Consider the following 144179-nt stretch of genomic DNA (forward strand, 5'->3'; position numbering starts at 1 on the left):
TGTGGGGTGGTTATGAGTTTCTCTGCACGCCGCCAGAGTAAAGCAGCATGTTTTGTATGGTGCTTACTCATGGGTTCCTCCCCTGATTCAGCTAAGGTCATAACAAAGTAAAAAAAAGTTTCCTCTTCTCCTCTATCCTAGAAATCTTTCATCTACAGGCTTATTTCAACAAAAAGGCCCACCTTGTATTCAATAGAGCTATGTTTGTGGGTGTAAGAACACAGTAACACTTGTGCAAAAAGTCTGTCACCTGAAAAACTGAACTACCATTTCTCAGGTACTGAGTTTCCTAGCACTACCATAACTAAGTACCACAGGTCTCTTACAGTTCTGAAGAACAGAGGTCCAAAGTCAATGGAGAAAGCAGGATGAGGCTTCTTCTAGAGCCTCCATATGAGGGTTCTCTTTGTCTCCGTTCCTGGCAGCCCTATATCTCCTTGGCTCACAGCACGTGTGAATCCAGCCTCTGCTAACTTCGTCACAAGATGCTCTTCTATGTCTGTGTCCAGATTTCCTTCTTCTTATAAAAGACACGGTTCATATGAGGTGGTATCACACAGAACACCATTGACATTGAGAGCCCATTTACTCCATGAAATTCCCCTTAAGTAGATCTGTAATAACTCTATTCACAAATAAGATCATAACCAAGGTACCTATGGTTGACTTTGACATGTATCTTTTTGGTGGTGGGATGTACAATTCAATCATGGTATAAAGCCATATGAAAACAAAGTCTTAACTCGGAAATTTGAGGGGATGGGAGAAGTGGTAGAAAATTACAAAAAGGATGACATTGATCAAGGTGCATTGTACTCAAGCGGACATGTTGAAATGAAAAAACCTTTTCTCCTAAGTCCCTGCTGAATTCGGTCCATCTGTTAAGAGGACATGTTTCCTCTAAATTAAACCAGAAGCATGAGCTGTTTTAATGAAATAAAAACTTAACCGCAAATTGAGCCCTATTCTCAACTGATCAGTGTTCAAACACTTGTTCACCCATACCTTTTAGTTAGCAACCAATCTGCACAACCTAAGTAGCAAGTTCATGAGCAATTCTGGAAATTAGCTTCTTGATCCATGCCACCCATTGGAGGCTGTACCATCTGCCACGCCCAGCAGTTCTGGGGAAGAGGGAAAAGCATTGAACATGATGACAGCCCTAGCCCAGTCCCCCACAGCTCACCTGCCAGTGGGGAAGAAACCAACAAAACATGGTATAGATAGGAAAACAATATAGGGGCCTAAGGAGTGTGACGGGCATTTGTGACTTTGTGCAGGGTGGTCAGGGAAGGCTCAGGTTGAGTCTCAGAGGCACTGGACACTGCTATGGTAAGACCTTTGCTTCTTCCAGGGCCTACTGCCATTACATATGTCCACCTTGCCCTAGAGGCTGCGTTGAAATAAACTTTCAGAGTAGACAAAGCAAAAAGACTGGCAAGACACAGGCATGGAAGGACTCCTAGCCATCACCAGTAAGAGGTGAGATAAAACCCACTGGATCTGGATCCACACCGAGGCTAGCACCAAAGTGTTTGCTGCTGGGCATACTGGGGCTGGAGTCAGGTCTGAAATCTTGGGCAGTGGAAACTCCATCAGCTACAGGGAAGAACCAAGAGCTCCATTTTAGCCATGCTAAGTTTGCACCACATAAATTCTGCAATCTTCAAAAAAGCTTTATAATTAAGTGGAAATGGCTTCAAATAAGTGTGATGCCAAAAGAATACATTCCGAGGTATTCTTGGTACAATCTAGTCAAAACTGCCTGGAGAGAATAGTCACTAGATGGTGAGCAGAACTGAAGATAATTTTTTAAAGATGTTGACTGGCAAGACTAGGGAAGGCAGCTTTTAATTCTTGGATTTTAGTTGTTCTAGTTGAAAGTAGTTACCCGGGAGAGGGGGAAAGGGGGTGGCATCATACTATTCACTTAGAATTTCTATGCTTTTTAAATTATTACTGAATCCATGTACTTATGTCACATAAAATGTTGACAATCGTTTTAATGTGGTTTAAAAGTTATAAGTCTGAATCCAGGCACTGGTGGCTCATACCTGTAGTCCTAGCTACTCAGGAGTCTGAGTAGTTTTAAGTCAGTTTGTGCAGAAAAATATGTGATACTCTTATTTCCAATTAAGAAAAAAAAAAAGCCAGAAGTGAAGGTGTGGCTCACCTGATAGAACACCAGTCTTAAGCAAAAGAACTAAACAAGAACATGAGATCATGAGTTCAAGCTCCGGTCCTCCCATAAACAGAAAACCAAATGAGGTATATTTTTGTTCTTACATATAAATTTACAGATAATAAAGGGCTCAAGCTACTGAGTGATATGTACAACATAATCCTTTAATTGTGTGTGTACATGTGTCTGTGTATTTGTACAAAGAAAATAGTCTGGAAGGCTAAGAACCTAACAGTGACCTTACAATGAGAAGCACTATTCAAGGTATTCGTTTTTTTTCAACTGTTATAATATGGAAAAAAACTAAGTTATACAGGGTCTAAAAGAAGATAGAATGTAAACATGATAAATGTTTCATCAGTGATGAAAGAACCACCAGGATAGCTAAGACAACATCTGAAGAGGGGTATTTATGGACAATGAAGAAGGAATTAGGAACGAACAGAGCAGCCAGGTCACATGCAAAACTGTTGGTGTTGTTTAGGACAATAAAACCTTTGGGTTTTCTTTTCTGCCAAACAGAATTCATTTGCAGCATGCCCTCCAGGCAAAACCCACAAGTCTGGACCCCAAGCAAGAGTAGAATTAATGGTGCTTGGGTTAGACTCTGCTCACTATGATTTTGAAGGATCATGCTATCTTGGTTGGATGCTTCACTTAAGATACAAATTTACATATTGGCAGCCATGGCTTTCAAGTTTCCAAGTAAGAGTTTGTCCTTACTATTAATCTTCTTTTCACCATCTTTCCTATCTGTTTTCAATCAGGAAGGAAGAAATGAACAACAAGCATTTCTAGAATTGAAATCATGTTCCATTATAAAAAATGAAATAAATTCTAACATTGTTTTCATACTCACCTTGATAGGTACTAAAATATTTATGAGCAACTTGTGCGAGCCACTAACATTTTTGTAATCAGGATGGAAAAAACTGGTCTACAGATCTGCTTTGAGCTAATGCCAGGCCAGCAGCAGCAACAAAAAATCAATTGATGCTAAGTGCAGTTTCAAATACATGGATTTTGGACCTAATTTTGGGCATGTTACTGAATTTCTCAGCCTCAACTTCTGTGAAAAAAAAAATGTTAAAGTCCATCTTTATATCATTGCTGTATGCATGATTATGTGCTGGCAAACAAGCCTGGGGAAATACAACTGTACTCTGATTTTACTGTTATACCAATACTTCCAGGCCATAATTTCTAATTAGTTTTTTTTTTAACCTCCTTTTAGGATTTTTTTAACTTATTTGTTTTTTGCTTCCTAGGTTTGTGTTTTTACCTTGTTACAATTCTTAAAAGCATGAACTGATTCTTTACTAGCTACTTTGCTCTTCCAAAAGACAAAAAAAATTAAATTGTATTTACAATCCTTTTCTTTCTGTCAAGTCTTGGAATTATAGCAAAACACTCCCCCTCCCCATCTACCTCTGTCTCTCTAGCCAAATGCCATCTTTAACTGGAATCCCATTCCCCTAATTTACTATCAGAAATACAGAAAGTGCTAAAATCTTAATTTGTATAGACAAAATTACACACTTAGCTCGCAATAGTAACTGTTCGGTCTGCTTCTTACCAGGCTAGAGAAGTCACGTCATGTGTCAAGGTTTCTGCAGCACGTTCTGTTCGCCCATACACCCCCAACAAATCCACACCATACTTACACACAGACACATCCTCACCTTTCCTCAGCACATGGTTCTAGCCAGAGACTATCATAACAAGACTGCAGAGTTGGACAAAGCCAGAAGAGGTGGCATCTTCAATGTTTCTTTGCATGTGCGAGTAACATGCTTGTAGTCTTTAAGATGACCCAAGGTGCTTTTCTGGGTTTGATTTTTTTAAACTACTCTTTGCATGCAAGATGACTATAAGGCTCCAAAGCATGCTAAATGAATTTTGTAAAATTGTGTTAAAGCATTTAACTATATACTTCAAATGAATGAATCATATCTCAATAAATCTGTTCTTTTAATCCACTCATACTGTACCCATTCATACTGTAACAGCTGACTGCTTCCTTCACTTATTTATTTTGTTGCTGTTGCCAGTAATGGGGCTTGAACTCAGGGCCTCGCACGTCTGCTTGGCTTTTTTGCTCAAGGACCACTTGAACCACACCTCCATTTCCCAGACTTGCTTTCAAATGGTCATTAGAGACACTTGTTTTCATGGCTAAATTGACTTTTCTCTGAGAGTATCTATCTGTGGGGATTGTGAGATGAAATGGAATTCTTGACATTATCTGATTAAAATTATCAGAAAGATTTTTTTCCATTATTGGTTATTCACTTAGAAGCATTTTTCAGAGACAAACTGAAGTCATTAAATAAAAGGCAGATTTGTTTAAAATCTTGACTTAAAGGCAGATTTGTTTAAAATCTTAATTGTTAAGGAGATTAGACTGAGCAAAGATGGAGACACTGAGAACAGTCGCTGTAAATGGTAAATGACATCTACTAAGTGGCAGGGTAAGATACATGATGCCATGGAGAAAGATCCATGACCTGTAAAATGGCAGAAGGCTAACGCTGCTTCGAGTACAGGTGCCAGAGACAGCCAGAAAACCAGGAAATATACAGAGAGGAGCTATTAGATAATGACTGTAACTTGTAAATTGAGTTTGCTTTTCTACCAACTGTACTGTAGTTTGCTACCACAAGCTCAGTCTGTGGGCCTCATTCAGTTGTAGGGTTTCAAAACAAGACAAACAGCCCTACGCTTCTGAGTTTAGAATAACTTTCTAAACTCAAAAAGTAACTTCAGTCCATTCATTCAATTTTACTGTACTTGGTACGAGACAACTCTTGTTACAAATTAAAACTCTTTTCTGTTTTGTTTTTACAGAGGAAAATAAAATGCGAAGACAATACCGTTTGGGTAGTTTCGTAGTAAAAAAGAAAACAACAAAAACTGAAATGCAGGCAATATGAACAATATGAACAATATGAACAATAATGAACATAAAAGAATATCTTGAAGGCAAATATCAAGGGTATTGTTTAGCCAAGAAACTTCGAATCTGAATGTGTAATGCTTGAAGAAGATAAATGGAGCAAATGCACTATTCCTTAGCTATCTCTAGTAACAAGAGCAAAATTAATGCCTGGGCAACCCCCTCATCAACATATGTTGGCAATTTTTTTTCCTGAGGAATGAAAACATTTTGAATAACAAAACCAGTAAGTCAAATAAAAAATTTCAACAAGTTTTATTTTCATATTATATCTGATGCCAGCCACAGTTAAAAGATGATGAGTCAAAAGAAAATAAAGTTGTTTAAATATTATTTAAGTAGTTAATTCTCTGAACAGAATGAGTTTTAAGTTCCCCAAAGATCTAAAGACATTGCTTTAACAAAAAAAAAAAAGCTTTATTAAAAGGGATTTTTGTGGGTTGGGAAGGTACTCAGTGGTAGAGTGCTTGCCTTGCATGCATGAGACCCTGGGTTCGATTCCTCAGTACCATATAAGCAGAAAAAACTGCAAGTGGCGCTGTGGCTCAAGTGTTAAAACACTAGCCTTGAGCTGAAGAGCTGAGGGACAGTGCCCAGGCCGAGTTTAGGCCCTACAACCGACCAAAAAAAAAAAAGGGAGGGAATTTTTGATTCCATACAACTTTATAAATCCTTTTTCAAAGATATATCCAACAAACAGATAAATCATATTGAAAAATGTAGATTATTCTAGAAACATAAGGGACTTTGGGTTTCTAACCACTGAACTTAGTTTCCTCTTTATACTTCTTTACCTACAACAAGCTCACATTCTGGCTGGTTTTTCAGGTGTGATATGTGAACTACAAGCGGGTCACAGGCTTTATTTACTTCCAGAGACCACTTTTACTCAAAGGACCAGCTGAGCATAATGGTGACTGCAGCTGAGGCCTGGGTACCTCCTCTGGAGATACCAGGCAAGCACGGTTTTTCCTCTCCCCCAAAGGGTGTACTTTCTACCCCACAATAGCCTTCCCAAGGCAGTCATAAACTAGCTTGGAAGAGCTCAAGATGAGGGTCTGTAACTTTGAAAGCCAAACCACAACTATAAAAATTTTAAACCGTAGATGGGACATGCTGGCTTTGGCCTGCTTTCTCTCCATGTTCTTCCCAGTTCTTAAAACTCTCAAACTCCATCATTTGCTGGCAGCAACCAAATAATACAAAGTTTAAGTTTCCCATTTATATGTTTTTGTCCATTCCGCCCCCATTATAAAGCATCTAAACAGTGCTGGGCTTACAGTAAATAGCTAGGAATCGCTGACTGTGGCAATAATTACTATCAATACCCAGAGATAGAAAACTATGATCAATATTTAAATCTTAACTTATTGTATCAATTCTTTCTAAAGAAAATCAACTGTGGGTTAAATTCTTTCTTTCAAACTCTTCTCCTATAGGACATGTGTTTATTCTTTTTTTTTTTTTTTCTTTTTGTTGTGTCTGGTCGTGGGGCCTGAACTCTCGGCCTGGGTACTGTCCCTCAGCTCTTCAGCTCAAGGCTAGCACTTGAGCCACAGCACCACTTCCGGCTTTTTTTCTTTTTGCTTATATGGTGCTGGGGAATCGAACCCAGGGCCTCATGAATGCAAGGTAAGCACTCTACCACTGAGCCACCTTCCCAGCCCCAACGTGTTTATTCTTAAGTCTGAGTACTGTGTCTTTAACCCAACTACATGAAACTCTCAAAGGAAGTACTGTGAGTAAATGTCACAACAACATAACTCAACAAAACCTGGCTTTCTATACAAACTCAGAAAGTAAAACCTACACATTCTGGAAATAATTGGAAAATTTGAATATGGACTGGATATGGAAAATATTATAGAGTTGCTAATTTTATTTAAAGTTTTAATGGTATTGTGGCTACAAAGGAAGGTGTCTAAGGAGGGCGTAACAATGCCCGACAAGAAATGTACTCATAGGCAACAATGCTCAATAGGAAATGTACTCATTACCTTGCTCATGTAACTGTAACCCCTCTGTGCAGCATAAAACATACAAAAGAAAAAACATACAAAGAAAAAGAAGTCACAAGAACAAGAAAAAAAAAAGTGTACTCATTACCTTGCTCATGTAACTGTAACCTATCTGTATAGCATCTTTACAAGAAAATGTTTTTTTTAAAAGAAAGGTATCTATTTTTGAAAGATGTGAGCTGAAATACTTAGGGGGGAAGTATTGTAATATCTGTATTTTATTCTCAAATGATTCAACAATGTTTCAGGTTTAAATACAAATAAAAAGCGAATGTGTCATAATGCTAACTGATGAAGAATTTATAGGTATTGATTGTATTACTTTAAACTTTAGATGAAAAAAAATTTAAGCTGGAAATAAAAAGAAAAATGAAAAGTTTTAATGAAGAAAATATCACACATTGCTTAAAGTATTTTACTGTAATAACATATATTTATACTTTTTTATTGTGAAAATACTGTACAGAGGGGTTACAATTACATGGGCAAGATAATGAGTACATTTCTTATCAAGCATTGTAGCCTCCTCCTTTGTTTCCCCTTCCCATCCTCCCCCCGCAAATATTTATACATTAATGATTTATTTATACTTTATAAAAAGCAGACCTATCTGACATAATTTCTCAACCTGAAATTAGCAACCTTAAATATATTATTTAACCTTAATTCTAGTTTGTGGATTCTTTTATCTTAAATATAAATCAAAATAGCTCAATACTTACTTTAAATTTGAGCCAATCATCTGTATATATTGGACCATGAGTTAACATCTCAATTAAGTTAAAATTTTTAATAATTATGTTCCATATTTCTTCTTTGTTTGTCTTCTTTATCTAAGATAGTCTGTTTTAAGCTCAAAGCAGCATCTTGAAATCCAGGATTTAAGTCTAATACCTTCTTAAAATCTTCCAAAGCATCATCGAAATATCCTGTGCCAGAACCAGGGAAAAAAAAAAAGAAGAAAAAAAAAAACCCTGAGTATCCTATTTATTACTCACAACAATGTTTAAATACTCATACTTTTAGATTTTCAACCACTTCTATCAAAGGAAGCTTTCTCCTTTCAATGATGATACAGAGATGTGCACATCGAGGTAATTTCCTCTGTGCTTCAGAACAACTATATCTAAGTTTAGTGGAAGACCAGGATGTGGCAAAGCAACTGTACAGCATAGGTAGGACTCTGGGTTTCATCCCCAGCACAGCCAAAAAAAATTAAGAAAATAAAATTAGCTATGGATTTCTTTATACAATTTAATAGAGTAGCATCATAAAATTTTAACAAAAATGTATCACTTGTTTTACACAGTTTTAGTACAATTGAGAAATAGCTGGATTTTATTTTCATTTTAATAAGGAATAGCATCCACAGTCTCTTTTAATCCAGTGATACAAAACTTCACTCGCTATTGTCTCCTGTGTCTCCAAAGACGTTTGCTCGGAAAAGTGTCACAGGTTCCTGTCAGCATTATCCTCATTCTGCAGTTGGAAACACACAGACACAAGTAATAGGGTCACCCCCACTCCTGTGCCCAGGTCCAATTCCCACCCCAGCGCTCTGCTGTGATCTATAATGCCTGACAAAAGCCCTAAAATACGCTCAGGTATGCTTCCTTTGTTCTAAGCTCTAAACCTAAATTTCACATAACTTTAAATGCTGGTGATTACCACATTTGTTTTTACAGCTGTTGATAGTTTTGAAGAAAAAAAAAAAAACAGAATAGTTGGTAGGAAGGGGGGCAAAACATTAAATCCAGAAAAAAACTTCTTACCCAGCCGATAGAGTATCAACCCTCTGTTGTAATACGGAACTTCAAAATTGGGTTGGACTCCTATGGCAGCTGTGTAGTCATCCATGGCTTCATAAAAATCAACCCTGAAGTACTTGATTTGCCCCCTGTTGTTATACGCAGTAGCCAAATCCTCAGGGCTGCATTTGCTTTAAACATAAAAGTTCACATTAAAAACACTGCATTACCAAATTCCTCTCATTTCCACTTTCATTCTCTTCTGGGCACTGTCAAACTTCATAGCTTATAATATGCTGTGAAAAACCAAGCTGGAAAAAAAATGAGCAGATAAATAGGGAACTGAAATGAATTTGTGTTTAACCTTGTTATCTTCTTTTGTGGAGTTACAGTACAGTGTTAGTATGAAAAGCATGAGTTTCCGTGTTCAAAGCCCCTGTTCACTACCAGCATGGTTTGCTGAAGACAATACTAACGTAGTCTAAGCACACAGCAGCAGGGCAGAGAAGATAGATCAGATGCTTCTGAGAAGGAAGGAAAGGCAACCAAGAGTTCAAGTGTGCTAAGCAGGTGTCAAAAGGTGAAGTATCAATTTGACTCTCAAATTGTGAAGTGACCTTAAAACAATGAGAATTGATGTCATTTTCTGATAAATCAATGCAACTTAACCACAGGTGAAAATTCAGCCAACACATTGGTGATTAAGGCATGATCTCTGGCCCAGAGGTGCCCTCCTTCCAGCCCTGGCTGGAACTCTCCTTTATCCCCAGCCAAGACCAGGTTGGCTTCCTGCGAGGAGACTGGGCTCCAGCCCACTTCTGAGGTCCCAACAGTACCAGTTCTGGAGGCTGCCAAGTTCTGAAAGTGAGCAGTCACAGCCCTCTTCCCCTTTACTGCCCCAAGGCATCCTGGTATGAGGCAACTCTCCTACAGGGAGAACTCGACTCTGAGTCGGGGAACATGCTGTTCCTTTCTTCAATTGCAGTGAGATTCTCACACCTAAACCAGAGAAGTTGCATCGTTTATCTCTTTTCTTTGTTGGACTCCATAGTAAAAGTAGATTTCTTGGAAAATAGGTGACTACTTCCCTTAACATCCGGATTCTTGAGAGCTTAGACAAGGACTGTGACTACTGCTGCCTGCAGAAGTAATCATCTAAATTTGCTCAGAGGAACTGCTCCAATTTAGGAATGAATGTTCTGTCCTGTCAGCTTCCAGGATACTTCTGGATGCCACCAGAAGAGGGCGCACGCCTGTCATCTCTCTACTAGGACATCACTGAACTGTGCCCAGTATAGTCTGAAGAAAAATGTAGCTTGGGGACTTCAATAAAATTTTAGTCACTATATTTGAGCCTTGGAGGCTTTGCTATAAATTTTTATATTCTCAGAGGATGATAGAACGTTATATTCAAAATTAGGTCTCATTCCAACAAACTCTTAAAAGCCTACATTTCATGCAGTAATTTTGTTTCTCCACAATTTTTTTTTTTTTTGGAAATAAGCTGACAGTTAAGGCTAGTTATTTTTGGAATATTAAGATTTCTGTAAACACAGTATTTCTTGTACTGGAGTTTAACCAGGTTACCTAACCCAAATGTGAATTTTTAGTATTTATTAGCTTTGGCCAAGACAAAATATGTGAAAATTAGATTACAGCTAAAATCGCACCTTTGGATATTAAAAAGAAAATATGATAAACTGTCCAGAGTAAGAGCCATTCAATGATTGCAAGTATTGCCTTGTTTTGAAATTATTCAGGAGAATCGTTCAAAAAATGATTTAGGGGGAAAAATAAATTGATAGGATTCAGTTCAATCCATGAGTTCCAAGAACTGAAGGAAACTGATGACTCATTCTACAGATGAGAAACCAAGGCTGAGAAAAGTCCCCTGCACTGTGGCAGAGAAAGCAAGGGTGCAGCCTCAGTGAGCTCCACTAAGCCATGGCAGACTTTCTCTCCTATAAAGGGCAGAAATTGCTATGGAATGTTGAGCTCTTAGGCTGCTTTTGAGTAAATTTTTAAACTCACAAGGTAAGTCTATTCTTAGAACTTGAAATAGGATAGAAAACCAAGTTTCCTCTAGTTATTAATTTTCTTTGGAGGGAGGCAAGGAGAAAGGGATGATGGCACCATCCTAGCTCCTGTCCAGACCTTTGATTAACTATCATTCTGATGTATCATTGAATTAAGAAAGCAATTTAATGTTTCAAATTCCACATGAGTCTAACAGGGTAAGAATCCAGACTTCAGTAGTTAGTTAAACCTCATACAAAAATAAGCTTATATTATCAATAAAAATCTTGGGGACAGGGCCCAGGCCCTGAGTTCAAGCCCACAACTGACCACCAAAAATAAATAAATAAATAAATAAATAAAAATATTTTAGCTGGAAGAGTATCTCAAGGTGGTGCAGTGCCAGCTCTGAGCAAGAGCGTGAGGTCCTAAGTCCCAGTCCCCACACAAAATAAAAACCTTCCTGTCAAAAATCAGGGAACCAACTTCTCTAGGCCCTTTCTTTTCTCACTGTGCTCCACTCCACACCATCAGCGTGAAAATGAGAAGTAACAAGAAATGCTACACATCTATGCATAAAATACAAAGATGCTTTGGACAAGCAGTATTATCAGGAGAGGCTACAAATACTGTAAAAAAGGAAACAACTGATATGACATACTGGGTGGCCACCTGTAGTCTTGCCATAATGTTGACTCTAAATTGGATCAAAATTTAATTTACGAGCAATACAGTAGGCAGATGACACTCAAAAGACACATTTGTTAAATCCTAAATATGGCAACTCTAAGACATGGGAATCTGTTAACTATAAGTTACAAGGGACATGGGGGGGGCGGGGATTTGACTCTAAATAGGGACCAGATGTGCATCCTGAGTTGAATCAACTGCTAAAAAAATCAACTGAGCAGATAAGTGGAACTGTGGCTCAAAGTGATAGAAAACCAACTTTTAGTAAAAATAGTTCAGGTACAATACCCAGGCCCTGAGTTCAAGCCTCATGATCAACCAAAAAACCCAGAAACCGAAGAGAATGTAATCCAAAAAATCAACTGAACAGATAACAAAGCACTTTTATTGGTCAATCAACTGACCGAATGACAACAAAGCACTTTTATTGGCCCATCAGAAAAGTTCTAACAGGGTCTGGATATTTGATGTTAAACAACTCTGTGACACTAATGATACTGTGGTCAGGCCTTTTAAAGAATTCTTGACTTCTAAGAAAGCATTCTGAAGCATCCCTACAGGAATCTGAGGTCTGGGTAGGTGAACCATAATTAAGCCAAGTGATGAATACCTAAAGTCTTATACTATTTTCGGCATACTTAAAATGCTCTTTGCAACAATTTTTTAATTTAAAAAAAAAAAACACAAACGAGATGAAGGCCAGGCCCTGGAGGCTCACATTTATAATCCTACTCCAGGGGCTGTGATCCAAGGGTGGTGGTTCGAAGCCAGCCAGGGCAGAAAAGTTCATAATACTCTTATCTCCAATTAACCAGCAAAATGCCAGAAGTGGGGCTGTGACTCAAGTGGTAAAGCACCAGCCTTAAGCAAAAAAAAAAGGGAGGGGGCAAGTGGCCAAAGCCCTTGCTGTGGTTGAAGTAGCACCGCCTCAGGCCTGTCACTGGCCCGTCTTCCCAGACCTCTCCAAAACAAAAAGAGCCAAAGATGCATACAGATCAATGGCTGTCCCTGGAAACCGCCTTCACCGGTCCCCTTTTCTTTCCTCCCACGGGTCTTGTTCCACGTCCTCCATTCGCGGGACAAACGCGGAGTGTCGCTCTGGAGGTCTCGTCTGGAGGTGGCCTAACATCACCATTCTAATCGCCATTCAAGTCACTTCCAGAAGACATTTCTGTGGTTTTCACAAACAAAAGGGAATTGAGAAGCATGACTTTCTATCTCGGCTTTATCCTACGTTGGCAACTCTTCTGGAATGCCCAGCTGGACTAACGGCGTCTTTTAAAAGGTTGGGGAAGTTGGGAGCAGCTTTTTCGGACGATACGCACAGGCCTACAAGCAGATCCTCGGGGCTTCCGGTGGGCACCAGCGCTCGCCATTCTACGGTTTCTCCGCCGGCCGGCACACCTGCCAGGACCATTAGGGCCTTCGAGTGTCCTTGTCGCGGGGTGAGGTCTCCCCCAGTGGGGAGGGAGGTCACCTCAGGCCCCGATGGGCGGGCTCCGAGGCCTAGAATGCTGGCAAGCTGTCCCCCAGCCCGTGAAAGCCTCCGCCATTATTCTTGCGGGGCTGCGCCAGTGCCCACCACCCCTAAAGGCACTGCGTTCTTGGGAGCCGGGCGAGGTGGAGCCAGGCTCTGAGAGGTGTCATGGCGGTGGCGCGCGGTCCCGAGTGCCCCCATGTCCTGAACTGAATTACAATCTATGCGACTTTGCGGGATGGTTCTTGGGCGGTGGGTTGCCACTCCTTTTACTGCTTTGACTCATCAGTTCCTCACTCTCCAAACGAATGAAGATTTTGCTTTTCATGTTTTCTATCCTGCTCCATTCCTTTCTATTAAAAATGCTGGTCCCCATCGAGTAAGGTGATTTTATAACTCAGTGGTTGTAATTTGGAAAGCACTGTCCTGGAGTGTGGGAGACACAGGCTCGCGTGACCCCGCCTGAGGATCCGTGTGCTGTGTGAGGTTTATGTTCGCTGGACAACGAGAACGCTCCTCCATAACCCTGGCCAAGGCCGGGCCACGCAGCTGCAGCCTCCAGCCTGGAAGGAGGAAGCCCTTCCCTATCGGGACCAAGGGCTGGATGCCCGGCCACGACCTCGGTGGAGGACATGGGGAAAGTGCCCTCCGTGCTCCTCCAAACAGTTCCGTAGAACGGCGCCTCGAGAGTCCTTAATGGAGCCCAGCTGCACCTTGCTTTCTCTTTATTATCTTTGCTCACAGGGAACTGCTCCACCTTTGTTGACAACAAAGGTTGATTAAAGGTTAGCTTTTACTGTCTGCAGTCCCCGAAAACTTTCTGTCCTGTGATTGTCCTGTGACTGTCCGTGACCACGGACTTATCGCTAGGCCCCCTTGCTGTACAAGGCGTATGATGTTTCAATAAACTGTCTATACCCACATGGTATGGTCCCTTTCTGCCTGCCGGACGCGCGTTCCCAGGGCACCGCTACACTAGAGCATTCCTTTTCTTTTTTCCTCTTTTATCCCAGGCCCTTGGGCTCCACATATGGTCCCTAAGCCTGAGAAAGCCAGCACCGCAGACCTCCGGTAGCTCGGCTCGGCTCGGCTCGGCCCGGCCCGGCCCGGCCGGGCCCCGCCCCGCCCCGCCCCGCCCCGCCCCGCCCGCTCGGCCCCGCCCCGCCCCGGCCGGCTCGGCCCCGCCCCGCCAGGCTCGGCCCCGCCCCGCCCGGCCCGGCCCCGCCCCGCCCGGCCCGGCCCGGCCCGGCTCGGCCCGGGCCCCGCCCCGCCCCGCCCCGCCCCGCCCGCTCGGCCCGGGCCCCGCCCCGCCCCGCCCCGCCCGCTCGGCCCCGCCCCGCCCGCTCGGCCCCGCCCCGCCCCGCCCCGGCCGGCTCGACCCCGCCCCGCCCCGCCCGCTCGTCCCCGCCCCGCCCGCTCGGCCCCGCCCCGCCCGGCCCGGCCCCGCCCCGCCCGGCCCGGCCCGGCCCGGCTCGGCCCGGCTCGGCTCGGCCCGGCTCGGCCCGGCCCGGCCCCGCCCCGCCCCGCCCCGCCCCGCCCGCTCGGCCCCGCCCCGCCCCGCCCGCTCGGCCCCGCCCCGCCCGCTCGGCCCCGCCCCGCCCCGCCCCGCCCGCTCGGCCCCGCCCCGCCAGGCTCGGCCCCGCCCCGCCCGCTCGGCCCCGCCCCGCCCCGCCCCGCCCGCTCGGCCCCGCCCCGCCCGCTCGGCCCCGCCCCGCCAGGCCCGGCCCCGCCCCGCCAGGCCCGGCCCCGCCCCGCCAGGCCCGGCCCCGCCCCGCCAGGCCCGGCCCCGCCCCGCCAGGCCCGGCCCCGCCCCGCCAGGCCCGGCCCCGCCCCGCCAGGCCCGGCCCCGCCCCGCCCGCTCGGCCCCGCCCCGCCAGGCCCGGCCCGGCCCGCGGAACCACTGTCTCGCGATAGTTACCTCCCGCCACACTCGCCGGCCGCCGGGGCCGCGCGCGCGCACTGGAGGATGTAGGCCGAGTACAGCGCTTCGGCCTCGGCGAACTCGCCCTTGTCGAAGTGGGCCTGGGCTAGGGCGAGGGCAGTTTGGGCTTCATGCTGCGGCCGGCCAGCCATCGCGGTCGAGCGCCGGACTCGCAGTATGGGAGGGGAATTGGCTTTGGGGCGAGTGAGGGAGGCGCCACAGGCCCACTTCCGCACTCCGGGATTAGGAGCCCTCTGCACTCACGGAAGGCACCCGTGTTCTCGCGAGACACGAAGCGGTCCGTGCTTCCCTCCTTCCCTCCTCCTTCCGCGTGGCTTCCCGGAAGAGCCGGAGCGGCCGGGGGTCGAAGGTTCGAAGTGGCTTCCGTACCCGCGGTGCGAGGAGCTGGCTCGGTCACGGCGCAGTCCTTCCGGTACCCCAACCTGCTTCCGCGTCACCAGAGGACCACGACCCCAGGGCCGCGCCCGGGCCTCAGGTTTCAAGACTACTGCGCCGAGTACCCGCTTCCGGCCTCGTGGACGACCGGAAGCCACCCAGTGACCTACGGAGTGTGTTGTAACTAGGTCACCACGGCTCTGTAGCCGTTCTTCTCGCGGCCCCCAGTTCTGTTGACTCCCCAACGGTGTCAGCGCATTGCCCTCAGCAAAAAAGACAAAAGAAAACTGACTCAGAATATTTCCATGAGGACCTTTCCATAAGGCTTGAGTTACGTGTTGTTCCTTCTCATTTCACAAAGGAAAGCTTACTGCCACCGAAGTGTAATGCATTCATACATACACACACATATACACACCAATAGAAATTAGATCACTTAAAGGCTATAAAAAAATTTTTAAGCATCAGTAGCTCTCCCCTGTAATCCTAGCTACTCAGGAGGCTGAGATCTGAGGATCAAGGTTCAAAGCCAGCCCAGGCAGCAAAATCCGTGAGACTCTATCTCCAATAAAGCACTCAGAAAACCGGAACTGTCGTAGTAGTTCAAGTGGTAGAGCGCTGGCCTTGAGCTGAAGAGCGCAGGGACAGCGCCCAGGCCCAGAGTTCAAGCCCAATGACCGACAAAAAAAAATGCACACACATCCTTGCTTGATTTGTAGGCCTTTCTGCCGCAGACAGCTTGCTTGGCAATGTATTTGGAACCATTGTAGCCCTGTCATTTCCCACCAGACATGTGCACAGACTTCAGAGACCAGTTTTCTTTCATTCAAGCACATAAACTCCTAAATGCCCCTAGGCTCTAAGCCTCTTCTAGCTCATTATTCTCACTCTGCAACAGGCATTATATAAAATTATATATATATAAAATATATAAAAAATTATTAAATATGACACAGAGGGAAGTGAATTAACCTAAGTATTATAAATTACAATAGCAGTGTACCATACTTTTATCGCCTCATTGAGTATCAGCCAAATTTAAGCATACCTTTAAAGTCTTAAGTCTTTTGCCACAAATGGGAGCATGTGAGTTCACAGAAAACATTAGCTATATAAAGAGGTAAGAAACTATCCATTATTGAATGTATTTTTCCTCTTCTAAATTAGTAATAAATCAAAATAGGTATCCATCAAGAAAGAATCACACACACAGAGCAAGACACTTTATTAATGAAGGATGCATTCTGTTACAATGTTTCAAGCAGCACTGTAATAAAATGGTTCTTTCTATAGAAACTTATTTCATAAGCAGAGCCCAAGCTTTCTCACTTCTGAAAATAACACATAGGAAAACCAATTCTTAAAGTATAGATAAAATGGAGCTCACTTCACATGCTGGTTGCTTCATTCTCTCTAAATTCAAAGTCCCACTCCCATGCCTCCTCCACCCTCACTTACTTCCTTGACATCGTAATAAAAATTTTTATTTGTAATATTTCCATGGTAGCCAATGTACATAAATAATTAACTGATAGATCAAATAAAGTTCACATCCATTGCACAGTTGTATTTTTGTGCAAAAGTTGTTCTTATCTTTATATTCTGTATAAAAATACACAAAATGTATTTTGTGTAAAATGATGGCACTGATTTTCATATAAAACTCATGGAAATCAACATTATTAGAGACACAGGTAAAGCAACATATATTTTGTAATTACATATAGTTCATCTTTAATCCACTGGACTATGGCATAAGGGACAGAAGCTGTAGTTAGTTATTTCCTGAGCAAGAACGTAGTGTTTGCAGACTTTACACATCCAGAACTGATATTCAATGATTGGGCTTCCTGTGGCAATGCATGTTGGGAGTTTACCTTCGCCACTATGAAATCAAAGGGAAAAGTAATTAATTATATTCTAATATTTCCAATTTATCTTACCCTTATTTAATATACTTATAACCAAGAAAAAATTCAAAGTAAACCTCAAGTAAAACATTTTTATTCCAAAAAGTTTTTTACCAAAAATTATTCTTGTAATAAAAAATCAATTCATTTGAAAGATTAAATAAAACACTATAATATTAAGAAAATTAGTGCAAATGTTAGTGCTTTAGTTATAGTACATATTTACATAAAGAAATCTAAGCTTCTACTGAAGTAAATTCAGCTATTAATGATAATTAGCTTACCCTTCAAGAATGCTGTTCAATTCAGATTTTCTGTTATCTTTTGGAATATGTTTGGTAAAGATTTCTAGAGCAAGGTCTTCATACTGCTGTTTCTGTTCTGCAGTGAGACTGTCTAAAGATTCAAGTTTAATAAAAGCTTTCGAACAGGTGCCAAAAGCTCTACAGGCACAGGCACAGAGCGCTAACAGTGAGTAAATCTCCACCGCAGGGATAATATCCTCATAGTCTCTCAGGTGAAGAGCTAGGGAAAAGGGAGGCAATTGACATTGGAGATCAGTGGACATGCTCTGAAAAGGAACTCTGTTCAGGTATTCTAGTTGAAACTAAGGAACTTAAGGAAATAAAACAGTGAGAGATGAAGAGGAGGAGCACGCATGGGAAGAAGTGGACACATGATCTCCAGGTCCTGTGAAAATAGCAATCACCAAATAATGCACATAACTATGCTGAATTAGAAACAGAAAACGTTTGACATATTCTTTTGCTCCATTTCATTTAGATATTTCTGTGATAATGACTTACAAATGCTAGGGAGAATCAACATATATGAGAGAGGGTTGCTATACATAATCTCTGAAGAGCTCTTATACAATAAGAAAAAATAAAAATTTACCCTTACAGAAATACATAAGTATTCAAATAGCATAATTTCTCTGTGTATGGATTGTTTAAAAACATCCATTATCATATAGACTAGTAACCTATCTGGATAGAAGGTACTGTGCTCTTAGTGATGACCTGAGACACCATGGATGAAGGCATAGTGGCCATCCAATGTGATGGACGGAAGGTGGGGTGGGCTATAAAGGGGCTTGCATGGCTGTCATGGCCATGCTCAAAGAACAGTAATGTATTCATTGTTCACATAGCTCACAATTATGCTCTTTATAGGTGATTATCTAAACTATCATATTGTCAATCCGGAAGAAATCTAGATATAAGTATCATATGCAAATAATCTATAAATTATAACACATAAACACCAAGGAATATTATATAGCTTTAAAATTCATGCAGATTTATGTTTGCCAAGGAAGAAAGACAATACATCCTGTAAAAATATTTTATACAAATTATTAGATTATTTTATTTTTTCTTCATATTTTTCTGTTTTGGCCAAAATTTATAAGGCAAGATCCTTTATTAAAAAATTTAACACATTATTTTTTTGGGGGGGGGTCCGGTTATGGGGCCTGAACTCTGGGCCTGGGCGCTGTCCCTCAGCTCTTCAGCACAAGGCTAGTGCTCTACCACTTGAGCCACAGCACCACTTCCCCCTTTTTTCTTTTTGCTTATGTGGTGCTGAGGAATCGAACCCAGGGCCTCAGGCATGCAAGGCAAGCCCTCTACCACTGAGCCACCTTCCCAGCCCAATGAGTACATTTCTTTTTTTTTTTTTTTTGTTGGTCGTGGGGCCTGAACTCTGGGCCTGGGCGCTGTCCCTCAGCTCTTCACCTCAAGGCTAGCGCTCTACCACTTGAGCCACAGCGCCACTTCCAGCTTTTTTTCTTTTTCTTATGTGGTGCTGAGGAATTGAACCCAGGGCCTCATGCATGTAAGGCAAGCTCTCTACCACTAAGCCACCTTCCCAGCTCCCACCATTATTCTTTTTTAAAGTACATAAAACCTGCCTCAAGCAAGAATAAGACCTTATGTCCTTGTTGAAATTATATCCTCAGTGGTAAAATATTGAAAGCATTATCCTAAAAGAATCAAACAAGAAAATAAAAATCATCATCACATGTTTCATTGATCTTTGCCTTAAAATTTCTAGCCAGAGGAAGGAGAATTTTCTTTTTTTCTTTTTTTTTTTTTTGTTGGTTGTAGGGCTTGAACTCTGGCCTGGGCGCTGTCCCTCAGCTCTTCAGCTCAAGGTGAGCGCTCTACCACTTGAGCCACAGCACCACTTCCGGTTTTCTGGTAGTTAACTGGAGATAAGGGTCTCATGGACTTTCCTGCCCAGGCTGGCTTTGAACTGTGATCCTAGATCTCAGCCTCCTGAGTAGCTAGGTGCCTGGCAAATAATGAAATTTGAAAATCCATCCTGAATAAAATTGATTTTTACAAAAATCAACTTTTGTGTGGTATAATTTATACAGAGGTTGCATTATATACAGATGTATCCAATAAAATATAACAACCTTAAGTGTGCAGCTGACAAATTTGCTCACCTTTTCATATGACATAGCAAGATCCAGAACATTTTTTGTCATGCCCAAAATATACTCCTGTATATAGTATTATGCTATCACTCTGCATTAGACTGTCTTCTTTAGATTTTCATAATAAATTGAAACAATTTTAAAAATAATAATAATAAAAGTACATAAGAGAGGAGAAAATTCTCTACTTAACACCAGAACAAGAGAAGGATAAATCTCATTTCACAGACAAAGAGACAGGACCAGAACATGAGCTGATTGAGAACATGCCCCTCTTGGAATGGTTGTCTAACAACTATTAAAAAAATTGTAGCTACATTAGAAATTGTCACAGATAAATCACAAAAAGGATCCCAGTTTGTGAAAGGATTTGGTGGAATTGGAGGTATTTTGCGGTACTGAGTAGATTTCCAGGGAATGGAATACCAAGGAGGAGACAATGAATGATGACTACTAGGGTAGTGGACATGGGTCTGGCAAAAGGTGCGTCACCCTCCAGCATCCAACCCAAGGAGCATACCCATGATGGAATCCAAACAGATGCCTACCTTACAATTGGAACCTTTCCAGAACTTAATCCATGAGCATTGGATACTGAAAAGAAAACTGAAACAAAACCAGACCCAATCCTACAGTTTGGTTTGTCATGGTGTCAGCAAAGCAACCTACAACTAGGTTTCACTTTGTACTAATTAAAAAAAAAAATCCCAGTTTTACTTTTACTCAATGGTGAAATTGGTTGCTCTTGTATTTATGAAAAAAATGATTTTCAACCTTCATACATAGAAACAAAAATACTTTAACTTCTGTAAACCTTCAAAAGTTAATAGCAGTGAGATCATACTGGTTTGCTATTTTGATTGGAGAAAAATTAAATTCCTGCATTTCACAGTGACCCATTTACATGGCATTCTCAGCTTAGACTGAATAAGAAGAAATACATGTAATGACATGTTGGAACCATTCTCTCTTGGTCCCTTGGTTTAATGTTGAAAGGGTGAGCTAATAGGAAGCAGTTTCAACTTAACTCCCTCAGAATGACTCCCACTCCAGACTGTTGGTTTCAAGAATGCAGACTGCAATGCAAAGTCAAACTGATGAAGCATTGGGGCCAGTGCGCTGTTTACTTCCATCTGCTCAACAGGCACATTTGTACCTGAAATTTGGGAGCCCTTTATATCACTTGCTTTGACAAAGGTCCCCATAATCTTAGCCTAGTAGAAACCAATTGGGGAGGGCTATGATCAGGCTTCTGTGCTATTGCTGGGATTGGAGAAATAAAACCTGCAATTTAAGTGGAAGCAAAAAAAAAAATTTACGTAACAGTAGACTCTGTTATACTTCCCAATATTATAAAGTTTATAAAACTATTATATAGATAGAGACATAGTCATGAGCCTGAACATGGACAATTCAGATCTCCAAAACAGCAGAAACTGGACTATTAAATATTTAACCTAAGGGGAGAGAGTACAAATGCTACCCTTTTTCATTTCTCAAATATTTAATATCTGTGAATTTGTACTGCTTTGTATGAGAAAAGAAAACTTTCAAAAAGGGATTACATAAGTATACTATTTATAGTTTTAATTATATAACAAGTAATTATATATAGTTTACATATAGTTTGTAATTATACTATATAGTTTGCTTAGCTATCTTGTTTTCATAAGCAAAGCATATATTTATAACTTCAAATAGTTGAAAATAAGTCCATAGGGGAAAATGTTACTGAAATTAATTGAGACAAATGGAGGAAGCAGGCCCTCCATACAACACACATTAGGTGACAAGCCCACCTGTCTTCAAGGCGGTATCAACATATCCCTCATAGAGCTGCCTCTGAGCAAGGATAAAGAAGTGGTAAGCCTCCGCCCCTCGCCATGCATTATCTGTGAAACGACTGGTTGTGGACTGGGCTTCCTCTTCCATCAAGCCTGCCAAAGCAGAAGTGGCCTAGGAGAAAAGCCAACTTGTTGTCAGTATGTGTGTATGTGTGCACACGCATGCACGCGCGCGCACACACACACACACACACACACACACACACACACACACACAGTCAGCCCCACACAGCAAGGACTTACAATGATAGCAAGATCTGAATTAGTGCTACATCAACATGCCTAGATTTGAGTGCATTTTATCATAATGTTCTTATTACAGACTTGGTTTTTCTATTAAAATTCATATTTTCTTAAGCCAGTATGATCAAATTTTAAAACAATTGATCCAACTTATAATTAAATGGAGTTCATTTAATTTAGTGAGATTCATTCATAATATATGTATAAAGATACACATATTCACTAGGTAGGAAGGTCGTTGAGACTCATATCTTCAGTTAATCACAGAAAAAACTGGAAACTGTACAACAGCTCAAGTGGTAGAGTGCTAGCCTTGAACAAAAGAAGCCCAGGGACAGCACCAAGGCCCAGAGTTTAAGTCCCAGGACTGGCAAAAAAACAAAAACAAAAACACATAATCTAAGGTTTTTTGTTTTTTTGCTTTTTTTTGTTTTGTTTTTTGTTTTGTCAGTCATGGGGCCTGAACTCTGGGCCTGGGCACTGTCCCTCAGCACTTCAGCTAAAGACTAGTGCTCTACCACTTGAACCACAGCGCCACTTCTGGCTTTTTCTGCTTATGTGGTGCTGAGGAATTGAACCCAGAGCTTCAATGCATGCAAGGCAAACACTCTACCACTGAGCCACCTTCCCAGACCCTCTAAGAAGATTTTTAATTCTCTGATCAGAAAGGGGGATTTACTAAGCAAGTAAAAATTTTATCAAAAATAACATAAAACTAACACTAGCCTTACAGAAAAACCATTCTATATTTCTACAGAAATGTCTTAACTACACCATGCCTTTTCCGTGTGTGGTAAAGAAATAAACATAGACATGTCCATAAGGAGGTGTACTCCATCTCCCTGTCTTAATCACCTCATGCTCTGCCTGACTCACCTGTGAATTCTTTCCTTGAACTTTCCCCCGTTGGGCATTTTTCATTTGTTCATGGTACTGCTCTATGAGTAAGGCTGATAGTACATAGAGCTTCTTAACACGCAGCGGTTTAGTCCTTTTCTTTGCCTCATCATCTGCAACCTTGAAACAGTTCAAGATTGGGAAAGACAGTTGTAAAACTACCATCTTTTCCAAAATCAGCTGAAATTTGATTCTCTAATAAAGGAGGAAGCTCAGTTAGGATGGTGTATAAACACTACTATTGGGTCTAATGTTTTTAAAGCCATTTTCTTTTCCTTACTACTTGCAGAAGGTTAGTTCTTTCCTTGGTTTTTAGGCCTGGAGTTAAAACTGTTGGCAATCTTAAAAATAAAATAGCATCTGATATTAGTAACTGAGTCAAGGTGAAGAAAGGGATGATGGAATAAGTGATATTTTCCATAACACACAGATTTAGAAATAAAGTTCCAAATACACAAAGATAGTGTGGCATTAACATAACTCATCCTTCAGAAGTTTAAACTTACTTAGATGGTTTTGAGGGAAAGTTTACTACTTTTTATTAAACCAAACGAAATGCAAAATCTACATGGATTACCAGTTAATATTCATTCCAAATAAGACATTTTGCAACATATAAAGTTTAAAATTTTGTACATTTATAAGGACTTAAAACTATCATTGGGGAAAATGAAAGAAGGGGTAACATTGACCAAGAAGCATTTATACTCATAACCTGACTTATGGAATTGTAACGCCTTTGTACAGCTACTTAATAATAAATAAATAAGCAAATAACTCTATCATCAATAGGATTTAATTTCTTGTTAAGATAATGGGTTCTTGACAGTCCCAGTGAATTCTTCACTTCATTGTTAACTTCAGTACCAAATACAAAATGTTTAGGTATTGGGAAGTTGCTGGTGTCAGCAAATAGCCTTGGTAGTAGTAGGTGATAAATAATACACATAATTAAAGTGGTAATAAAAAATAAATGAGTCTCAGGCCGGTGGCTCATGCCTGTAATCCTAGCTACTCAGGAGACTGAGATCTGAGGATCACGGTTCAAAGCCCGCCCAGACAGGGAAGTCCGTGAGACTCTTGTCTCCAATAAACCACTAGAAAAACTGGAAGTGGTACTGTGGCTCAAGCGGTACAGTACTCACCTTGAGCTGAAGAGTGGAGAGACAGCGCCCAAGCCCAGAGTTCAAGCCCCACAACCGACCAAAAAAAAAAAAAAAAAAAGATGGGTTTGCTGTAACAAGTATTTTGTCTCCAAGATAAGGAAAATGTATTCAGTACCATGTTTAAATTTTTGAGGGGACTAGAGGTATAGCTCAGTGACAGAGAGCTTATCTAGCATGCTCAATCCTCAGGACTGCAATAAACATTCTAAACCAAAAAAAAAAAAATCTAACTAGAATAAGCCAAATACCAAGATTGTTACATTACCTTAAACATTAGTTTAGCAGCATCGAAAAAGTAACTGGCTTTCCGATAGAGTTCTATGGCATCAAGAGTTTTATTCTTTTCCAGTAAATGAGAGGCATACCTAGCCAATAAGGACCCAATTTCTTTCATATTATGACTTTTAGCCAATTCAACAGCTTTGTTCCACTAGGAAAAAAAATATACCATTTAGTCACTCAACTACTTACATAACATTTATCATAAACTTCACCCAGAAAGACTTTAGTCGTGTTTTAGGTTTGGAAACACCAAAACAACAGCCATATGGTGAGTTTCAGTCCCTTACTTGGTTGAGATGCACACAGCTATCCACTGCTGACTTTGGTTGATTACATTTCAGAAATGCATTCACTGCTTGTTCACACATTCCAACTCTCTCAAACATTTCTGCTATTTCCTGTAAGCACAAAAAGTATCTGATTTTACAGTCCAAGAAGACCATTTATATTTTAATTCAGCAAAACTCCATGGAGATATAAAAAATAGTAAACTGATAGAGTGATCTTTTTTTCTTTTAAACAGAGAAGAGGAGCAGAGGCTACAAAATTGAACAGATGCTAAAGCTTCTCCTTCTATAGAACCATTACATCACTGGCTCAAGCCTGGAGGCATTGCCATTCTACCTTCTCCCAGCTGGTGAACAGAAATGTCAAGCTCCAAAACAATCCTATACTAGAGGGGCAAGAGGGGGTTAAGTGAACTGTTTGTGTGCTCAGTGGAATCGTAGACGTTCTAAAGAACCTCTATAAAGAAATTCACAGTGAGAGTAAGTGGAGACTGCCGAGGAAACAGTGGAAAGGGAAGGAGACAAATAAAAAGAAGAATACTAGAGGGTGAAGAGGATCAAAGAATGAGATATGACATCATAACGAAACTCACCAAACATTAAAGGGTTGAGGTAAAATGGGGGATTAAGGAAATAGAAAGTGGATTTTTTCAAAGTATATTGCATGTATATATGGCATTATTGTAATGAAGCTCCCTTGTACTTTTAATATTTGCTAATAAAATTAGTTTTTAAAAGTTGATAATTTACTACATGGCAATTAACTGTAATTCTGTATTATCTTACAATGTCAGCACTTTACAATATATATGATTATAGGGAAAAGGAATGGGGCAACCACTGGAAATAGATACAAACAGGAGCAGAGAGAGAATAAAAGAAAGAGAGAAGGAGTGAAGAGAGAAGAGGAAGGAGGGAAAGGAAGAAGGAAGGAAGGAAGGAAGGGAGGAAGGAAGGAAGGAAGGAAGGAAGGAAGGAAGGAAGGAACCAAGGAACCAAGGAACCAAGGAACCAAGGAAGGAAGGAAGGAAAAGAAAACACATGCAGATGGGCATTGGTGGACTGGTGGCTCACAGTATAATTCTAGCTAATCAGAAAATTGTAACTAATCAGAGGCTGAGATCTGAGGATCAAGTTTCAAAGCCAGCCTGGGAAGACAAAAACATCAAGATTCTAATCTCTAATTAACCAGCAAAAAGCTGAAATTGGAGATACAGCTCAAGTGGTAGAGCACCAGCTAGACAAAAAGCCATGAAGTCCTGAGTTCAACCCGAGTACTGCTCACACAAAGAAGAAATCACCATCACAGGGTTGTGGGTTTTGTTTTGTTTGTTGCCAGTCCTGGAGCTTGAACTCAGGGCCTGGGCACTGTCCCTGAGCCACTTTTGCTCAAGGCTAACACTCTACCACTTGAGTCATAGCAACACTTCTGGCTTTTTCTGTTTATGTGGTACTGAAGAATCAAACCCAGGGCTTTGTGCATGCCAGGCAAGCACTCTACCACTAAGCCACATTCCCAGCCCCAGAGATAGCTGTTTTAATTCACAATAAGAAAATCAAATTACAGAATTCTATATTTGTCTATTAACTGTTACCCAGCAAAAACACAGCTCCTGTGAGTCCAGATCCTATAACAGAGAGTTGCTTACTCCATATGTATTGTATAGTTCAGTGATTCAAATATTAGGTGAACAAATACACTACTAACTCATTAACAATATGCGATAACTAAAGGTAGCTGAAAAGAGCATTCAAAAGAAAAAGAACTTTGCTCTTAATTTTTTAAATGAAATAATTATTAAGATAAAACAAATATTAGATGCTGAAATTTTCTAGTCATTTCAAAATATTTTGAAGCAAATGCCTGCTAACATATCATTTGTCTGCAAACATTCCAGGTTGGTTTTTTTTTTTTTTTGAAGATGAACTACTGGAATCTTTATTATACAGTTAGCCAGCTGCAGGCCGCCCATTGTTACAAAGGCCTGCAGCCTCCAAATATACATAACATGGTTAGGAAACAGACAAGAGAGGGAAGAAAGAACAAAAAAACTATCAACAAATCAATTCAGCTCCCATGGAGAGCTGAATTGGGACACCATGATGACCGGAGACAAGAGACAGGACATGATCACGGAGACACATGTGGCATGGCACCAAGTAGCCCATGTTTTAAAAGTGATTTTAAAAGCTAAGTTTTAAAAGCAATTTTATGAAACTGAAAAAATTGATAATCTGATGACTATTTTCCCCTCCATTTTCAAGTTTCTGTAATACTCATATATTGTTTTAAAATGAAAATAAAAACATCATTCTATACCTAAGAAACTATAAACAGAAAGATTTTTCAATTATTCTTGTTGCAAGTAATATTTCCTGACTACACATGAAAATTTTATAAGATAACCTAAAAACTTCAAGAGCTAACAATTATAACACCTCTGGATAGTTCCGGGAAGATGGCGGAGGAGAAGCTGGAATCTGAACAAGCTCTTGCATAGAAAACAGTTTCAGAGTTCCAGTGAACAGTCCCAAGCCAGAGAATCACACCAAGTGTGCCATCACAGGACAGAGAGTTAGTCAAGAGAGGGGAAGCCAAGCAGACACATCTGAGCAGCTGCCGCTGCGGCGGCAGGGTTGCGGCAGCGACCACCGCCGCGGGGGCACACCTGAGACACAGTCCGGGACGAAGGAGCCAGACGCAGCGGACGAGCGGATTCTACTCAACACCAGCAAGAACCGACAAGGAGCGGACAACTTCATCCTGCACTTTGCAGACCAGAGACGACCCAGGATCCAAGACTCGGCGTGAGTAGAAGCCCGACTTCCTCACTCCTTCTCCGGGAGCAGAGGAGGGAAGGCCACCCCTCCCCCCCCAGCACCGGTGATCTCCATCTTGGATACCGACAAAGCTCGGAGGAGCAGCTAGCTCCAGCTCAGGCCTTGGAATAAAACAAGTCATTTAGCAGGTCACAAGAACTTAACGGTGAAGTGACCTCACAGACTCAGTTCCATCCAGGGAAAAGTCACCCAGCTCAGGCGCCAGCCATTGGAGTGGCTCTCCTCACTGGGTAACCAGAGCCAGAGGCTGCCCCTCCCTCTAGCAGCCTCCACAATCAATTGAAAAACAGAAACCCTGAGAATGGCTCCAGGCTGGGTGCTGTGAGTTTTTTTCACAAAATAGCCCCAGGGAAAAGCTACTGTTTGTAGAAAGGCCTCAACTCTACCCAGAACCTAGCCTCATCATTGCATCCCCCTCTTTTGTGATTCTCAAAGCAGATCACCCTCCCAGTAAACTAACCTGGGAGGGGGATCTCAAAATCTTGGGTAAAGCAGAGCATTTTTCTGCCTGTTCCAACAAACTGACTTAAGAAACCAATCAAGCCACAGGACCTCAAGCTGACCAGAGACTCCAACCACACTCTGGTTACAGACAAAAGGGAGATACAGGACTCTTCCCACCCCTCCCCCCCCCCAAAAAAAAAAAATCAAAGACCTTTTTTTTTTTTTCTTCTTCTTCTTCTTTTCTTTTTTTCTTTTTTTTTGTTTTGTTTTTTTTTTCTTCGTTTTTTGTTACCTTATATATATAAAAAAATTTTTTTTGCTTTTCTAAAACTTTTATTAATCTTTAATTTTTGCCTCTTCTGAAAAAATAATTGTTTTCCAGTAACTTTTTTTTTTCTTTTCTCCTCTTATAATTTTTATTTTAGGAATACGTGATGTGTGTTTTCCTTTCTTTTCTTGTCTTCTTTCTCTTTTTCTTTCATTCTTAATTATCTTTTTGTTTTTTGTCTAGCTCTACTGAACTTCTGATCTTTTCTTCTCACTTTCCTATCCTTTCCATCTTTTCCTCTTTGTTCTTCTTTATGTGACTTAACTCTTGTCCTGCACATCCTCAGATAAACCCATAGTTAACCAGTAGACCCTACCCCCCATTGTGTACACACTTAACCCACAAACTTATTACTCAATTCAAAACCTCTGACACTTAAATTCATTAATAGCAGTACTACCTCTTTATACCTATATAATATTTTAAGCATTTTTTTAAAGTTTTCCACATCTCCTCTATGTCCCTCCCTTTCTCTCAACATATTCATATTCCTCTATAAATAGATGGTCTTTTAATCTCTAAAATAACATTAATTTTTACGTTTCTATTTTTTTTTCTGGTCTCTTTTCATTCCCCTTTCCCTTTCTTCTTTCTCTCTCTCTCTCTACTTGCATCCTACCCAACCTATTTCCTGCACTGTGATTAGGACATAGTTAACTCTCCCTGTGCCTCCCCACACCAATCTATTCCTATTTTTTACCCACATCTCTCCCTAACCCTAATAATTTCTGGTTTTCCAAATTCTTCTCTGCGGTTCGAAGTCCTTTAACATGTAGTTGTTTGATGTCGAATAGATGTATCTGTTGAACTAGATTGTATCTGTAGACTATTGACTGTACAAATGCAAACTTTGGTTGATGGTTGCCTTAAGATAGTGTTCTAGCACAAAACTGGTGCTATCTTCATCTCAAATGGGCAGAGTAAGCCAGAAAAACACAAGAAAAATGGCAAATTCGGGTATCTCAATTCCCAATCTTGATAATCAGGGGTTAGAACAGATAATGAATAATCCAGAGGAGAGTTCCCAAACAGCTCTACAAACACTGCTGGCAAACATGATAAATGAAAAGTTTGACAATGTACAAAGGACTCTGTATGAGCGTGACAGGGAGAGAGAGGAGGCATCCCAGAAGTTTATACAGGAATATCATAAGCGTGAGGAAGCTACTCAAAAACTGATACAGGATTTGCGTGAACAACTTGAGAATACTCAAAGAGAAAGGGAGGAATGGCATGAGCAGGCTGAGAATACTCAAAGAGATCTGCAGGAATCCCACGAACGGGAGGAAGCTAATCAAAGAGTAATACAGGAATTGAGAGACCAGGTAGAGAACACACAAAGATCACTAAAGGCATTCATGGAATCCATTAACAAAGAGCTGAAGGAAGTCAGGGAGACCACAAAGGGAATGCTGAATGGAACCCAACAAAAGGAATGGGAGCCCAAAGAAACCATAACCAATCAACTAAGCGATTTGAGGACAAACACTGAACACCAAATTAAGGAAGTAAAGAAATTCATACAAGACCTAAAACAGAGCTTCAACAAAGAACTTGAAGCCATCAAAGCTGACCAACTAGAAGGAAAAGAGATAAAAAACAAAGTAGAGAGTCTTGACAGCAGGTTAGACCATGCAGAAGATCGAATCTCAGGGATTGAAGACAGCCTAGATATTATAGAGAAAGAACATACAACCATCCAAGACAAGTCCAAGAAATATGATAGATCTATCCAACACCTGGAAGACACCATCAGAAGGCCTAATCTAAGGATAATGGGTGTAGAGGAGCACCTAGAAACAGAAGTTAATGGTCTAGGAAATTTGTTTAACAGGATCCTAGCAGAGAACTTCCCAAACATGCAAAAAGATAGGCCTGTCCAGATACAAGAAGCCTTTAGAACCCCAAATAGACCAGACCAGAATAGGACATCCCACCGCCACATTATAATCCACACAGGATCAACTCAGAACAAGGAAAAGATCCTTAAAGCTGTCAGAGAGAAAAGGGTAATCACTTATAAAGGGAAACCAATTAGAATCACCTCAGATTTCTCAGCAGAGACAATCAAAGCAAGAAGAGCCTGGAATGATGCATGCCATGCCCTAAAAACAAACAACTATCAACCAAGAATACTGTACCCAGCTAAACTCTCCTTCATAACTGAAGGCCAAATAAAAACCTTCCATAGCAAAGAAAAATTGAAACAATACATCTCCACCAAACCAGCCCTACAAAAGATTCTTAAAGATGTCCTACACATAGAAAACCAACAAGACCACAATAAAGGCCAAGAAACTGCACCCAAACTGAGAATCCAAGAACCATAGGAAGAACCCAGTTTTCGCAGCCCCCAAGAAGGTAGATAACATGGCAGGAACTCCCAAATACCTCTCAGTCCTATCTCTTAATGTTAACGGACTGAACTCTCCAATTAAGCGACATAGACTGTCTAGTTGGATTAAAAAACAAGACCCTTCTATCTGCTGCCTGCAGGAGTCACATCTTGCCCGTAAAAACAAACACATTTTCAATGTTAAAGGCTGGAACAAAATCTACCAAGCAAACGGACCGCATAAACAGGCGGGAGTTGCAATCCTAATGACAGATAAAATAGACTTCAAATTAAAATTCGTGAAAAGAGATAAAGAAGGTCGCTACATACTAATTAAAGGATCTCTCCTTCAGGAGGATATTACAATTCTAAATATCTATTCGCCAAACAATGGAGCACCCAAATTTATCAAAGAAACACTACTTTCCCTCAAATCCCATATAGATCCAAAGACATTAATTGTTGGGGATTTTAACACACCACTCTCCCCACTAGATAGATCAACTCGGCAAAAACTCAACAGAGAAACCGCAGATCTAAACAGCTGCATAGATCAACTAGACTTAACAGACATTTACCGAACATTTCACCCAGCAGCATCAGAATACACGTTTTTCTCAGCAGCACATGGAACGTTTTCTAAAATAGACCACATTTTAGGCCACAAAGCAAACTTGTCTAACTAAATTCAGAAACATTGAAGTTATACCTTGCATTCTCTCTGACCACAAGGGAATAAAATTAGAACTCAACACCAAAAGCCACCAAAGAAAGTCCGGTATCACATGGAGGCTAAACAACACACTGCTGAATCATGAGTGGGTCATGGAAGAGATTAGAAAGGAAATTCAAATGTTCATGCTATTCAACAAAAATGAACACACAAAATACCAGCTCCTCTGGGACACAGCAAAGGCAGTACTCAGAGGCAAGTTTATAGCTCTGAGCTCCTACATCAACAAATTGGAGAGATCTGAAACTAACAATTTAATGACACATCTAAACCTCCTTGAAAAAGAGCAGCAAGATAAACCCCAATCCAGTAGACGGAAAGAAATAATCAAAATTAAATCAGAATTAAATGAATTAGAATCCAAAAAAACTATAGAAAGAATCAACAAAACAAAGAGTTGGTTCTTCGAAAAACTTAACAAAATTGACAGACCCTTAGCAAATCTTATCAGAAAAAGAAGAGAACACACCCAAATTAATAAACTCAGAGATGAGAATGGAAACATCACCACGGAAACAAGCAAGATTCAGAACATTATAAGGGAATACTTCTCAAAACTTTATGCTAATAAGTTTGAGAACTTGACAGAAATGGACCTCTTCCTAGCAAATATTGACATGCCAAAACTAAACCAAGATGAGGCAAACTATCTTAACAGGCCCATATCAAGCATTGAAATAGAAACAGCAATAAGAGACCTCCCAGCTAAGAAAAGTCCAGGACCAGATGGTTTCACAGCGGAATTTTACAAGGCCTTCAAAGCAGAGCTCACACCAATTCTCCTCCAACTCTTCAATGAAATTGGAAGAGAAAGCTCACTACCGAACACATTCTATGAAGCCATCATAACCCTCATCCCAAAACCAGGCAGGGACTCATCAAAGAAAGAGAACTATAGACCCATTTCTTTGATGAACATTGATGCAAAACTTCTCAACAAAATTTTGGCCAATCGACTTCAACAATTCATCCAAAAAATCATACACCACGATCAAACAGGATTCATTTCAGGGATGCAAAGCTGGTTCAATATACGCAAATCAATTAATATTATTCATCACATCAACAGGAGCAAGAATAAGAACCACATGGTTATCTCAATAGATGCAGAAAAAGCATTCGACAAGATCCAACATCCCCTTATGATGAAGGTTTTGGAAAAATTAGGAATCCATGGAACATTCCTCAATACAATAAAGGCTGTATATGACAAACCTAGAGCCAGCATTATACTCAATGGTGAAAAACTAAAGCCATTTCCTCTTAACTCAGGAACAAGACAAGGATGCTCACTCTCTCCACTTCTCTTCAATCTAGTATTAGAATGCCTAGCTACAGCAATAAGACAAGATGCAGACATAAAGGGGCTCCAAATAGGGAAAGAAGAAATAAAACTCTCCCTCTTTGCAGATGACATGATCTTGTATTTAAAGAATCCCATAGACTCCACTCCCAAATTACTCAAGCTGATTCAAAACTTTGGCAAAGTAGCAGGTTATAAAATTAACCCCCAAAAATCAATGGCTTTTCTGTATGCCAACAATGAGAAAAGTGTGGCTGAAATTAGGAAAGCAACTCCATTTGTAATAGCCCCACAAAAAATAAAATACCTAGGAATTAACTTAACTAAAGAAGTGAAGGACCTCTATGATGAAAACTTTAAAATCTTGAAAAAGGAAATCAACACAGAACTTAAAAAATGGCAAAACCTCCCATGCTCCTGGATTGGAAAGATTAACATCGTGAAAATGGCAATACTTCCCAAGGCTATCTACAAATTCAACGCAATACCTATCAAAATTCCACCCTCATTCTTCAAGGAAATAGAAGAGGCAATCCAAAAATTCATATGGAACAATAAAAGACCCCGAATAGCAAAAACGCTCCTCAACGGAAAGAACACGGCTGGAGGAATATCAATACCAAATTTCAAACTCTACTATAAAGCCATAGTAATCAAAACAGCTTGGTATTGGCATAAGAACAGACCTCAGGACCAATGGAATAGAATTGAAAACCCAGAAATGAACCTACAGACCTATAGCCATCTAATCTTCGATAAGGGAGCTAAAACAATAGAATGGAAGACAGACAGCCTCTTCAGTAAATGGTGCTGGCAAAACTGGTTAACTACATGTAGAAAACTAAAGCTAGATCCTTATATATCACCCTGAACCAGAATCAACTCCAAATGGATCAAAGACCTTGAACTCAAAGCAGACACTCTGAAAACATTACAGGATGGAATAGGAGAAACCCTAGGTCTCCTTGGCTCAGGCCGAAATTTTCTGAATAGAGACCCGGAAACACAACAAATCAAAGAAAGATTGGACAAATGGGATTGTATAAGGTTGCAGAGCTTCTGCAGGGCAAATGACATAGCTAGCAAGATCAATAGAAAGCCCACGGATGGGAGAAGATCTTTACTAGCCATACAACGGACAAGGGTCTCATATCTAAAATATACTTGGAACCCCAAAAATTAATCCACCCAACAACAAATCCTCAAAGAAACAACTGCCCAATAAGTAAGTGGGCGAAAGACTTAAAGAGAAGCTTCTCTGAAGAAGAAAGAAGGATGGCCAATAGACACATGAAGAAATGTTCAACATCCCTAGCCATAAAAGAAATGCAAATCAAAACAACATTGAGATATCACCTCACTCCAGTTAGAACAGCAAAAATCAAGAACTCTAACAACAACAGATGCTGGAGGGGATGTGGACAGAAAGGAACCTTACTTCATTGTTGGTGGGAATGTAAACTTGTTCAACCACTTTGGAAAGCAGTATGGAGGTTCCTCAAAAGACTTCACATAGAACTCCCCTATGACCCAGCAATCCCACTTTTGGGCATTTACCCTAATGTTTACAAAAAAGACCACACTAAAGCTACCAGCACAACTATGTTTATTGCAGCATTATTTACCATAGCTAAGATATGGAACCAACCCAGATGCCCCTCAATAGATGAATGGATCAAGAAAATGTGGTATATATACACAATGGAATTCTATGCCTCCATCAGAAAGAATGACATTGCCCCATTTGTTAGGAAATGGAAAGGCTTGGAAAAAATTATATTAAGTGAAGTAAGCCAGGCCCAAAGAAACATAGGTCCCATGGTTTCCCTTATTTGCAATATCTAGTATAGGTATGAGTCAAGCGGAAAAAGTCAGAGAATGTGATGTTAGGAAAACAAACCCTCAAATATGTATTTTAATGTTTTTGTTTCTTTCATGCATGTGTTTCTAACGCATTTATAAGATTATTTCTTGGTTGCTTTGTATGTCCCTCCCCCACAGTGTAACCCCTGCTTTCACTATATTTGATGTCAGTATAACATGTGGAGGAGATGGGGACAAACAAGTCGTTTAAGGATTCAGGTGGACCTGTTGCAACAATGAGAAGTACAAAATGTCATGTCAAAACCAGCTTTACAATGTCGGAGGGGGGGGGAGGGGGGGTATGATTGGGTGGGGGGGAGGGGGGAGGCTGGGAAGGGAGGTGAAGGGTAAACAAAGGAGGAGGCTGCAATGCTTGGTAAGAAATGTATGCATTATCCTGACCATGTAATTGTAACCCCTCTGTACAGTATGTTCTCAAATAAAATAAAATAAAATTTAAAAAAAAAAAAACAATTATAACACCTACTGGAAGCAACTTGTGGTTTTCTGGAAGTGAGTTGGCAAGATTCTCTAATCCTTCCAAATCTTCTAACATATAGTAACATTCCGCTAGGCGTTCCTGGTTCCGACCTTGCACATAATACTGGACAGCATTCAACCTGTGGGAAGAAAACAAGGAAAACTTCTAGGACTAACACAAACTTCCTACCAAAATGTTCACTAGAACTGTTGGTACAGGTGTTACTCCCTTGGTCATTCATCTCAGTTACACAGTACCTACAAAACATTTAAGCTGCAAAATACTTAAAGACCATGTAGCATTCTAAAATTCTTTATAGTGGTAACATCGTTACTTATCATCAGGAGATATTATACTCCAAAACACTGCCACATATAGATAAGCATACCGATCAAAATGGAAACTTAACAAATGCAATGATTCCTGAAAGCAAATATGAACTGGTTTTCACTTCGTTCATAAATAAGCCATATCATAACATCTTAGTATTAAATACTATGATCTCAGACAACAGAAAGCTACCTGGAGTTAAATGCTATCTGTAAATTCCAAAAATTAACAATGCTCATCTTGCAACTTCTTGTTCTCCACTTGAATTTAGAGCTAATTGAATTTTAGAACAGCTAACTGAATCTTTATTTCCCCAGCACTACTGCCAAGGCAAGTACTCAAGTAGCTACAATTCTAAGCATGCATGAATTCAGGAAGTGCTCTGGCGACTTTTACATACCACTTTTGTCGGTCAGCAAAGTAGTCTCCAATGGCGTTGTGGGCTTGTTCCAGGAGACTGTCATCTGCATCACCAGATCCAGTTTTCAGGAGTTGCAGTACTCTAAACCAATCCCCCAACTTCAGCCGGAGGCCAATAGCAAGATCTCTACAAACAACGAGATCTTCATTCATTCATTCATTCATCCAGCCTACAAGTGTTTATCAGTGTCTACAACAAACTCAGTATAGCTCTAGCTACAGAGAAGACAGACAAGGCAGCTCTCCAAATAGCCTGGCCAATGTACTGATCAAGTGACTAAGCTTATCCGTGAGTGATTAATGTCTTTATAAGGGGTATCAGAGAAAACTCATGCCTGCCCACAAAGTGAGGATACAAAATTCAAGGCCCATTCTGCAAGCAGAGTCAGGACTGTCATCAGACACTAAACCTGTGGCCCCTTGATCTTAGACAGCCAGCCTTCAGAACTGTGAGAAATAAGTCTGTTCAGGAACTTGGTTATAGTAATACAAGTAGACAATGACACCAGAGGGAAAAAAAAATCTGTTTCCAGTCTTATTTTCCTGGACTTCCAACTTATTTAACAGCTTAATTAATAATTTCTTTCATCAGATTCTTAGATAGAATCAGGTTTATTTTGAAACAGAACATATAGGATAAATATATTTGGTTTTTATATTTCTTTTCAGTGCTTAAGTATTATTAGAGATCTCCTGAAGAATAAAAAACAATAATAAAAATTAGAAATAATATTCACAGCTGAAATGAAGTACATAACTATATATGTATATACATGTTATATATATAATTAAATATAAGCAATAATATTCTATTTTAATGGCATTTGATTTTATACTGAGAGCAGAAAATTAAGTAACAGCCTAAATGAGAGAATTAAATCATGAATTGTATAATAAATAACAAAAGCTCCTATTCTCCATAGCTCTAACAATTTTTCCCAGAAAACAATCTCCACTGTCAGATATAAAACAAAGAAAAAGGCTACCTCCAATGATAAAACAATTTGGTGAGAGACATATAGAATATCTTTGATTGTAATCCAAACTGAAAATTATTTTCTAAAAAAGATGCTATGACTGAGTGTCAGTGGCTCACACCTGTAATCCTACCAACTCAGGAGCCTGAGATCTGAGGACTGTGGTTCAAAGGGAACCTGGGAAGGAAAGACCATGAGACTCTTAACTCCATTTTAACTACTAGAAATGGCACTATGGTTCAAAGTGGTAGAGCACTAGCCTTGGTCACTAGCTCAAGGATTGTACCTCAGCTCTGAGTTCAAGCTCCAGAACTGGTACACATTCACATTCACACATATTCACATTCACACATATTCACATTCACACACACACACACACACACACACACACACACACACACACACACATACACGATGCTATGATATACTTAGTCAGTTTTATATTGCAAAATACTATGAACTCTAGAGTACTTGTACATGCTTGCCCCTTCACAATTTACCTTCTGTCCATTTCAAGGTACATTCTCTCAGCCTCTTCAAACCTGCCAAAGTAGGTAACAACCTCAGCCTTCTTCATTGACTCGCTCTGCAGATTGCCCAAGCGCTTCACAAACTTAATGCCTTGGTAATCTCTGCAGCGCACAAATGCTTGCTCTGCGGTGTCCAAGTCCAGCTTCTGAAGAGCTGCTTCAGCCAACAGGCGCCTTTATTTTAAAAAGATAAGTAAAAAAGAGGGGAGGGGAGTCTTACTAGTAATTACTAGTAACCATACCTATTATTTTCAGGGAAGTGATTATCCTAGCACATGCAACTATCTTTCATTTAATATTGTACTGATATTGAAGACTTCCAATTCTAAAGTGAATTTCTATATTTTAAAAAGAACAGCTAGAAGCTGTGTGTTGTGGTACACACTCATAATCCCAGCTACTTGGGAGGCACAAGTAGGCTGGCCCCAGGCAAGAACATGATAATTTACCAAATAATAATTAAAGCAAAGGTGGCTGGGAGCATGGCTCAAATAGTAGAGCACCTGTCTAGCAAGCCTGAAGCCCTGAGCTCAAACCCCGGCATGATTAAAAAAGAAGAAGAAGAGCAAGACAGAAAGACCAAGACTGAAAACTAGTGTAGAGAGAGGATGACAGCAAGAACTCTACACATGACAGGTAGGGATTCAATACCAAAGTCGGGGGTGTGGATTGTTCTCTATGAACTGAGACGCATCTTCAATTCCAACCTTCTCAATTAATGCTCGACTGTCTCGCAGAGATCGAACCTCGAAGTTCATTATGTAATCCTTGTTTGGATGTTCTGGATTCTAAAAGCAAAGATAGAAAACAAATAATTCAAAAGGCTGCCTAGAGAGTATGTTTCTTCCTTGCAATTAAAAATAGAACAAGAAAGCAACAAAATCAGATGCTCTATACTGTGAGCAAAACTATGAAGGAAAGACATTCCTAACAGCCAAAACACATGAATAAGTAAGTCCCCACTGAGCCACCAGCCACCTTGAGGGAGACGTGGACAATGACAAGAGTGCTTCCTGGTTCTCTCAGCTCAGTTTCTTCCCTGGGAACATATTTCCTACCCAGTGTGCTACCTTCTGCCAAAGCAGAAACCCACAGACAGTCACCTCCACTCCCCCATCCCTTCATCTAAGGACAAATGCCAGATGAACAGACTTTTGTAAATGTCCACTCCCTTTCCTTTCTTTTTGTATTTCTTTAGTCCTCCAAAAATAGTATTGTGTTATTCTTAAAAGTACATGCATGAAGTGAGGTTGGAATACTTTGTAAACATTTGTGGAAACATAGTGAAATCCCACTCTTCTCACATAACTAATGTAAGTCCCAGCCCCAAAGAAAAACTATATGCTTAGAGGAATACACAGTCCCATGAGACATTTCCTGGCCAACAAGGTCAGAAAAGAAGCATGACTACATTCTTTGCTTGAGTCGGTTGTGTATATAGTAGGTAGATAACAAAATGGTGACAACAAGTTTGGGGTCTGTTTTAGCTTGTCTACCCTATCTGCACCCCCTCTCAACAAACTGAACACACTTGCTGTAGATAGGCTTTCTCCTAATCCTAGAATCATATAAAATGCATTTAAGCTATCAAGAATCTCAGGCAAGCCAGGCATTGGTGATCATGCCTGTAATCTTGGCTGCTCAGGAAGCTGAGATCTGAGGATTGTGGTTCAAAGCCAACCAGGGCAGGAAAGTTTCCATGAGACTCTTATCTCCAACTAACCACCAGAAAACTGGAAGTGTAGCTGTGTGTCAAAGTGGGAGAGGGCTAGTCCTGAGCGAAAGAGCTCAGGGGTAGCACCCAGACTCTGAATCCAAGCCCCATAACCAACCAAAAAGAAAAAAAAAATCTCACAGTTCATCTAATCAATTTAAATATATATTTTCTAAAATCCTTTAAAGTGCAATTATCATTACTGTAAGTACTATTATAGTTACTGTAACTTCTAACAGGATTTTAAAGGACACAGAAAAACCACAATCTAAAGAGAGTTCACAACAGCTTCTCTGAAAATACTGTATACAACTTAAACAGCCACTGAAACACACTCATTCCTTTTACAGGTTATAGAACTTACACATGGCCAGGTCCTTCTCTTCACCATTTGCAAAACGTTCTATCCACCAAAGAGGGAAACATTTAACCATGGTAACTGTATATTTGTAGGTGTGGGAGACTCAGACTTTGTTTTGGCTTTAAGCATCCTATCCCCCTCCCTGTTTCCACCTAATGTGGTCCTGCTGATAGGAGAACCCAGGTGCTCCCTCTTTGGGACCAGCCAGAGTTTCAATGACATCCACCCTACCCTTAAGAACTAAAGCACAGCTAAGAGAGCAGGGCTGGTCACAAGATCTGCTGACCTCTGGCTCCATTCCCCTAACCAGAACGCCACAGGCCTGGTCCAAACAAAAATCCTAATCAAGCCAGCAAGAGAAGAGAATTGTTTGCTTGTTTTTTAATTTACCTTCAATATCTCATCCAAAAGAACAGATTTGATTTCCAAATCCTCAAAGTTACAAATATATCCAGAAGTCTGAATGGGTTCCTTTAAAGACAAAGACAAGTGTTAGGTTTCATTATACAAAATGTCCCCTTCTTTAGAGTGTTCTTTTTTTCCAAATATTTTACTTACCTTTATTTTTATTTATTTTATTTATTTATTATGGTTATAGCAAAGGTGATGTGCAGAGGGATTACAGTTGCATATGTCAGATAAGTACATTTCTTTTTGAACAATGTCACCCCTTCCCTCCCTCACTCACAGTTTTTCCCTTCCATCCCCACCCAAAAGCTGTAGAGTAGTTCATTTTCAAAATAGTGTCTAGTGAGTACCACTGCTGCATTTGTTCACCCCTTGTCCCACCATTTCTATGCTTACCCTTACCTTCCCAAAGACAGATAAACAAAGACAAAAGGAAAAGAAAATAAAAATAGCAACAAAAAAATCTGTTTCCATTTCCTAATAATAATAAATATTAGTTTATATGATTAGATGCACGTAGCTATTGAGCCTTTGTGATTCTCTCCTAAGAATATCATCCTTTGGTCTCACTCTGTATGAATGCCTGAAGACCTGTATAATTTATCATGTCCTACTATTTTTTTTTCTTTTACTATCCAGTGGGTTACTTAGATTGATCAGCACAGTCTAGTTACCAAATGAGGGAATAGACATATGAATAAAAATTCAACATCCCTGGTCAAAAAAATGCAAATCAAAACAACATTGAGATTCCACCTTGCCCCAATTAAAATGGCCATTATCAAGAAAACTAACAATAAAAAATGCTGGTGAGGATGTGGCTACTGTTGGTTGGAAAGTAAACTTGTCCAACCACTGAACAGCAGTATAAAGGTTCCTCATAAGACTAAACATAATCCAGAAATTCCACTCCTGGGCATTTATCCAATAGACCACAAACAAGGCCACACTAAAGCTACCAGCACAGCCATGTTCATTGCAGCATTGTTTAGCATAGCCAAGATATGACATCAACCCAAATACTCCTCAGTGGATGAATAGATCAAGAAAATATAGTATAGTGTATATACAATAGAATTCTACTCTTCCATCAGAAAGAATGAAATTGTACCATTGGTAAAGAATGGAAAGACCTGAAAAAATTATATTAAGTGACGTAAGCCAGACCCAAACATATATTGATGTTTTCCCTCACTTGTAGTAATTAGAATGTGCCTTTAGAGTAGTCTTGACATATCTCCTACATAACATTTCATTTGCCAATATACAAGCACATGAGTCCATTATATTTCTTTACCTTATCTCAGCATTATATAAGCTTATAGAAAAAAGCATAGGATATGCATATTATAATGTAGAGTAGCTGCTCTAAATTCTTAATAATAAAAGAAGTGTAAATATTCTATGAGCTAAAATAAATAAAACTGCTAATAAACTTCACCTCTGGGGCTGGGAAGGTGGCTCAGTGGTAGGGTGCTTGCCTTGCATGCATGAGGCCCTGGGTTCAATTCCTCAGCACCATATAAGCAAAAAGAAAAAATCCGGAAGTGGCACTGTGGCTCAAGTGGTAGAGCACTAGCCTTGAGCTGAAGAGCTGAAGGACAGCGCCCAGGCCCAGAGTTCAGGCCCCATGACCGGACCCCCCCCCCCCGAAAAAAAAAAAGAAGTTGTAAAAGGTGATCTGTGGGTTAAAATGAAATACCAAAAACAAAGACAAAGGGAGAAAGGGAAAGGAAGAAAGATTAAAAACCATAGATTTTCAATGATCTATGTTTATTGGCCTATAAGTAAACATGAATAGATATTTATGTCATTCTTTTTTTAAACTCAACTTCTGCTTAAATTATATCAACTAATTTCCTTTATTTTCCAAAGTTCATTACTTATTTATCCATATCTCAATTGAATATGTAGTTTAAGACCCAAGGCCTACAAATCAAGGTACAATTTGCCTAAGTAGTATGCAAGTATTTCCTTTATCAAAAAAGTATCTATATTTTATTCCTCTACAACACAGTGAGAAACTGGTCCCCTCCCTCAGCACAGTCAGAAGGCAGAGCAAGTTTAACACAACAGACATCCTAAAATGCTCTAACTTGTCTATTCAGTATAGCACATTGTGACATGCTGTTTGTATACACCTAGACTAAGCATATACCTAGATTAGCTACCCTGCATAAATTGGACAAGTAGCTTTAAACGTTTATTTAAAATCTGAGGGGGTTGTTTTTTTTCACCATGTATTCCAGTATCATCTTTCCATACTTGGTGACTATGTATATAGATGGCATAAGGAATCCCACTGAGCACTTATACAATCGAGCCTAAGAGGGACAGGGCAAAAGAGCAACAGAAGGGAGTCAATCTGACCAATGTAAGGTACTATGGTACAATACCCTTGTACAATTAATATACACTAAAATGATGAAAACAATAAATAATGGGAGGGTAAAAGGTTCTGATGGGAATAAATATAGAAGAGATATTTTATATGAATGTGTGTAAATAGAAGAATGAAATCTGTTGAAACTTTTTTTTTAGGACTTTCTTCTTTAATTTTTTTTTTGTCAGTCATGGGGCTTGAACTCTGGGCCTAGTCGCTATCCCTGCATTCTTCAGCTCAAGGTGAGCACTCCATCATTTGAGCCACACTACCACTTCCAGTTTTTTAGTGGTTAATTGGAGAAAAGAGTCATACAGACTTTCCTGCTTGGGCTGGCTTTGAATCCAAAGCCTCAGATCTCAGCCTCCTGAGTAGCCAGAATTACAAGCATGAGTTACTGATGCCAGGCTCTTTTTAAATTTTTTATTACTATATTTTGCATATATGGTACTGAGGAATTGAACCCAGAGCCTCATGCATGCTAGGCAAGCACTCTACCACTAAGCCACATTCCCAGCCCTGAAATTGTTTTAAGAAAGGGGAAGGGAGAATGACAGAGGGGGGTACATGTGGTTGGTGTAATTATATGCATGCATAGAAATATCACAATGAAAGCCTTCTTGTGCAGCTGCTAATAGCTGCTAATTTTAAAAAACCTTTTTAAAAATTGGCTGATCTGAGCCACAGAAAGTTAAATTTAACCTGAAAAATGAATGAGTAAGGGACGTTCTGATACCCAGAAGAAAAAAAGACTATTCACAACCATATTTGTAAGAACACTTGGGGAGAGAAAGAATGTGGATTAGTGGTTGGTATGGTAACCCAAAGAAAACACAAAATAGACACACTGGCAGAAAAGAAGGAAAGAACAATTAGATATTTTTTTGTACAAAAACTTAGTAAATAAAACAATTTTGTTTATTTTTCTTTGTACTTTGATGAGGGGAAAAAAAACACTTAAAAAAAAAAAAACAAACAAACAAATAAATGAAGCTAGGCATAAGTGCCTCACACCTGTAATCACAGCTAAAATCTGAGGCTCATAGTCCAAACTCAGCCCGGACAGGAATTGTCCATAGATACTATCTTTAATTAACCACCAAAATGCCAGAAGTAGAGCTGTGGTTCAAGTGGTAGAGTACTAGGCTAGTCTTCAGCAAAAGAGCTCAGAAACACAGCCCATACCCTGAGTTCTAGCCTCAGAAACAGCATACACATGCACACACACGCACACACACACCATTTTTAAAAAACAGATGTCTAGGAAGTACCTTTCAGAGAAAATGGAAACTATTTAAAAATGGAGTATTATTTCCATCTCAAATACTTTGAAACTCTACAGAAATGTTTTATTTACATTCACAAACATGCATCTAACACACCTCTTAAAAGAGGTTTTGGGGCTGTGAAGTTGGCTCAATGGTAGAGTGCTTGCCTAGCATGCATGAGGCCCTGGATTCAATTCCTCAGCACCACATAAGCACAAAAAAGCTGGAAGTGGCACTGTGGCTCAAGTGGTAGGGCACTAGCCATGAGCTGAAGAGCTGAGGGACAGCACCCAGGCCCAGAGTTCAGCCCCCCCAAGCCCTCCCCCCAAAAAAGAGGTTTTGCTACTTGGCTCATTATTTCTAGACCATTAACATTCATTTCTTGATTTACCTCAGGATCCAAGTTTCTGAAAACATACATCCTTGTCTTCTCCATCATTGCAAACAAATCAGGATTATCCTTGGCCCACTTCATATCCCAGACGTCTTTCCGCTCCAATTTCAACAGCTCTCCAGTTACTTGCTGTCCTGTACTGTCAGTCACCCGAACATCCAGGTCGAAGAAAGTGAGAACTCCAGAGATGTCTATGATAGCAAGACGACTAGAAACAGTGTATTTGGAGGAAGAGAAAGATGTGCAAAATTATTCTCAGCAATCATGAGTGGAACCACCTACTAAAGCAATTTATCAGAAAACTGGAATATGGTAGAAATGGCTCTTGAACTTTTTAAATACATTTGATAGAAGGTATACATTATTCTCCATTTTGCTTCCCTATAAAGAAAACATAGAGAATTCATATGAAAATATGATCTGTTCTATATTCACTTACTCACCTAAGTAGTATATGCAAAATAAAATGTGTACCTAGATTGCCATATTCCAACAGAGAAAATCATTGAAACCAAATACAGTGTAGTAAAACCACACCCAACTTTAAGATACGTTCATAACAAACATACCTGTCTTCACTTTTACTATATAAATCCAACTCTTCCCCCTGAGGACAGTTCTCAGGCTTACCTAGAGTTGCAATTCAGGGACAATTGGTAGGCTCGACAATGTAGGCAATACTTTTGAATCAGAGCGACATTAGGAAGACTGTATCTCTGAACAGTTCCAGATTCACGACCCTAAGGAATTTATCTTTGATTACTAAGGTGTATTTACCATAACAAAATTAAACTACCACCTCAGGTCTCTCTATAGATCCATACTTTTTTTTTAATCAAAGTAATGTAGTCTTAATAAGTTCCCATTTCCAATACTGAATCAGTTTACTAAATATATGTTTATCTCCTAATTTAATTTCAACCTTTTTTTTCAAGTGGCTGAAAATGTTTTTCTCATAATATTCAAGAAAGACGCTTAAAGCCTAACTCCTTAGTAATATACAAGTTCTTATATAACAAGGAAGAAATATCTAAGGTTTTTTGAAATTGTATAGGTTATTATATGGAGTATGTTAGGAGCTAAGATATAGAGAACACTTATTGAAATTAAATTTCACATATATGAAAAATCACCAGAGGATCAAGCTATGAAACATCTGTTACTGAAAGTCTCAGTTTTATCTTATATAGCCCATTTTGTACTAGGCTTTAGCAATGGAAACAATGACCTAAAAGCAGGATATGTTGAGGGGTGTGTGTGTGTGTGTGTGTGTGTGTGTGTGTGTGTGTGTGTGTGTGTGTGTGTGTGTGTGTGTGTGTGTGTGTGTGTGTGTGTGTGTGTGTGTGTGTGTGTGTGTGTGTGTGTGTGTGTGTGTGTGTGTGTGTGTGTAAAATACATGTTTCTATGCAACTCTGGGCAACCACCAAAGCTGATGTGAGCAGGAAGTACAACAGACAGGAGAGAGCATAGCTTTCAAACTCTTCGGTGCCTTGAGCTACCACAATGGGAGCCACACAGCTGCCATATAGCCAATCTCTACCTCTTCCCTTTTTAACCAGAACAACACTGCTTCTGCAGCCCAGTTCTCAAGAACCACCAATCAGGGAGGGTGACTACTACCAAACACAATGCTCTTAAGAGCTTTTGCCCATGAAACTACTGGCAAAAAAAAAACTAGAACTGGAAATATATGCTATTGAGACTCTATTTATGCAATTCAAGTACAGCTCCATCAGCCCTGCCATATTAAACATTTATTTCTAAAATTAATATTTTCAAATGGCAGAGCTCAAGAAAAGACACTATACTATTGATTCTACTGGAAAAAATTAGCAGAAACTTGCCAGGGATTTCTCTATTTTAATGTCTGGCAAACATCATTACCTCTTCATTCTAAGTCTTATGAAAGTAGCCAAAGCACTCTTTCCATGTGTACTATCAGGCTACATACAGAGGAAACTTAGTCCTAACTCCCACTGCGCAATCTACCCACCCCATCAGCCCTTTGCAGGGCTCATTCCACCTTCTCTGCTTTTAGAAATAGCTATTAGTGGAAATGATTAATCATTTTTGAGGCAGGCTTTAAATTTTTCTCATCTCTTATATGAGGATATCCTTGAGGTACCCACAAAATGATAATTCAAATTCAAAACTCATTGCTTTATCCTAGTTTTACAATTTGAACAATTTTATTCATAAAGCAAATTTACTGAAACTTACCACAATCAATGTCTTATCAGATGCAGTTATGGCACAAATTGGATCTCTTGTACCCTAAAATCAATCAATCAATCAATAATTATTGTTTCAAAAATATTCATCAAATGACTATCTGGTACACAATAGCATTAGCTCACTAAGAAGAATGTATCAAAAAACATATTAACAGAAATTTATTTACAGAGCACATACTTTGTGTCAGACACTGAACTAAGCACTAGAGATATTCAGGTAAATCTTTACCTCAGAGGATTACTCACTGTCCACAGGGAAAGATGGTGAGCTGAACACATAATTAAAGACAGCATAATAAAAGAAATATCTTACACTAAAATTGGCAAAAATCTGAGCCTACAGATAAAAGATTGAATAAAAGCAGAAGGACCAGCACATGCCAGGAAAGGAAAAATGGACCAATACAGCAGCTCCTTGGACTTGTCTCAAGGGTATTTTGCTTAGTGAGAAAAGCCTATCTCAGCAGGATATGCATTATGTGATTCCACTCATAAAACAGTTTCAAATTGACAAAGCTATACAGATGGAAAACAAGGACAAAAACTTCCCAAATGGACAGAGTAAAAGACAAAATGAAGTAGTGAGAAGGGAATTCCTTATGGTGGTAACACAGACACTGAAAGTACATGTAAATGTTAGTGGGAACTGAATGAGGAACAAGTCCATAGTCCAGTTAACAGTACTGAATCAAGGTCAATTTCCTTGTTTTAATGTCATACTGTAACTCTAAAAGAGGTCACCATTGAGAAAAGTTGAGGAAAGAGGATATTTTGGCAATTTCTTATGAACTCTTAGTTGTTTCAAAGTGTTTTTTTTTTTTGAGAAAAAGAAATATCAGTATAGCACATTTATAAAAAATCCATTGTTTAGCATAGCTGTTATCTCTGTTTTCTAATTTATAAGGTAGAGGAGTCTCCAGGTTGTCTCACAAGGTTATGAGCATCAGATAGAAAACTAAGCAAAAAAAGCTTTAGTACCAGGCACCAGTGGCTCATGCCTATAATCATGGCTACTCTGAAGGCTGAGATCTGAGGACTGTGGCTTGAAGCCAGCCAAAACAGGAAAGTCCACAAGACTCTTTATTTCCAATTAACCACTGGAAGTGGTATTCAAGGGACAGTGCCCAGTTCAAGCCCTATAACCAACAACAACAAAAAGAGCTTTATTAACAATAATCTCAGAAAATCTTATCAAAAACAAAATTGCTTACTAAAATATTAAATTTTAGCATTTTTATTCATTTTTTTTGTCAGTTGTGGGCCTGAACTCTGGGCCTGGGCACTGTCCCTCTGCTCTTCAGCTCAAGGATAGCACTCTACCACTTGAGCCACAGAGCCACTTACAGCTTTTTCTCTTATGTGGTGCTAAGGAATCGAACCTAGGGCCTCATGCATGCAAGGCAGACACTCTACCACTGAGCCACCTTCCCAGCCCCTAGCATATTATTTTTAAAAAGTATATCTGTACCTAGATATAGTACCTAACAGGCCAGACATGACAGACCAACCATAGATGGGTGGACCAATAGACACACAGAGAGAGTCAGAGAGACAGATAGATGGACGAGAGACAGATAGATGAGAGAGGTGAGTAGCAGAAAAGGGGGATACATTACCCAATATTTTTAGAAATAAGCTTTCAATGTAGTATTCTACAGGTTACTTATCACCACATATCACCTTTATTTTAGTCTGTTTTTAAAACTTAGGGAAAGGTTTTCCGAACAGAAAAATATTTAAAGAATCAGTAAAGTTATATCCTATTTGATAAATAAGTTCTTTTTCAGATCTCAAAGTAAAAACATTATTTCCAAATTTGCAGATGTGAACAGGTATTAGCAAGACTAAAACTACCTACTTGAATGGCTTTTTTATAATCAAGCACCCCATCCAATGATCCAGAAGGAATATCATCAACATGATAAATTCTGTAAAAGCACAACAGAAAAACAGAATTTTAAAGAAAGGTTAAGGATTATATTATTTCATAATCTCTAGAGCAATTTAAAAAATGGGTGACATGAACAAATATTGTTACTTCATATAGAAATCTGATTCTTTTAAGGACTTCTGCGTCTCCTGATAGTGGAAACAATTTACTATGTGTTTACCAGTTATGTGACTCATCTGTTTCCGAAAGCTGCATCCCAAACATTGAGTCGTACATTCCCACTGAATTGATTAGGCTGTGGGACTTTACCTTACTCTACCAGTCAAGAGTAACCTCTAATACACTGATTTTCTCTGTTATTTATATATAATTTTACTTTTAATAATTTTCCTCTGTTTAATAAAAGTAGAACTTTAATCCATTTGTGAAGCCCTAATGAATAAGATTTCTGTGCTGATGTAAAAATCTCCCCTCCCTTCCAGGTCCCTAAGCTGCACTGCTGTGGGTCAGCACCCACATCACAACATGTGTTCACAGGCAACTGCAGCATCACCACTGGCTCACTGTCCACTTGCTCCCTTGTGGACAGTGGTGGATTTCCCGGAGACAAGACTGTCAATCTCCAATCCCTAAGACAGAGTCACAAACTGACAAGAGGTGCACAATGTCTGCTGAGGAATTATTAACATAAATGGAAATTTTTTTAATTGCTAAAATATCCTAGATGAGGCTCGAGTCTCAATTTTTTAATTGCAAAAATATCCTAGATGAGAAAATTACTAGACTTCTCTGAACCTGTTTTTCTCTATATAAAATAACGGTACCAATCTCTACTCTGCAGCATTTCTGAAAGGCAAAAATAAGGTGATATTGGGAAACTACAAAAGCACAGAGCCTGAAATAGACAAGGGGTTCAAGAGAACATAGCTGTAGAAGCATGCCATTTTCTAAATTTTGAAGTACTATGAATTTTTATAACTGCTCATTTGGAATTGTAATTAATTATACGCTCAAGGATGTAATAATATAAAAATTTGAATAAATTTAATAGAAGTGTATTAAAATGCAGAAAGATATGTCTAAATTGGTACTTACTTCTGCAATTTAAAATATTTCTATTAAGCATACCTAGTTTAACAACAGGAAAGTCAAAGATTAGAATAGGAGGTCCCTTAAGAGATCATGTGTTCTGGCTCCTTCTCCTTAAAGGTACAAAGAAGTCCTGTCTGAACCACAGGTCCAGAGTTAAAATAAACCTGCCTCTATATCCCATCAGAACCAAGGGGTCTAAAGTTAAATAAACCTGCCTTTCCTCCAAGAATTAATGCAAGAATCACCTCACCCTCCTAGAACGTGGCTTAATATTAAACCACAGCTCCATTCAGCTTTACTTAGACACTTGAAACCAATATACCTTAATTAACCTAGTATGTTAGAGTAAGTGAAGGTAGCCACTTCCAGCCCTTAAGGACTTCCCCTTGTTAACACTATGCTACCTCTCTTTTGTTTTGATAAAGTAGAATAGATCAACTTTAAAAAAATCAAATTAATGAAACATTATTTCTACCAATCAAGGCAATTGACATTTCTCATTAATGATAATTAACTATCTAGTTTAAATGTGACATGTCTGTGCATCAAAAAAGATACCTTTCTCTCCCTTCTTTTCGAGATCGTGTGATCTGATTAATTTCCAGTGCTGTGAGTTTCTTTGCCACACGGTATTGCCAGGTGTAAAATGCTTCTTTTGAAGCTGCTATCACATGGGTTTTGGTCATTGCAACAAATAACGGTACTATTAAATAGAAAACATTAAGACAATTAAGACAATTATGTCATTATACAGAATCACAGAATGTGCTACAGTGCACTATAAAAATCATGGAGTCTGTCTGACTCCTCATTTTACACAGACACTATACCCACAGTCTCTCAGAGTAGAAAAGAATCAAACGATTGTAAGATCATACAAAAATATTAACTCAAAATAGATCAAATGCCAAAATGCAGGAGTTAAAGCTATTGAACATTAAAAAATGTCTTAAATATGATGCCAAACATATAAGCAACAAAAAATAAGTAACAAACTGAGCTTCCTCAAAATTAAAAAAAAATTGCTTCAAATGATGTCATGAAGAAAATGAAAACACAATCCGTAAAATGGAAGAAAATATTTTCAAATCATCTATCTAATAAGGAATAAGATCTCAAATATATAATTACTTAGTTCATTTTTACATAGTATACACTGCTTATAATGAACTGTTAAAATTCAATAATAAATGACAAATAACCCAATTTTAAAAATAAGCAAAAGACATAAGTAGATAGTTCTCCAGTGGTGATGTACAAATAACCATAAAGCAGATAGAAAGATAGCAAAAATCAGCAGCCACCAGGAAGTGCAAATCAAAGCTACCATGAGCTAGAACAGCCAGAGTCAGACAGTGACAGTGTTGACAAGGATGTGAAGAATTGCTGAGAATGTCAAATGCACTTTGAAAAACAGTTTGGCAGTTCTTCAACATGTTAAATGTAGCATTATTATCTGCCCTAACCACACCTAAGTATAAATTCAAAAGAAATTAAACACACATCCATTCATGATGTGACTTCTGTACTATAATGGGGTCTTATTTGTAAGAAAAGCAAAGCAAAGGATGTTAGGACATCAAGAACATCTTTATAAAAGGGTTAACCTTTTAATGACAGTTATGTACATAAAATTAAGCCATTGCTATTATAAACACATGTCCAAACTCATACACAAATGTTAATAATATTATTATTCACAATACTCCAAAAATAGAAACAAAAGGCCTGACACTGGTGCCATGCTTATAATCCTAGCTACTCAGAAGACTGAGATCTGAGGATCATGGTTCAAAGTCAGGCAGGAAAGTTTTTAACACTCTCATTTCCAAATAATCTTACCAAAAACCAGAAGTAGAGCTGTGGCTCAAGTAGTAGATTGCTAGGCCTGAACAAAAAAGTTAGGGACAGGAACCAGGCCCTGAGCCCTTAGTTCAATCTCCTGGACTAGCACGTGCGCGCGTGCGCACACGCACACGCGCACACGCACACACACACACACAAAATAATAATTCATACTTCCATTAAGTGATGAATGAATGGATAAATGAAATCCAGCCCTTCTTCTCTTGATCCTATAAGGTGGCCTAGAAAATTCTCCTAACTTCACTCCTAATTTAGGAACATATTCTTCCAAAAAGATAGTTTTCTTATCTGTTCTATTTCTTAGAGATGCCTGTGTGCTGTCCCTGAGCTCTTCAGCTCAAGGCTAGCACTCTACCACTTGAGCCACAGTGCTACTTTCGGCTTTTTCTGCTTATGTGGTGTTGAGGAATTGAACCCAGGGCCTCATGCATGCGAAGCAAGCACTTTACCACTGAGCCACCTTCCCAGCCCCTATTTCTTAGAGAATATTTAATTGAGCTCCTACTGTATGGACTTTTATGAAGTACATGGAGTCTCATCAAATACAATTACACATTAAAAAACACAGGAGACTAAGGTTGGCAAAACACCTCATCCATAACCACAAAATACAAAATAAATGATATAAAATTATATATATATATATATATATTCACACAAATGCAATCCTTAGTATAAGATAATTTTAGTAACTTTTCTAAATTCATGAATAATTAAAAGTGTACTACATTTTTCTTTGTGTACTAGCCAAAGTAATAATCAATATACTCATAATAAAAGTATGATGTTAATAGAAGTAATGAATTATGGAGTTCAAGTCACAGTGTTTTAAATCGGACAATGAAAGCAGTAAGACTTAGAAACCAAACAAAGACTTGCCTAATAGTATGATGTTATTTGAGTATATTAACAATTTGGGAATTCAAATTCAAGAAATTGTATATTCTAAGCAACAGTATAATTGACTCGTTTAATTTTTTTTCATTACAATTATCAAGATTTTTCTATTTGAAATGTGTACTGTTACTGACCTCTAGAGGGAGCACAAAGCCTTTCCTAGAAAGAACAAAAGCCAGCTGCAGACAATGGTGGCTAAGCCTCCAGGGGGCGTTCCCGCCTGGCCCATTGTGTTTTTTCCCAGACCTGAAATACTACTAAGACATTTACTTACTAAACATTTGGTAAGTTTCATCATGAATACTCTGAAGCTGGCAACTATTATAGCCCTAGTGTGACTTGAAGTGTGTAAACATTTACTGCCTTCTGTCTGGAAAAATAATTGTTTTTCCTACACATAAAAAAAGCACTTTTCCAACTAAGGGTTTAACCACAGTTACACTCATGCTTTTTCTTTTGGATACATCCGAAATACTCCCCCAAAGGTTTACAGTTGGTTCGAGTGAGTCAAAATCAAAATTAAGTGGTGCAAAGAAAGAACCAGACTTCTCAAATTCAAATCACAGGCATTTGTTAACTGTGGCCCTGGATAAATTCTTTGTCCTGTCTGAACTGCAGTTTACCTGTTGTAAATGAAAGGTAATAATGATGCCAAGTTTATAGTGTTTTTTTCAGAATTCAAGGGGAAAAAATCAATATAAAACATAGCACGGTGTCTGGCAAAAATATATAATAATTACCAGGCAACCACTATATAAGGCAGACAATATTATCTACATTTACCAGATAAGAAAAAAAAGCAAGGCATGCATAACTATAACTTGCCTATGTCATATCCCTGGGAAGTGGCAGAGATGGATCCTGTGGCTCCAGGTATCAGTACCTTAACCACTGTGGCCAACTGGCCCTTTTAAGAGCTAGGAAATGGTGGCCAGGGTTGCCATTATTACTTTTATTATCTAAAATGTACAAATTCTCCAAACAAATACAAATATATCTAAAACATAACTTCTTTAGAATCAATACAGTAGCAATTTCAATAAGTTCACATGGGGTTTCTATAACATTTGAGAGATTTGTAAGGCATCTGTTACACCTAGATGAAGTGTCTTAGAAAAAGCTTAAATTTAAAGAGAATAATGTTTTAGGAGAACCTCATAACTGACTCAACTATTTAACATCTGGAAAGAAAAATTCTAAAGGTCTAGAAAGATTATTGGAAAAAAGAATGAGAAAATAATTATGCTTCCATTAATTGAACTTTGTAACGCTAATAGGGAACCATTACCAGCCAAGCTAGATTGTAAAATAGTTGGAAACAATTTAGGAATTCATAAATAAGGAAAAGCTGCTTGTAATATTTTAATGCTGAGTGAAAGGAATGTCTCTGTCTGTAATGTTTCCCTACTCTCCATTTAGTTACCTCTTAGCAGGTGAACTGAAGTTGTACTGAAGTGTTTCAGGAAGATTTTTTTTTTTTTTGGTCAGTTGTGGGGCTTGAACTCTGGGCCTGGGCTCTGTCTCTCAGCTCTTAAGCTCAAGGCTAGCACTCTACCACTTGAGCCATAGTGCCACTTCCTAGGAAGATATTGCTCTAGACTACATGGGGAAAGGTCAGGTCCCGGCGAAAGCCAGCGTTAGAACACTGACTGCTGTGCACCCACCGTTATGACAGCTGCGCGGATGACCTCTGTTCCCACCCACAAGGATGGCTGCGCCGTGACCCGGGCCCCCAACACAACTATGGTTGCTTGTGACCTGTACTTTCCAACCACTTTGTATGCCTCCATTCCCCTGAGAACAGTATCTCCTCTCCTTAAAACAGCACCTGGAGAAGCACTTAACTCACACACTCAGCCCAAATGCTGTCCTGGCTTCCTTACAAGCCAGCCTCCATTTCTCCAGCACCTACACAGCACCTGCATACTGCAGGGGGACAAGTCATGGCCTGATGCACAGACCACATCTCAACATCCTAGAAGAAATGTCATCATTTACTTCTGTGACTCCCAGGGGCCACTACAGTATGTGAACCAGAGCACACTTAGTGTTGACTTGCTAAACGCTATTTGTGCATTTATTATTTATTAACACATTTATTATGTGTTAAGCACATCATCAGGTATGAGGGATACAGAAATTAACCAGATGCAGATCTTTAAGAAGTTTAAAGGCTAATCAATACCCACAGTGCAGGGGAAGAAGTGCTCTGGAGAGAAGCACAGCAAAGAATGGAGGACTCCACAGAATAGCATCAACAGAGGCTACACAAACTCATACATGGAGTGATACAGAGCCCTATGAACCATGCTGCCATAGTATGTAAAGTTCTTTTAGAAAGACTCTACAGAGCTGGGTGCTCAAGTCTAATCCTAACTACTTGGGAGGCAGAGATGGAGGACGGCAGTTGGAGGCCAGCCTGGAAATAAAAGTTACCAAGGCTCCATCTCAACAAAAGGCTGGGAGCTGCGGTGCACACCGGTTATCCCTGCTCTAGGATAAGCACCAGCAACCATCTCCAGCAACACGGAGAAGCGCAAGGATCAAAGTTCAGGCTGGCCTAGACATAAAGTGAGACCATACCTCAAAAATCATCAAGGCAGGCTGTGAAGGTGACTCAGTGATAGAATGCTTGCCTAGCATGCATGAAGCCCTGGGTTTGGTTCCTCAGTACCACATATATGGAAAAAGCCAGAAGTGACTCAAGTGGTAAAGTGGTAGCCTTGACCAAAAGAAGCTAAGGGGCAGAGCCCAGGCCCTGAGTTCAAGTCCTAGGACTGGCCAAAAAAAATAAAAATAAAAAATCATCAAGGCATAAAGGGGCTGGAGGTGTGGTTCAAGTGGCAGAGCAACTTCCCTCCGAGCATAAGCCCTGAGTTGAGTCCCTAGTGCCCTTAAAAAAGATTCTAGCGAAACTATCAAGATAAGAAATAATATAAGAAAAACAACACCTTCACTGTTGTTTTTCTCTCCATCCTTGTGAAAACTGTTCATAGAAACATTAGGTAGAATTTTACAGAATATGTGTGAAAAAAAAAAGTTAAGTCTGTTGCTGTGTTTGCTGCAGAGCAATGAAAGAACTGTTTGTTAAAATTTCCGCCAGTAAGACTGCTTAAAAAAAAGTTTTAAGACTCATAAATACAAATCAGGCAGCCAAGTATTTGCCATTTTATGAAAGGGAGAGATTTCAATTTTATTTTTTTTTAAATAGTCTACCTGAGCCAGGTGTGGTGACTGATGCCTATAACTCAGTAACTACTCAGGAAGCTGAGACCGGATGAATGTGATTCGAGGACAGACCAGGCAAAACATTTGTGAAACTCCCGTCTGGTGGTTAACCCCTACCTGGGTGCAGTGGCACACACCTATTATCCTACTACCCAGGAAGTACAGATAGGAGAATCCTGGTCCAGGCCAACCAAGTAAGCAACAAAGTCCTATTCAAAAGTAAAAAATGCAAAAAGGGACAGGCGTGTGGCTTAAATGGTAGGCAAACTACGTGGCAAGCACAAATTTCTGATTTCACCTCTTATACTGCCCCAAAAAGTATTGATAAAAATAACTCGGATCCTCACCCTATCACCATGAGATTCAACGTTAAAATTTGTTATATTAAAAAAAAAGGAATATGGGGCTGGGAAGGTGGCTCAGTGGTAGAGCGCTTGCCTTGCATGCATGAGGCCCTGGGTTCGATTCCTCAGCACCACATAAGCAAAAAGAAAAAAGCCGGAAGTGGTGCTGTGGCTCAAGTGGTAGAGCACTAGCCTTGAGCTGAAGAGCTGAGGGACAGCGCCCAGGCCCAGAGTTCAGGCCCCACGACAGGACCCAAAAAAAAAAAAAAAAAAGGAATATAATCTGAAGATTTACAGAATTAACCCTAGAATTTTACCTGTTATGAATTTAATAAAATATTCAGATGACAAGTCTGTAATAATTATAAGCTAAGCCTTTAACAAGGCATCATAACATAGATGATATTTATATATCTTATATATAAATACATAACAATGAATATAAGGCAGGAAGTTGAAGTGTTTCAGTCTATCCAAGTGAGTAGATAGACCCTAAACATGGAGTATAAAGTGTTGGAGGTCAAAAATACTTGCTGCTATCACTCCAAGAGCTAAACAAAATGCATATATTTAGAAGACAACGTTAACATTTGACTGTTAAGACTGAATGTCTCATCAAAAAAAAAAACTAGTTAGTGTTTCATTTTTTTATACTGAATAATTTGGGTCATATCATTTCCAAAATGCTACCATATACTTTAAAACTACTACTACTTTTGAAAGATAATAAAATGGCAATAAAATATTCCTAAATGATTTTAGCAACTTTCTTTGAATAAGATTTGGAATTTTTTAATTGGTTACTTTCATAGCTATTGGATAGAGGAAAGGGTAAAACTAAAATTATAAATATATTCTGAAAACAAAAATGGGTATTTTTTAAAGCTGTCCCTATTAATAGATTCATTTCATTAGAAAATTCTGGAAAAGTCAAACACATTTTACAAGCAGCTGAAGTGTTTTTATAGAAGAAAGGTATTTACAAGCAGTTTATTAATAATAAAAATGGTTTGAGAGCAAAATTCTTTCTATAATCCTTAGTTTATTACACACTAATCATTATGCTGCATACCAATTCCTTTACAATTATACTTGCCATGTAAAGCAAATGAAGACAATATGGTAGGTATGAAATTATTATGGGTTTTAGCTAGAGTAACCTTGTAATTTATTGTATTAAAATCAGGATGCTTCTGAGATTAAAAAGGGGTATTAACAATATTGTCATAAGCCAGCATGGTGACACATACCAATAATCCCAACACTAAAAGGGATAAGGCAGGAGCATCATTAGTTTCAGGTCAGTAGGCTCTAGGTCAGCCTAAACTACATAGCAAACATACAAATCTCAGTCTGAAAATATTTTTAAAAACCTACCATGAGAACAAGAATCAACTACAAGTATGGCCATTATTATTTTAAAGAATACTTTTCTAACTAATACTACTGTTGTGTTTTTTTTAATAGTGTTATCCATAAAACCTGAAAAGGAAATAAATATTAACATTTCCTTACCAATATCAATGTATTTGGGATCCAAGGGTGTGCCAATAGAATTACAAAGAACTAGCACAAACTGTGAACAAATAAAACAAAAAGAAAATCAGAGCTGTTGCATATGAATAACAAAGGAAATATGTTACATATATATCATGCTTATCTTTTTCAAATCACTAGCTGGGAAATAATTAATAAAATTTCTAGATACAAAGAATGATAGATTTTAAAAAAGCAAGGTAATCACAGCACTAACTATAAAGAACATGAATTCAAAGCCAAGACAACATTCTCAATCTAGATCCTAGGAATCACAGTACAGTTCACTCTCCACCACACTTCGGAAATGCCTGGTCAGACACAGCCCAGCTCCTTTTATGCTCTAACCAGCTAAGTAAGAGCTAACAGAATTGGTTACCGTTGCACCAAATGTCTCCATCTCATTCTCCTCCTTTGAAGCAATACATAAATGACATGAGAAAATTCAGAAAAGTTCAGTTAATTCAGTAAAGACATTATCCCACCTGGTTAAAAAAAAAAAAAACCTATCCACAAATAATTATCAATGACAAATGTTAGGAAAACATTCAAGCACAATGCACTTTGGCTCATGTTATTCATGCATGACCATTTCTTTTTTTTTTTCACTGAATCACTTTTACTGTATCTTGTACTTATAATACTATTTTACTTAGACGTTTTCCCCAAATTATCCCAAACAAATCAATTCTCTATCTGCAACTGTCAGAGATTTTTTTTCACCATCTCAATGAAAACTTGTTTAACTCATTTCATAAAATATGATACAAAATGTACTAAAATACCATAACTTATACTTCTATTACTTAAAATAAGCTACTTATTACCACAAAACACCAGAAGTAAATTGTTTAATTTACTTTTTATTTTTATCAGTGACGATGTTGATAATTTTAAGAATCAAAAATTTCCACAAGCTTCTTACTAAAACTGGCAATCCCAACCTCCTGTTTCCTGCTCTCTTTATTAATTCTTCCTTTTGCCATTGACCTCCACAAATCTAAGTAACATGCTATAGTGCAACCTCCTATTTTGCTGCTTTAATCCGTTGCCTTCCTATGAAAGATAAGTTCTTGTCTTTTCCCATGTCCTTTCCCATCCATACACTTTCCAGTTAGAGGGTACTGAGGATGAACTTGGGATCTCTACCACATGAGCCATGCCCCAGGCAACTTTACACTATTTTAGATTCAACTTTTAATATCAACTACTCTATTTTATAGATGATACAATATTTAAAGGTATTACTATAACTTAGGACTTAACACTGAATTATAAGTTATAAAATATTTTAGTCATCATTTAGTCCAAATTACAAGCCATAGTAGAAATACATTCAACAGCTTCCCCTGACATGCAATTTTCACAACTGTTTCTTCATAGTTCTTCTTTTTTATTTTAAATATATATTTTTATTGTAAAGATACTGTACAGAGGGGTTACAGTTACATGAGCAAGGTAACGAGTCCATTTTCTATTGAGCATTGTAACACCCTCCTTTATTCTTCCCCTACCATCCCTTTCCTCCCCACACCTCCCCACCTCCTCTTCCCTCTCTCCCCCCCCTTTCCCCTTCCCCCCCCAAAGTTGTAAAGCTTGTTTTCAGCATACTGTCTTGTACATCTCATTGTTACAATGGGTCACCCTGTATCCTTATTTCAGCGTTTTGTTATTTCCCTTCCCCTCCCCAAATTAGAAAAATGTATATACAAGATGCAGGACACAGGAATCAAATACAGTGAAAACAGGGGTTATACCATGAGAGAAAAACGCACAAAGAAACAAAAAAAAATCACATAGTACATTATAAGTACATTAAAAAGAACAAGAAAGGTAAAATCTCTTGTGTCCCCATCTTGGGGTTCATTTCACTTAGCATCAGGTTATATGGTCAAATGTACCTCTTCTGCTTGTCCTAGGCATATACTAGTTATTGCAATTAAGGAAAACCATGGAACCCATGTTTCTTTGGGTATGGCTTACTTCACTTAATATAATTTTTTCCAAGTCTTTCCATTTCCTAACAAATGGGGTGGTGTCATTCTTTCTAATGGAGGCATAGAATTCATATATATATATATATATATATATATATATATATATATATATATATATATATATATATATATCTTGATCCATTCATCTACTGAGGGGCATCTGGGTTGGTTCCATATCTTACCTATGGTGAAAAATGTTGTGATAAACATAGTTGTGCTGGTAGCTTTAGTATGGCCTTGTTTGTGATTGGGTAAATGCCCAAAAGTGGGATTGCTGGGTCACAGGGGAGCTCTATGTGGAGTCTTCTGAGGAAACTCCATACTGTTTTCCAGAGTGGTTGACCAGTTTACACTCCCACCAACAATGCAGTAAGGGTTCCCTTTCAACTTTCCACTTTTAACATAACCTCACATCCAAATTTAGGTTCAGGGTTTAAAGGCATGGCTTGGTAGTAGAACACCAGCCAATGAGAAAGCATGAGATACCAACTTCAAGTCCTGGCTGGTCTCAGAACAAAAAAAAAAAAACACCAAGAATTTAGGTTTAAATATTTTGTTACACTTCTTCAATTGGTTTAAAGACTCCCAGTGGTCACATAATTTTGACTATGTAAAGGCTGCTCACAGCAGAGGAAAAATAGCATGATTGTTTTCCTTGCAAGCATGTGTTGCCATTGAAAATTGTGTTCATTTCCTCTTTTTTTGTTTTCTATGTATCTATAACTGACTGGAACCCCCACCCCTGTTACCCCAGGTTGAGCATAATTCTTCTCAAGAGTTCTAACATATGAGGTGCACTAGTGACTTCATCCTTTTTTAATTTGGGGGAGGAGGTTGTTTGTTGTTGGTGGTGGTGGTTTTGTTTTTTGTTTGGGGGTGTTTTTTGTTGTTTTTTTGCTTTTGGAGGTTTTGGTTGTTTGAGATAGGCTCTTCCTACATATTCCAAGCTGGCCAGCCTCAGCCTCCCAAGTGCTAGGATTACAGATGTGCCACCACCCCTGCCTTTGCCTCAGTCTCCTCAGCAGCTTTCTCCTGGGCTCCTGCTCCCTGGGCGCACTGCACAGCATTCATCTGGGACCACGCTTTACCCTAGGAAGCTTTGTTTCCTGAGTTATTCATTTCAATGGACTTTATCCTGAAGTAACTCTCCAAAATAGAGAAGTTGCTGGGTAAATTTTTGGTGAATTGAACATCTGAAAAAGACTATGTTCCATTCACACATTTAATCAGTAGTTTGTTATGATGTGAAATTCTAGATGAGAAATTTGGTCAATGACAGGAAATAATTTCCCTCAGAATTTTAAGGCAATTAATTCTCCAAAGTATTGCTGTTGACATGTTGAATATCATGGCTCTTCATCTTGTGAAATGTTTTTCCTCTCTGCAATCTTGTTGGATGTTTTGAATCTCCATTATTCAGAAATTTCAAATAATATGCCTTCATATGGAAATGTATTTCTTCACTGAATTAGGTACTTCCAATATAGATCCTCAAGGGAACTTTGCTTATGTATTTTCTTCAGATTTACTTATTTTGCTATCCAGTCAGTACTTCACTGAAATGCTTGGTTTCCAGGACTAGTTCTCTCATTTCCTTGTCTTTCATTTTCTCCCATTTCCAAAACTTTCCTTTTCTGCCCTTTTTTTATTTTACAGATGAAAACCACTTAACTCTTCAGGATAACAATAGCCATTCTTCAGATGATTGTACTTGGGAGTATTCCTTTTTCTGTACAGTCTGCTTCCTCAAAGTTCTTTTCTACTTGTGTTTGATTTTTCTCTCTGTTAAATTAGATACCTGCCTCAAATATCTGGACCTACTTCCTGATCAGTCAGTCTATCCTCTGAACCAAGATGTGGGATGCTAAAAGCCACAGCCTTCACTATGAAAGGACTGGACACAATTGTTTTCCAGGGGATTCTTTGTATTTTTTGATGGTTTTTGTTGTTTTTTTGTGTTTTGTTTTTGTTTTTGTTTTTTGTCCTGGCTGGGGCTTGAACTCAGAGCATGGGCACTGTCCCTGAGCTTCTTTTGCTCAAGGCTAGTACTCTGAGCCACAGCACCACTTCTGGCTTTTTCTATGTACATGGTACTGGAGAATGAAACCCAGAGCTTCATGCATGCTAGGCAAGCACTCTATCACTGAGCCACATTCCTAGCCCTAGATGTATTTTCTCCTGAATGGGTCAGATTCTCCAGGAAAGAAGTCCCCAAATTACTATCTCAAACCTTGGCGTTTGGCTGCCAGTGCTCAAGAACCAGGTGGGAAAGGCAGGCTGGGGAGAATACTGAGCAGTGAGCTTCACACCTGTCAGGTTTTCAGCCAAGATCATCCGCTTCCACTACACACTCAGTGAGCAGCAACTGCCTCTGATCCTCCCAGAAGGCTCAACCCCTCCCCACCCCCCCCACCCCCCTCCGTTGTAATAGGTGCGAAGAGCTGCTGCCTAGGTCCTATGAGCTCTGTCAGGAAAGGAGACCCAGGAATCTACTTTTCTCTTCTCTTCTCCTTTCCTTTCCCTCCCCTCTACTCCTCCCTCTTCTTTCCCTACTTCCCTTCTCCCTCTCTCTCCCTCTCCCTCTCTCTCCCCCTCCCTTTCTCTTCCCCTCTCTCTCTCTCTCTTATGTGTGCACCCTCATGCAATGCACACATTCTTTCTCTCCATTTCTTTGCCTCACTCCTTTCTCAGGTTTTTTCTTTCCTGTGTCATCTCTGGCCCTTCCACGTTGCTTGTGTGTATGCTGCTTTCTCCCACCAGCCCCTCCCCACAAGCCCTGTCCACCCCTTCAGTATTCCACAGCACCTGCCTCTTTGCTGGTTCCATAAAAGGCTATGGTTCCATTTCCTTAGGTCTGCTAAAGTAATTACCACTAATCCAGCTACTCTAACCTCAAATTTTTGTGGCCATTTTCTCTCCCTTTCTGGTCTCTTTGGGCTTTGAAAATTCTTTAAAAAATGAGTTTACTATTGTCTCAGTGACTTTAGGGGAATAACAAAACCAAATATAGCTATTCAAGTCACCTTTAATCAAAAACTGACTACTTTTTAAATTATATCCCAGACAAAGACGATGGTAACCTATTTTGAAATATTCACATACTCTTAACAAATATTTAAGTTGTTAGTATACTTTAAAATATATAATTTATGGCGCTGAGAAGGTGGCTCAGTGGTAGAGCGCTTGCCTTGCATGCCTGAGGCCCTGGGTTCAATTCCTCAGTACCACATAAGCAAAAAGAAAAAAGCCGGAAGTGGCGCTTGTGGCTCAAGTGGTAGAGCGCTAGCCTTGAGCTGAAGAGCTGAGGGACAGCGCCCAGGCCCAGAGTTCAGGCCCCACAACCGGACCCAAAAAAATAAATAAATAAAATATATAATTTGTATTATTTCTTTTTGGTTTTTAGAGCAATTTAAGTCTGAATAAAAGTATTCCTCAGCTGGAAGCTGGTGGCTCACAATTGTAATCCTAGCTACTCAGGAGACTGAGATCTGAGGATTGCAGTTCAAAGCCAGTCCAGGCAGGAAAGTCTGTGAACTCTTATCTCCAGTTAACCACCAGAAAACCAGAAGAGGTGCTGTGGCTCAAGTGGTATAGTACTTGTCTTGAGCTGAAGAGCTCAGGGACAATGCCCAGGCCCAGAGTTCAAGGCCCACAACAACAACAAAAAAGTATTCCTCAGTGTCAGAAGCTACACAACTTTATAAATACTGTTAAACAATATCTATATTTCTACTAAACATATGGATATTCTTTTTTGTCTGTGGAATTTTGACTTAGAAAACTATTATGATATTTTAAGTCGATTTCAGAGATAAAAGCTTCAGCATTGAACCAATCAACATGACAGCCAGTGACTAATAGAAGAAAAAAATTAGAATCTCATAATTAGCCAAAACAGTTTAGACAGACATGGCCAATGAACTCAATGCTTGAGGGCCATGCTTGAGAAGGGAGGTAACAGTAACACAATTCTACCCATCATCAGCCCATCTGTGTTTGAAGAACCATGAGGGCCTACCTGAGGATGATTTTCATCAGCTTTAGTAGCCAAAATGCAGAAATCGCCACAAGTGGTAATAGAAATGAGACTCTTCACATATTTAATATACTTCTCATTGTTTTTTGTATCCCAAAAGACCACACAGTACTCAGGACGATCAGGTCTGGTATATGCATAAACCACAGTATTTAAGCAATAGCCCCACTGGAAGAAAGGAAGGGGAAGGGAAAGAATGGAGAGAGGGAAAGGAAGACACTTAGCTTGAGAAAGAACTTCTCTCTCATTTGCTTATTTAAATAATTTGATATACCATCATTTTATGTTTACACTAGAAATACTGCAGGAAGGTGGTTTATCAGTGCTAACAAAATACATCCCTACAGAAATGAAGATAGGAACGAATCACCAGCTTAACACCTTTTCTCACTAACAAAAATTCTCCAAGTCACAACAAAGACATTTAAAACCAAAAATATGCTACAAAAACAAGTTTGTTTATCAAACTTTCCTTATAACTCTAAATTGATATGGTTCAAGCTTCACTAGTGAACTTTTTCAAAAGTTTGTTAAATAATAAATTATTCATTAATAAGAGTGGCTGTGGTTGGGGGAGGGGACATCAGGTAGTCATCAGATACATCACAGGTTTAAGTCTTGAGTCCCCAACAGGCATATTTATAAAAACTTGTTTCTATAGTCAAATTCTTGCTTATCTAAAACGAATTCTTCTTGTTTATCAAAAAAAAGTAAACTCCCACACACAAAAAATACCCATGTACAAACCTTTTCCAGTCATTATGAGACTTTTACTTGTACAATTTACCCTTCTGTCTAACTCTCCCAGCATGTTTTAAGGTAATTTTGGATAAATCAACAATCTTTGTCAACATTATGACATTTATCTATTTATTCTGTAGCTAATTTCTAAAATGAACCACTAACTTTAAAACATTTTTAGATTTATAGGATAGCTATAAAGTTAGTATAGAGTCCCCATGCAGTTCCCATCCTATCGTTTACTTCTTATAATACCACAGCCCATTTGTCACAACTAAGAAACCAACATTCTTCTAACTAGGCACCATTTCTATGACAATTAACAAAACTGCATACTTGTTTTGGATTTCATCAGCTTCTCCCAAATGTCCTTTCTATCCCGTAGAGACATTACAGTAGTTGTTACCAGGCTCCTTTGGGCTGTGACAGTTTCTCTATTTTTCTATTTTCAATGACCTCAGCAGTGTAGAGGAATACTGTTTCCATATTTTGTACAGATGGGCCCTCAGTATGCTTTTCTTTTTTTTTTTTTTGTCGGTCATGGGGCTTGAGCTGTAGGCCTGGGCGCTGTCCCTGAGCTCTTCAGCTCAAGGTGAGCACTCTATCACCTGAGCACCGTGCCAGCACCGTGCCACTTCCAGCCTTTTCTGTTTATGTAGTACTGAGGAATCAAACCCAAGGCCTCATGCATGCGAAGCAAGCACTCTACCTCTGAGCCACCTTCCCAACCCCTATTATGATGTTTTTCTTATGCTTAGACTGGGAATATTGACTTTTAGGAAGACCACTTAAAAAGTAAAATGCTCTTCTCATCAAAATACATTCATCATTGGTGACCATTTTGATTCCTTGGTCAAAGTGGGGTTTGCCAGGTTTCCCTACTGAAAATCTCCCTTGTTTTTCCTCTAAGCTAGGGGATGGGAGACTAATACCCACCTCTAGAGGAGGCAGTTCAGAAATAAGTTGGAGTACTTTGAAATTAAAAAAATCTGTCAATTCTCTCTTAATTGCTTACGTCAATAATTTGCTATATCCGTATCAACTAATGGACATTTATCTTATCTTACAATAAAACATCACAGCATTTACTTTCTCGGGTTGTGCCAGCCTTGGCCATGGTGAGCTCCTCTAAATTGCCTGCCATACCCATGACAAGCTGGCACTTCCTCACTGTAAGATACTCCTGCTTTGTATGGTCCCTGCCCTAACCTTGAGTCAGCCATTTTTCCAAGGTGCTATTCCCTTTAAAAATAAAACACATGAGAGCCAGGTATCAGTGGCTCACATGTGTAATCCTAGCTACTCAGGAGGCTGAGGAAAGTCCGTGAGACTCTTATCTCCGATAAACCACCAGAAAACTGGAAGTGGCACTGTGGCTCAAGTGGTAAAGCACTAAACTTGAGCTGAAGAGCTGAGGGACAGTGCCTAGGCCCAAAGTTCAAGCGCCACAACCAACAAAAAATAAAAAATAAAAACACATGAAACAGTCTATCAAATCAATATCATATCAATTTCATTTCAGAGTTTCCCTTGGCTCAAATTTTAAGTTTAAGGTAAAATACTGCCATGTTTTTTATTGCTTCTTCTCATCTTCTCCTGCTAATCCATCCCTTTTCTACTTTGCACTGAGCCCCGGAGGCTGATTTCTACAGTCTGTCACTTGGACTACCTTGAAGTCTGGCCCTTAGCTGAGTTTGGCCATTATAAGGGCCAGTGCAATGGAAGGGTGAATTGGAGTATTTATTCCCCAATTTCTCCCTTACCTTGCCCCTGCAAACCCACTGGCTAAGCCCTGGGCACCTGCTTTTCCCCTGTGCTGTTCACCTTATCCTGCCAATACATGGAGGGATTAGGTATCTATTTCCTTGTTGAGATCCCACCTAAACGGTCATTTTACTAACTACATGCAGTATTCTAGAATAGCTTTCTCTTTACGAGTTCTAAAGACTTGGTCCACACAAAAAAAAATTCCTTGTTTCTGAAATAAAACAGCTATGAATATTCTTTGATCTATAACAAAAGTATTTAGGAAAAAAAGAACACCTTATTTTATAACAGCTCTTAATACCTTATAATCAGGTCGAATATTTGCAAAATATATGAAGGAATCAACAGCAAGTGCAATTTTCAGTCCACCTCCTTCCCAAGACAGTGCAGTCATCTGCTTCCCAGGAACTTTCAAAGCACCCAAATGCTGGGGGGAGGGAGGGGAAAAAATCACAATAACCTCAAGTTTATATCACAATGACAAATTACTCCCACCAGCACTTAATTAAGATCAACAGTGGTAAGAAAATGATTCTGTGAAGAACTATTATTCATTTTTAAATAAATTTTTTCTTTTTAGACTAAAAAACATACATTTGATAGAAGTTTATAAACTATATCCACAGTACTGGAAAACAAATTTCACTAAATCTAAGATACTACAGTCTGAAATATTCTCCTTTACTTTTATGTGCAACTTAGGAAAAAAGTGTTTCTAATTAAAATATAGTGTGATTTTAAGATACATCCCTTCTACCCTTCTTGTCATAGAACAAGAAGGCCCTCACTAGAGCCATAGCCTTGGCAGGGCCGTCCAGCCCTGCAAGCAAATAAACGTCAGAGCTTGTTTCCCAGCATGTGGTACTCAGTACTAGCAGTGGACAATGATGAACGACAGATGCACTAACCCCTGCTCCACAGGGAAACTAAAGGAACAACCAAACAAAAACAGAAAGTCTTACCTAGGAGGATCTGTCTTGCTGCCTACATGAAACCAAAGGGTACCCAACAAGCTTGGGTGAGCATCCCTGCACCAGGAGAGATAAAGGCCAGCACCTAGCTATACAAACTGGCCAGGAGGTGGCAGCATTGCAGACAAGAAGCACTGGCTATGTTGCCAAGCACTACGCAAAGCCCTTCATCCTTCTCTCCTCCAATCCTCAGAACACCACCAATAGAAGTTACCCCAATTCTAGAAAACAAGCAAGCTTCATCTCAGAAATAAGTGAGTCAAACAATGCCTCCAAAATGGAGCAGAGAGCCAGGCTCTAATTTCAAACCCCATTACTACCACCCAAAACAAAAGAAAACAAAGAAAAAAAAGACTAGACATGTAGCAATCCAGCAATCCCACTTCTGGGCGTTTACTCAAATAATCACAAACAAGGCCATACTAAAGCTACCAGGACAACTATGTTTATCACAGCATTATTTACCATAGCTGAGATATGGAACCAACCCAGATGCCCCTCAATAGATGATAGATCAAGAATATGTGGTACATATATATATACATATATGTACATATATATGTGTGTGTATACGTATATGTATATATATATATAAAATGGAGTTCTATGCTTCTATCAGAAAGAATGACACTGCCCCATTTGTAAGGAAATTGAAGGACTTGGAAAAAAATCATATTAAGTGAAGTAAGCCAGACCCAAAGAATATAGGTCCCATGGTTTCCCTTATTTGTAATAATTAGTATACGTCTAGGATAATCTTAGCAGTTGAGCAGAATAGCTCAATAGCCATGTACATATGACCATATAAGAATGATGCTAAGCAAAATTAACTCCAAGACATGGACACAAGAGGTTTTTCTTGTTGTTTTTAATGTACTATGTAATTTCTTTTTTTCTTTTGTGTTTTTCCCCTTATGGTTTATCCTGTTGTCACCGTATTAGAATTTGGTACCCTAGGTATTGTATATACATTTACCTGAATCAAGAAAGGGAAGAACAACAAAATGGTGAGACAAAGGACAAAGTGGGAACCAATGCAACAGTGATACTCACAAGACAGTATGTTGGAAATGATCTGTACAAATTGGGGTGGAGGGAGATTGGGAGGGAAGGAAAGTGGAAGGAAAATGAGGGAAGGGATAACAAGTTTGACAAGAACTGTACTCACTACCTTACTTATGTAATTGTAATCCTTCTGTACACCTTGACAATAAAATAAAAATTATAATAAAAAAACTTTAAGTACTAAAGTATATGACACTACTCAAAAGCCAGTTGTGAAGAGATTAATAGGCAGACCAGACAGAATATCCTAGATAGCTACTCCATAGTGATATCTTATGTCAGACTTCTAGGTTTCTTTTATTTTTTTTCCTTTTGTTTTGTTTTTGTCTTTTGAGGCATCATCTTACTGTGTACCTTTGGCGGGTTTTAAACTTTGGATCATCCTGTCTTATGCTGAGATAGGTTTGCACCACCATAACCAGCAAACTTCAGGGTTTCTAAATGAACATTACCAAATAAACTCCATAATAAAATACAATTTGTGGCATGAATACATTATTCACACACTTATAGTCTCAGAATTACTACTTAAAATGTCCTTAAATAAATGACGTTTATACTTTTTCTATTTTTTTTCCTGCCTGCAAAAGGGAAGAAGTAATCACTGAAATGCATTTACCTCACCAAAGGGAGTATAAAACTGCACAGAGTTGATATCTTTTTCCTGAGTGACGACCCTCTGGGAGCCGGCCACAGCTAACACACTACCAGTGTGGTTCCACTGGATGCTGACCACGTTCATGCCCGTATCAACCAAAATTGGGTCTAGTCAAGAAAAAAAAAAAAAAAAGGTAAGTTAAGAGTGACATAACCTACAGAACTGTATGAGGTTAAGACAATTTTTAAATATTCATTTAATTCTCCAATTATAAATGGGAAGATGACTTACTTTGGTCATTTTCATGTCTCATTATTTGGCATCTTCCATTGTCAAAACAAATAGCCAGGCAAGGACAGTCAGGTTCCACATAGCCTTCTGTGCCATGGTACCAATGAATGCCTGCGATGCTGATGGCTCCAGTGACGTTCACCAAACAATTCAGCTTCATTTTCATCTAGACAGATTCACATAGCTTACTTATGGGCAATTTCAAACAGAGAGCTGCTGGAAGTACATTGAAGGTGGGATCTAAAATCTGGCTGCAAAGGCAAGCCTCAAGGCTACTGAGAGTACTCTCAGAGGACAATGTCACACAGAAACTGACTATTTGTAGATTAGAGTAATGTCTGAATCCTCTTCACAAACAAAACTGCCTCACCAGTGGGTCAGAGGTCTATCCTGGCTCCACCTTGCAAAGCCAGAACTTTTCTCCAAGTTACATGACTTTCCCTTCTTTCTACAAACTTGTTTTTCTCTCATGATATAAGTCTCCCATTCTTTCTGCAAACAACTTTTATTGATTCAAAAATACTTTAATATCTAGCTGCATGAAAACCTGGACTTGAGGCAGCAGAAGATACTAACAAATTTAAATTTCACAGCACCCTAATACCTATCCCCTGCTTTAACACACTGACACTGAATCCATCCAGATGCCAAAAACCAGAACTGAAAGCAAGGCTAATCTCTATGGGCCTTAGAGAAACTAATTTGTAAAAAAACTTGACTAAAAAAAATTTTAGCCAAAAAAATTTTTCCAGCTAAAAATAATTTCTAGCCAATGGCTCATGCCTATAATCCTAGCTACTCAGGAAACTGAGATCTGAAGATCACAAAAGCCAGCCCAGGCAGAAAGGGCCATGAGACTCTTATCTCTAATTAACCACCAAAAAAGCTGGATGTAGAGCTGTGGCTAAAATGGTAGAGCAGTAGCCTTAAGCACAAAAGCTCAGGGCCAGTACCCAGGCCCTGAGTTCAAGTCCCCAGACCAGCACACACACACACACACACACACACACACACACACACACACACACACAAACACACACACACACACACACACAAAATTACCTTTAGTCTCAGTTACTCAGAGGCAGAGATTAGGAGGACCATGGTTTGAGACCAGCTTGAACAAAAGAGCAATACCCCCATCTCAAAAAACAAGTTGGGCATGGAGTCATACCTGTAATCCACTAAACATACCTATAAGTCTAAAAGCTACTGTGGAAGATACAGGCAAAAGGATTATGGTCCAGGACAGCTAAGGCAAACACATGAGACCCTACAAGAAATAACTTCCATTAAGTAGTGCTGGGGGTATAGCTTAAGTGGTAAGAGTGCCTACTGACCAACATGAGACTCTGAATTCAAAGCCTAGTACCACAAAAACTTTTTTTGATTGAAAAAGAGAAAAAACTGACTCAAAGACTAATTACATAAACTATAATAAACGTACATATAAAGGATATAATAATTACATAAAGCTATGTAAATAGATATAATGAGTATGTACTTACTATAAAATTTCCTTGATTATCATAAATGTGTATTTCCCCATTCGCCATTCCAAAAAGTAAGATTTTACTATCTGCAGACCATGCTACATGGCACAACTGTATACCCTTCAGGTCTTTTCCCCAAATACGGTTCCCTAAAACAAAACATAAATATAATTATTGGAAGTTCAGAGTCACTATCTTCCAGCTGCTTTCAAAATCTTTGTCCCCCTAAAGAATATCAAATGCCCATTCTTTATTGACTAACCTACCTAAATTAATTATTGAGCACATATATAAGCTAACATCGTAAAAGACCTTTTAAGCAGCAGCCATTCCTTTTCACTATCATGAACTCTTTCTTCTGCTCTTCTCCAAATGCTGCTGGCTTCTAACTCTACCAATGGCCCTTAAGTTTCTTCACCCATTTGGGGTTTAAGCTACCGTGCATATCTAGAGATTCCCCAATTACGCCTTCAGCCAGATGTTTCTGAGCTGCAGCCATAAATACCTAACAAGGATCTGGGTCTCATTCACTTCTTCCAGTATCACCTTAGGAAAACAAACAATAGTGTTTTCTTTTTCTTAAATATACTTGCTTAAAACAGAACCAGCAAAGCAAAAAGTATTCTTAGATGTCATCAAATTGTGAATCAAGTGTTGTATCTATTTTTAAATCAGAATGCTAATTGTTATGATACTTAAATCTCTAGGGATAAAAGCCAGCTGGATGTTGCTTAGTCCAAGGCATGCATGCATACCATCCACCGAGCCAACGATCACAGCTCCATCCTCATATACGATACAGATCTTCTGCCCGTCGGAATTCCAGCTCATACTTCGAACCACTGACTTGTTCCGATTGTTGATCATCTCCTCATACCAGGAGCCTGTTTCCAGAGATTAAAAAATTGACAAGTCACACTTTTACATCTATTGAATAGTACTTCTAGTTAACAGTTTGTCTAGAAAGCATCCTATGGGATAAATAGTTGCAAAGCTTTCTTCCATCTGTGGAACTGAACTATAGACCATCAAACCCAACACGCGCACGCGCGCGCGCACACACACACACACACACACACACACACACACACACACGAGAAAAAGTCACCTAACCTTGGGGCCAATTGCTTCAAGGTCATCACAGGAAACACAACAAACACCTATTATTTTCCCTTTGTTCTTTCTTCCTCTTTCTACCTCTTTCTTCTAGTCAATTAAGATTGATTGAATATACTATTAACATGTGTGGAAATGTAACAGTAAAATTCTCCTCTGTGTAACTAACATAAGCTAATGGGAGTGAGACGAGACAAAGAGAGACAGAGAGAAATAAATAAAACTTTAAAAAATAAGTAATTAGGGCTGGGAAGGTGGCTCAGTGGTAGAGCGCTTGCCTTGCATGCATGAGGCCCTGGGTTCGATTCCTCAGCACCACATAAGCAAAAAGAAAAAAGCCGGAAGTGGCACTGTGGCTCAAGTGGTAGAGCGCTGGCCTTGAGCTGAAGAGCTGAGGGACAGCGCCCAGGCCCAGAGTTCAGGCTCACGACTAGACCCAAAAAAATAAAAAATAAGTAATTAAAACCCTATTTGCTTTTTTAGGCCCAAAACCACTGGTTTTTTTAATTAACTTTCCCCTTTTAAAAATAACATATAGCATTTTCATATAATAACTATGAAGAGATGACAGCAAACACCACCTTACATGTATGCATACTCATACTCTCAAAGATTAATTACATACTAGGCAAAAGCATCTCAAACACTAGGTAAATGCTGAGCTTATAGTACGTTACAGTAATAAACAGATCATCATTATGCTGATGACAAAAACATTCTAACTACAAAATCGCCTACCTGAGATGAGATGTGACTTCCCTGTAGTAATATCAAATTAGAGGAAAAAGAAAAAAAGCAGAGGGGATGGAATATACTGGCCAGCAGCCAAGTAAATAGTCACATGATTTAGACTAACTCTTCAAAACAGGGCACTAACAGAATCATGACTGAAGCCTTGAGAAGGCTGACTCTGAAAACCAAAGGTACACTAATCTACTGTACTCCATGTGGTACCCCACTGCATGCCTATACACACACTCTCTCTTTAAAATAAAACTCATAATTTTAAATTAAAAATTTGTAAATGTCATATTCTGAACCTTTACAAAACAGGAGACATTACTAAGGAAAATGATGGCTACTCTCCTGAACAAAATACACATTATGAGCTGCTTCTCTAGTAACAGTGACACATCTAAGTTAACCCTTCTCTTCCTTCACCCCCTGGCTCTCAATTGTAGACAAGGAACACAAATTATGAATCAGTTGTCTGAGCTGAGAGAAAATGTATATCCACAAAAAAATGGGAAGCTAACTGACTCAATCCAAGGAACGAATTATTGCCTTTGACTTCATAAATGTGTTTCTAACTTGTAAGCTAACCCCAGCCACTAATTGCATAGGGAGTAATTCCCATTGGAAGTCTGGAAGGTGGGAGGGAACTATCACATGTAGAAACTAGTCTACTAAGTGTCCAAGTTCATTTTGAAGACATTCAACAGTAACTTATTTGTTTTCTTAATGGGTTCACAGTTCAAAAGAAATAACTGGGCAGAAATAAATCCAGAGTACCACTGCACAGTCAGCATGAACTCCTCCTGCTAGTTATAATGAATCTATTTTAGAGAAATACTGTGAGCCAGACTCCAGTTAGTGAAATACAACAGCTCCTAAAATACCTTTATATAGCATCCAAACAATGATAAGCCCATTCTGATCACTGGTAGTCAACTTCTGATACTGCTCATTCCAGGTTATAACTTGAACTGCACCTAGGACATCAGAACACAATTTATAAATTTTAAAATTACAGTTAATTTCAAATCTGTATCTGCATAAACCCCAATTAAACAGTCTTCAATATTAAAATTATAGATACCAAAAAGATTCAGAGGATATAGTTACTGAAGTCACTAATTTTCTACAACTACGCATAATGCAATTTCTATCTACCCCTCTATCATAAGACATATCTATGGCCACTTAAAAAGTTATCTTTGATCTGATGAGAAACATAAGCAAGCAGAATTGGGAGTATAGCTCAAATGGTACAGCATCAGCCCTGAGCAGAAAAGGCCAAGCAAGACCTCAAGACCCTAAGTTCAAGCCCCAGTGGAAAAAAGAAAAGAGAAAGTAAACCTAGCTGGACATTGAGGGCTCACACCTATAAGCCTAGCTACTCAGGAGCCCATCAGTCTCTTATCTCCAAATAATCACCAAAAAGCTGGAAATGGAGCTGTGGCTCAAGTGGCAGAGAACTAGCCTTTGACCAAAAAAAAAGCTGAGGGACAAAACCCAGGCCCTGAGTTCAAGCCCTAGTACCTGCACACACTAAAACTTCAAGCATGAATGATTAACCAAACCATTATTGATGTCCCAAAGGAAACTGTGTTGTCCTTTTGAGATTTTTGGTTGGTTAGTTGTTTGTTTTCCATTTTCCCTCATCTCAATTTTCTATACTATTAGTAACAAGTTATGAGTACCTCTTAAACTCTGGGTTATATAAAAAATTGATTTTTTTGTTTTCTTATCTATAAATTCTTCAGTGTCTATTTCCTAATGACAATACCTTTCATAATCATATTATAAATCTAAATTTTTAACTGATAAACTATTGTCTAATACATAGTCCATTTTCAGATTTCATCAATTGTTAGATAATGTCCTTTCTAGATATTTCTTTGTCTCCTAGCAGGATCCATGAGATCATATAATTCATTCAGTCATTTTATCTTTAGTTTCCTTTAATCTGGAATCACAAGACAGATTCTTTAAAATGACCTGACATCATTTTAACATATTTATATTATATATACACACATATACATAGACATGTATGTATATATATAGTCAGACATTTTTAATATATAAAATAACAGTACTTTTCCATACTTATCAAAGATGCATAATCCTGTTAAAAGATGATATGCCTCTAGGCCATATAAATTATGGCTCAATAAAAATTATTATTTTAAATATTATAACTATCTAAAATGTCAACATCCCTGCATTAAGTACATGGATTCAAAATGAATAAAAAATAAAAACTAGATGACTCACCACTGTGACCTTCCAGGGTCTGATTCATAGAAAGGTTACTAGGAGCTGCAAGACCCTTCAATTTTGCATCATCTAAAGCAAAAAAATAAATAAAAATTAAAACTTACTATACTATATATATACATATACATGTATAAAAGCAATAGGTTATATGTTTTTTTTGACATATCCTGAGGTTTGGCGAGATAAAGACATTAGAATGGTTTTCTGTCCCTCATTCACAGTGCAAGTGTGAATAATACTGTATTCTCCTTTCAAAATAATAGTCTAGGGAAATATTTTACTCAGTAAAATTTTACTCAGTAAAATATCAGTGCAGTCACTAGTGCTCCATTTTCCTTCCAAGAGATCCTAGCTAGAAGATCTGTGGGCAGAGACTGAAAACACTAAAACTTATTTATGAGGGACCAGACAGCAAAGACCTTAGAAGCAAGTTTTTTTATTGAGTTTCACAGAACTTCATGCATGTATTCATTCCTTCAACTAATATTTATTCAAGATGCACACTGTGCTAGGAACTAAGGAAGGTACTGGGTAGCAAATGATGAACAAAATGGTTCCTTCTTCTCATAGAGCTTGTAACCTATGGGTAGTATGGTGAGAAATCTCACACGTGCACACACACACACATACACATAATTACAAACTTGGAAAGTAAAGACAGCACAAGAGAGGGCCACAGGGGCTAGTTTAGACTGAAAACAGACAAGGAAAGAAATGATAACTGACTAGGGATAGCAAGGCAAAATAAGGACAGGTAAGTGGATTGAATCTAGATAGCAAGCAAGAAATGAAAGGCCCTGGACCTCTAGTGACTGAAACAAAGACCTGTGTGAAGGAAGGAAGGAAAAATGGGCTCAGAGGGAGAGGGGGTGATGATCAGATCACCTGATTCCTTGCCTCTCTATGAAGGCAACATGAGGGACTACACATGAGGGATACAGCTATGCATGCATGAACTGATCCCTCTGTTGTCCTGACCATCTTCAAAGGCTGGGCCATTCTCACTGCTTCAGTTAACTTCAGACAGTACACATGACTACAGTTAGCTGGCATGACCTTTAAATACTGCTCCTCTGATCCAAGGGGATTTTTTATTAATAAGGTTTTTTTTTATTATGAAAATACCGTACAGAGGGGTTATAATTAATGAGTACATTTCTTATCAAGCATTGTTGCCTCCTCCTTTGTTTCCCCTTACCAAGTGTTGTTTTTTTTTTAATCCAGATTCTCTATCTCTTAAGCATTGGCACCATGAAAAGCTAGAGATGCCACCTCAGTCAAGTCCTAGATCCAGTTACTTGGGGGATCACCTAAGCCCTGGAATTCAAGGCCAGCCTAGACAACATAGATGGAGGGGGGGGGGGGGGGGAAGAGAAGGGAGAGTGGAAAAGGAGGAGGAGGAGGAGGGGGAGGAGGAGGAGGAGGGGGAGGAGGAGGAGGAGAGAATGTTACCTCAATCACCTTTAAACTCTACTACCCTACCTACATCTTGGCTACCAGTCTTTTAACTTAAAACATTTCAGCAGAGTTTTTTTGTTTTTGTTTTACAGATGACATTGGCTAGTGTGTAAAGAATGACAAGAAAGAGGCAAGAGCCAATGGGATTTTCCTAGCCAATGGTTTTCCTAGAAGTCTAGATGAGGACTGACAGTGGCTGGAGAACCAGAAGTTACAGGGAACACAAAAGAGATGAGTGTCATCAAGGTAAACTTGGGACATGGAAGCAATGATTGCTGATGGGGTGATATTAAAGTGGAAGGGGAATGGGGAGAAAGGGGGATCCAGCTGAGCAAATAAATGAAATTAAGACCCTGGCTGAATGGAGATACTTAAGATTTGGAAGATGACTGGGATTTTGGTTTTGGACAGTAAACCGGACATGACTGTGGACATGGAATGTAGACACGCCAACATATCTAAAACTAGGATCCTGCAGGAGATATAAATAAAGATCATCATCCCACACAAGGATTTGAAGTTGCAGGAATGAAGAATAAGTGATGACAGAACAGATCCAAGTTCTAAGTAATTCCAATCATTAGAAAAATCTAATGAATTATGAATCTAGTAAAGACATTGAGGACGTCACACAGAAGGGATAGATAATATGTTTAAGTGACAGTAATTTCTTTTACTTCTCCTGTCTGGAAAAATAATATTTAAAGAAAGGAAGAAGCCAGGCACCAATGGTTTGTTATAATCCTAACAACTCAGGAGTATGAGATCTGAGGATAACAGATCACAGCCAGCCTGGAGAGACAAATCCATGAGACCCTTATCTCCAATTAACTAGCAAAAAGTTAAAACTGTAGGCATGACTCAGCCTTGAGAAGAAAAAGAACAAGAAGGAGCACAAAGTCCTCCAAGACCCACAAACAGACATGTTTTAAAGAAAAAATGCCCTCTGCTTCTCATGATGGTACCTGCTTTATAGTCTCAGCTTCTCAGGAGGTTGAAGCAGGATAGCTTGAACCCAGGAGTTCAAGGTCAGCCTGGCAAAGTATTAGTCTCTTTCTCTCCCTCTCTCTCACACACACACACACACACACACACACACACACATACACTCAGTGTCACACAAAATAAATGGCAGCCTTCTGAGTAGCTAGGACTACAGGTGTGTGCCACCTGCACCCAGCGTTTTGGTTCTAGGCAAGCAAATTAATGTAATTTAAACCTGATACAAGCTAGGCGCCAGTGGCTCACATCTGTAATCCTAATTATCAGGAGACTGAAATTTGAGCATCATGGTTCAAAGCTAGCACAGGAAGGAAATCTATAAGATTCTTATCTCCAGGTCTGGGAAGGTGGCTCAGTGGTAGGGCGCTTGCCTTGCATGCCTGAGGCCCTGGGTTCGATTCCTCAGCACCACATAAGCAGAAGGGGAAAAAAAAGCCGGAAGTGGCACTGTGACTTAAGTGGTAGAGCGCTAGCCTTGAGCTGAAGAGCTGAGGGACAGCGCCCAGGCCCAGAGTTCAGGCCCCATGACCGGACCCAAAAAAAAAAAAAGATTCTTATCTCCAATTAACTACTAAAAAGCCAGAAGTGGCAGTGTGTGTGGCTCAAATGGTAGAACACTAGCCTTGAGGAATAAAAAGCCCAGGCCTTGAGTTCAAGTCCCAAGACCTGCACACACACACCCAAAAATTTTTTATACAAATTTTAATTGGATTTGTTGATATGAACATATACACATAAACATGTGAGAAACATTAACAGAGGGAAAAAACACATTCTTAAAGCACTGAGAGATTAAATTACAAAACATCAGAAGCGAAAGTTTTATACTTAATATTGATTTTTCAAAACTGCCTTTTGACTCACAAAATTAATGTAGTCTCCTCTTTGCTTATGCTATCCATGAGTTCTCTGTTGAATGGTTAAAAACAAGGACTTGAATGTGAAATAAACTTAGTTTCCAATGCTAGCTCTACTATTCACTGCCTGCAGAACCTTGGCAACTTATTACCTAATCAGTACCTCCATTTTCTCCCCTGGAACATTCACTTCTATCAAATGGGTCATTCAGGAGTGTGTGGCAGAGCCAATTCCAAATGCAATTTCTTTATCTAGATCCACAAACTTGATTAAGAATCATCTAGCCCGCTGCTGGTGGTTCATGCCTATAATCCTAGCTTCTCAGAAGGCTGAGATCTGAGAACTTCGGTTCAAAACCAGCCCAGGCAGGAAAAGTCTGTGACACTCTTATCTCCAATAAACCACTCAGAAAACCGGAAGTGGCACTGTGGCTCAAGTGGTAGAGCAGTTGCCTTGAACTGAAGAGCTCAGGGACAGCGCTCAGGCCCAGAGTTGAAGCCCCAAATCTAGATCACCAACCTAGACCAACAAGATGAAAGCTAAAAATTGTATAACTGTTTGCTGTCCTTTCAGAGATCTAGTAATTTTAAAAATGTAAAATATATTCAGTTTTCTATTTGGGAGCACTAGTCACATAATCATTGAGAAAAATTATAGAGGCCTGTAAATAGCATACAATAAAAAAAAGTATCTGAAAAAAATAAAGCAAAAAGGGACTGGAGACATGGCTCAACGGGTAGGCTCAACGGGCCTAGCAAGTGTGAGGCCCTCTACCACCAAAAGTATAAATATGCCAAAATGTGAGATTTTGTCATATTACCAAAGTGTTGATTTCCATGGCTTCAATTTGAATCCTATGGCATCAGTTCGATCTTTGGACATAGCATAAGACAACATACTTTTCATTTTTTTTACTTTACATCAATAATATCAGTAAAAAAGCAATCTGATGTTTACTATATAATGTTATTTATATTATCTACACTTGATTGAAAAAATACACTAGGAAAATCACCATACTCTCACACAAAATCACATACAGAATCATGCATACTCTTTTTAAGAGCTAGACAAATACTTTCAACAAATCTGACATTAGCCATTTTTCTAGCGATCTCAAACATTTTGGCCTTGTCTTCATTTACCTGTTTGTGTCTCTAATTTCAAAACTTTCAATAATCCCTCTTCACCTCCACATGCTATAAACCCTTGGTCCTTGTTCCAGGATATACACTTCAGCCTCACGTTGTTAGGTATGGCGATCTGTAAAAAGAGTCACAGCCATGCTAGCACCTTTTCACGAAGGAAGGGGGCGGCAGTTAAGTCTGAAGACTTAAGAAAAGATTCCAAAGAAAACAGCAGACCTTGCGAGTGGGGGGGGGGGGGGGAGAGGGCGGGTAGAGAGGAGGAAAGGAGCCTTTATGGACAGGGACGTGGGTCCCCCAAATGCCCCCAAGGTACTACCTTTTAGTAGAGGAAAAGGAGTGCACACAAAAGAGGAAGAAAGCCAGGTGTGTAGGTCGCCTGAAGAATGTCTAAAAGCTGGAGAGAGAGGTATAAATTCATACGACTATGCATTTCCCTGCACAGTATTGGACCACCCAAGTGTTTTGTTGTTATGAGCCACCATCCGAATCCGCAGCAAGGAGTGGAGGAAAGACGGCAGCACGGCGTAGCAGCAGGTGGCCTGTCCAGCAGGACACCCCAAAGGGCCTGGCCGGGGGAGGAGGGGGCGCATCGGAGCATGGCTGGAGAAGGAAGCTGCCTCAGCCAAGGGGTACCGGAGACAGAAGGCCGGGAGGAGGAGGGCCGAGGCTGGACCGGCGTGGAGCCCGGAGGAGGAGGGCCGAGGCGCGGCGGGGTACAGAGCAGGTAGCCGGAGGGCCAAGGTGAGGAGACGCTGCCGTCCTGGCGGGAAGGATGAAGGACGGCCCGCGGGCTCCCGGAATGGAGGAGGAGCGAGGCAGACCCCCGGGAAACTCACTTTCTTGCTCAGGTAGAAGAACATCGTGGAGACTCAGTGGGAGGCCCAAGGCCCACAACTGGTAACGGCTTCTACATCCCCACTGGCCGGTATCTGCAATCGGGGAAGCTCCCGTCGCCCTGGCAACCGCAGCCGCTCCGTGGCATCCGGCGCGCTGAGGAGCACTTCCTGTGCCGCTGCCCCGCCCCCTTCCCTATTCCCTGGGCCTCCGTGAGTCTTTGTGCGCCTGCGCGGGCGATGGGTCCGCCCACTCCAAGCGGGATCTTATACCCGGAGGCTAGGCTTTGAGAGCGGGCTGGTGGAGTCACGTGATCTGATCAGTATCGCCGTTGGCCGCTCGACCGTGCAAATTAACGCGTTTTGCGGGGAGGGCGTGGAGATCTCTCGGGAGCAGTTTGGGCGTTGAGAAGTCTGTTTATTCTGCGTAGGGGTTGGTAAAATGGTTAAACTGTTGCTGAGGCCCTGAGGCTGCTGTAATTGTTGCGGGCGCATAGCTCCCCTGCTGGGCGGTGTGGCACCCCCCCCACCCCCTCCCCCACCCCCTCCCCCGCCCGATGTCCACTTCTCCTTCTGCCTCAGTTGTTTTCTCATTCTCCCTGGTCTGTTTTCAATGTGTGATTGATGCAGAGCCTCAGAATCCGAAGCATAGGGCAGTAGCCCACGTACAGCCACCCCCTTGGGAGTCTTTGAGCTCAAAGCCTTTTTCATCGCTGCAGCTGCAGGTGCTGATGTGTATCATCAGGGTGCACTTTACACAAAGGAAAGGTGTAGTACCCCCCGTGGGGTCTTCCCCCTTTCAAATCTTCATATCCTGTGACCTGAACCTATTGTTGGTCACCCAGCATCTTCGAGAGTTGACTATTCCCAGTGCCTTTTCTAGTAAATCTAAATTCCACCTAAAAACCACAGTTCCTTCATCCTAAAAGGATCTTTTATGATGACATAAGCCTTTCACTCCTTCTTGTACATTAGTTCTCATTTATTCCTTCTATCCCAGTATTTCTCTACTATATTAATATAGAATCAAATAAATTGGGGAAATACCGCTGTCGTTCTATGCCATGTCTTTTCCAAATTTGAAAGTTAACAATTGTTGTTTTGTATAATAAGCTGATTTAGTGTATTTCTTTAAGGTTATTTTAGGTTTACATCTGTAAATTATATTTGCTTCTCAGGAACTTATTTATGTCAATGTTAGCCTCTCATTTTGTCTAAATCTAGATAATTTTACTCCATCTGCTGCAATAATTTTATCTTACTCCATCTGCAAACATACTTCATTATAGCCTACTAGTGGTATTATCTAAAATAATAGGTTTCACTGTGACATTTTCATTCATGTGTATAAGATATTGATGATCTCCATCCCTCCATTTCCTCCTCTCACCTCCCCCATTCCATTTGATCCCTCTCCTTTTTAACAATTCTATTACTTTCATGTCTTCCTCCTTCCCCTAGATTACACATTGAGAGAAAATATATAATGCTTGTCTTTCTGAGTCTGGATTATTTCACTTAACATGATAATCTTCAACTCTACCCATTTTCCTAAAACTGATATAGTTCTTTTTTATTTAGTTTTTATTATTATAAAGGTGTTGTACAAAGGGGGTCACAATAACATAAGTCAAGTAATGAGGACATTTCTTTTTGGAGAATGTCACCCCTTCCCTGGCTCTCCAGCAGTTTTTCCCTCCCATCTCACCCACAAGTTGTATAGTTTCAACATAGTGCCTAGTGAGTACTACTGCTGCATTTGTTCATCCTTTGTCCCTCCATTTGGTTCTTTATGATCACATAATACCCCATCATATGTAGATAGATAGGACATTTTCTTTGCTCATTCATTCACTGACAAACACCAGGCTGATTTCTTAACTTGGTATTGTAAATAATGCCACAGTAAACATAGGTATACAGGTATTAGTGGTTACTGTTATTCCAGTAGCACAGTTGGATCACATTATAAATCCATTTTACCAGTGTGTGTGTGTGTGTGTGTGTGTGTGTGTGCGCGCGCGCGCGCGCGCGCGTGCCCGCGCAGTATTTTATTTATTTATTGCTCAAGGTTAGCATTCTACAACTTGAGCCAAAGTTCTACTTCCAGCATTTTGGTGGTTAATTGGAGGTAAAAGTCTCAAGAACTTTCCTTCCCTGGACCGGTTTCATATTATGATCCTTAGATCTCATCATCTTGAGTAGCTAGGATTACAGGCATGAAATAGTTGCATCTGGCTTAATTAATATTTTTTTAACCTCAAGAATATTAGATTTAAGCTGGCACTGGCTCATGCCTGTAATCCTAGCTATGTAGGAGGCTGAGACCTGAGGATTGCAGCTTGAAGCCAGCCAGGGTAGAAAAATCTGTGAGATTCTTATCTCCAAATAACCACCCCTAAACCAAAAGTGGAGTTCTGGCTAAAAGTGGTAGAGTGCTAGCCTTGAGCAAAATTGCTCAGGGATAGCACCAAGCCATGTATACAAGTCTCATGATCAGCAAGAAAAAAGTATCTGAGATTTAAATATAGTAAAAGTATCAACATTCTATCCTTTGACACAAAACTGATACCCTCAAAATAATTACTAATTTAGTTCAACATAACTATATTCAGTAGACAAAATTAACACAAATCATCAAAAAAGGACATAACAATAATAAAGAGAATAAATTTTATTGTATTAAAAAATTCAAACCAAAATAAAGAATTTAGTAAAGAATCTGAGCATTAGGTTTCCTACTAACATTAAATAAGACAATCTTAGATTTTATTACTTGTTATGTCAATTTTACATAAACTTATTAATTGATCCCAAAGCAAAATAATAAAGTAAATTTAGGGTTGTGTTTTCCTTTTTTGGCCTTGGTAAAAAGTTTAATATCCTATTTACAATTAATGTTTATTTGTTGTAAATTTATAAGGCCAGAATGAATTTAGGTTGGTATTCAATGTTCACTAATAGTACTTTGTGTTAATAGTTTTTTTAATATATTGCAATCCCTTGATCATAGATTCAATAATGCTCAGTAAAATTATGCACAATACAAGTGTTAAATTGTGAACAGTTCTAAATTATATATCACAATTTAATCATATAAGCCTTTTATATGTAACTTTTGTATACTTTGTAACTTTATATATAACTCTGTAAAAGTTATACTCATAAGATTTTTACATATTATAAATATTATCAAGAGAAAATAGATCTGATGTTCCCATTACCCACATGACTATCTTTACTCATCTAATAATTAATAGTTAAATGGCTCAATTAGTAGCTAATAAAACATTAAACATTTTATTCTACTTCCTAGCAACCATTTCACAGTCATAGCATAGACAAACTAAAGTGTGCTTTTAATAAAGTTCTGCACACTTATTTCCTTAGAAAATAATATTGCTTCTCCAGAAAAGCCTCATACTATTTATCCAGTAATACCAAGGCATAATAATGGCAAATTACTGGGAGGAACATTTGAAGAAACAAGTGAACAAAAGGATAAGAACTAAACACATAAATTCTCCACATTTCCATATGAAAAAATCTGAGTATTTTTAACGATGTACTTGTCCATATTCATTTACTTGCAACTTCTCCAGAATGTCATCGAGTGGTTTCTTGTTAAGGCCAGTACTATTCATTTGTATGCATTAGACACAAACACTCTTTCAAACACTTCAACAGTAGAGAAAACAATGTAAAGAAGAGCAAAACTATTTTCTCACCAAGTCTAATCTAAAATTCAGATATTCTTTGGAGAGCATGATAAAATGAGACTACAGCAGTAGTCTTCAAATCTTTTTGCTCATACAAAATTTAATTAGAAAGTCATCTCTTAGTGGTGTGGGTGTGGAAACAATATTCATAAAGTCTTGACAGAGTTGCTGAGTTGACCCTGTGTTTGTATCTTCATAGATTCAGGAAGAATGCTTTACTTGCATAGTTAGGAGAATGGAAACACTGATGTGAAACATGGGGAAAGTAGTGTCCTAAGCAAAAGAATGATTTGGAAATTCATTCCTTTAAGATTATACCCTCCTTGAAAGCCTGCGTACTTGTCAGTTATACCTACCACAGTCTGATTTCTATTCCCTCTGAGTTTTATAAAAATAGAGATGATAACTTGAGCTATAAAGACAAAAGTACTTTTTCTATGTTAATCCTTTAACCAAATAACTTATTTTTAAGGTTTCTGAGACAGTATCATTCTGCAGTCTGTTTTGTGAGCATTCATGTGGAACCACGTGCTTCCAAGATACCACACCCTGATTTGTTCTGTACTTGCACAGATTCTGAGCTCAGAGGCCATAGTAAGGAAGTATCATATCATCACTCTGTTATACAGGAATTCTGTTATTGCTATGGGAAAATCCTAGGAAAGAAATAGTTACATAGCTCTTACCTGTAAACATCACATGTGCATAGATGATGTACAAAACCATTATAAAGGAATTTTATACCTGACTTATGTAACTATAATACCCTGTACCACCTTTATAATAACAATAAAAATAAAGATGCAATGAATACATAACAGCACCTATTAAATGATAAACCTCTTGTACAAGAATAATTTAAAATATTTTTTTGCCAGTCCTGGGGCTTTAATTCAGAACCTGGGCATTGTCCCTGAGCTTCTTTTGCTCAAGGCTAGCTCTCTACCACCTGAGCCACAGCCCCACTTCTGGTTTTTTCTGTGTATGTGGTACTGAGGAATCGAACCCAGGGCTTCTTCATGCATGCTAGGCAAGCACTCTACCACTGAGCCACCTTCCCAGCCCTTAAAATATTTTTAAAATTAAAGCTTATAAGTCTTGCAAATAATATTAATACATGCAACTAAACAATTTTAAAAATAAAAAAAATCAAAAGGAACTCTAGTATTTTTCAAAGCACTATTACTGCTTATCCTAAACCAACCAATAAGGTACTTACCTATACAATGTCCAAAAATGTTTGGTACCATTGTGGTATCTAGATTGGCTTTAATAAGAAGCAGAATATCTTCCAAAAAGGATATGTTTGGTGTTCAGTCTTTGAAGATAGGAGCTAACTTTTTCCTGGAATGCCACGGTGGCTTCACAGCCACAAGAATCTTCCGTGGAAATGAGACTCCGTGCTTCTTCAACAGCTGGAGACAATGACATTATACAAATTGTTATAGCAACCTAGAAATTACAACAAATCAGTAGCTGGGCACATAGGTCAATGATAGGGCACTTGCTTGCTATATGAAGGCTCTGTGCTCAAACCTATTACATGGAATTAGAAAAAAAAATAGGAAATCTGCGGTTCAACTCAACATTTCCATTTTCAAGACTTACCTAAAGGTATCTTTAGGAGGTAAAATAATACAAAAACAAAAAGATAAAGGCAATCTTTTGGAATGTTAATGTCACTAAATTGTACTAAGAAACATTGGGGAAATGCTTATAATTGTCAAAACTGGGTGATGCTCATATGAAAGTCCATTATGTGGTTCAATATAGTTTTGTGATTATAAGAAATTATTCATGACATTAAGGAAACTTTTTTAAACGATGGTGAGAGGGTCAGGCATGGTGTTTCATACCTGTAATCCTAGCCCAGGACAAAGTGAGACCTTATTTGAAAAATACCTACAGTAAAAGGGCTGGGAGTGTGGCTTAAGTGGTAGAAGATATGCCTAGCAAGCACAATACCATGACAATAATGTCCTCACTGGAGTCCCCCTTCTACCCTTCATGTTCTCCAGCCTCTTCATAGAGACTTCAAACATACAGACATCATGTTGCGTCGCAGCCTTAAATCTTTCCATGGCTTTCCATCACCCTTGAGATGAAATAAGAACTCCTCTCCCTGTGACCCGGATGTTCAGCTTGATTGAGCACCTGCTTAACTCTCCAAGCCATACTTCCTAGGCCACACTTATTCTAAGTCACGCTCATCCCAAGGCACACTTCCTTTTCCCTGGCCAGTCACATTCCCATCATTTCCAGTCCTCCAGCCACACTCAGAGCTTCCCTTCCTTCTTCCGCTAGGGCTCCAGTCTCAACCTAACCACAGCTTCTCCCCAACTCCCACGTGTCACTTCCCAGCCAGCAGTCCTTTCTCCGAAACCCTCCTCTGCCCCTGTGCTTTCCTAGCATTGCTCCCATTGGATTGATGCATTTGTTTTCATCTGCAAACATGGTGAGGGATGTTAACTGGAGCCAGGAATAGAGAATGTGCCTAGAATATCAAATAGCTACTGTGGCTAGACTGCAAGACTTGGAAAAGAAGGAGTGAATATAGTAGAAAAGAAGTAGTGTCGTCATTGTTTTGCACCAGTTCTGGAGCTTGAACTTAGGGCTTTGAGCTCTGTCTTGGCCTTTTTGCTCATGGCTGGTGCTCAACCACCTGAGCCACAGCTTCACTTCTAGTCTTTTGTGGTTGGTTAATTGGAAATAAGTGTCTCACAGACTGTCCTGCCTGGGCTGGCTTCAAACTGTGATCCTGAGATCTCAGCCTCTTGAGTAGCTAGGATTACAGACATAAGCCATCAGCGCTTGACTTAGAAAAGAAGTTTTAAAAGACAAGCTCAAGTAGAACAGTATTACTAGGGGCCAGATGGGGCCAGGTGAGTGGGGAATGAGCACTTAATGTTTCATGAGGGCGTAGTTTTAGCTTAGGATAATGGAAATATTTTGGAGATGAACAATACTGAATGCCACTGAACTGAACATTTTAAAATTATGAGAATAGAGTGCTAGCCTTGAGCTGAAGAGCTGAGGGACAGCGCCCAGACCCAGAGTTCAGGCCCCACGACCGGACCAAAAAATAAATAAAATAAAATAAAATAAAATAAAATTATGAGAATAGTAAATTTCATATTCTGTATATTTTACTGTGATTTTTTTAAACCATATTTAGATAGAGACATTAATTGGCAAGAAAAGAGAAAGGATGGGATCCAAGTACAGAAGGTAGCTGTCTGGCAGAAAGTAATTTTTTTTTTTAATTTTGTAGACAGCTGGAACTACTGGAAGGATGCGAATGGCATACCATGTAAATAGCAGCTTATTCCTTAAAAAAAATGAAGGCACTTAAAGGGTCAGTCTTTACCTGAACATGTCGTCTTATCTTCATTCAGGATGTAGCCAGGGAAACAGTCACAGTGGTAGGATGCAACCCCATCACTCACACAAATGTGTTGGCAGCCATGAGTACCCAGAACGCATTTGTTATCCACTGACAAGGAGCCATGCAGGAAAGAAAATAAATTAAACAGTAAACAAACAGCCAGGAGCTGGTGACTCGTGCCTGTAATCCTAGCTACACAGGAGTCTGAAAACTGAGCACTGCAGTTCAAAATCAGGCAGAGCAGGAAAATCTGTGAGACTCTGATCTCTAATTAGCCACCAACAAAATCTGGAAATAGAGCTGTGACTCAAGTGGCAGAGCCCTAGCCATGAGAAAAAAAAAATCTCAAGAACAATGTGCCCAGGCCCTGAGTTTGAGCCCCAAGACTAAGCACATTAAAAAAAAAAATACATATGTAACTTTACCACCATTCTGTTCTTCTTCTCCATGCCTCTTTGCTGTCCAGTGCTTTGCATACTATGCCAGTGATTATAAGCAGATGTAACTATTAGATTCAAACCCTGGCTCTGTGACCTGAGCAAGTTTTTCAGTCTGTGCTTCAGTTTCCTTCTAAGGTTGTTGTGAGGGTTGAAAGCATCACGATATGTACAAAATACTAGAATTAAGCATTGTTATATGAGGCCCACAGGAGGCACTGAGGAATATGGCTACAGGTATCTGGAAGTACTGCCTAGAGTGGTCTGCCTTATGAAAACTTGATGTTTAATTTTTCAAGTAAACGCCTCTGTTTTAGCCCATCTGAGATGCAGATCGGGTTTTGTTCCATTTTCTCAGTTCCTCTATGTCCTGGGATTGTTAGAAGCAGCTACAGGGATGGAACCAACGGTGAATGAGTCCTCTCCACTCTAGCTGCCCAGCAAAAACCAGTGCCAGAGCCAGGAGCCAGTGGCTCATGCCTGTAATCCTAGCTACTCAGGAAGCTGAGATCTGAGGATCACAGTTCAAAGCCAGCCCGGGCCGGAAAGTCCATGAAACTCTTTTTTTTTTTTTTTTTTGGGGGGGGGGTCCAGTCGTGGGCCCTGAACTCTGGGCCTGGGCACTGTCCCTCAGCTCAAGGCTAGGGCTCTACCACTTGAGCCACAGCGCCACTTCCGGCTTTTTTCTTTTTGCTTATGTGGTGCTGAGGAATTGAACCCAGGTCCTCATGCATGCAAGGCAAGCACTCTACCACTGAGCCACCTTCCCAGTCCCTCCATGAAACTCTTATCTCCAATAAACCTCCAGAAACCCGGAAGTGGCTCTGTAGCTCAAGTGGTAGAACACTAGCCTTGAGCTGAAGAACTGAAGGACAGTGCTCAGGCCCAGAGTTCAAGCCCCACGACCAACAAAAACAAACAAACAAAAAAACAGTGCCAGCTAGTCCCCTGTCCAGCCTGTGTGTGTGTGTGTGTGTATATGTGTGTGTGTGTATGTATGTGTGTGTGCGCGCGCACACGTGCTTACATTGTTTAATGAAGCTTTAGGAACAAAATAGGTACTCAATATTTTTGTGGTGACTTCTTTTTGTGTTTGTGACAGGGTCTCATGCTATAATCCAGGCTGGCTTCTAACTCCTCTGTAGCACAAATGCACCTTGATCTTATAATCCTCCTACCTCAGCCTCCCTAACTGCTAAGATTATGCACCACCATATTCAGCCTGACTTTATTCTTTTAAAGAGGGGAACTGGCCATATGTAATTTCTCTACATCTGTATTTACTCCTCTCCTCTCCTCTTTGCTCCTCCCTTCCTCTCTTCTTCTCTTCAAGCTTCATACTTGCTTAGCTTGTTTGCTCAGCCGGTACTCTACCACTTGAGCTACATTTCCAGCTGGACTTTTTGCTAGTTATTTTGGAGATGGAATTGCTCAACTTTTTCTGTTCATAATGGCTTCTACAATAGGCAGATCTGCAATGGATCTGCAATCCTCCAGATCTCCACTACCTTAATAGCTAGGATTACAGGTCTGAAACACCGCTGCCCAGTTTTCTTCATCTTCCTTGGTGAGATCCTCGAAATAGAGTTCCATAAGGGAAAAGAAAAGACATGTGAAATCTAGATAGTACTAAATATGTCAAAACTAAACACCACCTCAAGAGCCATGAATTTCTCTCCTTTTGTAGTGTTTTGACTTGTATAAATGCCACTCTGTTCTGCCAGTGAGTTTAAATTAAATTAATGAGGATTTGCAGTCCCGGCAAGGGATCATTAGGCAAGGCATAAGGCTCAGGCTGACTGAAGATTGATCAGCTAGAAACTGTCAAGGAATGTCCTGCTTCAGACTTACTGGAAGTTGTGTCTGGGTCTAATTCAGGCATTTACAAAGTCTCCTTTACTGAAACCATCAAGTTTTAAGATTAACACTACAGAGAAGTTCCAGGCTACATTTTAACTGGAAAAAAGATCAGTTCAGCCTATCACACCAAATAGTTACTGTCCAACAGACTTCCTCTCCTATTTGCTGAAAAATATCCCCAGTGTGTAGGGCTATAAAATTTTCCTGGATAAGGTCTCTACATTTAATTAGCTTTTTTTATACCCCCACCACCACTCCCTACCCATTTCCTAGTAATTTTCTGAAGTGATCTGTGTTTGGAAAACCCAATGAGCTCATCTCCTTCTGAGCAATGCATGCCTTAGTATGTAAGGATGGCAGAATGTTTGAATGTTAAGTTACCTGGAAAAAAAACCCCAAAACCCTCTTTCCTGGCAAGTTGCAAGTTGGTGTCACTGACCTAGAAAGAGTCAAGTTTAAAGGAGTGTTCTGGAGTAGCCCTTTACCTGAACAGGTTTTCTTATCTGCATTCAGGCTGTAGCCTTCAAAGCACTCACAATGATAGGCCCCAGCTCCATCGTTCACACAAATGTGCTGACAGCCAAGTGTACCCAATGCACATTTGTCTTGAGCTGCCAAACAAAAGTCCAGGAGAAAAGAAATAAAAAGTAAAAGGTCTTTTTATTATAGATAGAAACATTCTTAGAAATGTCCTTATTTGCAGCTAGAAATATAGAAAAGGAAAAACCTACTGGAGGCTAGTCAAAGCTAGCCTAACTAGAAGTGGACTGAGTTAAGCAAAATTCCTGCATGCACAACCTTCTTCAATTTCATTTCAAAATCATCAACAGCTGGGCACCAGTGGCTCACACCTATAATCCTAGCTACTCAGGAGGCTGAGGTCTGAGAATCGCGGTTCAAAGCCAGTCCAGGCAGGAAAGTCTGTGAGACTCTTATCTCCAATTAACCACTAGAATACCAGAAGTAGCACTATGGCTCAAGTGGTAGAGCACTTGCCTTGAACTGAAGAGCTCAGGGACAGCTCTCAGGCCAAGAGTTCAAGCCCCATGACCACCACCAACAACAACAACAAAAAAATCAACATAGGGTTTTTATAATGTAAGTAGGTCATAAATAAATTCCTTTTAGGTTTGCTGTACTTAGAGAGATAACAGCAGTGATGTGGTTAATTACACTAGGCTTGGCAAAGCACAGAATTTGAGCATGCAGAACGTGTAGGTCAAACCTCTCCTGTTTTACAAATGGAGAAAATGAGCCTGGAGGAGACCAATGGATACAGGGCAGCATCTGAACTAAAGGCTCAAATTGTCACTCAATGCCCTTCCCACTGTACTAATATATTCAACTGTACTAATATGTTGCAAAACTGTCTTCATTTGAAATTTTTGAACTTTTTATTTTGAGACAATTTCAGGTTTGTAAAAAAGCTTGCAAAAAAGAGAATTTATAACAACAAATATTACTTTAGCATGATTATGAAAAACATGGATACAATATGATTTACAAATCTATACACCTAATTCAAATTTCACTGATATTTCACAAATGTCCTTTTTCCTGGTCCAGGATTGGACTTGCTTTAAGCTAGTCTTCTCACATGCAGGCCATGTGCTCAATCCTTGTATTTAGTGTGTGTGTAAAACTTGTGCGGTCCTAAAACTTGAACTCAAGGCCTCAGTGCTGTCCCTGAGCTTTTTTGCTCGAGGCTGCCACTTTACCACTTCAGCTACAGCTCCACTTCCAGTTTTTTTGATGATTAATTGGAGATGAGAGTCTCATAGATTTTCCTGCCCAGGCTGGCCTTGAACCTCAATCCTTACATTTCAGCTTTCTGAGTAGCTAGGATTACAGGCATGAGCCTGTAAGAAATAATAACAACTCCGCCGGGCGCTAGTGGCTCACACTTGTAATCCTAGCTACTCAGGAGGCTGAGATCTAAGGATTGTGGTTCAAAGCCAGCCCAGGAAAGAAAGTCGGTGAGACTCTTACCTACAATAAACTACTAGAAAACCAGAAATGGCACTGTGGCTCAAGTGGTAGAGCACTAGTCTTGAGCCAAAGAGCTGAGAAACAGCGCCCAGGCCCAGAGTTCAAGCCTCACAACCAACAAAAAAAAAAAGTACTGTAAAATTATTTTTTAATAAAAATTTTTCTCTATTTGTGTTTTGTCTGAGCTTCCTCATGATCCCAGCACTAGCTATCGCTCAGCCATGCTATCATGTCCTCAGTGAGGCACGTAGCCATACACGATGTCACTTTCGTGGTAGGATTTGATCTTTTTGATCCCTTGGATAAGGTACTATCTACCTGGTTCTCCTTATCTTTGTAAACAATAAGTCCTTTGTGGGGGGGGTGGGTAATTGCTACTAAATTACCACATTGTCTGAGCATTTGGAAGGACCAGGAAGGCTGAGAGGAAAGGAGCCAACACACATTGACACATTCATGTGATTATTCATAACTGTTCAAACGAAACTTAGAAATGGGAAAACACAATCAAAAACAAAACAAAAATACATTTTAAAAAAGGAAAGAAAGAGAGAGAGAAAGAAAGAAAGAAGGAAAGAAAGAAAGAAATAGAAAGAGAGAGAGAGAGAGGGAGGGTGGAAGGGAGGGAGGAAGGAAGGACTCAAGTTTGGCAAGGGAGAAAAACAGACCACATTCCCAGCCCATGTGGCCTGTCTTTCCAACACTGGGTGGGTAGGTAAGTAGGTGGGTGGGTAGGTAGGCAGACAAGCCCACTCACCTGAACATGTTTTCCTGTCAGCATTCAGGGTATAACCTTCATGGCACTCGCAGTGGTAAGAGCCGCTTCTCTCATTCACACAGATATGTTCACACCCGTGAGTGCTAAGGGCACACTTATCAATAGCTATCAAAAGATGAATAGGAAAAATATGAGCACATGGAAAATAGATGATAAATCATTGCAGGCCACATTTCTTACACACACACACACACACACACACACACACAGCTGATGAAGGGAGCAGATCACAGTGGAGGGCAGGGATTGTCTGGGATTGTTTCCTTCACTCACAGACTCGCCGAATGTGTGTACATCTTTTCCCTTCTTTGCATCTCAGTTTTATTTTATATAATGTGGGTAGGTTGCGTTAAATAATCTCTTTTTTTTTGCCAGTCCTAGAACTTGAACTCAGGGCCTGGGCACTGTCCCTGAGCTTCTTTTTTGCTCAAGGCTAGCACTCTACCACTTGAGCCACAGTGCCATTTCTGGCTTTTTCTGTTTACATGGTACTGAGAAATCAAACCCAGGGCTTCATGCATGCTAGGCAAGCAAGCACTCTACCACCAAGCCACATTCCCAGCCCGTATTAAATAATCTTTATGTTTTCATTCTTTCGGAAACTCTTTTCTAGGGTAAAAATATAGAAAGCTGGTGCTAGAGGCATATGGCTCAGTTGGTAGAGTGCTACCCAATGAGCAAAAGTGAAGTGTCAAGTGTTGAGTCTGAGTCTCAGCCTCAGTCAGCCCCCTACCGCCCCCCCAAAAAAAGAAAAGAAAACCTAATTCCCATTCTTGGTTGACTCTGTGTGAGAATTCATGAGCCACGAGCAAGGACCTCCCTAATTGTCCCTCTACTTTGAAGGTCCATGTGGATGTACGTTCACAGAGAACAGGTGATGCTTATATCTCATTAAATAAAACTCAGGAAAGATGCCAACTCCTCAAGAGGATGAAGACTCTCAGATGCTCTTCACCTCCTCTCCCACTAACACTCTTCCTTTCTTACTTAAGGCTCATGCTAGGCTAAGGTATTATCTCACTTTGCTCCCATGTTCCTTCCATGGAAAATTGTTAATGAACAATCAATCAGAAAAAGGCATTTAGATTAAAAAGAGACTGAGTGAAATCATAAGGCCAGCCCCACCCCTGGAGAGAAGGCCCCCAAATAATTCCAAGTGAGCCACAGTCCCCTGTGTAGGCCCCACCTGAACAGGTTTTCCTATCCACGTTCAGGGTGTATCCCTGGCTACACTCGCAGTGGTGCTTTCCATCCCCATCGCTGATGCACACGTGCTGGCACTGGTGTGTACCAAGCACGCACGGGTCCACAGCTGTGCAAAGGAAGGGTACAGGAAGAGGCATTAACACATTTGAAAGTTGACATACTTTCTCCCATTCAGAAAGACATTGCTCTCCGACTCCCTTCTGACTCTTATTATTCACTATAGAAAATAGCTATTTGTCTGCGCCCTGGTGACGTACACCTGTAATCCTAGCTCAGGAGTTGTAATCTTGTAATCTTAGCCTCAGGAGGCTGAGATCTGAGATTAAAAACCAGGCTGGCAGGGAAGTCTGTGAGACTCTTATCTTTAATTAACCACCAGAAGTGGAGCTGTAGTTCTAAGTGGAAGAGTGCTAGCCTTGAGCAAAAAGGCTCAGGGACAATGTCCAAACCATGAGTTCAAATCCTATGATCAACAACAAAAAGAAATTAGCTATTTGTTTTCTGCCTCTGGTTTATTAGGATTTCTAGTACTTGTATACAGGAAATGTCACTACAAGTATAGATCTTTCTGTAAATTTTCTCAAAGGAAATAGTGAATTTTGGATTTGGAGTAGCTGAAGCCAACCTCTTCCATTGGTCAGGCCACTTGATGTTTATTTAGCTTATTCACATATCCACAAAAAAAAATTTTTTTTGCTGACAAAATAATGGCATTTGCAGGGAAATGGATGGAGCTAGAAGGAATCATGTTGAGCGAGGTAAGCCAAGAACGAAGAGACAAACGGTACATGGTCTCCCTGATAAGTGGATGCTAAATCCAAAATGTTAGGTGATATGCCAAAACTAACAGGACTTAAGAAACAAAGAACTCCCACTCATCTGGTTGAACCACTACTAAATATCCCCATGCTGCTGATCACATATATGGTATATAACATGTGAACACCATTATATATTACAGACTGTGATAGACAATTTGCTCCAGGAAAGTTAGAATGAACTTGTGACTTTAAATGAGCATCATTATTCCACAATACTGTGTATTTCCGGAAATTATGTAATCACTTAATCACAATAAAAAAAAAAAGAACCTCGGGGAAGGGAGGGAGGGAGGGGATGGTAGGGGGAAAACAATGGAGGGGGTAACAATGTTCAAGAGGAAGTGTACTCATTACCTCACTCATATAACTGTAACCCTCTGTATAGTATCTTTACAATAAAAAAAAAAAATTTTTTTTTTTGCTTCCTAACCATGAGAAATGGGAGATGAGTAATGTAGAATACACTGTCTCAAGTGCTGTGAGTGAGTGAGTCAGTGAGCGTGATCCCACTGCAGCCAGAACAGGGTAGGGTTGCCAAGGTTTCTATATTTTGGGCCTGAGTAGAATTTACATGCAGCACGCATATTTCAGCCTGGAGCTCACTCACACTTGAGCTGTGTTCCCTATTTTGAATATGCAAATAATGAAAGGCAATTCAGGTAACATGCTTTTGCATATGCACCATGGGTTCTTGAGCACAGGAATCTGTGTATGCAACTTGGGGTGCTAATATCTACAAGGACAGTGACCTTGCATGCTAAATATAAACAGGTAAAAAGGACAAATAAGAGGCTCAGTCAGGGAAGGAGAGGAAGAGAGTTCTTCTGATTAAAATAGAATATATTCATATCTGAACCATCATGGTGAAAACCCTTGATACAATGCATACACATAAAAAAGAAAAAAGAATAATATGAAATTAAAACAGGTTCTGGTAGGGGTGGATATCATCGAGTGAAGGGAGGACAAAGAGAAGATAAATGAGGGTGAATGTGGCCAATGGAGGTTTGTAGCATTGCGAAAATAGATTTAGAAACCTTGAAATTGATTTAGAAGTGAGGAGAGGTAAGGGAGACCGATGGAAGAGGTAAACTGAATTGAGATATATTATGGATACCTATGGAAATATCACAATCGTATGCTATCAAAGATTTTAAAAGGCAAACACAGTCATAATATTCCATGTACGTATGTAAAAAATGGAACTCTAGGTTACTTTGGGAGAAATGGGGAGAACAATGGACTGACTTTAGTCAAAATGCCTTATACTCATAAACTGACCAGTTGAATTGAAACTTCATACAACCACATAAATTTAAATATATATATATATATATATATATATATATATATATATGAAAGAAAGGAAACAAGGGAGGAAGGGAGGGTTGGAGGCAGGGAGGTAGGGAGGAAAGAGTAAGGGAGGGAGAAAGAGAAACCAAGCAAGAAAAAAGGAGGGAGGGAGGGTAGGTGGAAGAAGGAAGGAAGGAAGGAAGGAAGGAAGGAAGGAAGGAAGGAAGGAAGGAAGGAAAAAGGAAGGAAGGAAGGAAGGAAAGAAAGAAAGAAAGAAAAGAAAGAGGAAGGAAGGAAGGAAGGAAGAAGGAAGGAAGGAAGGAAAGAAGGAAGGAAGAAAAGAAGGAAGGAAAAAAAGAAAAGAAAGAAAGATGTGATTACATCAGCTAAACTGTGTCTCCATCTTTTGATCCCAGGAACCACTTATATCTGACTGGACTTTTTATTTCCAAGTGATGTGTTTTCAAAGAAGAATCAATGAATTCAGTCATCTCTCAGACACCAAGGAGGCCTGTTAGAGGAGGCTGGGCACTGGGGTGGCGGGTATCCCAGCCTCCATTGCCCTTGGCAACAAGACAATACTAACATTTTCCCAAGAAGGCCCTTTTCATGGAATGATCATTCCAACCTGTTGGCTCCAACAAGCTGCCCCTCAGTCTTTCCTCCATAGAGAAGGCATTTTCCCCCAGACAGGGAGGTCTTTTGTATAAAGAGGTAGCGATTTGCCACCCACCACTTGTTATTTCGTGGTATTCAAGCCCAGCCCTAGGTGCTACCCTTAACACCCAACTTTGCCACAGACCCGAGTCCTGATGGAACTTCTCTCACCCACAAGCTTGAGGGCTTTTTCTAGGAGAAAGAAAGTCACTTTCTCTTTTGGAGCCCAATAAATTCCTGGTAGATTCCACCAAAGCCAAAGCCATTATAGGTAGGCCCCGTGTCCTGGGACAGGAAAGGTTAGAGGATTCGAGCCAGGTCTGGCTGAGATGAGGCCACTCTTGGCAGACAAATTTCTGTCTCCCATTTCCCCACCAACTGGTGATTTCTGGGTTCACATTCATTTAGATATAAAGTCTCCTTGAATTTAAGTTGTAGTTATTGGCTCCCTGGCTTGTCTCGCCCTTAACCTAGAATGTTACTTAAGGGTTGGGACTACTTTTCTGTGTCATTAGTGATCCGTAAATGCATGTGGAATAAACAGCTGTGAAATGTGCTATGCAAGAAAAAGCTATTGCTGGGGTTTGGTGGCTCGTGCCTGTAATCCTAACAACTCAGGAGGATTACAGTTCAAAATTAGCTAGAGCAGAAAAAGGTATCTATGTTTAGAAATTCATCTAAAGCCCACTTTTGTCCCTACTTGTTTAGATATTCCCTAATGGGCTTCAAAAGGTAACCTTCAAATGACAAAAAAGAAATCAAATCATAATTCTACAAATCATAATTCTAATACTAGACAAAAATTTAACCCTAGCACAAGATAGATTTGTACTGCCAGATCTCCTTAATTTCATGCTAAAAAACTGTAGTGAAATTAGCATGTTTGCATTTAAATTCCATCTTAAAGAAGGAACAGTGTAGAAGAGTAACAAGGGTTGGTTGCTTTTTCATCTGCTTCTGTATCTCACAACTGAACCCAAACTCAATCTTCCCAGTCCCTAATTCAATTCTATAAAGAATTGAGAAACAGTCTAATCCAAAATTGAGTATTCCCTAGGCTAAAGACACCATGAATTGGGCCTGCCTGCCACCGCCTTCTATAGAACAAATAGAGTCCTGTTAGGTCTAGAGATGGTAAAGCTAAATACATAGAGAGCTATATATAGAAAGAGATAGATATAGATATAGATAGATATAGATCTGAGGAATGTGTGGTGTGGGATAGAAGACAAGAGAGATGTCTTCAATTTGAGTGTTTGGGAGTTACTTTTATTCTTTCTCTCTTTTTATTCCCCCTGACTCCCATCAAGGACACGCAGGATTATTTATCTTGGGTATTTCCTGGCCTTCACATTTCTAATGAAAACATGAAGATTTTTATGAGCAAACCAAGTTATATACAGTGCACCTTTATATTTCCAAACCCATGCCGTGGGCTTCAGTTGGTTTTTAAAAAACAAACAAACAAAAGACACCAAAAAAAAAAAAAAAAGCACTGCATGTATTTAAATCTGCCCTAAGACTTCTACCCAAAACAAAACAACACAAAAAGAACGAATCTCCTTTTCTGGACACCCAAGGTCTGAACTAGAGCGCGCTTTCTAGTCGGAAGGAGAGCGCCACCAACTCACCACAGAAGGTCTCCTGGAATCTGGAGGACAGCTTCTCGATGACCCCGTAGGTCTCCACGTAGAAGACATGCTCATCCAGAGGCTCGCTGGCCATCATCCTGAGGGACTCCAGGTCTGCCCGGTCCACGCCCACGGCGTAGAGCTCGATGCCCGCGGCCCGCGCCCGGGCCGCCACCTCGTTCACTTGGTCCTGGGGCCTCCCGTCGGTCACGATGATGGCCACTTTGGGGATGTTGGAGCCGGGTCCCCGAGCTCCTGCTGCCACGGTGAACGCTTCGTCCATCGCCGTCTGGATGGCCAGCCCGGACATGGTGCCTGTGGATAGCGGGCGGACCCGCGCCACGGCCTGTTTCAGGGACCGCTTATCGGAGTAGGTCTGCAGCTGAAACTCGATTTTCACCGTGCTGGCGTAGTTCACCACGGCCACCCGCGTGTCGGACGCGCCGATGTCCAGGGTGTCGATGATCCGGGACACGAAGGTTTTCACTTTGGTGAACTCCAGGGGCCGGACGCTACGAGAACTATCGATGATAAACACCAAGTCCAGAGGCCTGGTCTTGCAAACCCCTGCCGAGGAAGATGTGGGGGGCACACGATCAGACCTCACCTGGAAAGGGCAGGTGATCTTTACTCCCAGGGAACGAACCCTGGGATCCAGGAGACCGGGCAGAATGCAGGTTACTATTTCTAATGCTCCTTCTGCCTGTTTTCTTACCCAAACTCAAACCCTCCCTTGCGGGTGTTAAAAACACCAAAGCCAGAAAAGTGCTGGTGACTCAGGCCTGTCATCCTAGCTATTCAGGAGCCTTGAGATCTGAGGATCTCAGTGTGAAGCCAATGGGAGCAGGAAAGTCCCTAAGACTCTTACCTCCAATTAATCACCAAAAAGCTGGAAGTGGAGCTGTGGCTCAAGTGGTAGAGTGCTGGCCTTGAGCAAAAAGAGCTCAGGGATAGTGCCCAGGCCCTGAGTTCAAGCCCCAGGATAGGTACAAGATAAAATAAAACAAACAAGCAAACAAAGAAAAACACCAAAAGCCTTCAGTTTCCTATAGTGAGGATTCACATGCATGCAGCTTGCCCAAATACCTCACCTTCATGTTGGCTGAGCACAAAAATTTGCCTAGAGCCCTGTCCTGAGGCTTGATGTTTTACTTCCAAGGTCTTCACAAACTGCAAGACTGAATGGCTCCCAGTCTTTTCTTCTTGGCTTCTTTCTACCTTGGCTCTCCGAGGCAAGGAGGGGTGGGGAGTGGGTAAAAATTTAATGTGACATGTGTCTATTGCACCTCTAACCTTGAGGGCATCTCTTGTTTTAAGGAGCAGACTCTGACCTGTGTGTCTGGCCTGCTGCCCTATCCAATTCTCTTAGCCAGCTCTCTCTCTCTTTCACTCATTCACCAGTTTCTGAGGGAATAGCTGTACAGCCCCTCCCTCGGGCCCCCATCTCCCCCCTCCCCCCAAGGCACCTACATCTTTTCTGCATAGAAGAATCTGGCACCACACTGCAGCAACACATTACGTTTTAGTTTCTTTAGTTTCTTTCTCAGCCTTTCCTGTTTCCTTCCACCTGACTTACACAACCCCTGTCTCAGTCACCAAAATCCCTCCTACAAGTCAAGGCTAGATGCAAAAGAAGCCAGTTATCATACTTCATTTTAAGGCCATTCCCCCTTTCTGACCAACATATGTACGTATCACACACATGTACACACACACATACACACACACACACATATCATAGGCATGGTCCTACCTAACTAGAAAAGGAGTCCTAAGGAGATGTCCATATGAACTCTTAATGAAAGAACAGACATTGATACTATTTGAAGCAGGAGATTTTCACAGTAAACAGGGAGAAGGCAGATTAAAAAAAACAACCAAATTCTTAGGCTAAGCTATTTATGAAAGAAAAAGTCTTGTCTGGAATCAGGTTTATACCACTTATGGTTGTCTTTCAAAAGCTGAACTGTATCCTCTTGGTTTTATTCCACTGCCCTGGAGAACACCTTAGGATATCACCTTAGCCAGCACAAATGGCTCTAGTCTATTATCCTAGCTGCTCCAGAGACAGATTGGGAGGATCATGATTCCAGGCTAGTGCAAGCAGAAAACCTCACAAGACCCCTTCTCAACTTAGAGCTGGGCTTGATGACACGATCCTGCTGTGCCAGCTATGATGGGAAGCCTAAAATAGGGAGATCAAGCAAGGCCCAGTCACCTGCCCCCCCCACCCTCCCCACAGAATTCAAGATCCTATCTCAAAAACAATGTTTTAAAAAAATAGGCTGAGGTATGGCTTAAAGGTAGAAGCACTTGCCTAGCAAGCTCAAGTTCAAATCCTAGTAGTACTACAAAAGAAGAAGAAGAAGAAGAAAGAGGAGGGAGAGGAAGAGGAGGAGGAAGATAAGAAGGAAGAGGAGGAGGAAGAAGAGGAGGAGGAAGAAGAGGAGAAAGGGAGAGAGGGAGGGAGGGGAGGAGGAAGAGGGAGGTCTCAGTTTCAATGTCACTATAGTGATCTCAGATGCCAATTTTCAAAAGCACCCTGTGAGGGAGAAAGTGAACAGGTTGTTTTCATTCCCATCTAACAGCAGATATACCTAGTGTTCAGGAAGGAGAAAGAACTAAAAAGTGATTAGATGTGGTCACACTCCAGGCTTCTTGACTTCTAAAGCCTTGGGCTTTTCTGAAGCATCATGCTGCCCTTTGTGAAGCAACATTTTCCACCACAAAAATCAACATTATCTCATGTGTCCATAAAAGTCCTAAGGGATGACTTTGAGCCACTAGCCTGCAATATGCCATATATCATCTATTTAGTTAAGTCAAAAAGAATTACAAATCTCTCTTTTTTTAAAACAACTCCAGAATGTCAGGGAATCCCTTAAGATTCCTGGGGATTAGAAACAAGGAAGATCTAGTGTAGAAAGTCTTGTCCAGATGTGAGTCTAAATATATTTTTTCATGTTTAGAGTAAAAAGAAAAACCAGTGGCTCACGCCTGTAATGCTAACTACTCAGGAGGCTGAGATCTGAGGATTTCAGTTTGAAGCCAGCCTGGGCAGGAAAATCTATAAGACTCTTATCTCCAATTAATTTCCAAAACGCTGGAAGTAGAGCTGCTAGGGCTAAACACTAGACCTGAGCAACGAAGCTCAGGGCAGTGTCCAGGCCCTGAGTCCAAGCCCAGTACCATCACAGATACACACACACAAAAGGAAAAATAGAAACATGGGAGTTTTTTGGGAGGGGGAAGAGCAACAAAGGGAGGAACACACAAGAGGAGGGAGGAAGAGTGAGCAAATATAGTCATTATATTCATTGTACACTATGTAAAAATGAAACTAGGTGACGAGGGTAGGGATGAGAGGAAGAGAAATGGAAGTGGTTAGGATGCATTATACTCAACCCCATGTACAGAGTGGTAACCTCTTTTTGTAACTACTTAATTAAAAAATAAAAAAGAACAAAACAACAGGGTGATAGGAATCTGTAACCGACTATGCTTTTGCTGACACCCAAATGGCAGCCTTACAAATCATAGCTCTATGTCCTTGCTAAATGTGCTGTGATTCCTTACACTGAAACTGAGCTAGCCAGCTTCCTTCCTTCTCTACTCCGCTTTTCACACTGAATCCTATTCAGGTGGACAAGGGGACAGGATCTGTGGTTGGCAAAATAATGTCCCCCTCTCGTCCCCCACAAAGATGTCCCAACCTAACCACAGTAATGTGCGCATATGCTACTTTGTGAGAAAGAAGTAACTTGACCGTTAAAAACCTTAAGGTGGGGACATAATTCTGGATGATCTGAGTGGATCCAATGTAATTATAAAAACCCAAGGGGAAAAGGGCAACAGAAAAGGGTCAAATGTTAAGCTGTGCTGGGTGCTGGTGTTGTTTTAAGCTACTAAATTCATGGTCATTTGTTATAGCAGCAATAGGGGTAAGGCCCAGGATGCTAGGCAATTCTGTGACCATCTGGTGCCTTGAACCCCTTCAGCAAAGGGCACTAATAGTGTTTCAGATCTCACTACCAAATAGCAGCCATTGGCTCTCAAGAAAAACTGAAAAGGTTTTTCTTGTTGTTGTTTTGCTAGTACTGGGGTTTGAACTCAGAGCCTAGCCCTCACTTGGCTTGCTTGTTCATGGCTGGTGCTCTGTCACTTAAGCCACATCTCTAAGCCCTGTTTTTTGCTAGTTTAGAGATGGAGTCTCTCAGACTTTTCTACCCAGCTTGGATTCAAACCTGGACCCTCCAGAAGTCAGCCTTTGGGGGTAGCTAGGATTTCAGGCTCAAGCGACCTGGCACCCAGCCAACTGCCAATTTTTAGTCTTGCTAGAAATAAAAGCCTGAAGAACACTCAACAATTAAAAACAAAAATGGGAAATGTAGAGCATGTAGATGGTGTTTATTAAGGAATTACTACTCCAGATCAGGTGTGGGTGTCAGGTAGCAAAGAACAGGTACAGCTTAGAAGAAACATGGTCTCCCCTACAGAATCTCAACTCCATCTCCCGGTCCCCTCCTTAAGAAAGGTGGGTGAGGACTGGAGGTAAGTCCAGTTCTGGGGGAAAAGCAGGCTGCCCTCTCTCCCCCACTATTTCTAACTAAGAACATCGTACATCTTACTAGCTACCAGCTTAACCCCTGTGAACCCTGACCCTGCCTGCTTTCATGGCATGCATTCACTATTTCCAGATTTACCATTTCAAATACTGGGGTGTGACAGCAAAGAGTCCCTTGAGGTCTATAGATTCAGGAAAGTGCAGGAGAAAAGAAACAATGGAAACCAACCAGACAAAGTTGATGGTCAGATGAGAATAGGTGCCACACAGAGAAAATGGTTTTGTTCAACTTTTCTCGAGCAAGACCCAGGCTAAACTTTGGGAAAGGAAGATAAAATTGCATAAGCCCTATGCATGGTAAGCTGGTGTGGTGGAAATCTTGCTTAAGGTTTCCTGGAGTTTATTCTGGGCGGAGACACTGATTTGCTGGGTGCCTTGACTTTGGTAAACCTGGGGCTTTTTGCAAACTCCAAGGTATCTTAGGTCTTGGGAGATCTAAGTAAGCATGGGTTGGGGTGTATGGGGCCCAGTCAGCTAAGCAGAACCCCCAGAAGAGGGGTTCTGATACAGGGTGGTTACAGGCCAGGTCCCAGCCATCCAGAAGGCAGCTGGGGTTTCCTTCACGCTTCCTACTGACTTTCTCCTCTGCCAGGTCCTGGGTTCTAAGGCCGCCTCGGGAACCAAGGAGGAGAGGAGAAAGCCTTGCACACGCTGACAGCGGGCTGTGGAAAGGACTACAAGTGAGGTCTCTGAAAAGGTGTGCTTCGCTGAACCACGAGAAGAGGACCAGGGCAGGGCCGAGAGGCATTCGGAGTGGGGTCGGCCCAAGTCATGGACCAAGGCGGGGGAGGGGGGAGACCCAAATGCTAGCCCGGACATCTCAGTGGGCATCTCCCTGTCTTTCTCTGAACCCCACTTTCCACCGGGGGGGGAGGCAGGGCGGGGAGGAGATTCTTTCTGCAGAACCACATCCGAGATGTAGAACGTCTGATGGATGTCAGAGGCTCCCCAGCCGCCCCGGTACAGCCTCGCCACCCATCTTCTTCATGCTCTGGGCCCCCTGCCCGACCTTACCTGGCCCTTGGGTGGCCCCGGCATGGGGTGCGCTGGTGGGAGCAGGGCTGCGCCCGGGACTGCCGCCGGGGCCTCGGATCTCCGGCCTCCGGATGCGGATGCCCGGGCGGTCCAAAGGGCCGGGGGCAGCCGGAGGCGGCAGCAACAGCAGCAGCAGCGACCAGAGCAGCGGGAGTCCCCGGAGGCAGCACACGGGGGTCAGGCGCGACATGGCGGGCGCGGGGGGCTGGCGGGGACCTGTCCGCTGCGTGGCGATCTGGACCCACTAGGTCAGTCCCGGACCTGAGCCGGCCGAGGTGGCCCATTTAAAGGTCCCGCGTCGCCGGCCCCGCCCCTCTCTGGCCAGCAGCCCCGGGCCCGCCCCAGGCCAACGCCGAGCCCCAGTCCGCACATTCCAGCGGCCCGGCGGCACGTCTGGGGCCCGGCGGCCAGCCGCGTGGTGGTAGCCGCCAGCCCTGACTGGCGTCCCCCCCGCGTCCTCCGCGGCCGGTGGGCTTGGCTGGCTGCCTCCCTCTTCGAAAGACCCCGAGCACTGGCACCTATAGGCCCGCAGCCCGCTGGGTCCCTCCTAGCCTTCCAGTTAGGGAGCCCCGGGACTCCCCCCCCCCCCCCCCCAGCACTGAGCAGGCCCGGCTCAGGGCTAGAGGAAGCCTCGCTCCCCACGTTCACATCCCCTTCTCTCCAGACAACACAGGAAGGAGCGACGGGAGAGGGACAGGCTCGCAGATTCTAGCAGCATGAATGGAGAACTTTCATCCCCGTCTCAAACATCCACAAACATTTGATTTTCTATGACCAGAAATAGAAAACCAAACATACATCTCTCCCAGAGAGCGCCCCCCACCCCCGTCAGCCAGAACTGCCTGTCCCCAAAGTCACTTCAAAAGGCTCACCCTATATTCCACCTCCTCTCCGGAAGTGCGGGGGGCAGCAGCACAGGACACGGATCGCCCCCAGAGGACCCTCAAGGAGCTCCCACAGTGGCAGGGAGATGGGGGACCTGTCTAAGGAGAGGCCCCGTGTGAAGCAGCAGATTTCCAAAACCAGGGGCTGCACCGGTGACCATGAGCTTCAATTCCAACACACCCAATAGGGCTCTCTTACTTCTCACTGGCTTTTCAGTCTATCCACGTTGTAATCTGAAAATCATCTTGTATTTATGTACCATGTTCCTAGCAGGCCATAATACACTAGCCAAGCAGCAGAAACGACCGTTATGCCTCTTTGGATGAATTGGTATACAAAATGTGGTATTTACAAGAAGTATTCTGCCTTAAAAAGGTAATTCTAGCCAGGCACCAGTGACTCACCTGTAATCCTAACTACTCAGGAGGCTGAGATCTGAAGATTGAGGTTCAAAGTCAGCCCGGCCAGGAAAGTCTTTGAGACTCTTATCTCCAATTAACCACTAGAAAAAAAAAAAAAAAAAAAAAAAAAACTGGAAGTGGCACTGTGGCTCAAGTGGTAGAGTGCTCACTTTGAGCTGAAGAGCTGAGGGACAGTGTCCAGGCCCAGAGTTCAACCCCATGACCAACCCACACCCTCCCCCTACCCCCCCCCCCCACACACAGAGGTAATTCAAACACATTACAATATGGATGAACCTTTAGACATGATGCTAACTGACATAAACCAGTCACAACAAAAAGAGATATGTATGGGATATCTTGAGTAAGATCATTTTTTTTAAGACATAAACTAGAAGGGTGGTTCCCAGTGAGTGGAGGAAACAGGGATTAAGAGCTGTTGCTTAGTTTGAGTTTTGTGAAATCAAAATTTTTTTTAAATTTGTTGGATATGTTAAAAAAATTTTAAAGATTAGTTGTATAGTTTGTTATATAGCCCCCTCCTTCAAAAGTGCAAGTGTTGGAAACAATTCTCTAACATCATTTGCTGATATGTAGAAGTGGAGCTGCTGAGAGATACTGGATGAGGTCCTGAGGGTGTTGTGCTAAGCACCACACTAGTCTTCTAAGCAAGAGACCCAAATGAGATTGAGTGGGATTGCTTGCTGTGTCTCGCCATGTGATACCCACTTGAGTCCAAACATCAGGATGAGAGTTGTCTGCACTGACTGCTACCCAGTTCTGAGACAGACTGGTTTACCCCATGCAGGCATCCTGTCCTGGAGAGGACTAAGACACTAGGAAGCTTCTAGAACAAGGCTAGTGCTGAGCTTTGCAATGGCAAGGTGGTAAAAAGCCAGGATAGGTTGTTTGCAGAAGGCACAGCCTGGCACTGCTTTTTCAAGAGTCAAATGCTGCCGAGGAAAGGCTTTGCTTGGTTTCATTTCACTGACTGACAACAGACTGCTGTACCCTGGGCACTGTTCCAGAGGTCTTGCCTTGGCCTTCTCTAGCAGGGGGACTGGGTTCTCGGCCACCTGAGGCTTCATCGATGAGGGAGCTTGGGGAAATAGCAACATCAGAAACCATGGTTTGGCTCAGCATGCCAGCATCATCGTAAGAATATTAAACCAAGGCTTAAGGAATCAATTACAGGTAGCTTTTCTTAAAAAAAAAAAACACTTGAATATTGCTATATTGCTTTTATGGTCCTAAAATTTCTTCAAGCTAAGCATCACAACTCATGCCTACAACCCTAACTACTCCAGAAGTTGACATCAGGACCACCACAACTCAAGGCCAACTGGGGCAAAAAGTTCCCAAGAAGAGGTTTTTGGCATCACCTAACTAGATGATGACAGATACAAAAACCCTAACAGACAAGAAACAAAGTCCCTCTTTCATTGATTTCCAGGTCAAATATTCTATTCCTCTTTTCTTCCTTTCTCAGGCCCTGGCTTCCTCTCACATACCTCATAACATTTACACAGGGATTTATAGTTTGTTACCTCACTTGATCCTATGAACAAAAAGAAGCACATGCATTGGGGATTTGCATCTTCATGAAATGCAGAACTGAATCAAGTTCATTTCACAGATAAACTTCACAGGGTCCGTCTCCATCTGGTATGAATAAGCATCCTAATTTCAATTCAAATCCTAAAATCTTGGGCTCACTGGCAGTCACCATGCTGCTGGAATTCCACATTATTTGGGAACATTCACCTTGATTCTAAATTATTTCCTCCTAACCAGAAAAGCATGATTTTTACAGAAAACAAGCAATGACAGAAAAGCAGATACAGCTTTTTCTTTCGGCCAATTTTTTGAGCTTATTTATATGTTCCTGCCTTCAAAGTAAAAGAAATCCTGAAAACGGACCATTGATCTGTTGCCTACCAGATCCATTAGAATAATTAGATTCAGAGCAAAGTAAGCTCTATGATGAATGGGAACACATGAGTCATTGATGGAAAACATTATTACACCACTGCCACCAAAGAGAAGAAAATACTTTCTCAATGGAAGCTTTCTTGGTTTTGTAAGAACTTCAACTGTTACATGTAGTGTTTTGTGCTGGTGTATTCCCAAGTTTTATTGCAAGAAGAGTGGTACTGTACAGCCATAATTCCAATGCTTGGGAGTTTGAACTTCAAAATGAAACCCTATATTAAAATACAAAAGTACCAAGCAGGGTGCCAGTGGCTCGTGCCTATAATCCTAACTACACAGGAGGCTGAGATCTGAGAATTGCAGTTTGAAGCCAGCCCAGGCAAAGTCCCTGTGAGACTCTCATGTCCAATTAACCACTAGAAAACCGAAGTAGTGCTGTGGCTCAAGTGGTAGAGTGCTAGCCTTGAAAACAAAGAGGCTCAGGGACAATGCCCAGGCTCTGAGTTCAAGCCCCACAACCAAAAATAAAAACCCAAAAAACAAATCCATCAGCAATGTAAATTGTGGAGGCAAATTCTTAAGTCCCTTCCACCCATAATTTTTGTGCAGTCGAAGCTAAATGTTCCAAATGAAAAAAGTAGTGTATATTTCCAAGTACAGGGACCTGAGACAGATTGTACACATGCTGTTAATACAGCTGCGTCCGAAATCTGCTTGAAAACTGAAGATAACTAGTAAGCATATTGCCAGACACACTTCCTTCTTACATGTAAAGCTTATTGGCTCTGGTTGGTTTTACAAGTGGTGAAAGGTGAGTTTACAATCCAACAATTCTTTGAAAGATGTGTGAAATACATCCATAGGTCTTACATGGTGTAAATGAAGCTACCACTGCTGCATTCATCACAAGAATTCACAAGAACTGTGGTTCCTGCCAAGTTTCAGCATGCCAATTTCCCATCCCTTCCCTTTAAAAACTATGTATGTGCCTAGCACCAAAGCTTTATGCCCATAACCCGTCACTCAAGAGGCTGCTCTAAGGCAGCCTGGGCAGAAAAGTCCAGGAGACTATCTCCAAAATAACCAGCAAAAAGCAAAGCTAGAGATCTGGCTTAAGCAAACTATACTCCTCATGCTGCTTGTCAGCTCTTACACTTATCCACGATTCATCAGACTGACAGGTCTATCTGCTTCCTATTATGACCAGTGGTGTATTACAATTTGTTCTTCAGGAACTTACTACCTAAGCAATCAAAACATAAAAGCACAGCTTGCTATACTAATCATGAAATGTTCTATAAAGCCATCAATGAGAAATTTCTGGCTTATAAGTCAACTATCTTCACCTTAAGTAATAGCTACAGAATAATTAGCTACAGAAATGCTGGAAGGGCTGGGAAGGTGGCTCAGTGGTAAAGCGCTTGCCCTGGGTTCGATTCCTCGGCACCACATAAGCAGAAAAAAAAAAAGCCAGAAGCGGTGCTGTGGTTCAAGTGGTAGAGCGCTAGCCTTGAGCTGAAGAGCTGAGGGACAGCGCCCAGGTCCAGAGTTCAGGCCCATGACCGGAACCACCCCCCCCCCCCCCGGCCCCCAAAAAAGAAAGAAATGCTTCCAAAATCAAGTCTAGGACTGCAGTCTCAAATGAATCCTCAGTTAACTGGAATGTCATGTACCACCTGATGGCTGAGTGAAGGACAGCAATTCCATTCTTCTAGTGGAAGCTGGGGAGTGTTGTGCCCACCTGCAATTCCAGCATTTGGGAGTCCCAAGGCAGAGGATCACGAGACCTTGTTTCAAAAAAAAAAAAAAAAAGACAAAAAAAAAAGGGTTCTAGCTGGGCTCTGGTGGCTCACGCCTGTAACCTTAAGTACTCAGGAGGCTGAGATCTGAGAATTGCAGTTCAAAGCCAGCCTGGGTAAGAAAGTCTGTGAGACTCATTTTCAATTAAACCAAGAAAATCGGAAGTGGCAATGTGTCTCAAAGTGATAGCATGCTAGACTTGAGCAAAGGAGCTCAGACAGTGTCTAGGCCCTGGAGTTCATGATCAACAACAACAAAAAGTTCTAATGGAACTAAAAAACTCCTACTACCTCATGACACCTTGTACATTTCAAGGTGGAGATCTGGTGGAAAACTAACTGTGCCATCTGTCATATGAAAGTAAACCATATACAATTATGTGCATATTTTACAATAAACACTTTAAGTTTCTGCTGACAGCCTCGTGACTGACCTGGACCCTCCAGGTTTATATAAGTGCACTTGGAGGCTCACAGGAGGGTGCCACTTCTCATAACGTATCTCTGCCTTCAGAGATGTTCAACTACATACTCTTATGGCAATTCTAAGGCTTTATCCACTCTTTTTTTTTTTTTTTTTGTCCGGTCATAGGGCTTCAACTCAGCTCTTCAGCTCAAGGCTAACACTCTACCACTTGAGCCACAAATCTACTTCTGGCTTTTTTCTTATGTGGTGCTGAGTAATTGAACCCAGGGCCTCAGGCATGCAAGGCAAGCACTCTACCACTGAGCCACCTTCCCAGCCCTTCTAAGGCTTTATCTACAAAAAAAAAGAGGGGGAAGTAAGAGTTAAAAAATAATGACAACAGTAAATATTTAAGAGATTTATTAAAGCATCTTATCACAAAAATGGAAACATACAAATTAAAAACATGCAACCACTATCTCCCAGGTCAAAGTGTTATTTTTCCTACTTCTATAGCTGAAAACCTCAGATCTTATACCCAACTCACTCATCCTGAACACTGAACTCACTCCTGGAATTACCCAGGGTGGAAAATAACCAAAACACAAACCATTCTATAAAGAAAGTGCGAAATTTATAAAAAGAATATATGTGTAGAATGCCTTTCCCCTCCCCCCATTAAAGGCGTACAATGGCACTTTGCTCTTGCTTAACCTAGATTGTCTTCAGAATGTATTAAAATGTAATAGATTTAACAAAAAACAAAGACTTTTAATAAATGTCCAAAAGCTCCTTAGTGTTTGAAAATAAAATGCTGAAACAAAAAGACAATGTATTTCATATCAAACATGTATTGCAGCATTCTGTAAAATAAACAAGACAAGAAGCTGGTATAGGGTTTATTGATAAAGGCAGAACATCCTCAGGCAGGTAAGTAAGGAGGCGGTGGTTCTTTCTCAGGCATCTTCACAGCCATTTCATAGGTTGGCAAAACATACTAGAAAGAGAAAAATAGTTCCATCAGACTTCATTCTCTTTTAAAATCCTTTCTAGACTAATTCTGCTTCAGAAATGCAGGCAGGAGAATACAAGCCTACAGGGAAGAGCTGAAGGATGTTTAAATACTCTAGAACATTGCATGTGAGATGTCTGACCTAAAGTTGCTAGAGATGGCTGGAAAGCAGGCAGAATTCTCCCTTTAAACTAACCTGGTTGCTAGACTTTCTCAACATGCAGTACCTACTCTTCCCAATCCCTCATTCCAGTGAGTATCAATCACACCTCAGCAGTCGAATGCCGGTACGGGAGGGAGTGCATGTGCAAGCATGTGTGTTAAGGCACTCAATTGAATCGCTACATAGGAAGCCACAAAGAGGTGACTAGACCCTGAGTTTAATCATAAGCCAGTTGTAGTCAGAGGACATGAACAGTTATAGCTTCTAGGTTAATGGACATACTTTTGTAAGGTAGTGCATTCTAACCTAGGAAATTCCAAGTGTGACAAGGTGACCCTACATAAACCACATATATTCTATGTACTGAAAACTTGAGGAGACAGGAGAGGTAGGCCTTTCTACATCTAACCGACTCAGAGCCCTCTTCTCCATGATGAATCAGCTCACCCTTTGGTGAATACAGATGTTATTTGAAAGCAATACCAGTTTCAGTCAATGCTACCCTGCCATCTTTAGAATCCTAGAAGCTATATGAGCCTAACACAATTATTTCCTATCTTATTCCCCACACCCTCCAACACAGTGACCAGCACTTGTGGGGAGCATGAATGAAGACATCTAACAGCCAAGTTGAGTGCACTAGTACAGAGACTGTCTAGCCTTGAGTACCCAAGATTCCCATCGTAAAATACCGAATGCTGGTGACTGAAGCTACTCAGGCCCCAAACCATAGTTATGGCCCAGAACAGAAGATCAAACCACATTCCTCTTTTAGATCAACAATGGCCAGCAACATTTCCATGTAGTAAACGGTGGTTAACCTGTGGAGGTGCTTCAAAGGCAGGATATACAGCAATCTCCGGCACATTTCTGTTGTTGATATATTTATAGCAATTCCAAACACAGTTGATCAGATAAGCCTGAAATGGTAAAGACAAACTTCAACCATCTGCTCGAAGATGCAGACACATTTCCAACACTTCCCCACGTATTTTCTGTGGAGAAAGGACCTGATACTTGGGACCTAACAAAGGTCAGAACCTTTCCCTACTGGCTCTCATTTAAATGTCAAGTTTTCCAAAGAAGAAAAGTTGATGCTTCAATCAATCTGTCTACTAGTGTGCCACAGAGGAAATTCTGGGGTTCTGAATGTAGGGAATGGTAGCAGATATGCAATACAAATCATGAACTATTTTTGAAATCATAAGCAAGTTCTTTATACTTAGGAAAGATCTTGACACTTCCTACTCCCTGGAAACAATAGACCCCTGGAAGTACCACTTCCACTGACCCTCACCTCCAACCGATCCTCCATCCACTGTGCCGAGGAGTGGGGAAGGCCATGACTAAGTATTGTTTTACCAGTGCCTCTAAAGTTTAGTACACAACTTACCTTAAAAATGATAAACACCACAAAGAATGCCAGAACAATGAACAGAAGGCAGCTGGAGTCCAATGCCAGGAGGTCGTCTTTGTAGGGAAAATCAGGCTGTTGTTAAAAATAAAAGCTGTTACACTTTGTGAAAACATAGACAGCATTTCAAGAATACAAATACAAGACTCTAGAAGTCTGAAGTGCTTTGTACAACTATTTGAGAATAATACAAGGGAAATAAAAAATTCATAAAAATTCCTAAGCTGTTCATAACAGGATTTAACTCTGTACTTTTAAGCTACATTATCTGAAGCCCATAAACACTTAAAATATACTTGTTTAAATATCTAGAATACTCCAATAAAGTCTAAATCGAGCTAGTTTTCTCTTTATTTTTTCACTATTGCTTATCTTTTGGAGCTTGACAGAACACAGTCTCCCATGTGGGATTACAGATTTGTTCCTGATCAGTAAATAAGAAGACGCTGAGAGCTACCTAATTTCCATGTGCAATGGAGTCCCACATACTTTTTTTTTTTCTAAAAAGTTACTGTTGTCTCAACTCTCCATCACATGGGCAAAAATGCGGGATTTTACTGGTTAAAAACACAAGCAAGAGGGCTGGGAAGTTGGCTCAGTGGTAGAGCGCTTGCCTTGCATGCCTGAGGCCCTGGGTTCGATTCCTCAGTACCACATAAGCAAAAAGAAAAAAGCCGGAAGTGGCGCTGTGGCTCAAGTGGTAGAGTGCTAGCCTTAAGCTGAATAGCTGAGGGACAGTGCCCAGGCCCAGAGTTCAGGCCCCACGACCGGACCCAAAAAAAAAAAAAAAAACAAAAAAAAAAAACACAAGCAAGATTATATGCTTCGCTGAAGACACTAAGAAGGACTGACTGCATTCATTTAAACCCTTATTCTGTTCTGACTCTGGGCAAGACATCAGGACGTACTGCTGGCTGCAGAAGTACCTTCTAGTCTCACAGGGACAAGAAGACGGGGCTATTCCTATAAAAGCAACTTCACTTTGATACTCTTTTCTATAAAGCATGGTTTTTTTTTGGGGGGGGGGTGAGGGGAATGATTACTAGGCTTTGAACTCATTCTCCAGCTTTTTTGGCTTGGTTGCTGATGGTGCTCTACCACTTGAGCCAATGCTTCTACAAAGCTCTTCTGTTTAAAGCATGTGTCTGTGTTCAGTGGAAATGTCAACACAAAGACTCCAGTAATTACATTTTCATATACTGAGTACAAGCCACACGAGGAGCATTTCTATGCTGAGGACTTTTTTCAGAAGGTGGGAAGGCACAACTTGGGATGCTACAGCCAGAGATGACAACGTTTACATGGCTTGTGACCACAGATGGCAGGCAACAAACCCAGGCCCCCACTACCAGAACCCCTCCCAGGCCAGCCTCCGCCCATCTCACACCTGCGCCACTTCTTTTTTTTTTCATTTCAAAAATACTTTTTTTTTTTGTCGGTCGTGGGGCTTGAACTCTGGGCCTGGGCGCTGTCCCTCAGCTCTTCAGCTCAAGGCGAGTGGTCTACCACTTGAGCTACAGCGCCACTTCCGGTTTTCTGGTGGTTTATTGGAGATAGGAGTCTCACGGTCTCTCCTGCCCGGGCTGGCTTTGAACTTCGATCCTCAGATCTCAGCCTCCTGAGTAGCTAGGATTACAGGCGTGAGCCACCAGTGCCCAGCTATTTTTTTTTTAATTTTTTTTGTGAACATACTGTACAGAGGGGTTACAATTACATGGGCAGGATAATGAGTACATTTCTTATCAAGCATTGCAGCCTCCTCCTTTGTTTACCCTTCACATCCCTTCCCATCCTCCCCCCTAACCCCCCCCCCCCTTTGCCACTTCTTCACATCCTCACCCTCTGGCTGTCAGGCACCAGAGCCTGCCCTCAGCTTCGACTTTCCCCCACCCCTGCCCATTCCTCCTCTGCCTCGCCTCCAGGACTCTCATTTCACTAGAGCCTTTTCTTCAGCACTTTCTTGCCTGATTCTTCTTAAAGCCCCAACGAAATGTTAAATCTCACTTCTCAGCTCAGGTCTCATATCCAAATGACATCCACTCACAGAGCTGCCTAGTTTAGTAACTTAATGGTTAATTTTCTTACTTTTTCACTAGACAGTAAGCTCCAATGAGGTTTCCCTAAAATCTAGCTGAGTGTCCTGCACATAAGAAGCAACCAAAATTCTGGATGAATGAAAGATACATGTGGTGATGTGCAAAAATGGACTGGACAGCACACCTGCAAGTGGAGAGAAAAAGTTCTAAAAGCATTTTGAAAACAAACTGAACACCCTAGTTCAGGTGAGAGTGGCTGGAGATGCAGTGGTGAAATCCTCCCCCTCCTCCTGAATAACTAGTGTAAGTTAATGAGTGAGAGAGGCCGATAGAGAGGCGTTAAGATATAGCCATGTGCACACAAAGAGAAGATCATCTGAAAGGCAAAGAGAAGCCCGTTTGCCAGTTTTGAGCTTGGACCTTCAGCTTCCACAACTGAGAGGAAGTGAATTCTGGTTATTTGTCACCTCTGTGTAGGACTTTATGACAACCCAAGCAAAGTAACACGCTCATTTTATGTTTTACTTCCCTTCTTACCACGTAGCATTTTCTAATAAAATTAACAGTTGACTTTAAAAACAAAAATACCCTCTTTTCCAGCATTCATCTATCTCAATGCCATACTTCCCTCCAAAACTCATCCACAAAGCCCCACTTGGCCACCTGAGCCCAGTATCCTGGGCCCCACCCCTTTCACTGTGGCTAAGACAGCACCCCTCTGGTTTTTGCAGACATCATGTATTGAGTCCTCAGATACATGGTTTGCTCCCGGAGAAGAAGGAAGTTATCTTTACCTTGTATCCATAACATGCACAGATGTGACTAGTACAGAGCTGAATGGACTCTTGGACATTTGCTACAGATTATTATTAGGTAACAGCACACCCATCATTTTATGAGGGCCAAATAAAGGCAAGTGAGTCTATTGTTAGTAAAGTGAAAATCAAAAGTACAGCTACACTTCTTTGCTGTCCATTTTTAACAAGTTTTAATACCGGAATGTCCACATGGTATGGTAAGATGATATTCTATTTTCATCTTAAAAGGGTTGGTAGCTACTTTAAAATACTTTAAAAAGCAAATGGGGTAGCTAAGAAATAGTACCTAAGGTCTATGCTGTCCATTTTTAACAAGTTTTAATACCAGACTGTCCACATGGTATGGTAAGAAGATATTCTATTTTCATTTTAAAAGGGTTAGTAGCTACTTTAAAATACTTTAAAAAGCAAATGGGGTAGCTAAGAAATAGTACCTAAGGTTTACCCAGGACTTCAATAAAAATTATTTTAATTAAAATTAAGCTGAAGTTGGGTGCTGGTGGCTCAAGCCTGTAATCTTAGCTACTCAGGCTGAGACCTGAGGACTGCAGCTCAAAGCCAGCCAGGGCAGGAAAACGCCTGGAACTCTTATCTTCAATTAAACACCAGAAAACAGGAAGTAGAGCTGTGGAACAAAGTGACAGAGCCCTAGTCTTGAGTCAAAGAGCTCAGGGAGAGTGCCCAGGTCCTGAGTTCAATCCTACCCACCGACACCTCCACCCTTAAAAAAGGTAAGCTTAATTAGTGCACACACTTACAAGCTGATCCAGGTATTCTTTGATTCTTGGTAAATAAGTCAGAGAACTGATGGCAACCAGGCAACTGAGAACAAAGTCAAAGAGCCGATAACAAAAGAATGGAATGAGCCACCCCACTTGATACTGTAGAAGAAAATAACACAGTTATTACGTATGATATCACTACCACACAACAAACTTTAAAAGGTAAAAATAAGACATACTTACAGAAATTGCTCCATATACCAGCATTGAACTGATTATAAACATAAGAACTGAGACGGCAAAAAGAACACAGGCATTATCTAAGAAAGAAACAAAAATCAAATTAAGCTACTCATATAACAACAACAAAAATCAAAACTCTTCATGACAAAAATGTTTTAAAGATAGCTTACAACATTTAAGGTAAATTTCAAAATTGGCCAGAAGGAATAGAATCCATCTCAGCAATGCTGAGTGCAGATGGCTCACGCCTGTAATCCTAGTTACTCAGGAGGCTAAGATATGAGGATCACCATATGAAGCCAACCCAGGCAGGAAAGTCCACGAGATTCTTATCTCCAATTAACCACCAGAAAACCGAAGTGGCATAGTGGCTCAAAGTGGTAGAATGCTAGCCTTGAGTGAAAAAACTTAGGGACAGCACCCAGGCCCTGAGTTCAAACACCAAGCTGACAAAAATAAACAAATAAATAACAAAATAAATCTTGAAAAATTCATAGAAAGCTTCTATTTGTTATAGGTAAAGCAAATGTGCCCTTCTCTAAGTCCAAAAAAATGAAGATGGCTAAATAGGTAATTACAGTACAACATGGCAAGTGCTTCAACAGATGGAGAAAACATTTCAATTAGACAATCAAAAAATAATAACAAAAAACCCCCAACAACCTACAAAGTTGACCTTGAAAGATGGGAAGCATTTAACTAGAAGAAAAATTAAACACAGAAAACCTCAATAAGATACAACCTGAAATGCAAAGTTCTCCATGAATTACCTTTACCCCATCCCAGTCTCCCCAACATTTAACCTCACCGCTTCCTTCTATTTGGTCTGTTTTCTACTCACAGGTCTATGCTCTTCCTTGTTTCTCAACTCTTCCTTGGTTGTTCCAACTCTGCACTAACCCATGCTTACTAATTTTTTTCCCAAAACATTCAAATAATCTCCAACATTACTAAACCACACTTGACTTACTGAGTTTCTTGGCACAATAGTTAGCTCTGTGACTCTGTGACCTGATACATATTCACACCAGTGGATAATATATGTATAGCTCACCATTGAGTAGTAGTTAGCATTAAACTCTGTAATAGCTCTCTATTTTTCCTAGAGCATGCAGGCTACCTACATGTAATGATTTTTTTTTTGGCCAGTCGTGGGGCCTAAACTCTGGACCTGGGCACTGTCCCTCAGCTCTTCAGCTCAAGGCTAGCACTCTACCACTTAGGCCACAGCACCACTTCTGGCTTTTTCTGCTTATGTGGTACTGAGGAATCAAACCCAGGGCCTCATGCATACGAGGCAAGCACTCTACCACTGAGCCACCTTCCCAGCCCCAAATGTTACGAATTTTAAAGTACTTCCCTGCTACAGGATACAAAACATCACGGACAAGAATTCATATATACATACATACATATATACATATATCTGTATACATACATATATACGGATATATGTATATATGTATGTATATATGTGTATATATATAAAAACAATATAAAGTTAAATAGAATAGGTACCACCAAACTGGAAAGCCAAATTTCTAATTTAAAAGAATCAGCTTTTGGGCTGGGAAGGTGGCTCAGTGGTAGAGTGCTTGCCTTCCATGCATGAGATCCTGGTTCGATTCATCGGTACCACATAAACAAACAGAAAAAGCAGGAAGTGGTGTTGTGGCTCAAGTGATAGAGTGCTAGCCTTGAGCTGAAGAGCTGAGGGACAGCCTGCAAGCCCAGAGTTCATGCCCCAGGACTGACAAAAAAAAACAATCAGCTTTTATGGGCCAGGTGCCAATAGCTACTCAGGAGGCTGAGATCTGAGAATGTAGTTTAAGGTCAGTCTGGAAAATAAAGTCCATGAGACTCTCATCTCCAATTAAATACCAAAAAAAGCCAAAAGTGGAACTTTGGCTCAAGTGGTAAAGCACTAACTTTGAGCAAAAAGGCAGGGCTTGCCCTAAACTTAAGCACAAGACCTGCATTGAGTGTGTGGACACACATGCACATCACACAAAAGATTCAATTATGGGGAATGATATGCTTATTTTAGTATGTGAGGTTTTTTTTTTTGTTTTGGTTTGTTTGGGTTGTTTTTTTTTTGCCAGTTCTGGGGCTTGAACTCAGGGCCTGGGCACTGTCCCTGAGCTTTTTGCGCAAGGCTAGTACTCTACCACTTGAGCCACAGCACCATGTTCTGCCTTTTCTGTGTTTCAGAGGAATTAAACCCAGGGCTTCATGCATGCTAGGCAAGCCCTATCTGAGTTTTAAATAAATGAAATTCAAGATCTTTTATTAGAACAACGAAAAAAGGGTGGGGAGTTGGTAACTAGAGAAGTGAGAAACTATAGGCCTCGAATACTCCATCTCCAATTAACCAGCAAAACGCCATGCTAAAGGCATTGCTCAAATGGTAGAGTCCCAGCTGTTGAGCAAGAAAGACAAACCAGAAGTGGGACCTTAAGTGGGACTAGTGGGGAGTAAGTATAAAAGTATGTGGGTGTATGTGTGTATGTATAGCCTTGAGCTCAAACCCCAGTACCACTAAATAATTAATTCACTCTTCTCTATATCTCAGTTTTCGGAAAACCACACATGACTAAGAATTTCTGGCATTAACCAATTAATTAAAATTGTACAGTGTACAGTTAAAAATGTGCAACCAAAAAGTAGCTCGAGCCCAGTTGTGGCTCAATCCTATAAGCCTACCTACCTCAGGAGGCTGAAATCCAAGGATTGTCATTCGAAGCTAGCCTAGGCAATAAAGTCCATGAGATTCTTATCTCCAATTAACTATCAAATTGCTGGAAATGACACTGTAGTTCAAAGTGGTAGAGCATTCACTAACCTTGAGCACAAAAGCTCAGGACCAAGGACCAGGGCATGTATGTACATGCATACACACACAAGTTGCCAGGCATGGTAGCACATGCTTACAATTGCAGCACTCAGGAGGCTGAAAAGTCAGGCATGGTATTACATGCCTATCATCTCAGCTATGCAGGAAGTGAAAACAGGAACACTGAAGCCCAGTGCTGGCCTAGACAAGGTCCCAAGTTCAAATTCTCGAACTATTAAAAAAGAAAACATCCCAATCGTGGGAACAACTACATTAGTTGTTTCATGTTGAACATGTGGTGACATATGATAAGCTACAAAATTCATCTCTGTGCCTGAAAAATGAAGTTAGCCCTGCAGATCATAAATTATTAGATCGACAACCAAATAACCAGACACAAACCATGAATGGGTCACAAGTAATAAAGTTCGTAATAAAAACTAATGAAGAGCCAGGTACTGGTGGCTCACTCCTGTAAACCTAGCTACTCAGGAAGCTGAGATCTGAGGATCCCAATTCAAGCCAGCCCAGGCAGAAAAGTCCATGAGACTCTTATCTCCAATTAACCACCAGAAAACCAAAGTGGCTCTGTGGCTCAAAGCTGTAGAGTGTTAGCTTTGGGCAAAAGAATTCAGGGGCAGTGCCCAAACCCCAGCCCCATGACTGACAATTACATAAGTAGGTAGGTAAATAAATAAATAAATAAATAAATAGAAGCATGCTAATAAAGTCCAAAATCCTGAGACTTAAAATCCTACATATACAGAGAGAGAGAGAGAGAACAGGGAACCTTTTTCTGATGTGAAACTAAAAAATAAAATGTGCAGAACTTGTCTGTATGGTAATGTCTGAGGTCTAATTTCCTGTTTATTATATTCCATAACTTGAATTCTGTAACAGTCACTAGTATTTTTTGTGCCTGTATTTTAAAGAAAGGTAAATAGTAATTTAAAATTACTGCCACAAGAAATAAACAGGATTAACAGATTTACAGGGAAATTTATTGTCTACTCCACTTTCTATCCCCGTGTCATCTCTCCATACAAACAGAACTATATACAGAATTTGACCCTGAACAAGAGATCTCATCAAATACATAAACATTCTGTATTTTCTACTTGACTCCATGGGGAAATCTCCCATCCTAAGTAAACTTGCCATCTAGCCCTCAAAGTCTTATACTACAATCATTTTATCTCCCCCTTACTGTGCTCTCAAGCAAGGCACATAATTACATTCCACAAGAATCTAGTAGTCTATTAAATCCTGTGGCTAGAAATGGCCTACTGTAATTTTAATTGTATGCCTTTGAAAAAATCATTCATATACTTTCCTGTTTCAATAAGTACTTTAAATAATCCAATATTAATCTTATTATTCAATTTACTTATTTAACCTTTTGAAGTATAATGTCAGCATATCAATACTTTGCCAACTAAGTATATTTCTAAATTATATTGGTAAAACTAGTGGGGATTTTTTCTCCAACTTAAAACTTACCAGCCATTCGCTCAGATGAATAGTAATTACCGATGACTTCATACTGAATGTTGACAGCTGGCATGGAGTTGGGATGAGTCACCTCCACAGTCAGCAAAATTGCCATCAACAGGTTTACCACCTGTGAAGAGTAACATCAATTACATTTTATTGATTACAATCAGGAAACAGCCTTCAGAAAACCTCTAGATGGTCCCATATTTAAAGTGTTTTACTTAAAAAGTAATAAGGATACAAAATAGTAGGACAATCTGAGATTAGTTTAAAAGGGCATAGAAGAATCACCAGTGGCTAGCTATTCTAGAGACTGAGATCTGGGAATCATGGACCAAAGCTAGCCCAGGCAGAAAAAACCGTGAGACTCTCATCTCCAGTTAACCAACAAAAAGCCTGAAGTGAAGCTCTGATGTTCAGAGGTATATATATTTACTCACATACGCAATCTCAGAATCTGTGTTTGAAAAAGCTTCATATAGCTAATACATTTATCCTGAAGCCTGACACATCATCTTTACCTTCTCCCCCCCCCCCCCCCCTCCCCAAAGCTAGACTTAAAAGCTTAAAAGAAACTTTTGTCTAGGTCACTTAACTTTCACTACTGGTCTTAAATGTGCTCCTTAATTTAAGTGCTTCTCTAATACCTTAAGGCAGCTTCTAAATACTGTCTTGTCTAGAATAAACAACTCAGATCCTTAACTCACTCTTCTATCTGTGCAATGCTTTCCAGCTGACTCACCATTTCCCTTCTGCATTCCCCCTTACATAAGCTCCAAAACGATAGATACAAAATGAACTAAGATCAGCGTAGTCCAAAACAACAGGGATCTGAGTTTACCCATTCTAGAAAGCAAATTTCAATTAACACAATTTAAACTGTATTGACATATTTTTAATGTACTGATGTACATTCTTTGAGTGTTAAATGAACATTAACTTCCTAAAAAATTTGTATGCATACACACATGTACTGGTATGGACTGAGAGCCTAGCTATTCTTGTCTGGCTTTTTTGTTCAAGGTGGTCCCCTATCACTTGAGCCACACCTTCACTTCGGGTTTTTTGCTAGTTAACCAGAGTTAAGTCTGCCTGGGCTGGCTTCAAGCTGGAATTCTCAGATCTCAGCCTCCTGAGTAGCTAGGATTATAGGTATGAGTCACCAGCACCCAGCAGCAGTCTTTTTAAATACTAAAAAAGGTGCTAAACTACCATCTGTAACCAGAACACAATTTGATTGAGAGGCCCCAAGCATAGCCCTCAATGTATTTGTGATCAAATTTCATCTTCTTGCCCATCAAGATTTTCCAGATCTGAGGGTTCTAGGTGTGGCTCAAGTATAGAGCTAATAAAAAAAATGTGGGCTGGGAAGGTGGCTCAGTGGTAGAGCGCTAGCCTTGAAGAGCTGAAGAGCTGAGGGACAGCGCCCAGGCCCAGAGTTCAGGCCCCACGACCCGACCAAAAAAAAAAATGTGTCTAGATCTGGATTCTGATATTCTATAGGTTGATTCACTCAGCTTTCTGCAAGTAAAAATATGATCAGTATGTAATAATTTAGTATTATCATCTATAACCTAATAATTAGTATTATCTCCTAAGAGCTGAAGAAGACAAAGTTGCCTCCTCCTCATTTTTAGCAAAATCTAATATTTTATCTACTTTAAACATTTTGCTGATATCCATTTGGTGAATCTTCCTGTAAATCCCATCTTAAGATTAATTATGCCAACAATAGTTAGTGAAACCCTGTGGCATCCCAGGAGGCACCGTCATTTTTACATGCTGAGAAACAGTTTTCTTAATGATTCAAAACAGGAATCCCACCTAGAGGCTAGAAATATGGCTTAGTGGTAGAGTGCTTGCCTAGCATGCACAAAGCCCTAGGTTCGATTCCTCAATACCATATAAGCAGAAAGGGCTAGGAAGTTGGCTTAGTGGTAGAGCACTTGCCTTGCATGCATGAGGCCCTGGGTTCGATTCCTCAGCACCACATAAGCAGAAAAAGCCGTAAGTGGGGCTGTGGCTCAAGTGGTAGAGCACTAGCCTTGAGCTGTAGAGCTGAGGGACATCGCCAAGGCCAGAGTTCAGCTCCCATGACAAAAAAAAAAGAAAAAAGAACTCCAACCATATAAACAGAAAGCCAGAAGTGGTGCTGTAGCTCAAGTGGTAGGGTGAGCTCAAGTGGTAGCCCTGAGCAAAAGAAGCTCAGGGACAGTGCCCAGGCCCTGAGTGCAAGCTCCAGAATGGGAAAGAAAAAACAAACCAACCAACCAACTTCACCTAGGACTACAGTTAGCATTGCCTTACTAAAGTCCACAAAATCTGCCCTCCTCCCTTGTGAAAATCCTGCACATTAGATACGCTGAACAGTTACAAAAACAGTATCAGCAGTATTTCCAATAAACCCTATTATATAATTCTTTCCCATGCCCACCCTGAATGACATTTCACAAATGTTCTATAAGCAAGCAGGCCAAGTTCCATCTTAAGGTTAAATGACAGTGTCTGTCCAATGGATATCAGCTTGAAATCAATTCAGCAAACTCCTTTGCTAAACTTTATAAACCAAAAGTTAAAAGGCTTTTTTTTTTGCACAATACAGGCTGTTTTTTGGTGGTCCTGTACAATTTCAACTGGGCCTCACACTTACTAGATAGGCATTCTACCCGCAGAAAAATATTCAAGCATACAAACCAAAATTACTAAATGAAGAAAATGATACCAAACTGTAGGAGTTTTAAATATAAAAACATTCTCATCAAACATAGAACAAACACAGATACAAATTCATCCACAACTATTAGCAACTTTATTGTGTGTTCTGATTTTTATAAGTAAAAAAAAATCGACATCCTCACAAGCATGTCTGGGTTTTTTTGGTCATATATATATAATATACATATATATATTACACATATTATATATATATATATCCATTCTAACTGGAGTGATATTTCACTTTTTGATTTGACATTTTTGTATGTGTTTTTGTACTGAGTTCCTCATATATTCTAAACATTAATCCTAAGTCACATAGTTTGCAAGTATATTCTCCCATTCTGTGCTTGATTTCACTCTGTTGAAGCGTCTTAGTTTGAAATAACCCCATTTGTCTTTTTCTTTTGTTGCCCATGTCTATATTCTTGCCCACAAAAATCCTTGCACAAACCAATGCCAGAATGCTTTTTCCTGTATTGTCATCTAGTAGTCTTGTTGTTTCTGGTTTTACATATATCTTTAATCTATTTTAAGTTGGTTCTTTTATATGTTGACAGAAAAGGGATTTAGTGTCATTTTTCTACATGCAATTATCTACTTTTCCTACCACCATTTGCTGAATAGAGTATGCTTGCCCAAAACTGTACTCTGGGGCACTTCTGTTAAAAATCATTTGGCTGTGTATGGGTATATTTCTGGGTTCTCTATGCTGTCCCATTGGTCTACGTACCTTTTTTCCTTTTTCTTTTTTTTTGTACCAGTCCTCGGGCTTGAGCTCAGGGCTTGGGAACTACCTCTAAGTTTCTTTTGCTTAAGGTCTACTACTTGAACCACAGCTTGTTTGGATAGTTTATTGGAGGTAAGTGTTTCATGAACTTTTCTGCCTGGGCTATCTTGGAACTGTGATCCTCAGATCTGACTCCCGAGTAGCTAGGATTACAGTCATGACCCCGGTATTATGCGACTATTTTTATATCAGTACTATGCCATTTTGGTTGCTATACTTTTGTAGTATGTTTCAAAGCTGAGTGTTGTTTTTCTTCTTTTGCTTAAGATTACTTTGGCTGGTTGTAGTCTTGCTCCATTCAAATTTTAGGATTTTTTCCCCCTATTTCAAAATAGTGAAGGATGACATTGGTATAACAGAAATTACACAGCCATTTTAACATTTTAATTCTAAGACTTCTATGAGTAAAAACAAATTTCCATTTACTTGTTTTTTTCAATTTCTTTCATTAATTAATGGTTCAGTTTTCACTGCAGAGGTTCCTGATTAGATTTACTCCCAGATTTTATTTTACAGTAATTATAAATGGTGTTGCTTTCCTATTTTCTTTTCCAGGTATTTACTTTTCAGTTAGCAATATATAATAAAAATGCTAGTAACTTCTGTTAACTTAGTTTCATATCCTGAAGTCTTCTACTCAATTTATTAATTCTAGGAGTTTCCTTGGAAGTCTTTAGGGCTTGTTATGTATTTGACTGTGTCATCTGCAAATAAGGATCTCTTGACTTCCTTTCTGGTCTGGGAGGGCTCTTCATCTATTCATCTTGCTCCAATGCTCTGTAGCATTCCAGTACTCACGGAATAGAAGTGTGAAAACCACACTGGGTTCCTGATCTTAAAGGAAAAGTTATCCAGTATGTATACTATTCGCTGTGGGTTTGGCATAGATAGCTGTTACTGTGTTGGGTATTTTTCTCCAAACATGTAATTTATTAATCAATTTTTATGTGAAAGGAGATTAAAATTCATGTTTTTTTCTGCATCTACTAAGGTGGTCATACAGGTTTTGTTCCTAATTCTGGTGATAACTGATTTGCATGTTTCATCTGTAGGATGAATCCTATTTGATCATGATGAATTATCTGTTTTGAATGTACTGTTGAATTCAGTTTGCTAGTGTTTTCTCCTTCTTTTGGTGCTGATCCTGGGACTTAACTCAAGGCCTGGCACTGTCCCTGAGCTTTGTTGCTAAAAGCTAGAACTCTATCATTTGAGCCTCAGCTCTACTTCCAGATTTTTTGGTGCTTAATTGGAACTCAAGTCTCCGGACTTTCTTGCCCAGGCTGGCTTCAAACCACGCAGATCTCAGCCTCCTGACTAGTTAGGATTACAGACATGAGCCACCAGTGCCCAGAATTTTGCATCTACATTCATCAGGGATATCAGCCAATAATTGGTCTGTCACCAGACAAGAATCAAGGTGATACTGACCTCCACTTCAACTTGTTGAAGTAATTTGAAAAGACTTGATATTAGCTGTTCTTTAAATGTTTTGGAGAATTCAAGCAGACTTTGTTGAGAAACTATTATGCAGTTAATTTAGTTACTTATTGGTTTGTTCGGGTTTTCTCTATCTTCATGATTCACCATTAATAGGTTTTATGTATTCAAGATTTACCCATTTCTAGTACATTTTCAAATTGATCAACATACATTTGTTCATAATAGTTTCTTACAATTCCTTATGTTTCCGTGGCATGAATTGTACTGTTTCCTTCTTTATGATTTGCGTCTTTTTCACTACTTAATTATTATTATAAACGTTATGAACAGAGGGATTACAACTACATAAATCAGGTGTTGAGTACAGTTCCTTTTGTACAGTGTCCTGTTCCTTTACTCTCTCCCAGTCCCTCCCTCCCATTTCCACCCATGAGTTGTAGAGTTCACTTCCACCAGTGTCCAGTGAGCTCCAATGCTGCACTGTCATCCCCTTTTTCCCTTGAGTTCTGTACCTTCCTCTCCCACCCTCCCAAAGATTACATGTGAACCCACCATACATTAAAAAGAGAATCTTCAAAAGATAAATATTAAAGAGAGTTCTTGTTTCTATACCTTGGAGTTAATTTCAATATATATATGTGTGTATGCGTGTGTATATATATATATATATAAAATCTTATAGAAATAATAGAGGTATATAGGCATTGCTTCTTTGTGTCTTTCTTAAAAGTATCCTCTTTTGCGCTCCCTGTGAGTCTTTCTTCTTTGTCTAGCTAGGACTTTGCCAATTTTATGTTTTGAAAATACTGATACTTCATTCTGCTAATCTCTTGAAATTTTTGACCCCCACCCCAACTTTTCTTTTTTTGGCCAGTTGTGGGGCTTGAACACTGGAGCCTGGGCTCTGTCCCTAGGCTTTTTGGCTCAAGGCTAGCACTCCACCACTTTGAGCCACAGCACTACTTCCAGTTTTCTGGTGGTTAACTGGAGATGAGTTTCATGGACTTTCCTGCCCAGGCTGGCTTTGAACTGCAATCCTCAGATCTCAGCCTCCTGAGCAGCTAGGATTACAGGTGTGAGCCACCAGCATCCAGCTTGTCCCTTTTTTATTTCTGCTCTGTTTCTTCCCTGCTAATGGTTTAGTATTTTCTTGTTTTCCTAGGTCCCTGAGATGTATTATTATTTGAGAGCTTACTACTTTTTTTGCTGGGGGGGGGGGGCAGTTTTGGGGCTTGACTCTTGGGCCTCAACTCTTCAGCTCAAAGCAGGCACTCTACCACCTGAGCCACAGCACCACTTCCAGTTTTCTGGTGGTTAATTGGAGATAACACTCTTGTGGGCTTTCCTGCCTGGGCTGGCTTTGAACTGTAATCCTCAGATCTCAGTCTCCTTGGTAGCTAGGATTACAGGCATGAGCCAGCAAGCACCTGGCAGCTTTCTACTCTTTAATGTAGACATTTACTGCTGTGAGCTTTCCTCTTGGTACCACTTTTGAAGTGTTCTGCAGATTTTCATTTGTTTCAAGAAATTTTTAAGTTCATTTTTGAAGTCTTCTTGGCCTCATCAGTCCTTGTTTTAAGAGAATATTGTTTAATATCCATCTGCTTACAAGCTTTCCTAAAACTTTCTCCTAATACTGATTTCTAGTTTGGCTGCATGTGGAGAGAAAAGTTACTTGCTACAATTACAGTTTTTGTTGAGACTAGATTTGTGGCTTATAGTGGAGGATGGGGGACTTAAAAAATTTTCCCACAGCATTATTTCGTCTCAACCTAGTTATCTGCTAAGACTTCAATTAAAGGAGTGTTTGTTTTCAAGGCCTCACAATTAAGGATTTCATAGGCTGAAAACTCCCACAGGTTTCTAAGCAAAGAACTACTGTTATAAAGACCAAACTGATTATCTTTAGAAGAATTTTTTAAATGTACACAGAATTTTTGTTGTTTACTACTATATATAGTTACAACCAAGTTGTCCCTAGTAATCTGAGGGGACAACGCATCCCTCTAATATCTAAAAATTATCTCAAATGATCTAATCAGTAAGTTAACTCCTACACACATTTTAGAGAGTTAAGACATCACCCACCACCTTCCAGGGGCACTTTTTCAGTTGGTGGTGGTTGGGATTGAACCCAGGGACTCATGCATGCTAAGGCAAGTACTCTACCACTGGAGCTATTCCCCTAATCCTGGAGAACATCTCACATGGAGAGAAAAATAAAAGATACACTAACTAAGCTCTTTAATAATTAAAGTTTTAAAAAAAACTGAATTGGGGGAGAAGAGCACTTGGAGAAGAAATAGCATACACAAAGGCAGTGAAGTGTTTGAAGAAAGATACTAACTGGCTGGAAGGGTATACTGCTTGAGGACATGTCTTCACTTCTCTCTCAACAACCTGACATTTGACTCCTGAAAGGGGAGACATGCATTAAAAATTAGTTATATATTACATCTTTCCAAGACCTACAATTATTACAAATGTTTCTCATGTATTCCTGAGTCACACCATTAGTTATACAGAAAAATACCTCTGGCAGTAGCCTTTTAATCCTACCCTTAGTCATTCAATAAACATTTGAGCCTACATCTCATAAGAAACTTGGTTAAAATAATCCAGCTTCAAATTCCTTAATAATGACAGAAAACAATTTTAGGAATGCAAGAATTTAAATGCATTCATTTTGGAATTTCATATTACTTAACCAGGTAGGTTAGGCAGGTTTCTTTCAAATCTAAAATGACAAATGCTAACTTCAGGGCTGGTAACTCTGGCACACAGAATTGGCACTGGCTTCTCTATGCTCTTCCTGCAAGGACTATTCAATACCAAATACTCATCAGTATACAGTGTTACAACTGCCTTAAGACAAGACCAAGAAAAGAGGTATTAGAAAGCAGAGACACTATATCAGATACAGTTTCTGAGCCTAGAAGGAGGGAGGGTTGAATTTCCAAGTTCTAAACAGCACCTAAAGTTTCCTGGTCAACACAAGCTGGAAGTGCCATACATATTCCCCCACAGACAGTAAGTACTGACTCACCCAGAATGAAGGAACAGAAAACCAGGACAAGGAAGTTAGGGAGGGAACCATGACACAGTTGATCAGGAGGGAAGTGACATTCTACCTCACCTCCATCTTAGTAGAGTCTGTTTGGACAAGTCTTTATTTAGAGGTACTATATTTCGGGGTTTTACATCTCACATGTCTCTGCATCTAGCAAAAATTATCTTTCCATTGTATGTACTGAAGCTTACAGTTTTTAAAGTCACCAGCAATGCTGCAATAAATAAAAACAGTTGCTCTTTTCCAGTCCTTAATTTGTATGATAAGTTGCATTTTCTTGTCTGTGCTCCAAATACTTTGTAATGCTACAAAGTATCTTAAGGGCCAATGCCACCCATGTTCAAGACAAGAAATATCTAGGTCTACCATGTAGCAAGTTAACAGGAATACAATGATAAACAGTACACCCAGTCTTTGTGATTTATCCCTTTTATATGACTACCATACCCTTTTACATTGAAAATGGTCCGTAAACAGCTTAATTGATTTAAGTCGGATTGATTTAAACTATTTACAATGTTATACAAACCCAAAGTCTTGCCAGGTAAAAACAACTATGGCATCTTTTAAATTGTGAAGTTAAAGTAAGGAAGAGAAACGTTTTTCACACCAACAGCTTCTTTAGGGAACAGACTTAAAATTCCTCACTCCTTGTTTTTTTAAAGGAAAAAAACGCCCTTACTCAAATTTTTCTCACTGCACTTTGGGTTTCCTGTTTATAAGTCCCACTTTATCCTCTTATTAAAGCAGACAGCATTAAAAAAAAAAAATCTGCCTGGCAAAGACTGGAAAGAAGTTGAGCCAACTGCATTTGAATAGCTGAAGTTGGGATGGTGGCTATTTTCTTCTTGAGAAATTAGAAACCCTTTGTCTGTGAGTGGAGGGAAAGATCTGAAAAGAAACAGGAAAATGAAGTTTACAGGCAAGAGTCCCAGGCTGGCAGACTCTTGTTTTCTCAGCTAGAGAAGGGAAGGTCATTTTCTAGAAGGAAACTGGAGTTGAATATGGCGTGAGGATCCTAAAGATACGAACTAATCATTGAGGGGAATGGAAGGCAGAGCTAAGGACAAACAAAAGAAATTAAAGACTCAATCCTATAGCTAAATGGAAAGGAAATAAAAGGAAGCAATTGAATGTCATTTATTCTACGTCCAGTATTACAAATCAGTTAAAACACAGAGCAAGGGAGAGCTTAAGGGAAAAGTGATAGTTATACAGTAATAGCATGACTTTCTAAGCACAAAAGTATGGAAACATGAAAATAACCTCAGCACAAACTAATAAAACTGCACGTTCAAGTTTTGTGGCTTTTCTTTCCTAATGTACATTAACAAAGCAAGGCTGTAAAAACAAGGGTGTTCAGGAATAATGTGGAGATCTGATGGTCCTGACACACTGCCTGACTTAAGATTTTCATCTGTTTTTGCCCAAATAGTTATTAACGAGTTGAAGATCCTGGATGGGGAAGTAGAAGTACAAAGAAAGTCAAAATGCGAGGGGGGGGGGGGGGGAGCCTGGGATACATCTCCCCCTTCATCTGCTGTTCACAGAACTGCCAGGACCTCCACAGCTATCAGTTAAGCTTCCTTCCTCATCCCACACCCACCACATCACCGCCATTAGCCAAACTTGGTCAAAGTTTCAGAGAAGTCGCAATAACCTAAAACCGTCTAACAGAACAACATTTTTAGAAGGCACACGTAAAACAGTTCCATGTGAAGGGATCCTGGGGATTGTAGTAAGAAATCATAAATGGGTCAAGTACTGAACCATGATCGGCAGCCATCCATCAAGGTTCTCAATGAATCGCGCGGATCTGGAAACCCCAGAATCTCCAGCTTATGTGGCGGGAACAGAGTAGACTCTCCTTGAACGTCTCTTACAAATCCGGAGCGGGTCTGCCGATCAGGGAAACGGCGACGGGGGCAGGGGTGGCCCCGGGGATCCTGGCAGACGGCCCCGCCAAGGCAATCGTTTATCTTTGTTCTCGAATCAGAGGACTTTCCATGAACGAATGAGGCGCGCGCACACGCGCACACGCACACGCACACACGCACACGCACACACACACACACACACACACACACACACACGAGACTACAGCTGGAGTCTTCGGCTTCCCCCCAGGCCAGACAACGCCGGCCCGCTCTCAGCTGTCCCATTAGGGAGCGCTGGGTGGGAGGGGGCGAGGGGCGCCGCTCGCATCGCAGGGCACAAAGAGCCCAAACTGCGGAACTCCCGGAACTCCCCCAAACCCGGCACCCCTCCGCCCCGTCTCTCCACACTCGCTCTTTCTCCTCCGGTTCTCCAGGCAGAACTACCTCCCTCGGTCCAACCCCACCCCGCGACTCCCCGACAACTTCTCTTAACAAACTCCCAGGCTTCGTTCGGGGCTAAAACATGGACAAACTAAAAACTAAAAAAAGTGCCTCAACTTCCACGTCCCCGCCGCGCCCAGCCCCACCCCAACCCACCCAACCCTCACTAGGATGGACGCCCCCCATCTCCCACACATGCGCACTGGCTCCCCCCGCCCCACAAACCCAGCGCGTGCGCACTGGAGTGGCCGGGCGCCGAGGCCTACCAGCTCTCCCGTGCGGGCCCCCCCCACTTACCATGTACCAGGTTCCCAGGATGATGGTCCCGGTGCGGACATGGCAACAACCGCAGCACCGGGTGCTGTAGAACCGGTCGCTGCGGCTCCGCTTGAAAGTCATGGACACCATGACTCCTTCTTAGCCAGTCCCCCTAACAAAAGCTTTCTGCCCAGAGGTTGATCCCAGACAGCTCGGTCGCCCTCTCCAAGGCCAAACGACGCGTCTTCAAAACCGCCCTCGGCCTGGGCCCCGCCAGCTCCTTCGCGCCTGCGCAGTGAATTCTCGCGGGACCTCGATTTATCAGCTCTCCTGCTCCTCGTAGACCAATAGGGAGAGGGAAGCTGGATGAATCCAGGTCTTGATTGGAAGAAAATGAGAGATTGACAAATCCTCTCGTCCAATCAAAAGTGCAATTCGCCTCAGTGTTGTTCGGCTCCAGAGGGCAAGCGTCGGCTCGTAGACTTAGGGTAGTTCAAGTTGGGGAGAACCTGGGTGTTCTTCATCCCCGAGATGAGACAGGCAAGAGGCATTTAATAGGAGAAAGGAGAAACGAGAGGGAGTGGCTAGCAGAGAGCGAGCGGGAAGAGCTTTCTGGGCTTAGTCCTTGCCACGTTGTAAGACGGCATTGCTCACGTGACCTTCAGGCGTAGCTCCATTGTTGGGCTGATTGTGGACGGTGCCTGCAGGACGGGGCGTGGTCTACTGAGAGGGGCGTGGCCACGAGCTGTCTGCCCCGCTCCAGAGCAAATCCAGGCTCCCTGGAGGATTAGGGCTTACTTTTTGGTCCACCCGCCTCTCTCTCTGAAGTCTGTTGGGGGGGGGGGGGGGGGGAAGGAGGGAGGGGAAAAGAGAGGGGGAAAAGATCCTGTTCAGCTCTGCCAAAGGAGAAAGGATTAAAGAAATCGGAAGCATGATAAAGGGTAGGTTTTTTGTTTTTTGTTTTTACCCAGACTAGGGAGTTTTGAAGAACGTGTGAAAACGCGTGTCATTAAAACCAGCCAGCTTTACACACCCTTCGTATAGCCTTGAGAGCTCTCCACCTTTCTTTGGGGTGTTCTATCCATCTCTGTAAAGCTTGTTCACTGGACTTCGTATTCAATCTTACCCCTCCAGAAAGCTCTGGATGCAATTCTTTTTACATTCCTGCTACAACACTGTAGGTGAATGCTTTATATTCCAGCTTTGGCATCTTCGGGGATGGAGCCTTGCATTAATTAATGAGTAAATTGAAATCTTTGACTTATGCGCCTTTTGTATGAAACATGTGACTAACTTGGAAAAAATGTAGTCAAGTATGCTACAATATACATTTGAGGATAATAATAGGTGTAGTCAAGCAAATACTAAATAGTGATGTATCTCACAGGACATGGAACATGCATATTTTAAACACTGACATGTATATTTGGTAGGGTGGAGAAAAGGAGGACCAGAAGACAGTGTAAGATAGATAACACAAAGGTTGGTTCATGAGCCCAGTGCCAGCTACTCAAGAGGCTGAGATTTGGAAGATCTCAGTTGGAAGCCAGCCCTGGGCAGAAAAATTAGACATTGCTCTCCATCTCCAATTAACCAGAAAAAAGCTAGGTTGAATGCATGGTTCAAGTGGTAGAGTGACAGCCTTGAGTAAGAAGGCTGGCTGATCCTGAGTTAGTCTCTCTCCCACTGACCAAAAAAAAAAAAAAAAAAAAACTAATGAAAATAGAGCCTGTGTGTTGTTTAAGGAAATGGGCCTATACTGGGAAAGAAAAAAAAAACTGAAAGCGTTGCTACTGGTCAGCTTTTGTTGGGTAATAAAATACCACAAAACTTAGCACCTTCAGACAAACTTTTTTTCTCTCTTCAGGTTTGCATAAGTTCCATTGAATCCTGTGGTCAGCTGATGAACTTATTTGAGGCTGGAAGGATACTCTAGAATGATCACAATGTCTGATTGTCAATTTCATGTCACCTGGGTTGACATTTGTGCTTCATATTAGCAAGCTGGCACCAACTCTTCCATGGAGTTTTCATAGGGCTTGCAGAAGAACTGTGAAGAGACAAGCCTGAGCGCTCTTTTCAAGTACTACTTTAACTCTTCAGGTGATTTGTTCTTTTGATAGAAACAAGGGTATGTGGCTAAGCACAGATGAAAGGACTGGAATACCAAGTTCTTACATCTTGGTGTGGTGGGAGCTTTAAAGGCATACTGCCAAGTGTGTTGCACACAGAGATGTGAAGGCTAAGGGGCCATAGGTATCAAAAGTGGCACCAGAGATGAAGGAAGTAGGGAGACGGTCCAAGAAGGTGTAGATGAATGAGGAAAACTGAGCAATCATTGGATTTTATTATTAGTCTTCTAGTTCTGTTTATGAAAATTATTCATTCTTTGATTAATTTGATTAGTTTAGAATAAAAAAGAGACAATAAACAATAGTGTGAGATTCCTAGGACCATCTAGTGAAAAAAAAAACTCTTCAAGGAAAAGTTGAGAAGAGTAGGTACTAAGGGAAAACTGCTTTTAGTTTTCTAAAAGAAGCAAGATTATAAAGTGAAAGAAACACATAGAGTACTACCTAGAGGGAGTTGCTGGTTTGATACATAGAATGTCAAATCCACAAACAGACTGACATCCATCTGTCCGATCATTCTTCCATTTGGTCATCCATCCATCAATCTGCCAATCTTTCCTCTGTTTTTGCTTCTGTGTGTATGTGTGTGTTTCTCTAATATTCAACTCATATTTATTTCAAAATGGCAACTTTTTGAGCTAGTACTAGGGCTTGAACTCAGGGCCTACATGCTTTCCCTCAGCTTTTTCACTCAAGACTGGCACTAAACCACTTGAACCAAACCTTTACTTCCAGCTTTTTGGTGATTAATTGAAAATAGTCTCACAGACTTTTCTGCCTGGGCTGGCTTTGGACTCAGATCCTCAGATTTCAGCCTCCTAAGTAGCTAGGATTACATATATAAATCACTAATACCTGCCTGGTTCATTTTGAGTTCCCAAGGGCAGGTTGCCCAACACTGTACTACACACTTCCACTCTTACATAAAGGAAAGCCTGCAACACACCTTCCCGTTCAGGCTGCCATCCTGAAGTAGCTTCCCAGCCTCTATATCTGTTGGTGTGTTTGGCTTCTTGGGTGACAGGGCCATCTGAAGTTGGCCAGCCTTCCTTCTGCTTCCTACACAGTGACTGAAGCCACACAGTATTTGAATGATTGTCCCACTTGCTTGAACTTTGCCTTGTTTTATCAGCTGTGTCATCAGTCATCTCTTCAGCTCAACTCAGAGCAGCAGCCTCAATTAGGAAAATGCTAATTAAAACCCAATCCAAAACATAAAGAAGCTGGGCATCAATGGCTCATGCCTGTAATCCTAACTGCTCAGAAGATAGATCATGGTTCAAAGCTAGCCAGCCCAGTAAAGACCATGAGACTCTTCTCTCTAACTGCCAGAAAGCTGGAAGTGGAGCTGTGACTCAAGTGGTAGAGCACTAGACTTGAGCAAAAAACAAAAAAAAACTCAAGGACAGCACCCAAGTTCCTGGCAGAAAGAAAGACAAGAAGGAAAGGGAGAAGAGAGGAGGAAAGAGGAGGCTTTAGGAAATCTTCATACATTCCTACAAATTTTGTCAATTTTAATTGTATCAAGATGAGAAGCTACCAAAAGCATTAAATTGAAATTATTTAATTTCACAGCTTGACAAAACTTCAAAAGTTTGATAGAACAAACTCTTGACAAGGCTATAGGAAAAGAACCCACCTAACATGTTGCTGGAAATTTGACAGAACACAACCAATCTCAAATGCATTCAGCAATCCAACTTCCAGGAATTTCTACTACATATGTACTTGAATCTGGGTGAGATGATGTATGAATATTGTCATCCATTGCAATATTAACTGTAATTGCAAATGTTTGGAGACAATCCAAATGTCCATCAATAGAGATTGCTTTACTAAATTATGCCACATCATCATAAACGAAATGAAGAAAATGCTTTCTATATATGCAGAAACACAAAATCCATCAAATATTATTACAAAGAGACAATGTGTGCATGTCATTTTGTAAAAACAATGTGGAAAGTACAAATTTAAAATTTATGTGCATTTGCACAAATATTTCCAGAAGCCAAGCATGGTGGCTCATGCCTATAATCCTAGCTACTCAGGAGGCTAAGGTAAGGAAGAGCCTGGTTCAAAACCAGCCTAACAAAAATGTTGAGTTCCTTTCTCAATCAATAAGAGCTGAGTGTGCTAGCATGTACCTGTCATCCTTCTACACAGGAAGCATAAATAGGAGGATTATGGTCCAGGATAACCTAGGCAAAAGTATGGGACCCTATTTGCAAAATAAATCAAAAGGACTGAAAGGTAGAGCATCTGCCTAGCAAGCATGAGGTTTTGAATTCAAACTCTAGTACCCAACAAATAAACATTTGTAGTAAATTTTTAAATACAAAAGTGATAACTGGTTACTAGTTGGGTGAGGTAAAACATAGGAAGTCCGATTCCTCTAAATTCTAATAACCAAATACGACTACGTAAAGCAGCTGGAATATTGCCTAGTCATTTGGTTTTCTACAGCAGAACACAAAAGACTGGGCAACTTCTTTCTAAACAACAAACATTTCTTTCTGCTCTGGAAGGGATTTAAGGAAGGAAGGAAGGCTGGCAGTGACCTTTTGCTGATCATATCATAATTCGTTACAAAAATAAGAAATGAGCACCAGTGGCTCATGCTTGTAACCCTGTCTACTCAGGAGGCTGAGAGCTGAGGATCAAGGTTCCGAGGCAGCCCCAGCAGGAAAGTTGTTAAGACTCTTATTTCCAATTAGCCACAAAAACAGCCAGAAGTAGAGCTGTAGCTCAAGTGGTAGAGTGCTAGCCTTGAGCAAAAAAGCTCAGGGACAGTGCCCAGGCCCTGAGTTTAAACCCCTGGACCAGCATAACAAAAAAGGGTGAGAATGACAAGTGACATCAACAAACATACACAGAGCTAGCTAAGCCACTGGCTGAGAGATCTGCCAGTTACCACCAGAAACAATGGTCTTCTCTGACCAGCCAGGCCCACTAGGGTCTTTCCTCTGAGCTCCAGACCTGCCACAAAGCCCAACTTCAGAAGGTGGTATTTCATGTGTGGACGTTGAGTTCGTGCCCCTGGCTAGATACCAGCACACACAGGCTGGGTTTACTGTGTGTATGACTTGCTTACCTTGGCTAGAATGAACCTCTGGAAGGACAGGATATGTTTATAAATCTTTTTATATACCAGCTCAGCTAGAACTAAGCCAAACTTGATAAATATTTGCTGATGGATGGGAAAACCAGAAATGGATCATCATCCCTAAATCAGAGAAAAATGGACCATTCAAGATTACAAGAGCATCTATTTTAGAGTTGTGCAAATCTAATTCTGCCTGCCTTTGGTACCTGGTACCAGGATTAGATGTGGCCTCTGGTGAAACCGGGTGTCTCCAGCAACTACATGAAGTGACCTTGGGCGGCTTTCTGCTTCTACCCAGCTACAATTTCCTCCTCCCTAAAAGCGTTCAGTAATGAGCAGGATTTCTCAAGTTACAGGCACATCTAGCACAATCTGCAAAGCCTGGAGCAGAGCATGGATTAGTCATGGTCATGACCACTGTTTGTACAAACTGGGAGCTGCCCAGGATCACGTGACTCCCAGAGGCCCACAGTATTCCTATGCATGAGGTGTGTTTTGTTGTTGTTTGTTGTTGTTGTTTTTAAGCATCAAACCTCAATCCCATAATATGCTTTGTTGAGCCCTCCCAAGCTCAGCCACTTTCCATTAAGTCACTAACAGCACTTTTCAGGAGCTTTCACAGTATTCTTTGTATACCAAACTGCCCTGATGGAATGGGCTGGAAATAATGCAGAAACCTCAAAGCAACACACCACCACCTAGAAAACAAATTAAGAAAGAGAAGACTGAGCTTACAACTTGTGGTATGTCTATTAGCACAGTGTTTATCTGTGCTCCATTTTGTTATTTGTAAGATGGTTCAGGAGAACAAGAAGATATCCCTGCCCAACTATCCATGAGACATCTGTCTTCAGCCGTGTTGCAAACCAGGGAGAGTAAGATGGAAGACTGTCCAGTGCTTCCCAATCTTACCCTTGTGCCCTTGGCACAAACAGCTGAAGCTGGGATGCAATATATTCTAGACATGGTTTGTGCGAACATCAAAGGTTTGTGAGTGCAGGGTTCATGCCTGTAATCCTAGCTACTCAGGAGGCTGAGATCTGAGGATCACAGTTCAAAGCCAGCCTGGCAGGAAAGCCCCTGAGACTCTTACCTCTAATTGAAATATGGCTCAAGTGGTAGAGCACTAGCCTTGAGCAAAGAGGAGCTCAGGGACAGCACCTAGTCCCGGAGTTCAAGCCCTGGGACTGGCAAAAAATAAATAAATAAATAAATAAATCATGAAGTTGGATGTTTGATTCCCAGTGCAACACATGTCAAGAGGTTATGGGCCCTTTAAGAGGCAGGGACTAGTGAGAGATCATTAGGTCTTTGGGGAACCTGCCCTTGGAAAGGATTGAAGTCGTTTCTCCTGGGACCCTTGGGAGGGATTTCAGAAAAGTGCAGGAAGGGCCCCTCCCTGATTTCTGATTACTCTTACTCCTGCCATTATGATGTCATCTGTCATGGGCCCTCACCAGTGCCAAGCAGAACACTGTGACCTGAATAAAGCTCTTTAATGAATTATCCAGACTCGCGTATTTTGTGATGATGGTGGAACACAGTTAACACTGCTGTTGCCTGTGAACATAGGAAAGAGTTTTTCTTTTCAAAGAGAGACTGAGCTTGAAATTATTCTCCATGACATAGCCCCCAAGTCCTCTGGGGACTAATGATCTAGATTTTAAAAAAAGCAGTTCTTCTGTTCCAAGAGAATCATGGGGTAGAGAATCAAACCCCAAATGCCTGTGAGTGAAGCCTGAAGCAGACTTCAAAACCCAGCTCTTGAGAAGACAGGAGGACTTGGACAGCAGTGAGGAATCAATCACTGACCCAAGAGGTGTGGGCCTGGGCTGCAGTATCAGCTTCCCCCTCCACTCACAGAGTGACTTTGACTCAGTCCTGTTCCTGAACCCTCTGTTTCCCCATGTATACAGTAAGGGGTGGACTGGGGAAATCCACAGTTCCTTCCAGGTCTGTTGCCCTTCTTCATACAGACTTCTGCTTGTTTCCCCCATTCTTACAGACAGGAAGTGATGATGCTTTGTCTAGCTGGTCTGGGCTACTGCATTTGATCCAGCCTGCCTTTCCTGAGAGCTGCCCCATGGTTCTCAGACTCACTTCGCCAGTCACCAACTCTGAGCCAGTTTCCTACAATCCTCTAACGCATACTCTCTACTGGTTCCATCTCTGACAGAACCCTGGCTGTCAAACACAGTAGGTAATCAGTACCTCGTATGATCTGTATGCCCAGAGTGTATCTGAGAAAGGTGGAACATAGCCCCTCTCAGCTTCTCATGACCCTGACATTGAGAGTCCCTTACTTCCTCACTGGGGAGAATACATTTTCCCCTACTGTCAGTCATATTCCAGACAAGGGAAAATGAAGTAACTGGGCACTTAGTGGCTCATGCCTGTTACCCTAGCAGTTCAGGAGGCTGAGATCTGGAGGGTCATGGTTCATGGCCAGCAAAGAAAAATTTGCTAGACTCCCATTTCCAAAAAATCAGCAAAAAAAAATGGCTAGAAGTTCTGGCTAAAGTGGTAGAGCTCTAACCTAGTAAGCATGAAGCCTTCAGTTCAAACCACAGGAGGAAGAGAAGGAGGAGGAGGAAGAGGAGGAGGAGGAAGAGGAGGAGGAGGAGGAAGAGGAGGAGAAGGAGGAGGAGGAGGAAGAGGAGGAGGAGGAGGAGGAGGAGGAAAAGGAGGAGGAGGAGGAGGAGGAGGAGGAGGAGGAGGAGGGCGACTGATGACAAGAAGGACAAGGAGGACGAGAAGGGGGAAGGAAGAAAGAAAATGAGACCCCTGAATTGTTTCGCCTTTTTGTTTTTTAAATGTTTCACAAAGGCTTGACCTTAAGGTTTGTTGTAATTTAGTTTACCTTATACTACTTTTAATGATAGAATTCCCTAAATGCATTTTAATGAGAACAAAATATTCTGCCAACTTTACCTTCCCATTTTACAGTTATTGCTGAACACCTGAAAAGACAAATAGCCAAGCTTAGACAAGTGTGTGAATCTTCAGAGTATGTGAGATTCCTATGTCCATGAGCTACAGCAAGCCTACAGAGGAGAGTGAAGGGATTCCCGGGTAAGTGAAATCAAAGTTCCCAGAATCCTTTGCCATTTTTGAGATCTTAGCTTATATCTTTCTCTTCCTCCTACAAACACAGAGTTGCCAAACACCTGGAATATATTTAAGGAAAAGGGGGGGTGGGGAGGAAAGAAAGAGAAGGAAGAAAAAAGGAAAGGAAGGAGGGAAAGACGGGAGGGAGGGCTGTAGATTGCATTAAGCTGTTTTGCTATGGAGAGATCAGTGGATCAGTGGCAGGATGTGTTAAACTTTTTATGTTCAGTTCATAAAGTGGAGATTGCTATCTAAGATCTCTGAAGTTGAAGAAAATGCGGAGCCCAGCAAACCCTCCTGCTAGGGCTGAGGAGACTAGGAATGGGCTGGGGTCGGGAGGAAGGGTTTCACGCGCTCAGAATAATGGATGTGAGAACTACATAGAAGACATTCAAGTTTACCTCCATCTTCTACTTTGGGATAGTTCTAGGCCACGAGGGTCAGAGTTTGCTGAATTACCATGAGCAGGAGACTGGGAAAAAGACCCAGTCCTCTCTGGTATGCAGCCAGGAAGGAAGGCTAGGCCAGCTAGCTTTTTCTCTCATTTGATGCACCCATCTTTTTTTGTGTGCTGACAGTGAAATGAAACAGTTGCTTCGTACCCAAACTTCTTACTGCTCATCCCAGGATGCAGTCCCAAGTTCAGCAGCTGCCCATAGCCTGTCCCGACCTGGCAAGGTAGGCATCTGCTCAGGCTGCCAAGTAGTGAGGAGTGCACAGCCTCTCCCCTGGCATCTTTCTGTGCACTCTGGTACTGAGTCATCTTTCTCCTCCATAGCCTGGGGCAGGCAAGGAGAACTAAACTCTAGGCAGGAAGGAACACTGGCCCTTGGACATCCTGTCAGATTTCTGCCCTTGAAGGCTGACTCTAAAGACTTTGCAGCTGGTTTCATGGTAACCATAAGCTAGTATGTGTGGAAAACTGGTAATTCTGCAAAGTGCAGCATAACTGGCCTTGTGAGGTGCTGGAAGATGAGGCTGAAAGACAGATGAGGGACGGGGGGAGAGTCATTTGCTCAATATGTTTGCAAACTGGAATGATATCTTGGTATCAATATCTTTTTTGCTTTTGTCTTCCTGGATATGTGATACATTGTCCTCTGTCTGACACATTCATTTCATGTTCTGTAAGGAATACAAGAAGAAAGGATTGATATTTGCCTTTTGACATGCAAAAGAAGAGTTTTATAACATTCTTGCTATATAATTAGAATATCAGTAAACTGCACATGTGTATAATTTACAGTTTGTGACTTTTGACATAGGTATAATGCCTCATCCAACAATGCAGAGTAACCAGGAATGTAGAAGTGGGGTGGTAAGAAAGAAAGGAAGGAAGGAAGAGAAAGAGAGAAAAGAAAGGAAGGAAGGAAGGAAGGAAAAAAGGAAGGAAGGGAGGGAGGGAGGGAGGAAGGGAAGAAAGAAGGAAGGAAGGAAGGAAGGAAGGAAAAAAGGATGGAAGGAAGGAAGGAAGGAGGGAGGGAGGGAAGGAGGGAGGAAGGAAGGGAAGAAAGAAGGAAGGAAGGACACAAAGACAATCTCAGAAACCAAAGTCAGGAACCAAGGGATACTTGCAGGGCAAAGGCCCCTAGTTCATCTCCCAGGTAGTTTTTATTATCCAGTTTTACATTCAGGAAAGGCAGTAGACTTTGTACAGAACTAGTGAAATATAGTGAACAACAACTTCCTCCTCCTCTTCCCCCTCCCCCCCCCCTCCTCCTCCTCCTCCTCCTCCTCTCCCTTCCTCCTTCTGCCATGGGGCTTGAACTTGGGGCCTGAGTGCTATCCTTGAGCTTTTCTTGCTCAAGGCTAGGATTCTACCACTTTGAACCACAATGCCACTTCTGGTTTTCTGGTAGTTAATTGAAGATAAGAGTCTCACAGACTTTTCCTGCCCAGGCTGGCTTCAAACCATGATCTTCACATCTAAGCCTCCTGAGTATGTAGGATTACAGGAGTGAGCCACCATTACCCTGCCTGAATTTCTCTTTTATTTTTTTTTTTCTTTTTGCTTATGTGGTGCTGAGGAATCGAACCCAGGGCCTCAGGCATGCAAGGCAAGCGCTCTACCACTGAGCCACCTTCCCAGCCCCTGAATTTCTCTTTTAATCACAAGGCAAACATCATTCTAGTAGAACAACCTTAAGCTGATCATTACACTCTTAAACTAACATTCTTTCTGTCCCCCCCCCCCCCCCGCCCTTCTTGTCAGCTGTGATGTTTGAACTTGGGGCCTGGGTGCCATCCCTATCTTGGATATGGGTCAGGGATAAGAGCCAGGGCCACCATTTCCCTGTGCATGCTTTTGCACGCCACTCAAGTGACACTTGTCATGTAGGCATTCTTGACACTGTGCCACCGCAATCTGCCAAGTGCGCCTTCGGCCTTGCTTAGAGAGAACAATGGTCCCCAACAGTACCCACCTGTGAAATGGGCAACACAATCAAGATGGTAAACACATCCACCACTCCCAAAACGTTCTTAGCTTCCCACTTGGTTCCCAGGTAAGCCCTGATCGCTTTCCATCCCTGTGAATCAATTTGCATTTTTCAGGATTTTATGTCACTGATGTAATCAAATAGCATAATATTTACATGTGTCGTCTGGTTTCTTTCACTCTGTGTGAGTACTTTTAAGATCTATACTTGTGGTTGCATGAATCAATAGGCTATTTCTTTTTATTCCTGAATAATATTCCACCATATATATATATATATATATATATATGTAGAGAGAGAGAAAGAGTTAGATACATTTATATGGACACAATCTGTTTATCTGTTTACCAACTAGTGGATGTTTGATTATTACAAGCAAAGCTGCTGTGGACAGTGGTATACAAGTATTTGTGTGGACACAAGATTTTTAGGAATGGAATGGCTGAGTCATAGCTGTGTTTTGACTTTTTAAGAAACTGCGGATCTGTTTTATAGGTTTGCCATTTTATCCTCCACTATCCAAGTATGTGAGTTCCAGTCGCTCCACACCCTCATCAACACTCGGTATGGTCAGTATAAAATATTAGATCTTAGTTGGCATATAGGATAGTTCGTTACAACTGCAATTTGTACTTCCCAAATGCTGAGTGACATTCAAAATACAAATGGTTGCAGGCTGCCTACCACAAAGCAGGCTCCCATACCGTGTTCAGAGCTGAAGGCTGGCTGCGGCAGAATTCTCTCTTGCTTGGTGGAGCTTACTTTTTTGCTCTATTAAGGCCTTCAAATGATTGAATAATGCATCTCTGCATCATAGAGGACTATGTACTGACTCTAAGTTCACTGATTTTAATGTAAATCACATCCCCAAACATCCATAGAAACATCCAGAATAACATTTGACCAGGTACAGTATCTGAGCATAAAATTATCTGACATAGAAATTAGCCAACCATGAATAGACTACTATGCTGCCAGTTACAAAAAAAAAAACCAGCTTTGTATATACTGAGACACTATTTCCAAAACATATGAAGGGAACAAAAGCCAGATTTAAATCAACATGTACAATATTCTACCACTTTTTTAAAAATTTTCCTGAGAGGCAATTCGTGTGACTATTGTAAGAAATTGCTATGAGGAAAGGAGGAAGTTGCTTCTGAAAAGGAGAATGGAGAGGCCAGGGAATAGGAAAGACATTTTACTTTTTATGTTTTTATTTATTAAATATAATTTAAATACCCTGTATAGTTGGCTTGTACAGAGACGCCCCTGTCTTCATTCTCCAGGGCTGCAGGATTGAAACAGGCATTTGGAACAAAGGCTGAGGACAGGCAGAGGTGGAGACCAGAAGCATGCACTGTAGTAGGGTGGACAGAATCTCACCGCGCAGCCCACCTCTGTGTAGCTGATGGGTAGGTGGCTTATGCCAGGGACCAGGGAAGGTATGGCTGGAACTCAGAGGAAGGAGAAGGGGCCAGGGAGGGCTGAAGAGGGGGAGCCGGCCAAGCCACCTCCTCCACCCCTGCAGCTGGCTGGACATGCAGTGCCTTTTGCTTTGCAGTCAAGTTGCAGTTGCTCATTTCTTGGCCTGAGAATGGAGATGATGACTTAGATCCCCAGGCCTTGTGCCTCACCCAATACAACCTCTTTCTGGCTACAGAACCCCTGACCTGGCATTCCAGGTCTACATGGAGACCTCTTGCATCCAGAGAGCCCAATTTTCTGAAATGGTGAGGAGTGGGAGATAGGTGAACTTCTGCTTCCTTAGAGCTGAGGATTCAGACTCCACAATAATAGGACTTGGCAAAAAAGAAGAAGAAGAAGCAGCACGAGCATGTGTTGCACATGTGGTAGTAGTTAATGGCATGCTGCCATGACAGCGTAATTCCAAATTCCTCCAATCCTCTGTCTTCTTTCTCAGACTGTGCCACCCTCCCTCCCACTTCCCCTGAATTCCCCATCCTCCCCGCTTTAGACTGACCCACTCCTGCTTCTCAATGTCATACTGACCACCCCCCATCCTTCAGTGGCTGTTTTCAGAACCATGAGCACAGATCCCAAGGCCAGCTCCTATCTCTCACTCAGCCCTGCATGCTTTGCAAGGGAGGCTTGGTTGATGTCGTTGGTTTCTTGTTGTGTGTGATGAGGGCATCCCTGAGGATAGTTCTTCTTTTCTTGTCCTTTCTCTTCCTTGCAGAAAACTAGCATTTTATAGGTCAGGAGACCAGTAACTAACTCAACTGCCTACTCTCATTGATGGCAAAGAGAAAAATGTAAAAAGGAGTTTGTTCCACTGGTCTAGTGGCCTTTAAAAATGTAACAGCCTTTCTTTTTGCCCTTCTCAATGTAATATCAAGCTAAATTCTTATTTCCTGTCCTCTCCTAAGAAGTTTAACGTTCATTTTTTTTCAGTACTCTGAGAGAAGTGAAGCTCATATTTTCCTCACCCTTGTGGTGTTAGAAGCCTCTGTGACCGAGTGCAGGGTCCCCTGACTGAGCCCCTTTGTTTCTCTGCCCTAACTGAAAAATCACAGAGTGCTCTGACTGCTCAGTGACCCAGCCAGCTGCAGCCTTTTCCCAGCAGGCTTCAGGCCAAATTGAGGCCTTGAACATTCCCAAGCATTGATAAAGATATTTATCCTGTTGTCCCAAACACTGAAAGACAGTGGCCTTGATCCTGAGCCCGGATTCTTCAAATCCTCATGCAACCCCCCTACCCTGGTCCATGGGCTGTACACATGCAAAGGTTAGGGAGTCCCTTTCCTTTCTCTGCTGCCAAAAGGGTAAGCTACAGCTTCTAGAAAGTTTCCCAACATTTGCTTTGGCCTGACCATCATGGTGCTCACTGCTTCTTTCTCTGAAATTCCATCCAGCAACATCTTGGAGTGGTTTGGAGGGGAACTGTCCTCCTACAGCTTTGGGGGTCACTTCCACCAGGGAGTCAGGAGGAAAACAATGCAGTCGCTCCGATGGACCACCCATCTCTATATTTTATGGGAGCTTTTCCCCTTGAGGTAGAAATAGGGTTTCTGCTATGTATCCTATCTGGCATTTAGGCATAAATTCAGGTTTTCTTGATGTTTTCCTATTAGAAGCTGAAGATTATAATTTTGGATTTAAAAGTACTCAGCTATGCGCTGTTTTCATGATATACCTATAACATACATGTATGAAAGAATTAAAAAATGTTTAAACAAGACAATATACATTAGGCAAATGGTAATCACACAAAGGTTGACCTCAGACAAAATAGATTTTAAAGATAAAAATGTATCTGGGATAAAATTTTTTTTAAAAATCCCCTTGCTGGACACAGTTGGCTCATGCCTGTAATCCTAGCTACTCAGGAGGCTGAGATCTGAGGATCATGGTTTGAATCCAGCCCAGGCAGGAAAATCCAGGAGTCTCTTGTCTCCAATTAGCTACGAGAAAACAGGAAGTGGCACTGTGACTCAAAGTGGTAGAGCACTAGCCTTGAGCATAAAAAGTTCAGGCACAGTGCCTAGATCCTGAGTTCAAGCCGCACCACTGGCAACAACAACAAAGATCCCATGATAAAATAGGAAGGTACATGGGGCTGTGGGGAAGGAAGTGATGGTAGGGGAAAAACAAAGGAGGAAGTAACACTGCTTGAGAGGAAATTGACTCATTACCTTACTCATGTAACTGTAAACCCTCTGTACAGTATCTTTACAATAAAATATATGTACAAATAATAGGAAGGTACAACAATTCCAAACCTGTATAGCGCCTATTTATTTACTCATTTCTGCATTTTATGTCAGTACTGGGACTTGCACTCGGCAAGAAAGAAAAGTGTGGAAAACCATAGTTAACATATGTGGTATTAGGTGGAGATAACTCTCTATCTTTCACATTTCTGGATGTCTTGAATGCAGATTTCACTCCAGATCATCTGTTCAAAGCAGCAGCATAGCATACACAGTGAAGAGCCTGGGAACACAAAGCCAAACAAATAGTCTCAATATTAAATTGTCATGAATAGTGTTTTAAGGACTCTATGAGAATGTGACTTTTCTTCATCCTCTATTCTCAGAGCTATAAAAGCTCAATCTTGAGCCAGGCACCGATGACTCACGCCTGGAACCCTAGCTACTCAGCAGGCTGAGATCTGAGGATCACGGTTC

General features: G+C 40.8%; 4 protein-coding genes across 4 annotated transcripts; all 4 read right to left on the reverse strand.

Moving 5' to 3' along the window:
* Positions 1-7676: 7676 nt before the first annotated feature.
* Positions 7677-15248, reverse strand: Ttc32 (tetratricopeptide repeat domain 32). The gene is made up of 3 exons (XM_042680851.1): positions 15006-15248; positions 8929-9095; positions 7677-8085 (listed from the first exon to the last, which is right to left on the reverse strand). The coding sequence occupies exons 1-3, from the start codon at positions 15158-15160 to the stop codon at positions 7946-7948; spliced, it is 462 nt and encodes a 153-aa protein (XP_042536785.1). The 5' UTR covers positions 15161-15248; the 3' UTR covers positions 7677-7945.
* A 1360-nt stretch (positions 15249-16608) lies between these two features.
* On the reverse strand, positions 16609-79190 carry Wdr35 (WD repeat domain 35). Its single transcript, XM_042680783.1, has 27 exons — positions 79061-79190; positions 78222-78339; positions 73756-73827; positions 72375-72467; positions 70395-70523; positions 69655-69788; positions 68147-68312; positions 67877-68022; positions 65523-65648; positions 62696-62881; positions 56660-56720; positions 49368-49512; positions 47685-47754; positions 45813-45866; positions 44223-44332; positions 43590-43800; positions 39530-39610; positions 37716-37852; positions 37035-37238; positions 35538-35684; positions 34814-34946; positions 24480-24590; positions 24176-24340; positions 22724-22864; positions 21560-21716; positions 17599-17839; positions 16609-17289 (listed from the first exon to the last, which is right to left on the reverse strand). Exons 1-27 carry the CDS (start codon positions 79082-79084, stop codon positions 17139-17141), a joined length of 3513 nt encoding a protein of 1170 aa, XP_042536717.1. The 5' UTR covers positions 79085-79190; the 3' UTR covers positions 16609-17138.
* A 2595-nt stretch (positions 79191-81785) lies between these two features.
* On the reverse strand, positions 81786-102682 carry Matn3 (matrilin 3). The gene is made up of 8 exons (XM_042680779.1): positions 102472-102682; positions 96834-97400; positions 92412-92537; positions 91205-91330; positions 88944-89069; positions 86144-86269; positions 84081-84191; positions 81786-82670 (listed from the first exon to the last, which is right to left on the reverse strand). The coding sequence occupies exons 1-8, from the start codon at positions 102680-102682 to the stop codon at positions 82615-82617; spliced, it is 1449 nt and encodes a 482-aa protein (XP_042536713.1). The 3' UTR covers positions 81786-82614.
* A 5638-nt stretch (positions 102683-108320) lies between these two features.
* On the reverse strand, positions 108321-129550 carry Laptm4a (lysosomal protein transmembrane 4 alpha). The gene is made up of 7 exons (XM_042680785.1): positions 129284-129550; positions 118657-118777; positions 114324-114400; positions 114117-114239; positions 110484-110579; positions 109912-110010; positions 108321-108912 (listed from the first exon to the last, which is right to left on the reverse strand). The coding sequence occupies exons 1-7, from the start codon at positions 129392-129394 to the stop codon at positions 108838-108840; spliced, it is 702 nt and encodes a 233-aa protein (XP_042536719.1). The 5' UTR covers positions 129395-129550; the 3' UTR covers positions 108321-108837.
* Between the last annotated feature and the right edge of the window lie 14629 nt (positions 129551-144179).

Source organism: Dipodomys spectabilis, unplaced genomic scaffold (genome assembly GCF_019054845.1).
Source record: "Dipodomys spectabilis isolate Male_0828 unplaced genomic scaffold, ASM1905484v1 ptg000066l, whole genome shotgun sequence".
NCBI lineage: Eukaryota > Metazoa > Chordata > Mammalia > Rodentia > Heteromyidae > Dipodomys > Dipodomys spectabilis.

Bases quoted from the DNA above. Each gene is read 5' to 3' on its own strand.
- Ttc32 (XM_042680851.1), bottom strand. From the start codon at position 15,160: ATGGCTGGCCGGCCGCAGCATGAAGCCCAAACTGCCCTCGCCCTAGCC. The intron at 9,096-15,005 runs GTAACTATCGCG...TTATGTTTAAAG, and splicing joins GCCGGCGAGTGTGGCGGGAG to CAAATGCAGCCCTGAGGATT. The intron at 8,086-8,928 runs GTAAGAAGTTTT...GTTCTGGCACAG, and splicing joins GTTGATACTCTATCGGCTGG to GATATTTCGATGATGCTTTG.
- Wdr35 (XM_042680783.1), bottom strand. From the start codon at position 79,084: ATGTTCTTCTACCTGAGCAAGAAA. The intron at 72,468-73,755 runs GTGAGTCATCTA...CTGATGTCCTAG, and splicing joins GACCCTGGAAGGTCACAGTG to GTGCAGTTCAAGTTATAACC. The intron at 56,721-62,695 runs GTAGGCCCTCAT...ATTTGTTCACAG, and splicing joins CTGATGAAAATCATCCTCAG to TTTGTGCTAGTTCTTTGTAA.
- Matn3 (XM_042680779.1), bottom strand. From the start codon at position 102,682: ATGTCGCGCCTGACCCCCGTGTGCTGCCTCCGGGGACTCCCGCTGCTC. The intron at 97,401-102,471 runs GTAAGGTCGGGC...CTTCCTCGGCAG, and splicing joins CGGGGCCACCCAAGGGCCAG to GGGTTTGCAAGACCAGGCCT. The intron at 92,538-96,833 runs GTGAGTTGGTGG...TCCTTTGCACAG, and splicing joins ATTCCAGGAGACCTTCTGTG to CTGTGGACCCGTGCGTGCTT.
- Laptm4a (XM_042680785.1), bottom strand. From the start codon at position 129,394: ATGGTGTCCATGACTTTCAAGCGGAGCCGCAGCGACCGGTTCTACAGC. The intron at 118,778-129,283 runs GTAAGTGGGGGG...TACTCTTCACAG, and splicing joins TCCTGGGAACCTGGTACATG to GTGGTAAACCTGTTGATGGC. The intron at 114,240-114,323 runs GTAAGTATGTCT...TTTCTTCTACAG, and splicing joins TGGTATATGGAGCAATTTCT to TATCAAGTGGGGTGGCTCAT.